Source organism: Ciconia boyciana, chromosome 11 (assembly GCF_034638445.1).
Source record: "Ciconia boyciana chromosome 11, ASM3463844v1, whole genome shotgun sequence".
In the NCBI taxonomy this organism is placed as follows: domain Eukaryota; kingdom Metazoa; phylum Chordata; class Aves; order Ciconiiformes; family Ciconiidae; genus Ciconia; species Ciconia boyciana.
This window is the reverse complement of record NC_132944.1, coordinates 8,964,730-9,108,908: the sequence shown is the minus strand read 5'-3', so window position 1 is coordinate 9,108,908 and position 144,179 is coordinate 8,964,730. Positions and strand designations below refer to the sequence as shown.

At 46.5% G+C, this 144,179-nt stretch overlaps 3 protein-coding genes and 1 long non-coding RNA gene across 5 annotated transcripts; 2 read left to right on the top strand and 2 right to left on the bottom strand.

The window, feature by feature from the left end:
* Positions 1 to 11,950: 11,950 nt before the first annotated feature.
* Positions 11,951 to 15,429, top strand: CAV3 (caveolin 3). The gene is made up of 2 exons (XM_072876003.1): positions 11,951 to 12,064; positions 15,088 to 15,429. Exons 1-2 carry the CDS (start codon positions 11,951 to 11,953, stop codon positions 15,427 to 15,429), a joined length of 456 nt encoding a protein of 151 aa, XP_072732104.1.
* Positions 15,430 to 19,022: 3,593 nt separating this feature from the next.
* OXTR (oxytocin receptor) lies at positions 19,023 to 25,312 on the bottom strand. Its single transcript, XM_072876002.1, has 2 exons — positions 24,275 to 25,312; positions 19,023 to 19,649 (listed from the first exon to the last, which is right to left on the bottom strand). The coding sequence occupies exons 1-2, from the start codon at positions 25,203 to 25,205 to the stop codon at positions 19,414 to 19,416; spliced, it is 1,167 nt and encodes a 388-aa protein (XP_072732103.1). The 5' UTR covers positions 25,206 to 25,312; the 3' UTR covers positions 19,023 to 19,413.
* Positions 25,313 to 60,867: 35,555 nt separating this feature from the next.
* RAD18 (RAD18 E3 ubiquitin protein ligase) lies at positions 60,868 to 121,180 on the bottom strand. Of its 2 annotated transcripts, none has more exons than XM_072876230.1 (13): positions 120,824 to 121,180; positions 120,185 to 120,266; positions 115,111 to 115,172; positions 113,560 to 113,630; positions 105,195 to 105,550; positions 102,942 to 103,041; positions 100,026 to 100,210; positions 96,338 to 96,414; positions 95,568 to 95,628; positions 88,098 to 88,232; positions 84,691 to 84,847; positions 72,151 to 72,213; positions 60,868 to 61,391 (listed from the first exon to the last, which is right to left on the bottom strand). In XM_072876230.1, the coding sequence occupies exons 1-13, from the start codon at positions 120,881 to 120,883 to the stop codon at positions 61,292 to 61,294; spliced, it is 1,509 nt and encodes a 502-aa protein (XP_072732331.1). In that variant the 5' UTR covers positions 120,884 to 121,180; the 3' UTR covers positions 60,868 to 61,291. The 2 variants fall into 2 exon arrangements, with proteins under 2 accessions (XP_072732331.1, XP_072732330.1); XM_072876229.1 differs by having other exon boundaries at positions 60,868 to 61,394; positions 120,824 to 121,178.
* LOC140658173 (uncharacterized) lies at positions 120,276 to 127,597 on the top strand. The gene is made up of 3 exons (XR_012044624.1): positions 120,276 to 120,393; positions 126,132 to 126,356; positions 127,311 to 127,597. It is a non-coding gene; the product is annotated as an uncharacterized lncRNA (long non-coding RNA).
* Positions 127,598 to 144,179: the final 16,582 nt, after the last annotated feature.

The following is a 144,179-nucleotide window of genomic DNA, read 5'->3' as shown; positions in this document are numbered from 1 at the left end:
GCCACAGCGAGAGCCCTGCCCAGCCCAGCGGGGTCCTGACCTGTCCCCTGCTCCCCCTGCCGCCACGCAGCAACCTTCTCAGCCTCCAAACACGCTGCCACAGGAATACCGAAAAGGGTTAATTCCTCAGTTATCATTATTTTTGGCACAAAAGCCTCTCAGAGCGCCTGCCCTGCACAGCTCCCATGCTCGACCATCGGCATGGCGCAGGGAAGAGCGGAGCCATCAGCACAGCAAGGGCAGCTGCAGGCACAGACTCGCTGCTCCCACGGGGAGAGCCGGAGGGTCCCAGCACACCCGGAGCTGTAACCGCCTCTGCCAAAACCACCTCCACCCTCCTGCTGTGCACAGGAGCTCCCCGCCTGCTCCCCCCACAGACTTGTCTCTGCTCAGCCACACGGACCGTCCTCAGCACAGGGAGGATTCGGAGCAAATCAGCCGTTATTGTTTCAGATGCAAGACCATGGGCAGGCTGCAAGGACACAGGCCACATTTAGACTGATGGATGAAATGGCAAATTCAGAAGAAGATACCTGTAATGCTATCATTTATCAAGAGCAAAAATTAGAACAAAACTGACATGAAGTTCTAGCAATAACCACCAAGTTTTCATTTCTGCTCTGAAACCCACCTTCCCAAGCCATAAATCAGGCTGAAAATCATGAACCATATTTAAGCTCTGAAAACTCTGGCTCTCAGTGGGATAAGGTCTATGCCTGGGTCTCTTGCCACAGAGTCCTTACCTTCGCAGCACGGCAGGAGATGCTCAGGTTTAAAATGTGAGTGGCAACAGCAACTTAAACCACATAGGGACGACTCTGCTAGATCTGGACCCAGAGCCTGCTGCAGTCAATAATGGGCAAGAAGCAGCCAGATGGGCTCAGCGCTGGGCAAGCCACCCACTGCTTTTCCTGGCGATATTTGTCCCAGTGGCTGCAGCCTGTGGTCAGGGCCCTGGAGAAAAGCGTGCTGGCTCAAGAAGTCCATGTGAGGTATCTATACAGAAGAAAACCCAACATATGTATTGCCCTGCCTAAAGCCCAGGAGGGAACAGCAAAGTGACTTGGACCAGAGTGCAATCAAGCAGCAGTCTGTTCCTGACAGTCTGATCTTTCATGGAATAGAAAATCTTTTTTGTGTTTAACAAAGACTTTAAGGGTTGAGAGATCACTCTGGTTTTACAGAACTGGGCCACAGTTTTTGTATACACTTTATTGGAGCAGACAGTATTTTTCCAGTTCTCCATTGCCACGTGCGATGCTATAGATAAGACATTCACCCAGAGGAGAGGGAGATGGGAAACTCTTTTCATGGTACTATATTTGCTAGTCTCTTTAGCACTGTTTTTTAGCAGCTGTCAGCATAGTCAGCTGGGATATTAGGTGCCCAGAAGCTTGTCATCTTTTCTTCTGGCTTAAAGTAACTCCACTGCCACTTTAGGGCTTACCCTACCTGCAGAGACCCCCCAGGCCCTGCCAGCCAGCCCGCTAGTGCCACAGGAAGATCGCTTGGCCATTGACCTTAGTTCTAAAATTGCTATTTTGGGGGGGAAATTGTCAGCAGTTCCATTGGAGCCTGAGTCTGACCAGTATTTAGCTTTTAGACAGCCACTGCTAGGCAGAGGAGTACCACAATAGGTCAGAACAAAACAGGGAAGAGCAGCTGAAACCTTTCACGTGCAAATCTCCCAGTGCCAGAAATAGGCATCTACATTCTGCACTGGGTTATTAAGAGACTAACCCCCCTTCCAGGCCTTGAAAGAATTTTATTTGAAGGCATTAGGAGCCTTCTGGACATGCCACAGCCAAGCAATATCGACCAACACTGCAAAAATCCCTCTGCACATCTTTGCCATGACATCATCCAAAGAGCAGTATCTTTTCTTATTTATGAGTGGTAACAGGCATTGCTTTCTGTGCTTCAGCTTTGGCTGCCTCGCACAAACACTTCACGTAGTATTTTATTCAAAGCCCAACTTAGCCTAGTTCCTTTCAAAGAAGACTGGGCTGCTGAGCTCCAGTCTTTGAACCATGTTACCTCTCTGCTGCACTGGAGTACATAACACGAGCACTGTGAAACTTCCTGGGTGGGAAAGGGGGAAAAAACATCAGCCATTACTTGTGGGGAAGCAAAGGACTTTCCACATGCTAGAGCAACCCCCCTAGATCACCAGGTCAGACATCTAGCAGTCCCACACACGTGCCCTGTTCATGTCATTGTGCCGGGGTGAATTTTCCCCTGATCTCCCGTGGACCTTAAAGAAGGTAAAACACTTGCTCTCATTCCTCTCAAATCTGTTCTGTTTTTGAAAAATGCCAGTCTGGAAGAGGAAAGTGGAGTCCTGAAATCATCAGTAAGACTTTCATTTTAACAGCAACAGGTTTGCTGCACTCAGGCTACAAGGAGACGTGCTCCAGTTCTGTTCTTCCAGCCTCCTCCATCGTGCCCAAGACAGTCAGTGTGGTCCTTCTGCTACAGCATGGCACGTGCTTATGAAGGAGCAGAACAAAACTGTATTTATGGTCTGTCCTTACAGCACAACAAGGGCTCCTCTGCACTGCAGCAGCTCAGGGCTGCAGAATGAGAAAGGACCTCAGGGCCACCCAGGACAGGAGCCGGCCACCGCAGCCAGCCTCCACCGTCGCATCAAGGCTGACAAGCTGAGCGGTATCAACCCCAACTCTCCTACGTACGCACCAGCTGAACGCTCTTCCCACTTCAACTGATGGAGCTGGAAACCCAAATCTGACTTGGCCTTGCCATCCCTGAGCACTGCTTTACGCCAGCAGTCAGCCAGCTCCTGCCAAAATGGCTGCCCCAGGCTGTCGCAGAAGGATTTGTGTATTTTTACAACTGCAGCTCAGGTTGAGCTCTGCATAATTTTGGCAATAGGTGCTGCACAGCCAAGCTTAACAATACAGGGAATCCAGACAGCAAAATTAGCCATTGCTAAAAATATAACGAAGTAGTGGGGCATCACACACCATCATCTGCTCCCAGCCTCACCTCTGCTACCACAGCCACCTGGAGCAGCAGCGGCCCCATCCCGCCGACCTGGCTCCCCGTGGGATTGCTGGGCACAGAAAGGCAAAGGTGCCGATGGAGAGGGGTGCTGGCCCCTGTGCCCCCCAGGACAGGCTTCCTGGGAGAGGCTGTGGTCAGGAGAGCAGAAGCCCAGGACCAGGTGCTGCAGGACACGGCTGCAGCATCGTTAAACCAGCCCAACGCAAGCGGGGGCCCAAGGGGCAGCACTGCAGTGCCTGGGGGTCTGCCCTCCATGCGGGCATGCCTCACTCCTCTTAGGGCATACACAAACACATTCGCTCTCTTCTTACCTTAAACCTGTGTTGCAAAGCCCCTCTCTGGGGTCATATTCTTGCCAGCAAGACAGTTGCAACTGTCTGGTTTCCCACCGCATTCGCTGTAGCTTGATGCAAAACACTCTGAGCCATGACTGCAATCTTCTGGACGCTGGCAGTGCCTTCCCTCATTGCCCAGCTCCTGATCATGCAGCTTGGAGCAGTGTTTCTCTTTGCTGAAAGGGAAAGCATTATTCTACTGCTGCATGGTTTTTTGATTAAAGAAAAAGACAATAACACCAGGATAAATAATAGCCAAAGGCAAGTTTGGACCCTAGTTCTAATCAGCAGCACACCAACTAGTTAAATCTGATTATCAGACTACCCAATTGGTTATGTCACAAGTGATAAATCAAGAAAAGACTCTCGCTTGATAAGGAAAAGCCAAGCAAGGCTATTTTAAAATGAAAATCCAAAGGAACTTAGAGTGCTGGTGTGAGAGAAAAGAGCTGAGATTAAGAGGAGATATAAACACAAGCTGAAAGGAGGTCGCTCCAAAACTGTCCTCCTGTGCCTTCAGTGGAGGAGGAACAACATCCCATGAGTTACTCAAAGCTGGTTTTTCTCAGAGCAGGCTTGGCACCCTCCAGCAGCAGTGCTGCGAAGACCCCGGCTTGGCAGGGGCTGGCAAGACCCTTGGGCTGCAGCCCCTGGCCAGCACGGCTCGGCCTCGGTGACACGCCGATCCCTCAGCCCCAGTGCAGCCGGGGAGGGAAGCAGTGCCGTGCCAGCGCACCGCGTCCCTGAGACAGGCGGCGTGCAGCCAGGCAGCGCTCGGACGTTGGGCATTCCCCACAGCAGCATGGGGCCAGCGCTGGCCCGGGGCTGCAGGTGGCCTGCGGCAGCGTGCAAAGTCATTGCGGAGGGGCGACAGCTCCGCTGAAACATCCCAGCTACTCCAGCACCTAACACACTTTTCCCCCCTCTAATCTGATACAGGACACAGTCATTTGTTCAACATCTAAAATGTAGCTTTGCCCACGGCCAGAAGAATGTGATTAAGAGGGAATTAGGAAATAGCTAGCAGCTACTTACAAGCTCAATTAGTGCCTGACGAGCTGCATAACGAGAAATGCAGTTGTAGATGTTTTGTGTGATACCCAGTGCACTGGTATTGTTAAATACAGCATTAAAAGCAGAAACTCTTCAGTACCTGGGGTGTCCTAGTGCAATACCATCTCCTCAGGTCTCCCACCGACCTGCTACGTCCCCGGTGGAGGGCAGCCCCGTCTCCCTCAGCCATCGGGGACTGCTGCGTCACACCACCAACAGCTCTGACGGCAGCTGGTGCACCCTCAGCATCCGGGCATCCCGGAGATTCGGGACAAATATGTCCAAAGCGAAAAAAGCTCATAACTCAAATTAAAGACAAAAGGAAGAATTGTTGATTGTAGACCATAGGATGAAGTGCAGCTTTACATGCGTTGTGTCACAGCTGAGCTCTCCCTCCCTACTCTGCACTGAGGGGCTCCACTACAAATAAAGGAAAGGGTTTCACAGAATCACAGAATCTTATAGGTTGGAAAAGACCTTTAAGATCATCGAGTCCAACTGTAAACCTAACACTACCAAGACCACCACTATAGCATGTCCCTAAGCACCTCATCCAAACGTCTTTTAAATACCTCCAGGGATGGATGGCGACTCAACCACTTCCCTGGGCAGCCTGTTCCAGTGCTTGACAACCCTTTCAGTGAAGTAAAATTTCCTCATATCTAGTCTAAAATGTCCAGTTTCCACCAGGACAGTCCAGCTTCTGCTCTGTGTGACCCTAAACCTGCCCCCTCCTGCTCACATCTGCAGAAGGGGCAGCACCTGCCCGCCCTAAGCACTCACTCTCCAGCCTGGCAGATCAGCCATGGCCCGCTGCATCCTGCCGGGAAGAAGGTCTCGAGCTCCTATCCCAGCATTTACAACGGAGACAAGAATGCGAAAAGGTTAGGCGGTTGTGTATCCACAGGGGCATGAATTTAATATTCATAGACTTTCTCTCTCTTTTAAAGGGCAAACCACTTTGCTATTGAAACAAACTAAGATGACTTGAATAAGTGTTTTTCTATACTTCCTCAGTGAAATTTAATCTTAATTTATATTAAACACGACAGAGCTTCTACTCAAACTTTTTTTTGCCAGTCACCTATTTCAGCTGCCTCTGAAACGGTAATACCATTAAATCCCTACCCTCTGTATCTTCTGTACTCATTAGAGGTTGAGGACTGAAGAGTGAGGACTAGCCTAAACACAAGAGACCCTGTGCCACTTGCAGGGAGGCAGGGCACTGGTCTCCCGACTAGTCCTATGGGGGCCAGGCTTTTCATCCAAGGGCTCTGACACAAATAGCTCCAGCAAGACTGGATTCCTTTCACACTAACAGAGAGGAGATCCAGGCAGGAAAAGGGCAAGGTGCTGTTTGTGATCAAGGAGAGTTCTGGCTTGCCGTCTCTGTGAGAGAGGTGAGAGACCGGGAACAGAGAGAGGGAATTCGAGGCAGATGGAGAAGACCCATCCCATTCACTTGGAAGCACACAATTCCCTCAAGTGTTCTCAAGTTGACCAGCAAAAGTGTGCATTAAACAGTTCTTGCCTGGGGCTTTTGCTCGTCCTGTGCATTTTGATCCAACTTGTTTACTTTAATAATAAATGATTTCTGTACATGAAACTCAAGGTGCTGCATAGTGCAAACCTCACATGGCACAAAGTCATTGCCCACCGTTCATCCTGGTGCCCTTTCAAGCCAGCAAAGGAAGACAAGGAGAGGATCAGGTGTTTGCAGATCCATTGGCCGGGTTTGCAGATTTGTACCCAAAGCAAGAGAAACTCATCCCCAGCACTACCACGCCTGCACACGCGTTCTCCTGCCTCCAGAGACCCAGCCTCTAGCTTCTGACTGACGGCATCACGCTGGTAATCTGCAAGAGAAACCAAAGCCGGGATGACACAATGCTGCCACTTGCAGGCTCCCATCTCAGGGAGAAGTAACACTAGGGAATGGATCATTAAAACTGAGCTTTAACCTGCAACAGATAGCAGAAGAGCTAAAAGATGCTTCTAGGAAGAAGACATGAAAGGTAATTTTGGTTTGCTTTTTAAAAAAAGATGAAAGGAGAGCTCTGCTCCAAGCTCTGAAGGCAGAGCTGATCCCTTACCCTCACTCCCATCCGGCAGCGCCTTCCACTCACTCTAAATACTCATTCATTTGCTTTCCTTGTTACACACGCTAAACTGAGCTGAAGGATTAAAAGCCCATGAGGTCAGGACTTACAGACCGAGTCATTCCTCCTGCTTTAACAGAAGACTTAATTTACCAGCATCACTTTGTACCTGGCTCTCCTCTCTCCCACAGCATACTGCATGCTCTCAGAGGGCTCAATAGCAAAAGCTTCCAATTTCTTCTCCTTCTTTACTGTACCTTCACTGCAATTCTCATCCATTTACTTTCATAGGAACTTTGATTTCTGCGAGCTTTATTTCTGCTTTATTCTTCTCTGCTCGAGAGAAATATATTTTACTTGCTGGCTCCAAGCAGCAGGTTATTTATCTGACCTCTAGAAGGCTTCTAAGTTCATAGCACCAGTCCTTCTAGCCCACAGCCAGCCCAGGTTTTGATAATCTATTTAGCAAAAGCAATACTCCCCTTGAGATTACGTGTAAGGCTGGTCAGGGGGGCAATGGTAACTATTGTTTCTGCAGAGGGAAACTTGTCACAAGGTTTCCTAACAAATGTTCTCAAAAGGAAGGATTTGAATTTCAGTGCAGCTGGGCTGACTCCCACAGGTGCCCACGGACACCCAGTTCTAACACCCAGGATATGCAGAGGAGCGGTGAAGGGAGCAGCACCCTGCTCCAAGCATCAGGAGCAAAGCAAGCATTTCTTGGCATCCCTTTTGGAGAAGGTCTGTCCAGCAGAGAACAAGAAGTGACCCGAGCAGCACCGAGCAGGCATGTCCTGTGCTTCCACTGTCGAGTCCTGCCGGATCACCTCTCCTGCCTCTGCTGCGTATGTAGCTCTCTCCATTTTCCTGAGAGAAAAAAGCCTTCAAAGACTTGACATATGGGGAGCATAGGAAAAACACTCCAAGCTAAGCAGAAGCAGTGGAGTTTCCTTCACGTCCTAAGCGATGCCTGACAGTTTGGGAGGGTTTCAGGATGAGGAGGACCAAGCCGCATGCCCAAGCCCTGCTTCTCTGGTAAGCTCAGACCGAAATGGTGACCCCCACAGCAGCTGAGTTGCACCTCCTCCTCCGGCAGTGGTGCGGCACAAAGCTTTGAGAGGAGCTGCTCACAGAACGGGAAACAAAGCATGGCAGCAGCGAAGAGCTGAACAAAAGAGGCTTCTCAGTGCAGTGGCCACCAGCAATATTGTATATACAATATTGTATTTAATAAACTGTATGTTTATTATATACAATGTTGTATATGGTAGGAGCCATCCTCTGGTAATGGGCACACCCCAGATTCCTGCACCAGGGTGGGGAGCTGGGTTTTAAGACACCCAAGTGTGCTCTATGCGCGCAGGAACACTCGATCTGCCCAGTCTTTTGCATGAGCCCGAATCCCCTTCCTCCACGCTCAGAGCTGGACAGACATACGGGCAAGGGCTGGCTGAGGGCGGCTGCACTTGGCGGACAAGAGGACCAGCTGAAGCTTAGGACTTGCCTGGAGCCCAGGCAGACTGGTGCAAGAAAACCTCCGCAAGGAGAAGCCCCTGATTTGGAAGGAGGAACACATTTGCTATATGAAAGCTGGACTTCATATTGAAAGGCATGATGTCTTTATTGCTGTGCAGCAGAAGTGTCAGTTAGTACTAGTGAAGGGCACTGCCAAGAAATTAAAGGCTAAGTCTCTTGCATGGCCAGGTTGGGAGAGGGTCTCCACAAGACAAGCCATGGCCAGCAAATTCTTTCCGTGCATCTCTCATCTATATCCATTCCCAGGGGAGTATTAGTATTTGCTAAAACTGCTACTGTTTTACCATCTATACTTCGCAATTAAACTTCTGGTTGTCGTTAGTTACTAGCAAACTAATATTGTTGTTAGTCCACTGTAGCCTCTGCACACCAGAAGCTTTTACATGGTGTCCCATTCACAGTCTTAAAGTACTCGGAAATAGATTTATTTATAGCATCTACGGTGCAACAGAATATTCCTCCTCTCTCTCATTGCTACTTGAGACACTTACTAACTGCGCATTAACCACTACACGGGTTCACTTTTTCCTACTCCCATGCCTGGGACACCGAAGCCGCATGCCCGGGTGCAGACAGCAAGGACCAGCCCAGCCCAAGCCTAAAGACAGCAAGTGACTCACACTGTTAGAAATCCCATACGAGAGGTGGGGCAGGGCCCAGCAAAGCAGGGGTGAGTGCATGCTGTGCCCCACGGCCGTGCTGCCATCCCCTGCACGGCCCTGGGGCTTGGGGCAGCCGGCCGAGCCCCCCCAGACCGCAGGGAAGGCAGGCCACCAAACCCCCGCCTTCCCAGTGTAAAGCCTTCCACGCGGGACAGGTCGAGGAAAAAGCAGAGCTGCAGCAGAGCAAATATCTTGTGTCGCATTCCTCCGTCACTGCCAGGAGCAGCTGTGCCTCCTAAATTCGGCACTTGTTCCCAGCCAGGAGAGCACTGCTCTTCCATCAGACGGCGGTTACTCCCGCACGCCACCTGCACTCACAGCCCTGCTCACAGCAGCAATGCGTTCCTTCAGCTCAGAGTAAGGGGAAAACAGCTTATTTTGCAAAAACACCCTTCACAATCTATCTTGAAGCATAGGTAACTTTGGTAAAAGCTCAGCCATCACAGCAGTGATGCTACAAAACTTTGTCAGAGAGGAATTCAGCCATGACAGAGCAGGTCTGGCCTTAAAGCTGGTGCCCAAAGCTTTGGAGCATGAAGGAGTTCTGTGCTTGCAACACCAGCCCGTGCTGGGCTTGGCCTCCTCCCTAGCAAACGGGGGGTTGCACAGCAGCTGGAGCCGGTGCTGGCACTGCGGGCGGAGGGCTGGGCCACCAACCCAGCACAGGTCCAAAAGCCCCGCCAAAGGGCAGAGACCAGCAGGCAGCTTGGCTTGAGCCAGGCGCTGGGGACTCCCATACCCAAACAGCTCTGGGCACGTTTTACCACCAGCAGCAGCTCCCTGCCTCCCAGGTGCGCTTTAACACTGCAGCTGTGCCGCTGCTGTGCTGCTCAGCTAACACTGCGGGAAGGCAAAGGGACAGGGCCAGGCCCAGCCACGCTGCCGGCAAGAGATCCAGGGACATGGAACTAGTGCTACTGAAGGATTTTCCATCGTCCTTTCACCAGAGGAACACAGGCAGGGCAGAGTTGCTGATAGGTGCTCTTCTCTAGAAGCAACCTGCCCAGATTTAAACCCTCAACCCCACGCTTATAAACCTTTACGGAATTTGTCACTTCTCCATAGGTGCCTCCTGTACTTTTGCAAAACCCCATGGGCTTGCATGGTTACTTTCCACCCCCTGTTCTGCCCTTCCTCTCCCTACAGAAGGAGTCAGGGAGGTCTCTGACGAGCTGCAGTCATCACAGTTTTAGCCGTGGATATGTCACACCCCAGAGCATCACCACATCTGCTTTCACTAGAGCAGAAATCCCAAGAAAAACAGTTTCCAGACTGAGGTACCACCCTGACTACGGCACAAATACTGAAAAAACACCGCGGGCAGCAGGAGGAGTTAGAGGAGTCTGGCAGCCTTTGACCTGCGGTAACACTGAGCCAGGTCCTCACCATTACAAGTTCTCTGGAAAAATGAATACGCCTGAGAGACCTGCTACGCCTCAGCCAAATGAAAGAACACAATCCCATTTTGCACCGTATTATATCAACTCAAAGGGCTGGAACAAAACCGTTGCAGCGCTGAAAGCTCCAGGCACCAAGCCACGTGGGTTTGATAAAGACGGCACTGCACAGGCACTGATGTTTTTGGAAGGCAACAGCCTTTTGCAGTTAAAATACCTCCCCGCCATGCCAGCCGAGTGCGTTCGCTCTGAAGTGGCCCCTTCCACGCTCAGCAGTTGTGCAGACACCTCTGGGGCACTGATCCCTCCTGCTTAAGGAGCCATACATCCCACCCTCTCTACCCGTTCCCTCTTTCGCTGCATTGTGTCAGCACAAAAGGTGTGCAGACAGGCTGCCTGCGCTGCCTGCTCGCTGCCCGCGTGACACAAGGGACAAGCATGCACCCACAGCACCACCAGGCTTAGGCTCGTCCGGGTGCTCCCCTCCCGCAAAGCGATGCAGGTCTCACTGCCAGCCTTTGCTAGGGGCAGTGTTTCATCCCCACGACAAAACCCAAAGCACTTCCCAGGCAGAGGTACCACACATCTTCGCCATTTCACACGTGAAACAGACGGTAGAGAAGGTAGAGAAACGGGGCTCAAGAACAGCTCAGAGACGTGCTCATGAACACTTAACGTTAAGGGGGTTTAATACGCAGTCGCTCCCTCGAGAGGTTTTGCCTCCCAGTGCTGCAGTGTGCGGTACCGACACACAGGGCTCACGGGGGTAAGTCACAACCACCTGCTTTGTCACCCTCAGCACAGCCGGTTGTCATCGAGGGCATCCCCGGCTCTGAATGGAGAGACTTCAGAGCAGCTGTAAGGTAGCCTTCACCAACAGGACACATGATGGGAGAACAGAGGTCGGTTATCCCAATACTACTTCAAATGAAAGTGTCTATAAACAACTGATTTGACAGAAGCTTTGGTGGGTGGTTTGGTTGGTTGGTTTTGTTCGGTTTTGGGGTTTTTTTCACAAAACCATTAGTTTTAAACAAATCTAAAACGAAAACATTAGTTTTAAACAAATTTGGGTCACGAAAACCAAAACAGCACTGAAGAGATCAATGAGGATTATCAAAATACAGCACAAGTTAAATAACTCTTCATTAATATGCTAAATGTCACTGTGCCCAGTGTTCATGGAGGAGATACTCCAACCGTTATAGATCTGTGGGTTGCTCTGTGGATTTCCTTGACTTTCTCTGTGAAAAAGCTAGAATCAAAGGAATCCAAGCTGATACCATGAGCCTTCTTCTGGGCTCCCAGAGGGACCCCGAGGCTCGCTGGCCATCCCAGGACGATGTGGTTCTCTGGGCGGTATTTACAGACGCAATTCCTGTCTCCCCCGAGCCGCTTCATTTACAGGTTCGTAAACAATTATTTCTCTCAGGCCCTCGAGGACTTTTGCTCCAATTTGGGCATCGTTTCTCCCACGCTGCCTCCCCACACGAGGAGATAATCCCACCTGCACAGCTGGACTGGGAGGGCTGGGGTCTGCTCCCCCGCCCCCTGTGCCACGCTCACCCCAGCTGGAGGGCCACCAGCCCCCTGCAGGTGTGCCCCCCTGGAGGTGACACTGTGGGGGCTGTCCCCATCAAAGCCCCTTTAAGGGACACTTCAGGGCAGCTGCAGGAGGCACAACATTAATTTTAGCCTGGAGCACTGCCAGGGGCACAGGGCAGCTGCTGCGGGCAGCGGGGGGGCCAGTGCCTCCACACCCTGCCCTCCCCTGGTCCTCCCCCAGCAGAGCCCAAATTCCCAGCTCTGTGACTGTCTGGAGCCAAGCTGGAGGCAGAGCAGCCATGGCAGAGGAACAGACCGAGCTGGACGAGAGGATCATCATCAAGGACCAGCACACCAAGGAGATCGACCTGGTGAACAGAGACCCAAAGCGTATAAATGAGGACGTTGTAAAGGTAGGACTTTCTCAGCACTGGTTTTTAGAAGCATCACTGCCTCCTTAACGTAATCAGTATATTGGTATTGTTATTCTGTATTTGGCTTGACCTTAGCCAGGGCTGTAAGTCACTGGTATACAGACCTCAAGAAGCACCATTACCTTGGGCTGCAGGGCGGTAACCTGCTGCCAGCCCCAGCCCTGCTGCCAGGGGCGTCCAGACACCAGCTGGGCGGCTGTGTGCTGTGCAGGGCTCCAATTAACACAATATTTCCCATTCCTTGAATGCACTCTCCAACTTCACGGGCTGTAGCTTGAAAATTTATGGAGACACCCTCTTTTGTACCAGTAAGTGGGGAGCCAAAAATAAAACAGGGCCAGCCCATATCACTGATTTAAAGGGAACCTTAGAAAAAGACTGCTAATCTTCAAGACCTGACAATCTGAGCACCAGAGCATTTCGATACGTGTTGTCCTATTTGGAAAAAGATTGTTTCTCCCGCATGGCAGCAGGAGGGTGCAGCAAGCCTCCTCCATCTATTTTTAATCAAAAGGAGTTCTCAGTCTAGCTAAACAGGGAAGCATTTTCCCAAATGCTGACCACTGGAGCTTTGTTGCTGTAAGCTTTGTTAGCATTATGCCAAAGATAATTTCAGCCCAAAGGAGAACAGGAGGAGATGGAAAGGTTTTGTTAAAACTGTATTGAGAGATCAAAGAGGATGACATGCCAGAAGGGACAAAGCCTGCTCACAAGGGCTTTGGAATGGGCTATGACCTTGATCATACCGGTGAAATGCAGGCTTGCATTTGTGCATTAAAACACTATTACAGCTAAAACCTTGGGCATAGTCAAATTAAAAGCCCCCCAGATGATCTGTGACAGTGACGGCCGTAGATGGGCACCCTTCCGGCACAGCGAGACGTGCCTGTGACAGCTGCCACGGTATCTCAAGCGCATTCCCAGCAGCACGTCCCACATCTGTGCCGCACCATGCCAGCACGTCCCAACAGCCTCGGCCCGGGGCTTGGGAAGGTGCTGGGCTGCGAGCAGCACCACCCTGCCATCGGCCATGCTGCCGGCACGGCAAGGACCGGGACAGCCGTCAGCCCGCTCACCCCCAGTGCCAGGCAGCACCCCGGGGCACACCTACCTGCTCCCCAGCTTGGGGATGTCACCAGCTATTACTGGGGGTTAAGGCCAGTGCCTTCTAGGCCATCCCTAACCCCTCATGCCAGCCCCATTCCCCCACCCCGCCCCTGCCTTTTCCCACTCAGGGATCCCCAAAAGCCTGTAATAGGATTTTCAAGTTCACCCACTTACATGGCCACACTGCTGCTTCATCAGCTTTGGAAGTTTTCGGAGCATTTGCTCAAGCTACCTAGCATTCCTCCCACCTTAAAAATAGCACAGTCGATAAGGCAGGGGAGGGAGGGCAGAGCCAGCCCTGGGATGCAGAGCACAACTCACCCCACTGCCTCTTGACAGCATCCCAAAGGGAAAGCCAAAGTCTCCCCACTCTCCAGTGGGCAGCAACACGCTCAAAAACACCCTGGGCATTAAAGCATGTAATGCTCTTAAAGCACAGCAGGTAGAGAGACAGCCAGCGGAGGGAAGCAGGGAAGCAGCATGCTTTGCAAGCTGAAGGGTTCACATGGCCATAGATAAACCCATCCCGAGCATTGCAGTGCAACAGCCAGAATTTGAGACCACATTACAGTTACAGTGGTGGCATTGGCCACAGAGGCTTTACAGAGCTTTAAAAGCCTCCTCCCAGGCAAAGCCATAGAGCAGTACCTGCATTTGCTTGTCCCCGAACGCTTTGGGGCCGTGCCCAGGCTCAGCTCAGGATTCAGCCTCTGCCTCCACTGCTCCTCCAGACCCACTTCTGGTGCACTGTTAGCAAAAGCAGCAGCGAGGCAGAGCCCCTTCTTTTACAGCCTGCTGCTGCCTGCGTTGATTGAGCCCCTGACGAGCTGGGCAGGCAGGCAGGCAGCTGTGCGGCGACCTGCCGCCCGCTTCCCAGCCCTGCTGCCCAGCCCGGCTTTCCCGGGAGCGGCTGACAGGTGCCCCTGGACCAGCTAACGTGGCTGGTGATTCCTAATCCGCCTTGGTATTTCTCCCAGTACCTCCTGCCCACTCCAGGAAATTAAAGATGATGCAGAATGATTTTATGATCAAAGTGCTTCCAAAACCAGAACGGATATTGCAATTTAACATGAATGTACAAACAGACACATTAGCTTCCCAAGGAAAGGCCATGCTATTTTTCAAGACAAATAGCTTGGCTCACGTATTCCCTAGAAATGGGTTACACCACAATGAGATCTCTCTGTGTAGTCCAGAGGTTTTTAAGAGTATTTGTCATTCAGAGACCCTCCCAATGCCTGCACATAACAGCACTATCACTGTAAGGGCATGGCTGAGACAACCTCTCTCCCTCTTCAGACAGAACGCAGACAGACAGAATTGAGCACCTCGCCTCCGCATATATAAATAAATAAATCATAAATCGAGAAGGCTGTTGGATTTTTATTAGCACAAACCACCTTCTTGGCAAGCAGGCAGCCCATGTCCCTGAATGCTAAAAAAGGGTAGGAATGGGCTCTGGCCCCCTCCGGAGTAAACACTCCCACGCGCAGCTCCTGTTCCAAGGGCTCATGCCTGGCCCCAGCACCTGGAAGCACTGTCCACAGTGTGGGATTTGGGACCGGGGAATGTGTCCCGGAGCAGCCAAGCCTGGGGTGTCATGCCGTGGGTTAAGCCTGCGCACCGCACTGCCCACGGGCTGAGGCCAGGCAGTGCCAGGAGCCCTGCGCCATCTCCCGCTTGCACCTCTGCAAGGGCAGGGGCTCTCCTGCTGCACTGGGGCTTGTCCTTGCTCGGGGGGGTGCAGGGGATCTGTCCCCCCCAGCACGGCCCTTGCTCTCCCCAGCCCCCTCCATTCGGGCTCTCCTCTCACGTTGCAGCAGATCCTCGTCCTTGCACTGGAGCCCTTGTTAACCCCCCCAAACGCCCCTTACCTCCGTCTTCTCTCCTCCCAGGTGGATTTTGAGGATGTGATAGCTGAGCCTGTGGGAACATACAGCTTTGACGGCGTCTGGAAAACCAGCTACACCACCTTCACCGTCAGCAAGTACTGGTGCTACCGGCTGCTCTCTGCCATCCTGGGCATCCCCCTGGCAGTCATCTGGGGCTTCCTCTTTGCCCTCATCTCGTTCTGCCACATCTGGGCAGTGGTGCCCTGCATCAAGAGCTACCTGATAGAGATCCAGTGCGTCAGCCGAATCTACTCCCTCTGCATCCACACCTTCTGCGACCCTTTCTTTGAGGCACTCTCCAAGATCTGCAGCAATGTCAGGGTTGCTCTCCGGAAGGAGATCTAGGTCCCTACAGCCGCCCAACCAGCCCCCGCACAACCACCCCTCTGCGCAGGTTTCCCTGGCTCCTGCAGCGTGCCCTGCCCTTGGGCACAGGGACACCCGTGCCCAGGGACCTGCGCAGTGCTGCGGGGCCCCACGGCAGACCTGGCTGTTGGGGACGCTCCCTGCAGACGGAGGCACGCCGGGCTGCCCCTTACTCCATCCCAAAGCCAGCAGCTTTAGGAGAAGAGAAGTCCATCGAGGCTCGGCAAGCAGCTCGGGGAGAGCCCTCTGCTCCCCAGGACCCCCGGCATCATGCCCTGCTCCTGCGGGATGGACCCCAGCATCTCCTGGACCACAGCCCTGGGCCATGACCTGCAGCTGCAGAGCGAGAAGCGAGGGTGCAGAGATGCTGCTGGACAACAGACCAAACCCTGCCTGCTTCTCCATCCCTCCAGTCTAGCATGACACCAAGAGAAATACTTACACATGTATTATTACTTCCTGCAAATAATTGTTGTTGTGGAAGCTTCTGTATTAAATCACGCTGCACAAAAGTTTTATGGATAGAATAGTGAAAACAACCTTTTTTTTTCATGTGTGTTTGCATTTCAGCAAAGCTTTGAAATCCAGATCAATTAGTGCATGAAATGTTGTGTCTGCCTACTGGGAGTATGTGCTGAGCCTGGGCCACCGGCAATTGCAAAACCATTGGTGGCAGTTTGACAGTCACTACTTAATTATGGGGCATCGCTACGGTTTGTGGTCAGGATGCAACGGGCTGCACAGGTGGGCAGCTGGCCTGCACGTCGCCCATGAGTGTGCTAGGGCTGCAGAGAGGGCAGCCGGGCAGCACCGTGGGGAGCGACGAGGACAAATGGCTTTTGATAACTTCGCTTGAGAAATGACAAGCTTGGCTTTAAGCAAAGCTTTGGCTTGTTTCTCAGGGAGAATATTTATTATGTGCTTGCTTGTTTGATGCTGGGTAAGCTCTGGCCTACAGCAATGCGTTTATCTTACACGGTGAGGGCTGTCCCTCTGCTCCCTGCCCTGCCCTGCTTTAGCTGCCGTCCCAGCGCTGGGATGGAGCAACCAAGGCTGCGGGGGGCAGGACCACGCCGACCCCTTGGGCTCTGCCTTGAGGGTCGAGACCCCCATCCAACGCGCTGCCTCGCGCCCTTCCCTCCAGCCGGTCCCCCTCCCGCAGCATCCCGGGGGCTCGCCCAGATGCGCAGGGGGAGCGGAGGAAGGAGCCTCCTCCAGGACACTGCCTGCTCCCAGCTGCTCCGGCTCCAGTGAAAACACAGGGACGAGGGGGAAAAAAGTCCAATTCGGAGCTATTTCCTCACCTGTGTTGTCAATTAATTTGTTTAGTCCATCTTCCATGAAGCCGTACTTTAACTTTGAGGCACTTAAATGCTTTTTTGGCTCCAGCCTTAAGTGCTTTGCTGAATCAGGGCCCAGGAGGTCTCGTTGTTCAGAGGTTATTCTCAATTGTATTCATATGCTTTTTTCCCTTGGCTTCCAACAAAGACTTGGAGCCAAAGTCTCTTCTAGTGCCGTGCCAAGGATAAGAAAGAGCCAGATTTTCTATTGGTGCTCTTCCAATGGCTTGGGATTGTGGACTTCCATTATTCCACAGCAATATAGCACCCATGCTCTAGCAACACCAGGCCTAGAGATGGATGAAGTGATTAAAAGAAAAAAAAATTTAGATATTTGTAGGGGGAAAACAGTTGCTGAAAACACTTTATCATGAGCATTTTTTAAAGCTTTTTTGTGGGAATAAAAATAATTAAACAAATACTGGGGTTATATTTTTTTAATTTTTTTTTGTTCTAGTAGTTCACAGCCTGAACCCAAAAAACCTTCAAAATTCTGATCTCCCCATCCAGTGGTCTATGGGTCTATGGGAGCACACACTGCTCAGTCATCACCACCTCCATTTTGCTTTTGACCCTGCAGCAGTCCGTTCGCTATCCTTCGATAAACAAACCTGGAGGTCCGCTGGAGCTCGGCCGCGCGCCGCAGCGTCACTCGGCTGGAGATGGCAGTGTCCCCACGCGCGGGGGCACAGCCCCGCCTGCCTGACCCCGTAACCACAGCCAGCAATTGCAACCAGGGTTCGCAATGCAACGCCCTGCTTCTCCCAAAGCCTTCTCCTTGCTCTGTGCATCAGTCCTGGTAAAATTTATCCCACGTTGCGTTTCCTTCCTGGCAAACGGAGAATGCGCCAGGTCCCTGGGCTCCCCATAAAATGGGACCCCCCTCCTTGTTTTGTGTAGGAGCTAATTACTCTCAAGGAGAAAGAAGATGGACATGGGAGGAACATGCTATATGCTTTCCTGAAGATTTAAACCAGTCTGATAAAATATGCCGAGACTGAATGTGCTGGGTCGTATTCAGCAAATGTGCTGAGAGCTCACTTGAAGCTACTAGAAAAAAATCAAAGGAATGCCAGGATAGGAAAGGTGAAAATGTACCTGTTGACGACAGTGAAAAAATAAAGTACACATTTAAATGCATTTTTCATATTCATTCCCAACCCGTAAGGCCAAATCACATTGCCCTTTGACTGCGCGCAGGCCTTGCTTCTGCACATCCCCCCAGCTGCAGATCCGGGAGGCGGCGTGAGCAAAGGCAGGGGCACCCGTCTGCGGCCGCCAGATCCCACGGCCACCCCGCTCACGGAGAGCTCCCGCTGCCTTCAGCCAGAGCTGCGCCTCACCCCAGCTGGCCCTCCCGCCAAAGGCTGTGTCACAGCTAGCTTCATGCTATGGAATGAAGTGGTGGGCAGATCTTAAGTGCTTGGTGCAGGACTCTATAAACAAAAGCATTGTTACACTGAGTATACTTGGGTCTTGTGTTTAAAGCGTTGTTTCCCATCGGTTTCCTTCATTTTCTTAGTCTAGTGCTCCTTCTGTACTTCCCCTCCTGCTTTCCCTCAAGACACAGTCGGAAAACTTTATTTACAGGTATTTCTTAACAATGAAAAAACCATGCCAGAAGCATGACCTTGTGCATTACAGAGCAAGAAAATTGCATTGGTGTAAAAGACTAAATGCGATCTGTGGTAAACCCAAAGCAAAAGCTCGGCCTCGGGGGTCTTGACAGGAGTTTTTCCATTAAACCCCATGGAGTCCAGCTGTAATCCCACAAGCCTGCCTTTGGAGAAGCTTTTCAGCACGCTCAGCAAATGTGTTACTGCACAGATGCCCTGACCCTGCAGTCGTGCCCGCTCCCCTGGCTCCTGCTGACCCATCTGCGCAGCCTCACGCAGCACACGGAGCAGAGCTGGGGCGGGGTAGGGACACCCAGGCGTTAGCATTGTCCCCAGGAGGCTTGTCCCAGCCCCCTCCCCGCTGCTCCCCCCAGCCCGGAGCAGCGGCTCTGTGCCGGCAGTGCCACCGGCGGGCCCGGGCTGGGGGAAGCAGGGCTGGCACCGCGCAGGGATGCAGGGATGGGGCTGCCTCTGCCCCACGGTGCTTCAAGCGAAGCAAGCACACCCGTGTTGAGAGAGCAGTGCCCATGGCTCTGTCCCAGCCAGGCGCTGCCATCCCGCGGGATTCCTGCTGCGGGCGGAGGTGGGGCCGGGTGCCTGATGGCCACGTGCCCTGGGTGGCACCTGTCACCCTGCGCTGCGGCACCTTGCATCTGACAAGGACGTAGTGCACCTGCCTCCACAGAGCGGGATCATTCAGGGCAAAACCTGTCCCTCCTGGTGTTATCTAAAAGCCACCGATGTCAGTGGTTGGGGAGCTCAGAAGCGGGTTCCTGGCATCCAGTCCCAGGCAGCACTGGAACTTGGACCACAGAAGTCCTCGCCCCACTCCTGCCTCAGTTAAATAAGGACCGCTGTACATGCTTACATGCGCACAGACATATATACACCTATTTATATAGAAACCCCTTGCTTGTCCAAATCCCAGCTTTTCACAGGGAAGCGCTGGAGGCAAGGAGCACAGCGGTGGAGCGAGGTCCCGGCTGGCGATGCCCTCACGACATGGATCAATGTGTGAAGCTCCTCTGGCTCGTGCTCTTGCAGCTGAGGACAAAGGAGGAGGAGTTGCTCTTCTTGCTGACGTTCAGGTCGCACGCCGGCCGTGACTTCAGGTAGCGTGTGGAGCAGCACAGGAAGCGCCGCATCAGGTCGTGGAAGAGGTGTCCCGTGTACAGCATGTAGATCCAGGGGTTGCAGCAGCTGTTGAGGCTGGCCAGGAGCATGGCGATGATGAAGGGCGAGGCTGCAAGGCAGAAAGCACGGCAGCATCAGGGCATGGCGCAGGCAGCGAGGACCACCACCCTGGGGAGGCGGGTGCCGGGCACGCACCGCGGTGGGCTCTGCCGAGAGCCCCGAGCTCTGCCAGCATCGCGACACCTCCTCCCGCACCAAGGCCAGGCTGACCCTGCCTGCAGGAACACCCCGGTCAGTACAGCAGTAAAGAAGAGGGGGTGAATAAAAAGGGGGAAGCGAGTCTGGGTTTAAGCAACTTGTTTTTAGGTTTTTTCCCCCAGAAGAGCTGTGTTTCCCCCGCTCAGCTCCTGCACTGCTGCTTGCTCGGCATTACCCTCGAGATGCCTCGGGAAGAGGCAGAGCTGCCCCCAGCATCATCTGCACAATTTGCCATTATCATGCCCAAAGCGGGGAGGAGGCAGCGTGGCATCTTGGAGTTGCCATGGCAAAAAGCAGGACTGGGAACAAAAAGAGCCGGGTGGCTCATTTTTCCCCACCAGCAGCCAATTTGGGGCTGACTAGCAGCTTTCATCCACTCAGGCTGTGGGAAAGCCACGCTCCCCCCTGGCCCCGGGATGTCCCATGCTGCTGGGCTGTCCCCACCACCAACACACGGCCAACAGGATAGTGCCCGCCAGCCCGGCCCCATCCGTGCCTCTTTGCCCGGTGCTCTCCCAGCCCTGGGGACAGTGGCGTTTTTCTCCCCCTGGACTGATTTTCTCCTGTGATGCTCTGCCAGGGGAAACGACGGCCATTCCCATCTCAGTAATGAAGCCCAGGAGCCTGGCAATGGCTCCTGGCTGCAAGTGTGGCGTTGGGGATGGGAGGCGATGGTGGCAGCACGGTGCCAGGACGTCAAGTCTCCGGCTGCTGCTCTCCATTCCCAGAGCACAAAGCACCCAACTATCCCACCTGAGAGGTCAGACCGGTGCCTTCTGGTGAGAAAGGGGACAGTGGGACTCGCACCCACCACAGCAGCCAGCCCTGGCCAAGCTGGGACCAGGAGGGGCAGCCCCGGCCCCCCGCGGGGCAGCACCTCCATGAAGTGGCTGTGGCAGGGACAGAGCCTTTATTTTGCTCCCCATGTTTTCAGCCCATCTTCTCGTCTCCTTGTGCTCTCAGGGGATGCGCCAGCAGTAAGGATGCGTGCTTGAGTTTGGCTCTTTCCGGTCCCTTTCTGCCTCTGCAAATATCCCCTCACAGTTTTTAAACTAGAAAAGTGTGGATCATGAATACTAGCTTCTAAATTCACCTTTAACCAGCTCATGCATAATTCCTGCTCTAGTGATGTCTGGTCCAACCACTTTTAATTTCAAGCATACGCTAAAAGAAATCTTTGGGGAATGACTTACAAGTCCTAGGCACAAGACCTGAAATACATCATAGCATTTCTATCCACGTAAAAAAATCCAGCCATGGCTGACTCAGCTCTTCTCTCTCTGCGGAAGATAAATTGAATTTCATGGAGCTTACTGCAGGGCAGGTCTTAAGGATGGATCTCTCCCCTCCGCGGCAGGACTGCCGGAGATTCCCAAGAAGTGCTGCAAAGAGCAAGCTCTGCCCCTCACAGACGTTCCCTCTCCCCAGGCTCCGAACATCGCCCCGCAGCAGGGATGGGGATGTTGGCCTGTCAGGAGGGATCGGCAGAGGCAGGAGGCTGTGCCCGGGGAAGGGCTGCGGGACCTCTGCTGCAAACGCTGCTACAGAAGTGAAATGAAATGAGAACTGTTCACTAATTCCCACATGCAGAGAGATGCTGTCACTCACAGCCCACGTTTTAGGGCACCAGCTCCCAAGATTAAGGGCCCAATATAACAGAGTTACGATAGCGATAGCGTGGCTGGGGGAGAGGGGGAGCGAGGCCACGCAGGCGGGCAGCAGCGTGGGACCCCAGCCCCATCCTGCCGCTCCACCTGGCACTGCTCAGGGCGAGGGCGCAGCTTCTGCACTTCACTTGCCTTATTTTATTTAAGTTGTTTTATGAAGTGAGGAAGACCCCTGTAGAAAGCTACTGAAGTGGATCAGTAATAATAGGGTGAGATCTCTCTGATTACCGCTTTACCAACTAGGAAAGGAGGCCTTCTTCAGTTTGTTTTCTTTACAGCCTTATCTTTTACCCCTGACACATGCCAAGCCACAGCAGGCTTTGCACCCTGCAAAGGTGAAAGCACAGCCCATGGCACGCCGGGCCAGGTGCCAGGTGGGAGCAGTATGTGAGTTTTACCCACGTCAGACCAAGCGCTGTGCGTCCCTCCGCTAACACCCGAGACCTGCATCTCACCACGCTCCCGGATGCAATGCACAGGCAGAAAACTGCAGGGTGCCTGCTCAGGATTCATTAGGATTCAGGTAGGTATAAACAGATTTTCTCTTGCCAGGGACACTCTTTACGACATCCTACACGGAGAAAACTAAACATTTTCTTAAGTAAGCAACCCTCCATCACACAGGCTTTGTGAGGTGCTTGTCACCTCCTGGCGTGCAGCCCGTCGGTGTTGCAGCCGTGACAGGGCCCCGCTGCTGCCAGACTGCCCAGCGAGCACCCTGCCTGCTTCTCTTCCTTCTCTGATGTTACGCCCATGCAGACTGCAAAGCCTGCAAGATGAGAAACAGCAAGTTCCCTTTCTGCTGCGGGGTACACCTCTGCCAGATGCCCCACGACGCTGCCCAGCCAAGGCAGCCCAAGCCTTGGTGCAAAGGAAAAGAGATGCAGGATGCAGGGCAACACTGTCAGGGATGAAGCAGGCAAACCCATTTCTTCTGCAGAGAGGTCTAACCCTGCCACCCCTCTCATGCCTCTGGGCAGCCAGCGAGGAGGGTGGACCTGGAAGGAAGGGCTGGGATCTCCCAGCATTTGCTATCCACAATAACCCACCCGAGGCTTTTCCTCCCCGTGCCATGAAAGCCTCCAGCAAATGCTCTAGCAAAGCTCCCACCCTTTACTGCAGACACGGGCCCCCAGACAACAGAAATGTGAAGGAAAGGGGAGTTTGTTACAACTCAGCAAGGCTGGAGCTTCCCTCGCTACATAAAAGCAAAGCAAAGCAGAAGAGAAAAGGCATCACAGGGCTGATTGCACAGAGTGAGCAAGGGAAAGTTTCCCGAGTCAGCAGGCAGGGCACAATCTGTGAACACCCCGGCCATCCCCCCACTCCTCGCCACAGGAGTCAGCAGAGCGGCAGAGGTTAGTTTGCCTATGAGTCAGGTGGAAGCCCTTGAGATTGCAGGTTTGAAATACAGCAAAAGGGAGAGATGCGGCTTCATCCCAGGGTATATCTAAAAGCTAGAAGTTTCAACCAGCCTGAATCAGGTAGAAAACCAAGAGATGTCTGCCTGGAGCACCTGGGGAGGTTTAAAAAGCTGTGCTTCACTTCTCCACCTGAAATAAAAGGAGCAGAGAGAAGCAATAAAGGCAAAGTAAGGAGAGCTGGAGCCAGGCAGGCTACCAGCTTCCGTTTATGGGAGAACAGATGTGCACGGGCTGCAGGAGACATCAGGTTTTCCACAGAGCAATGTATAGCTGGAATAGGGTTAAAGAAGGGAAAAGAGTGCACGGTGTAAGCAAGCCATGCCCTCCGCTGCTAAGCCCTTGCCATGGCAGGGCTGCCGGGGGAGCCAGGAGGGGGTCGCAGCTCCTCATCGGTCTTTGGCAATCCCCAGACTCAGCATTTCTCTTAAGTTGGGTCAGTCTGTCCAAGGAGGAGTTGTCCCTGGATGCACTTTTTTGCCCTTTCTCCCAGCTCACAAACTTGTGCAGAGTTTCTCTGGTAAGCCTTCCCAGCTGGTTCTCCCTGCAGGTGCAGAGGGACCATCGGCCACTTCCACCTGGGGACAGCACAGACTTGCACAGCTACAAGCGTGAGAGACCAAGCAGAGTAATATATTTTACTCTGTCTGCAACCTTAGTGATGACAGGATCAGCCAGCGCCAAGTATAAAAAACGGCAAAGCAGTGACACCACGTCCTTTAGGAAAAGCCTTTGCTCATAAATCAGTGGCTTTCTGCAGGAACCGTGCTCCAGTCAGAGATAAAATAACAGCAGCACAGTCCCAGGGTGGATCGAAATGGGAGAAGAGGAGAGGGAAAAGATGGCAAAAGAGTAGAAAGCAAAGAAGTCAGTGGGACAAAACAATACAGCAAAAGAAAAGAAGTCGGGCACTTACACTGTGCAGTTTTCTCCTGCAGTCGCCACAGCCCTGGGCACCGGTGGGGGCCGAGCTCCCATGCAGCCCTCGGCACAGCCCAGCACCCAGGGTGGGCAACCAAACCACTGGGTACCCCAGAGCAGCCCCAGGAGGGCTGAGCTCGTGCACCCGGGGACAGTGAAAACCTCCCAAGCCACCATGCACGCCCGAGCCACAGCCCGACCCCTGAGTTGCGGTGGCCCTGAATTTTGCCGGAGGCTAAGCTAGCCCTCGCCTGCACCAGGGAAGCTCAGGCACCGCCACTGCTGCCTGTCGGGTGGTTTTTCCACATTCAGGACTTTTTCCTGTCTCCCTCCCAGCCCCCTGAGACCCGGCTCGGAACAGTTTCTGGCTGTCGCTGGCAGCCCTCGAGTCCGCTCTCAGTGTCCTTGCGGCCGCTGAGCTAAGCAGTCCATGCAAACATAGGGCTATGGGAGGAGAGAGGACATACCTTCCTGCGGAGCATTTGTGTCCCACACAGACCACATCTGCACAAAGAAAAAGGGAGTCCAGCACACTATGAAAGCTAACACTATGATGAAGGTCATTTTGACTGTCCGGATCTTGGCTTTGGAGATGAGCCTGGTGCTGCTGACCCTGGCAAACGCCATCCCGCTGCGGGAGCTGGAGCTCAGACCCACGTTGGGCCCGTGAGCCGTCTTAAGCTTCAAGTTCTGCCAGATTTTGAAGCTGATTAAGCCATAGCAGATGCTCAGCATCAACACAGGGATGATGTAGACCATAAGGGTTATCCAGGTGACATAGGCTTTAGGTCCCCAGGGCTGGATGAAGTCTGCCCAACAGTCGTAAACCCCATTCCCCACATCCCTCAGAGAAAATATGTGGATCTGAGGGATGCTGACCAGCAGGCACAGCAGCCAGGTGAGGAGGACAGAGACCCGGTCCGCTCTCCTGTGCAGAGACCTCAGCGGCTGACAGATGGCCAAGCACCGGTCCAGGGACATCAGCAAGAGCATGTAGGTGGAAGCAAACATCCCCACTACCTGCAAGTACTTGATCAACCGGCAAAGGAAATCTGGCCCATAAAACCTGAAGGTGATGTCCCAGATGAGCTGGGGCAGCACCTGGAAGATGGCCACGACCAGGTCAGCGATGCTCAAGTGCTTCATGAAGAAGTACATGCGGGAGTGCTTCTGCCGGGTGGTGCGGATGGCCAGCAGCACGCACAGGTTGCCGGTCAGGGCGAGGAACAGGATAAGGCAGAGGACCGTCACCTCCACCTTGGCCATGTCCTCGTTTCTCTTCAGGGGGTCGGTGGTGCTGTTCCTCCCGGAGGTCTGGTTCTCCAGGCGGAGGCTGCCGTTCCCCAGAGAGCCGTTGATCGTCCATACGCTGCTCCCCGCAAAGTACAACTTCTCCATGGCCAGCTCCGTCCCACATAGAGCCCGGTGGCAGAGCGGGGGGTGGCAGATCCTCTACGAACGCGTCCCCGTCCGAGGCAGCCGTGTCCCCGCTGCGGCTCTCCTCTCCCGGCGCTCACCTCCCCGGGCTGCGCTGCTCCGTCTCTGCCTTCCGCCCAGCACCCGCCTGGCCGTCCCTGGCCCCGGCCCCGGCCCCGGGGCTGGAGGGCTCTCCGCCGGCTCCACCCTGTCCCCTCCCAGGGCACCCGACGCTGCCGCAGGCTCCTGCCCCCAGACAAAACCGAAGCGCAGGAGCGGGACCAGGGGAGAGGGCCGGCACAGACGCGGCGGCCCCGTCCCAGCCCTCCCAGCCCCTCCGGCCCCCCCCGAGCTGCTGCACCCCACAGCCGAACCCCGCTTCAGCGTCGTCTCCCCGTGCCCTTCCCGCGCTCGCCCACCCGCGTGGGCATCCCTGCCGCCCCGCTCCCACCCGCGACCGGGTCGCGCGAGGCAGCCCCGCGCCGTGTCCCGCGCAGGTCCCCGCAGCAGCGCCGGGGCCCCGCTCCCACCTCCGGCCCCTCCCGGGGCGGCCCCCGCTCTCCCGTGCCCCGCTGCCGGCGCAGCCCCGGCGGGGCGGGGGCCGGATCCCGCCCGCCCGGGCGGGGAGGGGGCCCGGGGCCGGAGCCGCAGCCTGCCCGCCGGCCGGCTGCGATCGGAGCGGCCGCCGCGAGAGGGAGCGGCAGACCGGAGGCTGCCGCCGGGTCCCACGGTGATGGGCGGGGGGCTGCAAAACCCCGATGGCGACCGGCGTTCCCGGTAGCCCAAAGCCCGCCGGTCACCGCGTCCCCCGCCTGCCCGTCCCAGTCCCGCGCCGGGCAGAGCCCTGCGCGGGCGTGTGAAACGCGGCGGGGTGGGAGAGCACCCACGGCGGGCCCACCTCTTCTCAAGCACAGCCCTGGCCCCTCGGTGCCTGCAGCCTCCCGGCCGGGCCTCGGAGGGCTGGGCAGAGCAGAAAACACGCGGGCAGGCGCGGCGTGACGAGGCGAGACGCGGGTTCCCTGCTGTACCGGCGTGGTACGGCAGCGAGAGCCCGGCAAGGAGCCCCGGCCGCCCGGGCGGCTGCAGCGGCTGGCTGAGTCCGCTTTTCGTCGGACAGACGCTGTAAGGGAACGTCGCACGACGGTGAGAACGCTGTCTGCGCCCGGAGGGGCAGGTGCCCGCTCCGCCCTGGGGGTTTCGAGCGCCTCGGAGGAGCTGGATTTCAGCTGCCGGAGCTGCTGCTCTCTGCAAACCTCCCGCCGTATCTGCCGGCACGGCCTCACTCACAGGAGGCTCACACTTTTGTTACTTGGCAGTTAAAACAACCACCAAGAGCTTTTTTTTTTCTCTTTCAGGACGATTATTTTAGGGTATTATTAAACCGTTTGTATAAAAGAAAAAAAAGGTGGCTATGTTTGACATCGTTTGCCATCAGTGCCGCTAGCTCAGCAGCACGTTTCACTGTTTTTCCCCAGACTCAGGCCCCCTACGAGGGAAGCAGGGACCTAAGGGGGCAGGGGGGGGATGCTCAGAAGAGCATCTAACCTCCTCAGCTCCCCCCCCCCGAGCCCAGCGGCAGCAGCCACCGAGTCACTCCCAGGCCTTCTAACCAAAAAGGTGACTTCAGCAGGAACCCGCCTGGCCTGGCCGCTGCCCTCCAAGCAAAAGCCAGCAGGCCAGTGCTCATTCCCCTGTGCTGCCTTCCCCTGAAAGCCACATCTCAAACTCTACTTAGCCTAGCCTTAGGCCTTGAATAAACATCTCTGCAGTTATTTTTAAAGATTTTTGGGAACCTTTAGCTCCATGCAAGATGTAGAAATGTTAAATACTTTGGCAAGTTCTTCCCTCCAGGGTTCACGTTCTTCCTCCTGCAGGCAATAAAACGGCTGTGGGAATCGCTGAGGATAACGACTCACCATGTGCAATGCTTTTTTTTTTTTCATTGTTCTGCCTTTTTCGGGAGAGTTCTGAAGGAGGAGGTGACTGGGGGCAAAATCCCGGCTCCAGTGGACTCAAGGAGAGGTTTGCCCTCGGCTTCTGTGCAGCTCCTTTAGCATCTTGCAGGGCAGCGAGAGATGGTAAATCTGCTTCGAGACCCGACGGGAACGGCAGCGCTGGTGAGACACTCGCCTCAGGTGAGACAGAGCAGCCGCTGTTCCTCTTTGCCCTCAGATGAGGCATCATTCATAACTACACAGGCACTAATTCCTTCACAGACTAGAACTGAACGGCTTCTAATGCAGAAAAGAGCCTTATGCCAATTGTGTTGCTTAGACGTGCGGCAGCTGAATGCCTCAAAGAGTGGTGTGTAATTGTAGAATACATTTTATTTCAACAGTGAATCATAAATGCTAAGCTGTGAAACAGCTCTCCTAGGATTCGTTCTGTTTGTCCCCTTGCCAAACTTCCCAGGGCTGCCTTTTCTAACGCTCTGTCTGCTCTGATTCAGACATGCAGGAGCAGCTTAGTGAGCTGCTCACTGTCGAGGTGAAGGATCATACGCCTTGAGGACTGAACTTTGGATTTAAAAGGCTAAGTCATGGAAGGTTTTCATTAGTTTTACTTTAAGTGTCTTGGCTACAGTCTAGGCTCTTTGCTCACATCCCACTTGCAGAAGCAGGGTCCTCCCCTGCCTTGCTGGTAGTGGAGCCTGGACGGGAGCACTGCAGCTGCGGTGGGGAGGCAGGGGCTGGTCACACGAGGCACGGCCAAGCCCCGCATCGAGACCAGCGAGAGGGAGCACCTCCACTTTCCCATGGAAGGGGGCTGCAATGTCACCCCTCCCCATCACAGAGGGGACCAAATTTCGAGAGAGGTGCAGATGCTGCTGCGTGCCTTCGGTGCACATGCACCCACTGGCCGTGGTAGGGGGCCCCTGGCCCCACACTGCTCTCAGCATACAGGCAGCTCCCCATGGCCATCACTTTCCTCTCCTGTCTCCTACCCAGCCTGAACCCTCCCCAGCAGCCATTGGCCTCGGATTTGTGGCTGGACAAGCTTCAGTCAGAGCTTTGTCTGGAGCTTCAACTGGTTTGCCACTTGCCAAGACAGCCAAAGCGCTCCCACTGCCCGGCCGTGAGGACATGCCCAGGGAAACCAGGACCGACAGCATCCCCATCCACACAAAGCTTTTCTCCTCTCCTGGGCAGTTTGGAGACAGAAATCATTCACTGGCGTTTGGCATCGACCTTGCCAGTTATGCAACATCTGACTCTTCCATGTATTTTCCACATCTATTTCTGTATTTTTCAACATCTATGACCCTGGTTTTTGGCTGTCACACTTTGGCAGCTAACATGTTTGTTTTAGTAAGCCCAAAAGATTCACAGAAGGGGAGAAATAAAAAGAAACTTCTTTGGTTGAAAACAAATTCAGTAGCAGGTTCCTGCCCTGCTGCGGGCTGCTAGCCCCGGGCTGTTTCGTCCCCGCGTGCCACCGCCGGGCTGCTCCCAACTCAGTGCTGGGGCAGCAGCAAAGCTGCGGCCGGGCAGTTGCACAGGGACCCTGCGGGGATGAAAGTCACCCCGGTCCCCACCAGCTTTGGTCAGGACTGCACCTGACGGACGGGCTCCGGGCGAAGGGCTGTGCTTCACCATGGTGTGCTTCACCTCCGCCCTGGGGATCGGCAGCATGGCCAGGCAGGCTGCGGGGGTCGAGCAGTCCCAGAAATCCCAATCCCGTAGCGTTCCCAGCCCAGCTCCCAGCAGGCTCTGCCCGGCTTATTTCATCCCAGGCCCCAAAACTGCTCAATGGCTTGAACCAGCTCTGGGACATGTGCACGCCTGTCACCTGGGCTCACAGGAGACATTGCGGCTGACACAGCACTAACACTTTGATAAAAAGTAAAAAAACCCAAACCAACCCCCAAGTGGGTGCCTGCTCCCCCACCGCGGGCTGCCTGTGCAGGCACCGTCACGTTCACCACTGCGTGGCTCTGGTTTTGGCCATTAGCCTTTGACAGCATCCCAATGCTAACTGACGAGTGCCAGGGTGAGGGCAAGGCTCTTAGAGGAAGTTACTGCTTTGCTAGACCAACAAACAAGCTTTTCGGCAGCTCGAGGAGCACAGGTTCAAGCTCCCAGAGCAGCCCAGCCATCGCTGCCCACAGGCAGTGCTCCAGCCTGCAGCAGAGCTCTCCAGGGCTGCCGCTGCGCTCATGGTCACACCCTGCGTGGAAACTGCCCCATTTTGAGCCCTCCCTTGGAGCCCATGCCCGCACAGGAGGCACAGAAACTTGTCCAGGCTCCCTCGGGGTGTCTCCAGGAGCTGCCGAGGAAACCTTCCCCCTTCCTGACCTTCCCAGAGCTCCCCAGTGCCGCTGGCCCCGTGCAGCACCCAGCCTTCTGTGGTGCACGGGCAGTGAGCACAGCCGCTGAGGGTGATCTTCAAGCTGTGCTTGGGGTACAGAGAGCAAAAGATGCAATAAGCAGAAAACTCAGGCTTTTTTTTTCTTTTCAACCTTCCCTTGCTTATTTTCTTTTTCTCAGTTTCTGTTAAAGGAAAATTTCCAACCAGTTTTCAAAACCACTAAGTCCAGTCAAAATAAACTCACCCTGCGACTGCCAGCTGCCGTAAGAGTTCACTTCGTTGCGCCTATAAACGTTCATTTGAGCAAATAACAACGGCACCGAACAGCGGCTCTGCACCGCACAGCTGGTACCTGCGGACGCAGCCCACGATGATAACAGTGACCGTGTCCTCTGGCACCGGGTGCCTGGATCAGGCCCGCCGTGGGTGGCTGCGGCTCCTGAAGCTGGCCAGCAAGTTCAGCCTCCTGACCCGTGAAGACAAAAATGCTGTCACTGTGTGAAATTAAAATGCTTTACTGTTAGTTGTGTGGGATTGTTGCCTGCTGTGTATTTGTGCAGCGGAGGAACAGTTTTGGTTTTGCAGCTGGGAACTGTATTACTGGCAGGCACCACTGTTGGGGGGTTTCCCTTCATAGAGGCGTGAGAGTCAAATACAGGATTTCATCTTTCTATCCATACGTCAGTTTTCTCACATAAATTACCAAGTACAAAATCCCACGAGGGGCTCAGTAAAGAGACACTTGGTGAAACCAAGGTCATTGCTGCAGTGGCACAGCCCTGGGCACAGTGGCAGTGGGGACGCAGCCCCGCGCTCCATGGCTGGAGCTGAGCCCCATGGACCTTCTCCATGGGCTTTGAATGATCACAGCTGGGGTCTAGTCACGGTCAGATTAAAGGATCCAGCCATAAGGTTTTAATTGCTGCTCCCTTTGTCTGTAGTGGGAAGAGACCGAAGGGAACTGCTGTAGCAAAATGTCCCACCTACGCTGAACGGGACGCTGGGGGCTCGGGACAACGTCCAGCTCCCGGTGCCGCTCCCTGGGCGCTCTGGCTGGGGCTGGGCACTGGCCCCGCAGCAGCGGGAGATGCTCACAGCCCCTCGCAATTCCTCGGTCCTTATTCAGGCAAAGCTGCAGCTGCCCCACAATTAAAAAACAAACACACGTGATTTTAAAGCAAAGAATCTTGTGAGAATGAAAGGGTTTTCTGAGTCACCCCCAGCTCCTTCCAGCTTTAAAAATTCAATGATGCCATAGAGTTGGAAACATTTTTATTTTAAAAATACATGCTCTGGAATAATCAAAAGCACAAACGCTACATAAAGCTAAATTTAATTGCATTTCAGTTTACTGCTGCATCTGAAATAGCTGTTTTTCCAATAGTTATCTTGAATCCCAACTTTACGGTCCCCATGATACAAGAGGTCTGGCAAAACTTCAAGTCCAGGCCACTGTTTTACAGATGGAGTTGCAGCCGCTCATGAACTCTCGTGTATGGATGTGGCCCATAGCAAGCATTGCAAGCTAGAAAGCCAGGATATTTTATCTGGCTGCTTTTGCATGGGAAATTCTCTTTATCCTAGAATTTTTTCCTAGTCCTCACCCCCTGCACTCAGTCTACAAGAGGCCCAACTTTGGTAAATTCACTAAAAATACAGAGATGTGCAGTCCCATGCACACACCTCCCTGGAAAATGCATATTAGTGCTTCAATAAAAAGCTGCTGAATGTCGTGGGCTTTAGATAAGGCTTGGGAATATACTAAGGGTAGAGCAAATTATGAGTGTTTCTTAAATGTGCACATGAATAAATCCCCAAGTATGATATAAAATTCCTATGTAGCTATCCATCTAGTGTACTGATTTTCAGAGGAATACACACTGAGATTAAATATTGTAAAATGTACCACACTTAAGTCAACAAGTCTTTGGAGACAAAACATGGAAATACAAGCGATGCACAAAATTATTTGGTCCTGAACACTTATTCAAAATTCATTGTGCTAATGAGTTCACTGATTAGTGGTAACATAACACAGTGCTGCACATCGTTTTAAGATGCAGGTAGAATACTGTTATACTCTTAGGTAATGTCATACCACCAGTTACATCACCTGACTGCCTCAACCATGCTCTTGGCCATGGTATTTCTTTTCATTAGTTAAAAAAACCAAAAAAACAAACCCAAAAACTAGTCCTCAGATTGACTGTAGTAATAAACTCCTGGAAAAATACAGCTGAAGCCCATTGTCATTTCAAGCATTCCTGCTCTAGCGCACAAACCGGCTTGTGTTGGGGCTCTGCACAGAGCTGTTCTGATAGCTGCTGTTTTGGTTTGGAACCTATATCATCAAAGCATTACTGGGAGGGAAAAAAGAGACGGAAAACCTGGCTTGCAGACAGACAAATGAAGAAGGGAGGAACAACTTGGATGCTGCAGTCTCAAGCCTTAGAAAGCATTCGCAGCAGAAAGAGAATTTGCATGAGTTCATGCCACATATCAAGACCATGCCTTCTTTTCCCTTCTTTTCGTTTATCTGGGAACACTGAACTTACTCAGAGAACTCAGTGTTAAGGTCCTTTTACATCATGGTGCTGTAAGGTTCACAGGATTCAAACCTTTTCCTTCAAAGAAATCCTCTACTTATTGAAAACTGTCAGCCTCTGCTCCCACGGCCTTCTGCATATACCAGTGCAGAAGCCCAAGTCATGCTCATTCAACTTCTGGAGATAAAGTCTTGAAGAAGAGCCTGAATTTCTTGGCATTAAACCAGCACCCATTTCCATAATCATTACCATTAATGCTGCAGCACTGCAAGTAAAAATCCCCACCAGAGCCTCTGAAGATGCACTATTTTTTTGCTTGGTGCCAAGAAATGCAGAAGGATGCAATCTCCTGCTCCAGGGCCTGATTCCCCCCCGCGATACAGCAGCAATGCTCCATTCAAATCAATGAGCTTAAACCTATTTAAACTAGAGCAGGCTATGGATCACGCTGATCCTATAATCCAGGCTGATCCTATAATCCAGAAAGTCCTATTTAGGCTGTGGCAGACCTTCACAAAGTAGACGTCCATGGTTTCTACAGGGAAACCCACACATTCCCATCGTTCTGCCCGTCGCACGCAGGCTCGGGGTCCCTGTCACAGGCAGGGAGGGGACGGGAGCCGCGGGCACCAAGGAGCAACGAACGGCTGCACTGGGTGGCCCCGGCGCCGCTGTGCTGCCGGGCCCGAGGAGCTCAGTAGCGGCAGGGTGCTGATGGCACCGTGCGTCACAGCCCGGCGCAAAACTGCGCCGGGGTCCCTCCCCAGCCAGGCTGGCCCTGCCAGGCTGCAGGCACCGCAGGGCACTTCACCTGGGGAGAGAGGAAGGGTGGCGGGGGCTTACACGGGTTATGCCCAAGATATACAACCTCTGCAAAGGGTAATAAACACTGTCTCCACGCACCTCCCTGCAGGAACTGAATCAGCCTGGCTGAGGGTTTTCTACGCGGCTCCAGAATGACGTTGTTCATGCTAAAATGTTTCTCGCTTCATCCTGTTACAGCCTCAAAGCCCATAAAAATCAATGGAGCCTGCACAGACCTTGGGAATAACAAGCTGGCCTCATACAGGATGGTGGAAATATATATACTTATGCTTTTTAACAGAGAGACTTCAGTTTCAAGCTTTTGGGAGATTATATAATAATTTTACTACTATTTTTGGTTTTTTACTGTACTTCTGTATAAGGTCGTACTCCAGCTTGGGACAGCACGGCTGTACCCGTGGGGACCGGGCTGCTGCCCACGGCTACGCTGGGCAGGCGATGCGGTTTCTGACCCAGCCAAAGCGCTGGTGAACAGCATCAGAAAAATGCATGTGCAGCAATAACGAGTTTTATGGCACCTGCAAAACCAAGGTACACAGTGACACACTATTGAGCATCACCTCTCAGCACCTCAGATATTAACTAAATATTTCCATACACATAGGTACAAATCATTCATTTAACGCCAAGTACCTGATGTGCAAGCACTGGCCCCATACTGCAGACTTCAATTCGTGCACACAAAGAGCTACAGAAGAATGCTTTTGTCCATTAAAACGAGGCACATTTCTATTTGAGCGTAACAGCTTACTTCGCTACGGTAAAGACAGAGGAGCCAGAACAAAAATGAAATATATATGTCTGCTTATTTTAATACATATTCATATGTAAATTATACAATTAATATATATATAAAGGAAAGTGAATCAGCTTTGGTGCTCAACAGAATCTGTGCTGAGTGATACGAAAGGGACTGCAGTCCTTCTCAAGATAATTCAGTATAGACATGTATATATATGCACATGCGTGTGAGTATGTAAGTAGGCCTATGTCCAGAAATGCCCGTACAGGTGTGTGTGAGTGTTTACACACACTCCACACCCCCCGTGACTCCTGCGCCTTTTCTCTCACCCCGAATACCTGCCATGCAACCACCAGCCCAGGCTCCAGGAATGCATCTGTGGGGCCAAATAATTAACCAGGGCAGCAAGCTTTCGCTCTGAAAATGAAGCCCAGCTACATTTATACAAACTTTTCTGCCTCGCTAATTATTCCTCATTTGCAGTAATGTGTTTACCTTCTCCTTCCCGAAGTTAGTAATTTGTCTTTCTCTTTATTTAATTCCAGGTGGTTGATTTTGAGCCAACTCACCAATTCGTTAGAATAATTTTGAATTCAGGTCCCCTCCTTCAGAGCACTTGCAGCAACTCCTCCACCACTGGGATGTGAAAAAAACATGATTATTTACTTTCTTCTGAACAGAAAATGACTGGTGTTAGGCTTGCCCAACAGGCAGAGGTGATGATTTAGCTTAAATTCCTGCACCTGGGTAAGGCGCTCAAATTCCAGAATACCTGTTCTTCTACCAAAACAGACTCTCCTTAAAGCAAAGGATCATTTATTAATTACTCCTGCCAGCAAACACCGCACCCTTGGAGAGCTGGCCTCGAGGCACCACAGCCCCTGCCTGTCCCCTGCCCACCTCCAGCCTCCGCAGGTCCATCGCAGGGGCACACAGCCCACCAGCCGCATCCTCAGCTCCAGCCGCCCAGTCCTGCCTGCGACGGAGACCTCTCAAATTCCAAGCAGAACCTGGCCAAAACCGCAGCCAGCATCCAGCCCAGACTGCCCTACCCGTCCGTGCGAGGGACAGCATCCCACAAGGCTCAGGTACGCTCAATTACTGCAGACAGCTTTCAGCGAATAAAGTAACATCTGTTTTATATAAGCAGAAAAGCTCCCTGACTGCTTGTTCTTGGCTGTCCATTTTACGACCATCTATTACGAAACCACCGTCGAGAAGAGCACACAGCAGTTGTGTGTGCTCCTGGCCACCGCCGCCCAGGCGGCAAGGGGCAGCCTGCCGCTTACTTGCCAACACCCTGCACGCGTGCACACACCCACTCGTGGCCCGCGCAGCACAGGTGCTCCAGCTGCCCCAAATACAGCTGCGGGATGCTGGATGCTGGATGTGGGATGCTGGATGCTGGATGCTGGATGCAGGATGCCGGATGCTGGACTCGGGCTGCTTTTTGGCCGGCTGGGGAAGCGGCTCTGCAGCTGCTTCACACGCCTGCGCCCAGCGCTGGCTCTGCGGGACGGGGCTCGGCAGCTCCGGGGAAACCCCACAAAGCCAGGGGCAGTGCCTGCAAGACTTGAACAGACACAGCTCAAACCTCCTGGGAATAATCACAGAATTGTGGGCTACCTTTACTCAGTTTTTATTACTCCAGGCGTGTACTGTTCAATACTTCTGCTATATCTAAACTAATCAGGACAGAATAATTTATTATGAAACTTTTTCTCAGCTGAAACCTTGCATGAAGAAATGTGTAAACCACTTATGCAAAAACACAAAAAAAATCCCCCTAACCACAGCGTGCACTGAACAGATTTAAAAGCATTTTTCAGGATTATTGCATTAAATTTTCAAGAAGGCACGCATTTTCCCCCCCCCCAGTCATTGCATGCTTCATGTTCTGTGTGTTCATGCAGTTTTACACTCCATTTTCTCATCTCACACGTTGGTTACCTCGCTAGTTCTCAGTCTCTGCCTTCATCAGCAGGGTTGATGCCTGCTTCACAAGGCTGTATGCACAGTGTTATTTCTATTAAAGTATCAGTACCTGCGCACTTCTACATTGAATATGGCAAAATGGAAAGATCCCACTGAAACACCTACCACCACGGACTACTTCCACCCAGACATTTTTTAACATCAGAAGTTAAATATCTGCTTTATAAAGAAAGGCATTGACTGGAAAAATTCCTAATATCAAAATTAATACTTCTGCTGATCAAACATTTCAATTTAAAACGTGTGTTGAGACTGGGCAAGAGTTATGCACTAGAGCACAGTGCCCCAAATCTGTGGCGAGTGGGACTCTTCTCATATGGATTCCCACAGAGCCACGACAGCTTGTACGAACAAAGGGGTCCAGTCACAATGGGCCTTGCAACAGATCAAGCTATGTAATCATAATTTTTTCACTCTGTTTTATGTGTTTGGGTTGGTTTTTTTTAACCCTCAAATTAAATTTTTTTCATGTATGACCATCACTTTAAAAGTCAACACAATGGAGTCCAAGATAACACCAATTTTTCTAAAAAGCCCTAAAGTTACATGTACAGCAATTTTCACTTATGCAAACTAAGTCCAAATTAAGTAATTTTTTTTTTTTTAATACTGATTATTCCTTATGCATCTAGACATGTTTGGCTGGCTTTTAAATCACACCCTTTCCATGAGGGGCAGTGATGGGGTTGTCCTCAGGTGAATCCAGCCCCTCACTGGTAAAAGGAGCTAGCAGCCAAAGATGTCTTAATAAGCATGAATGAAGACTAAACAAACAAATGTAGGGATTAATGAGCAAATCAGAAACCCAAGCTGTGATTTGTTGTCCATTATCGAGGTAAAGGTAAATCAGCCAGCTCATTAATTAGTTGTCACCAAGTGCGACCAGGAGCCCAGCCTGTTGCAGTCCCCTGCCAAAGGCCTTCCAGAGCGCAGGGGATGAGGAATGGCCGATCCGCCATGAAACACGGAAACTGGGAGCTTCGTCAGCAGTGACAGACCCTGGGGAGAGCCATGTGCGGATTTCACATGCAGACCCAAGCCACAGAAACCCTCACTCACGGGGGCAGCAGGCCTTCGAGACCTGATCACAGCCCCAGTCTGATTCTCCTGAACTTCAAAAGCTGTTGCAAGTCGGGGGGATGTAGCATCCCAGAAGACGCATCTGTGCAATATGTTGTCCTTGCTGCCTTTTCTCGGGCAGCAGCAACTGAAGGTGCAGCCCCGGGCGCGGGCATGGCGCAGTGCGGCTGCGGCGCAGCACAGGCACGGGCTCAAGCCCGGCACGTGCCCTGGCTGGAGCAGCCCTGCGAGCAGGAGCCCGTCCCCAGCCGGCAGCGAGGGCTGCTCACAGGATCCCGTTGGGAGAGCAGAGCCAGCGCACGGAGAGCATCCCCAGAGAGAGGCTCGCTTTTCTGGGAAACGAGCAAAATATGTTCTCTTGTGCCCTGCGTGACGATGATCGTTAACCCAAGCAGGCGCTGGGCTTGGGCTGGGAGCTGCAATCACAGCAACACGACCGCCTGGCTATAAAAAGAGCCATGATTCAGATGTCAACCTAAAAAGAAGGTTCTTTCTAACCACAGTCAGACACAACTTGCTCACTGTGCTCACAACATTACCAGAGTATTTCCAGATCCCCCCAGCGATGAGATGAGAGGGGACTGCCGCGCCAGCCTGACCTGCCGGACAACAGATCCCCGGCTCATAAGCAGCCAAAACCCAGCCCGGCTCTGTGCTCCCTGGGGACTCCAACAGTCTCTGGCCCGGGGCAGTCGAATCCCACACCAGGAGACCCTGGCACGCCCACATCTGCCCATGCCTGAGGGGATCGATCGGGATCACAATCTGGTTTAGGGATGCCAGGTCCAGTGTACTTTTTGCCAGCAACTGCCTCAAAGCACCTCTGCCGCCGCTGCCCAAGAGAGATGGACCTGCGACCCACCTGCCCCACAGCTGACGAAGAATCAATGATTTTTGTTGCTATCATTTTTAATGGAGAATTACTTACTAACAAAGATACTTCACTGAAATTTCATCAAGCCACTTCATATGCATAAAAGTAACTGCCTGACATGTACAGCCAAAGGGGAGTCACCCAGAATAATAAGATGAACCGGGAACAAAAAGACCACGTGTGTTTAAATCTCAAGTGCAGATCCTCAACACTGCCCAGCTACTGCCTTTTCCCCCAGTAAGAGTGCTGGGCTAACCAAAGGTTTTGCCAAAAAGTCTTCCTACCTGCACAGCTTCACCCACTGCATTGCTTCATCTTCTAACTGTTAATCAAATATTCCAAACCAAGTGAAGGCAAAGCAAGAAATCAGGTGCCAGTTTTAAAAGGTTAGACTAAACATGATTAGAAACCTTTTGAATCTCAGGGCAGAGTGCATAGTTAGAATTAATGTTACATCTCAAACGTGAAATAACCTCAGGTGCAGCGCTGGGGTGGCTCTGCGTCCAGCCCGGCTCTGCTGGGAAGGGAGCAGGACAGGCTGCGGCAGCTTCGCCCCGCGGGGAGCGGGCGAGGATGAGCTTCGTCCCTCAGAGACATGCTGAATTGTAAAGCCCTCTGCGGGAATGTTCCCTTCTGCTGCCAGCATCAAAACCTTCCCTTTTGGCTTAATCTGCTTCCTACAGAAGATACTGCTCTAAGCATAAAGCCTCTTCTGTGGGACTGATGTGCTGCCTACCTGGCGAACGGCCACAGCCACGCAACTGAGCCGTGCAGTCGGACCTGGTCTCCCCCACCCAAACTGGTGCTTTTCCCATTGCATCTTCCGTCCTCTCCCCTTCCCCAAAGCAGTATTACTGGCGCCCATACCCCACGCTTGCTGCTCTGGGGATTACACTGGGCATTTCTTTGCTGCCTTTGCTCTGTCAGCCCCCTGTTCCCGCTGCTCCCACGCCAGCCTTCCCGCACTTTCGACCAATGCAGAATGGCACACATCGATTCAAAATACTTTTTTTTGTAAGAGTTTGTTTGTTGAATTTGGGTTTAATGCAAGCTATGTTGTATTTAACGTTATAATTTATCCAACTGCTTTCTTCATTAGCATCTTAATGTAATCCTATGGCTTTCAGCTATTTCAGCTGAGTGAGAAGGGAGAAAGGAGCCGCATCCACACACAGACACGCATTTGCCTTTTTGCAGTTCCTCTTCTCTTCAGTACGTGCTGCTAGATCCCCTTCCCTGCAGGTAAACTGCTTCTGCTTCATTTGCAGATCTTTTTTTTTTCCCAGGAAACAAATGAATATTTTGGATTTTTAGCCCTCTGTCTGATGATTCGGTTAAAGAAGAACGTGCATTTCACCCAGGCTTTCACCATGAGCTGATCACAAGAAACAGGACAAATATTCACTGCTTTAACACTTAACTAAAGCATTTCAGACCTTCATTGAAAGGCCCACTATAATACTGGTGAATAAATATGCTTTTGCCACAGAAAATATTGCCTTTTTGTCTTAAAAAAAGTGAACCACCAAAATGTAAAAAATTCAACCAGACATTAGAGCTGGAAAGCCAATGGAAAAAAAAAAAGGTCAGCATTAGTTAAAGAAAGCAAGTCCTTTCTGTAAAAGCTTTCATTAACTGGGAAAATGAATTTTCCCTTGTGATAAAAGTGGAAACGATAGAAAATTTTCAAATCACCCAATCCTATACCAATTTTCAGAAAATTAAAACCATTTAAGCCATTTTTCATCTTGTTTAGACTCTAACGTATCTACAAAACACAGCTGCTATTCCATTATTTCTGACACAGAACATCAAAACAAAGACAGGAACGATTTGACCGTCAGTGTAGTTCTCTTTCAAAATCAGACCTTTTAGGAAAACAATTGTAACGGCAGCACATCCACTCAACTGCAGGCCCCCAGCCCGCTCTGGAAGAGAGCGAGCCGCAGTGAAAGAGAATTGAATTCCTTATTATTTCCTCCAAAACATTAATGTTCCTGGGGGCCAAGAGCAATATTAGAGTAACCCCATCGCCCTTTTCAGCATGCAGTAGATCAGCTGCCGCAATTGCATTTTCCCCAGCCAGCCTGCGCTGGGGCGTTTCAACCCGCTTTCCCGGGATGCCCAGCCTCTGGTTTCCCACCGGCCGCTCACAGGGGCACGGAAATGGCTTTAGATGACAGCTATGGTGTCACAGTCTGTGGCGATTCCTTTTGTTTCCAAAGACATTCCTGCCTGAGAAAAAACCATCTGATAGAAACTCCCCGTCATCTGCAAAGCAAAGCACAACCAGATAACCCCCACCATCCAAATCCCTGCTTAAACCCCCTGGCTATTGCGTTTCGGAGAGGGACATGAAGTGGGAGCAAGCGGGGCGCCCATGCCCTGTCAGAGGCGACCTCCGTTCTTGCTGCTCCACCATTCCCGGGAATCGCTGCCTTTTCACACGGCTCCCAGTGATGGTTCGGAGGGGAGGTACATTTTTACTGTGTCTGTGATTATTTTGTTTCAAGTTTTGCCCTCATGCCCTGGCCTGAGGGACTGCTCTGTGACTAAATTAATTTCCTCCTGAATGGATTTTCTGCCTAAAGCAGCCGTTCCCAAAGCTTTCTGGTCGTGACCCCCCGCATAGCCCAGCATCGCCCCCGGCCCCGGCTGCCAGCAGCAATAGAGCCTCATTTGGAGTTTCTGCCCCATTTGCAATTCCCCCATCACCCCAGCAAGCTGTAGCAGCCAGGGCTCTGGCTTGGGATCCCCGATGTCTGAAGAGGGTCTGGATCGGCAGCGGTGCAGGGCAGGAAGCGGGGGGTCCCCAGGACCCCGCATCCCCCCATGCTAACAAGCCCAGCACAAGGCATTCGTTGTGGGTGACTATAAAATGTGACTAATGCCATTAGAAATGAACCCAATGAACACGTGAAAAGAGAATGAAGTAACCCACTTCATGATTACTCACTTCAAAAACATAATTGTGGTTTTTTCTGCCTTTACCACCCTCATTCAGGCTGAGAGCTGAGACAGAGCTCGGCTCTGCTGAAACAAAGGCGATGCTCAGCAAGCACTGCTCAGGCAGGAGGATGCTTATCAACATCTTGCTGAGCATCACCACTTTTAAGCACTGCCTTTGCTCCTCTTTGCTATGACTTTTGTCCCCAGCCCGGCTGTTCACAAGTCCCTGACTGCTCCCCAATTGCCCCTTGACTCGGTGACGGAGGAGAGGAGCTGCCCAAGGGAGCGAGGGGACAGGACAGCATGGTGAGGACACTGCGTTTCCTTCAGTGTTGTTGTTTTTTCCCTTACGTTATCCAATTTATGTGAATTTAGGGCTGGTGAGAGATGTGCAGCAAACAGCCCTGGAGGAGTCATTTATGGCACCCCAGGGACCAGCAGACACCCGTGGCAAAGGCTGTACCCAGAAGCACTCACTCGTGGCCGGAGCTGGCCCCAGCGCTGCGTCCGGCAGCGTGCAGGCAGGGCTGCCACAGCCCCCGCCGATGGCCGCAGGTCCTGCCCGGGCACCCCGCTCCATCGGGACGGGAATGGGAGGCATCGGGCCATCAAATCCACAAGTCTTTCCTAAGCCTCCATATTTCCAGGGATGTCTGCTCCGTGCAGCCTCCACCCGCACCTCCACAGCCGCTTCACACATCCGAACACCCCACTCAGGTTGGTCACGTGCACAAACAAAATCACCCACCTTTGGTGCTGACTCACAACTCATTACAGAAGGGAAAAAAAACCCTGTCCCAGGCCGCATGCCGATGTTCCACTTATCTCCCCTCGTCATGCTCGGGAGTGTGGGACTGCAGATCTTTGTAAGGTGGCTGTCCCTGCCCCACGTGCCACACACCTCCAGCAGGACCGACCCCACAGGGTCTCACAAAGCTTCTTGCCCCCTGCAAAGCCACGGAAGGAGGTGACACAGCCATGGGAGGAGGTGACACAGCCATGGGAGGAGGTGATGCACCGATTGCCTGTGAAAGATCCCAAAACAGTTTCTTAAACTCGGAAGTCTGTAAGTACATCAGTGAAGATGCTTACAGCAGGTACATTAAGCGAATACAAAATCTCTGTCTTCAGGAAAGATAACCATTTTAGACTTTAAATGGTGACTTCAACAATAAGTGATATAAAAAAATGTATCTTAACAGGTTGTCAGCAAACCAGTTTGATTTATGTCTGTATTTAATGTGTCATAGCTGTTCTGTCTCTCTTCTATTACACCAAGTAATTGCTTCATTATCTTAACGCTCCAACTATTGTGGTAGCATGGCTCTTTAGCTTATTTTCAATGGAAATGTAATTATCTGCAGCCACACCAGTTCACTGATCAAAGATGTTGCAGAACTGATGACCTGCTTCATCCCTGCATAGAAATGTCTTTCCAAGTCACCACCCAGCAGCGACCTGGCTTGTTTGCCATTGCTCGGAGAAAGCTCTTTACAATATTATTGCTCCTCTAACACAAAAGGTTTAACAGTTTACCCAATGGTGCATGGCAAGGAGTCAGTAACGGCTGAATTTGCATGAAAGATCACTAATATCATGCCAGCATCTGAAGCCTGCAGGTCCAAGTTTTGCTGGATGCTCCTGCGGTTTGGAAAAACTCCCCGAGGAGGAAACTTGTCTTTCCAGGACAGCAGTTACTGGCAGAGCAAGGCAGAGACACTTGCTCCCCACGGGGCTTGCTCAGAGCTTTGCGTGCTGGGACCCAGGTTACCCGGTAGCGCCGGTGGTTCACAGCGGGTGAGCGCCTCTCCCAGGGATTCAATTAAAAACATAAAAACAGATCTACCAGCTGGTGGAATGTCGTCTTAACGCTCGGGCTCACCGACACGCCATCAAACTTCAAGTGAGCTACAGTAACTATCCAGGCCCACGGTCTCACCCTGAAACAAATGCATCTGATTTGCATCTTTGTTTGCAGGCTTGTTTAATTGCCTGACACTGGCACTGAATGAGGCACCAGAGATGTACTCATGTTTGCTGGGATCTCTGCTTTGAGTTAAAACTACATCAGGAAGCACAAAGATTTGTTTATGTTAATCTCTACTGAATTATTTTAAAGGCCAAAGCAGTTCAGGGTCGGTTGGCTGCAAGGCGGGAATGAAAGCTCAGGTTAGAGCTGATTTCTAACTCACCGCTTAACCCCATAGTACTCAGACACCTGGATGTCAGAGCCGAAACCTCCGAGGTGGGGATTTCTGCTTCTGCAGAAAGCAGGCTGACCAGCTCTTCTGTGCAAAGTCCTCCTTAGAAAAGGCTGCGGGTGTTGGCATAAAAATTAAACTTGGGGCACAGAGAATCTCTAATGTAAGAGGGCAAGTTTAAACTTAGATATAACACCTGCCTAAGCAAAATAGGGCAATAATAATAATCAGCACCTGCAGCTGCTACAGGACAGACGAAACGTGCCAAGCCCCGTCCCAGAGCCGCCGGCCGTGCCAGCACTGGAGGGCTGCGCGGAGCCAGCGTGGAGGGGGCCGGTGGGAGGCACAGCCCCCGCAGCGGAGCGGTGCTGCCGGCCGCTCTGGGATGTTGCTTGTCAGGCACACAGGGTGCTGGGTTGCTTCACCAACCTGCATCATCAGGCTTTTAACAGCGAAAGGGGAAACAGAGGCTGATGTTATTGCAGCGTTTGAAAATACTCTCTGGTTTTGCTGGGTCAGGAGCAGGGTGCCTTGGAAGCTCAGCAGGTACAGGATGTATGTGCACAAACCCCCATCAGTTTTGCAGCAATTAATTATCACCCAATTCATTTTTCTTTTTGAGTAATTACTCCTAATGGTCAGATTCATTTCATTTTCCCTCATTTCACCACTGAACACAACAAACCAGATCCCTGGTTAGTAAAAGTCAGAGTAACTCAGTTTGCCCTTGATGGAATTAACTTGAGTTTGCTCCACTTGGAAAAAAACCCCAAACACCCTTATTTCGCAATGCCTTAGTCTTATTCTGATATACATTTTTATACACCACCTCCTGCTCTCCGATGCCCCATGCGCTCACCTGTCCCCTCTTTGGGGATTTAGTTCCCGTTTCCCGCCCGGGACTTGGCCTGCAGAGCCTATGGACACTCCAGGGGCTGTGCCCTGGGCAGCCCTGCCGCTAGCGCAGCGCTTCTCCCTTGCTTTGGAAAGAAGCATTTGAAGGTTTTGCGGAATTAAAAATGACTCCTTATTTGCTGAGTTCCCATCAGCTGTCCCTCCCTATTCCTGTGCTGCCTTTTTCCATATCTAGAAAAAATGTTACCTGCGTTTATTTGAAATCACGATCTTTCTCCCTCCTTCCGTCCCCTCACAACTCCCTGTGCTTCCACTGGCCAGCCCCGGTTCGGCACGATGCCCCGGCCTGCGCGGGCAAGGGTCGACCAAGGCGGAGGGGGCTCTGCAGGGGCAGGGAGAGGGGCAGGCAGCAGCCCGACCGTGTCCGGTGTCGGCAGGAAAATAATGAGAGCAAGTCTTTTTAGATGGAAAATAATCAGAGCAAGTAGAAGATTTTATGGCATGTCACTAAGTATACATTTAACCCTGAGAATATCCCTGTGTGCTACAAATCTTTCCAAACCTTCTGCTGTTGCTCTCCACTTCATCTGCTGTTTGCATGGTCTGCAAATACTGCAGCCCTAACTCTGGTGGTGAGGGTGCCCCTTAGCAGGAACGGGTCCGTCTCCACTGCAAGGGATCCCAGGGTGTTCCAGAATAACGCAAGTGAACTGTTGGGACGGAGCTGGTTTCACTTGCACCAACCTTTAATGCAGCCAGCACTGCTGGCAGCAGGGAGTGACCTTCAGCAAGGCATGCAAACCCCCCAGAGCCTGCACTGGGCACCCCAGGGGTGGTGGGGGCTGCAGCTGCCCCCCGGTAGCCCCCCAAGGCTGGCAGCTCCCTGCGCTGCGTGCCCCCTTTCGCTGCCCCACAGTCCTGTGGGTCCACCTGCTCTCCTCCCGATGAGCACCGCCAGCGCTGGCCCCGGCAGCCGGGGCGAGGGGAGAACCAGGCAGGGGAGGAAAAAGGGCACAAAATCCCCTAAACACCCACAGGGACCAGGGAAACCACTCACTGGCCACCGATTTGCAAAACCCTGAAAAAGTCTTTGAAAAAATGTAAGCTGGTCAGTGTCCAGACCTGAGGTGACCCTGAGATAAAAAAGCAAAATGAACATTTGAAAATGGGAGTCCCAGCCTAAACTTGCTGCTACAGAAAGGCTATAAACCAACAGCAACGCGGTTTGAGACAGCAAGGCAGATCATTTCTGTTGCTGAATGGCTCACGGTGCCATAAAAGCTGCCGCTTCCACAGCGTGTGGCGTCGCTTGTCACCGAGCGCTCTGGCGGAGCAGACATTCGAGGGGAAATCTGACTCACGGGGCTGAAAAATTCCTCCTTGTGCTCCGGACTCTGACCTGCAGCAGCAAAACTGAAATTCACCCTTTATAAAATCGTTTCCCAAGTTGTATCAGAAACTTGGTTCAAAGTCGGGCAAGACACTTCTGGGGAGCTGAGTTGCCAGAACCAAGCAGGCTTTCAGGGGTTTCTCCACAGGCTGTTAAACATGCCACACAACGTTTTTATGGAAAACTAAGCATTTTGATAATTACTGCAGCTTTAACACAAGCACAGGCTTTAGTACCATGGAGGGACGGGTCATTTTCCAACAACATCAAAATCTTCCTTCCTTCCACGCCCTCCTGCAGCTCCAAAACCTTGTCAAGGCTGAGTCCTGCCTGCGGGAACTGCACCGGGGAGGGGGGGGCAGCGATGGGAGGACCCACGCAAACCTCTGCCCCAGCCCCTGCACAAGACACACAGCATCTGCAGAAGTTCGAGGGGCCAGATCTGGCCTGCCAAGCTTTCTATCTGCATTTGCAGTCAACGTGAATGGAGGCTGCAAGCAGCTAATCGGTTGTACAGGATCCAGCTCACCCTTCGAGCCTCCCAGTCGCGCCAAGCGCCCACACCATGCACGTCCTGCCCAGGCAGCGTTTTTGAGGCACCAAAGACAGCCTTGGCCACTTTAATCACACCACCACCTCCTTCAGCTTGCAGAAGAAAGGAACTGCCACGCTATGTTCCTCGCCTAAGGAAAAAAGAGGAGAGGCGAGGAATCAGCCTTTTGGGAGGCCCTGCAGGGCTGACTGGCACTGGCTGCGGCGATGGGGCAGGCAGAACCGGGGTTTCCCACCTCCCCAGGTGGCAGGGGCCAGCGACCAGAAAGAAGCCAAGCTACAGCAGATGAAGCCAGGTGGGACCATCCCCCCTGCCAAGGGTGCACCTTCTCCTGGACACCCACAGCACCTTCCCCGACAGCAAAGACTGGTGACGTGAGCTGGAACCGCAGAGCCCGAAGCCGCAGCCACCCCAGCCAGAGCCACGAGCTCTCCCGAGTGCAAGCAGAGCAGCCGGGCCAGCACAGGCGTGCTGCAGGGCACCCCAGCCTGGCCTCAACCCGCGAGAGCACAGAGCAAAGAAGAGAAGCTGCAGTACCTGCAGAGAAAAATTTTAAATGCCTCCTGCCCTAGCCTGCAAAACCTGACCTGATGGAAACACTGCAATTGTGGCACACAGATACTTTGATGCGGCAGCTTCCAGTCTAGAGATTGTGGAATTTATAAGTTGGGATGGAAACCCCAAATTTTGCTCAAAGCAGAGCCAATATCTATGAGTCACCTACACAACATACCTATACTACAGAGAAATAATTTGCTCTTCTTGGGAACGCTCCTAGAATGCAGATGGGTTTACTTTTGGTAGCTGCGTGCTCAGATCAAACACACTGTGGTGAGACTTCCACGTTTATTTAGACTACCACCATCCAGGAGCTGTGCTTTCGCTAAATCATCTGCATTTGTGAGCCAAGATCCAACGTGAATTGTAAATAAACTTGTCTGCAGGGCTGGTCCAGCAAGGGATTTAAAAAGAAAGGCTTTTCCCAGAGAATACAAAGTGGTAGTCAATTGATTTTGATTGTACCTGGAGAGGCAGGCATCATCTCCTCACTGGAAATCAACAGCACGCTGAAAATTGGTACCAGCTGAGGGGCCTTAGCAGAAGAGAAGAAATGAAATAGTATCAGTCCTTTGCAATTCAGAACTGCCACAACCTTTCCATCCCACAGACCCCCACCCACTGTTTCGTCCTCTGCCCCTCAGGACCCCCGGCACTCCACAGCCACATCCCACAGCATCACCTTCCGCTGGGGCATCCCCCTGAGCTGGGGCATGCCCCGAGTCGCTGTCAGCCTGGCCAGGGTCCCCGTGCCGGCTCCCATCGCCCTCCCTGGGTCTGTGCCAGGGCTCAGCCCGCTCCGCTCCGCTCCTGGGAGAGACGAGCACTGCAACTCCAGAAGAACGCGAAGGGGCTGGAGACACCTGAGAAGGACCACATCTTAGCCTCTCCCCTGCCAGCGGGTCTGCCCTCCCACTAGTCCTCAGCTCATTGCAAAATGCCTAAAAACGTGCCTTTCATGTTTCATTTTGAAAGCATAGTCACCTTGGGGAAGGGGTACGGTGGTGCCTGCACCCCTCCAGCGCCTGCTGCACGGGGCAGTGGCATCCCGGGGAGCGCGGTGGGAGCAGCATCCCCAGCTGGGGCCGTGTGCCGGCAGCTGCCCAGCGGCCCAGGCGGCACCTCTGGTCACTGCAGGAGAGGAAGGAGCAGGAGAAAACGCATCAGCCTCCGGCCTGTCGCTGCAGAGCCTCTGGGGAGCCATGGCCACGCGGTGTGCTCCCCAAGAGCCAGGCAGCCCGGCGACAGCAGGTCCATCAAGGTGCAACGTTATGGCCTGAGATGGAAAACGTTTCATCAGTTTTATGAGCCGCTTCCCACGGTAATCCTCCCTTTTGTCTCTTTGGAGCCAAAATACCAAGCCCTGCCCAGAATAGCAAACCACAGGCCTAGTGAACCTCTGCTCTGCGTGCTCAAATTAAATGCTGTTTGTTATTCTAACTGAGATGTAATGAAGGGCGAGGAGTGTGGCCGAAAACCAAATTTTCTGGAGCTTCCATTACGTGCAGTCGTAGCAGAGGGCATCAAGAAGGAAAGGTGGGTCTGGGTGCTTCCCCCTCCTCCAGCGGCCAAGAGAAGGAAAAATGAGATGTCCCGCCATACACAGGGAAACCACCTCCATCCTCGCCTTGTAACTGCCATCAAATATGTCTTCTGGACATTTATTTCCATGCTGGATTTGCATGATTAACTGTAGCCAATTAGGAGCCATTCTTCTAAATGCTTCCACAGGAGAGGTGGGTATCCCCACGTCCGGGATGTGACCCGTGAGCAGCGCATCTGTGCAGAAAAGCACCCTCACAGCAGAGCAGTCCAAGTGCTGCCTAACCCGCACCTTCAGCAATACCCTGGCAACACGTCGGATGGACACACGCAAAAATTACTGAAACCGATCTAAGGATTTAGGTGGTCAGCCCCTGGAAACCGCCGCAGCCCTACCCGCCTCCACAGGCAGCTGCACCCCCGTCCCACGGCCAGCTCACGCCTCCCAGCCAGGTCTTCACCGCTCCTGGTCTTCACATTGTGCTTCTTTCAGCCATCTCACCCCTATTTTCATTCTTTTCAATATTTTTTAAAACTCAATTGTTTGGGTTTTCATCCCTTTCTTTTGCTTCCTTTCATTCATTTCACTTGTACATTTGCTCTCAGATCTCTTTTGTCTCATAAGACCCTTGCTCTTGTTCTTGAAAGCAGGCGGTTGTGCACATCGCACGCCCTACCGCTGCCTTTCATTTTCTCCGCTCCCTGTACTTTCGGAGAGGACACAAAGAGGAGGTCCTGACCTGCTGTGGCTATCTTTGCGATTCCCACGGCCCTGCTCGCAGACGTGACCCTGCCTGTCCTTGCCAAATTCCAGCCTGGGCAGCTGCCTTCTGCCAGACTGGACCCCGTCTGCCGCGCCCCGCTTTCCTCACCATCAAACTGCCACAGCACACCGCCGGCCGCCGCCAGCACCGCCCGGCTCCGTGGGGGACGCGGCTGAAGGCAGCGCAGCACGAGCGCCCGCCGCACGCCACCGCCTCCCGCCGTGTGTGCCAGCGGTGCCCGGACCCCTGGCACTCGCGCGGGACAGGACCCGGCCAGAGCACAGCGGAGGAGTGATTCACATCATCTCACGATAACGGTGATCACCATCATTGCTGGCATCCACGCTTCCTGTCCTCATCACAACCTTTCCCGCCACCGTTGCCGTTTCCAGTCTGGGAATGCATGGGAAGAGGCTACAGATTTCTCAGGAGGAGCCAGGAGCTGTCCTCATCGCCTGCCTGCAGCGGGAGGCTGCACGGCATTTCTGTCCCTCCCGGGGTCCTTATCTTAAAAGTATGGTATCACCTTCAGCCTTAGAAACCAGCTGGCAAGCTGTTTTGGCAACGCTAAGGGGAAGAAGTTGTACAGTGAAAGGGAAAACATTAAATCAAATGTGAGATGTGGATGTAAAAAATATTATCCAATTTTTGAAGATGATGAGATTTTGAGCATTCAGACTTTAGCAAAGACATTTGCTAAAATTTAGACTAGACGTTAGCAAAGTCTAGTCTTCAGAATAATGTCGGTCTCCCTCTTTTGGAAATCAGGTTTGGGGGCGTGTTTTCCCACTCACCAAATCATATTCTTGATTTAATAAAATGGGTTTTTAGTAACTTCTGAAACAAAAGAACATTCCACACAGCGCATGGATCTTGCAATGACGGAGAAACAGCAGCATTGAAAAACCGGCTCCCTGCCAAACAGCCAGCCACCAAAGTGACTTTATCATAGGTAAGACAGATCATTGGATGCAAAATAATTTTAATAATCAAACTTACTTTCTACCTTCACACACCAAGTGCTCAGGTTGCGCACACAGGTTGACAAGAAGACAATTCCCACATTCAAAGGTTTTCAACCAGAAATCCTGTTGCTCAAGTATTTATTTTGCAAGCATATGGATTAAAAGCAAGGCATCCTGATGTTTAAGAATTTTAGTTAATTTAAATCTTAAGCTAAACATAATGTGGCGGTCTGCCTTTTGAATAAGATAATATTGCTCACTATCAATTATTATTTTATACACCCAAAGATCACCCCAAAGGGATGCTGGATCTATAAATATGTTCAGACATATTTTTCTAATTTCGCTGGTATGCTAAAACTTCATTTAAGCCTGCGAAAGTCATTCAAAACAACCTTGTTTCTATAAAAAGTTTCTATAAAGCAGATTCTGTAAAAAATATTTCTAAAACCCCTTTTCTCGGGCAGATCTTCTGTTTGTGATCACGAAAACGAAACCGGAGGCTCTGGAGGAGAGGGATCAGAGTGCCAGGGAAGGACTGCCCATGCGGAGCCCTTGGGTTGTCCCAGCCCTCGGGCGGCAGAAGCCACCACTGCTGAGAAGGAATGCGAATTCCTCGCTGCTCCACTCGCCTCTCACTCAGAAACAGATTTCCTGTCCTCGCCCCGCCGGGAGCAGCGATGCTGGCACGGTTGCTGGGGCGGGACGGGCTGGACCGCTGTGCCAGCGCGTTACGACCCTTCAGCACCAAACGGGTGAGGCTGGAACAGGCTCGGCGGAGCCTCGGGCATGTCTGCGCTCAGCCGCCGAGGGTCTCTGCTGGAAACACAACAACGTACAAAACAAAATAAGAATCTCTGGATTTTGGTCAGTCTGCAAGGCTGGAGTCATGCCTTGAAAGCTCCAGTTTCCTACAGAAAAACAACTGTGGGCACTGCAAGAAGGAAAAAAAAAAAGGCTCCTCATTGCTGCAGTGTCTCCCCGATGTGTAGGACCTGGCCCCGGGGAGCAGGAGAGGCCGTTGCCTGCGCCTGGCTCTGCCGGCAGCCCCGCCACGGGGTGGGACGGCTGCGCCAGCAGCCTCGGGCTGCGGAGATGCAGCAGGCAGCACTGCGACGCTCTTAAACCGCTCGGCGATAGTTTTATGAGCTCTCAGTGGCTCGTATCTACCACCAAGTACTAGTGAGTCACTGCCACCCGGCTGCTCCTCAGCTGAAAATAAGACTCGTCTGGTTTGTCAGTGTGGCTTCTTTACGAGCACATTTGTTAATAAATTATTTCCTTTGTGGTAGCCGTCCCCCTGAGACATCCAGGACCCAGCTCCGTCTCCTGCCAGCGACAGCTTGGCTTTGGGCTCCCACCGAAGTCAAAATGGGAGCAAGGCTGCAGTGAACGGCCAAGAAGACAGAGCAGTGGTGACGGCCTCGGATCCCCTCGAACGTCCGTACGCCGTCGGCCTCACCAAGAGCTGTGGTGGTACCTGGGCACTGCGCGGGTCTTCTGGCTGATGAGGCATTTTAAGGAATATTTCTGAGGAACCAGACGACATTTTCACGAGAAAAACTATCATGTCTCAGCAGTGAATGAATCTGTGCAATGCCTTTAGCTTCACAGCTATTTATAATTACTTGCGAGTCATTTCCTTTCCAGTCATTAAGAGCTTCACTGAAATAAATTCCCTTTGTTCAGCTGCTGTTATGAATGACACCAAGTAAATCAGTCAAGCATTTTTTCCAGCAGCGCTAAAAAAATAAAAGTCACCAAAAAAAATCCCAAATCCGCACTGGATATGGTGATGCTATTGCTGAAATACTGGTGACAATTAACAGAGATTTGTAAGAAGCAGGTGTAGGAAACCCAGCTCTCCACGAACAGCCCACCGGTTCGGCAGCACGACACCCTGGTGACATTTCTGTTGGCGTACTCCAGTTTCGTATCTTGCTGCTTTTATTTAAGCCCTTCATCGTGGCCACGGGTGTTTACAGAGTGTGGCTCGGTTGCGCGTTGGGTTTCTGGTCTGTCCCTGCCGTTGCCAGCCCCTCTTCTGTGGAAGTTCCCGCTGTCCTTGTGGAGGCAGAGAGAGATCTCCCCACAGAGATGCTCGATAACAGTTTATCTGCTGGACAGCTGCCCCAGCTGTGCTCTCACAGTTAGGGACTCGAGTGGGTTGCTGCTCCCTCTGTGGAAGTTCACTTCACCCAGGGAAAGCAAGACAGCCAACTCCGGTATTTGGAACCCTAACCTAATGGTAGTACTCTCACGTTCACCACGCTGCTGACTCTCCTGCTTGTATTTTGAATAGCTGTTCTGTTATCATGGAATGGATGGCAGCCAGGAGAAGACACGCCACGGAGGACTGCGTAGGTGACAACATATATCACACGCTTGCTGGACGGAACGTGCGTGGTGAGGGAGGGGAGGGAAGCACAAACGGGATTTGCAGAGCAATAACCCTGTGAAGTCATTTGCTCAGCAGCGTGCTGGACACCTGAGCATGGATGGGTTACTTCTGTTAAGGCTGGTGACAAAGGGATTTGGTAGAAAATTTGCTTAATGTAGTCCAAGAGAAAACAGACTTCCTGGACCAACTTCCAGACAGTTCAAAGGAGCTTCCAAAAGCAGGTGGTGATGAACCTCAATATTTTCAGTCCTCTCTTCATGCTATGCATGGGTCCAGCTAGCTGCCAGGCCAGGGCTGGGCTCACCTTTCCCAGGCCACCTGGACAAGTAAAGCCCCCGTGCCAGCGCAAGACCCTGGCAGCTCCTGCCTCTCCCCTGGGAGCCACTTCTCATCATGCACCAGATGGACCTTCTTGGTGCATTCGCTCGCTTGCAGGGACCAGACTGCACTGTGAAAAACACATCATACCCAGCTGGCTGGGGGAAAAATTAAATCCATGCAACTTTATAGCACTGATGTTTGCCATATTTATGAGAAAATAAACCCATTCGCATTCATGACTCTGACCCCAGAGGCAATGACATATTCATATCACAGTTTCCATCCCATTTATATAGGTCGGAGAAGCGATTGACGTGATGCCACCCAGGGGGCCAGAGAGCACCCGAAAATGAACTGGGAGTTTTGCCCCAACTCAGCATTGTCTGTTACTACCACGGCACGACAGCATCCCCCCGGCTTCCTCACAGGTACCAAAGCACCAGAATTTGACAGGAGCCAGCGGAGTGGATGTGGGTCCGGGGAAGCAGACAACTCTGCTAGCAGGCGGCATCTCCGGAGCTGCGCACTCCAAACACCCGCTGTGTGAGTGCAGAATGAGGACGGCTGGAATGAGCAACTCCTGCTCCGTTTGGTCTTGCAACACCCGGGTGCCCTGGCGGCAGTGCCCACAGGAATGGCACCCAAGGCCCCGGCAGTTTTGAAGGGTTTAAATTATTTGTGGTAAAAACAACCTGCTGTGGTTTCAACTCTGATCCATGCCCAGCTACTGTAAATTGGCCTTTTTTCTGTAATTTTCAGTCATTTGTATTACAAATCGCACTGTCCGTGGCAGCGAAAGCTTGATGCAGCTATTCTGGTGCCTGGCATGTAAAAGCAGTAATTACCACCACTCATCATGGGGGGCCCTGCCAGCCCTCTAAAATGCAGATCCTTGGAAGTGTTGGGATGCATTTTCTCCTGTGTTTTCTCCCTCCTGCTGAGCAGATGCTGTTGCACAAGGGCAGGGGAAGCCCCGCTACCGTACCTGCTGCTCCCTCAGCGATGCTCACCCGTAGCAGAGAGGAGATGGAAAATCCTGCGAGTCGTTCTTCAGCATTCCTCCCACATTTCAGGCTCCACTAAAATCCCTTCAGCTGCAATCAGGGTCTTTCACTCATATTTCTGGAGAGCACAAGAGGGAGAACAGCAGATACCAGTCACAGAGAGCAAACAAATATTTCCAGGAGATAAGTTGTAAATTTGCTGTTGATAATATTTACAGGCAGAAGTGCCTCTCACAGAGCACAGCAGCAGAGCTCACATTTCGATATCACAGGGAAATGGTTTCAAGGACCTGTCTAAGGACTGATCATCACAGCAAAAGTTAACAGAACGTTTAAAAATCCAGTGAACCAACATGAACAATAAATAACTGTTAATTACTTACCGGATAGACATGGAAGTTCTGTGAGAAAAAACATGGTTAAACCTCCCTAAAGATCCTCCCTAAATAATTGCTGTGAATTATTTGCTCAGCTGTAATCAGGAGGTGTATTATTTAATAATGCAATTATTTGAAAAAGATTTTAAAAGGCTTTTGTGAAGATTTACCACGTAAGCAGGGATTCCAGCGGTCAGGCGGGAGGGTGGCCAGGCAGTTCTGCGCCGTTTGGGGGAAACATTATTTTTAATGAAGTTGCTTTATGACTGCAGCGCTCTCCATTACTGTACAAAGAAGGGCTTCCCACGCAGCCCATGCCAGCGATCAACCCCCCCAGGAAAGTGACGTATTTTCTTTTCTCTCTAAAGTGTTCTGGCTGTGCAACGGCTTCCCAAACGCCAGTGACCACGCTGGAGACACCGCAGTTACCTTGCTGGGCGACAGCGGAAGGGAAGCCCCGCTCGCCCTTGGATGGGGCGGCCGGGTGGTCCTGGGGCCCTTGCACGGGACCGCAGCACCGCGGCCATCGCCACTGTCCACAGCCACCCCCGGCAGCCGGGGAGACGCCGGGCACCTGGACCCCTGGGGCTGCAACCTGCCAAATCATCCCAGGGTTACTTGTTTCCACACCTCCTCAGCGGTGCCAAAGCAGCAGTGAAAAACGTTGCCAACAACACAACTCCCTGCAGGGAAACAGCCCCAGATACCTGTCTGTGCTTGCACGTGTACATGGGGTTACACGGGGAGGAGAAGCTCCCGAAGGCTTTGCGACGCCCTGCTCCTGGTGCACTTCAGCTGCATAACATAGTGACATAAAGTGCACCTTTACATGAGATAAACTTGCCTTGCACTTACCCATCTTCAGACAGCTATTAAACCTCATCCTTTAAACAAATGACAGGGCAGAGTGGATGCTGGAGGGGAGCAGTACTCCAGATTTGGTGAAAATGGCAATGGGTTGTTTTTAGATGCGCAGCCTGCCTATTTGCATTTCAGAAGTGATCTCCAACTGGCTGCGCAGAATATCAAAATAATGATTTAAAACACATTTACTCATGGCTCATTTACTGACAGAGGCTTTCCTTCAGAAGCCCATTGACGGGTCCGCCAGCACTCACCCGTACGAAGCACCAGCCAAGCGTGCGCTGGGCAGGAACCGAGGCAGCAGAGGCCATCCTGAACTCCACTTGCCGCAGCCGTCTTCCACGTGTGTGAGCGCAAAACTCCTCTTCAATCCCACAACCCAGGCTGAATCCTGAAACTCTGCCTCTGGTTTAGTGCGGAACCATACAAGTGATTTATAATTACGGAGTAATCGAGAGCGTTACACAGCTGTTCATCTGAAGCCAGCACACATGCAAACACAGTTGGCAGCAAGAAGAAATCATAAGGAATCATAAATTAAGAAACCCATTGTCAATTAGGACCTCATTTAATCTCACACTCCAACTTGAAAGGGAAGATTCCTTGGGGCCTTTCTGGGTGTGCATGCTCATATGTGCCTATAAATAGTATTACTCATGTAGAAATGGCAGCTTTATTTACTTATTTTTACAATAAATCAAGCAGACTGTGCTGTAGCTGGAGACCTTTGCAGTCATCCAGTGATAACTTTGACTACTGCTTTCTTCCTACAGCCTGAAAATATAATTTCACTTTTTAAAACCTTCCTGATGTTTTTTTGTTTAGCTTTCTTCATGTGTCTGCCTTCATACAATTTTGTGCAAAATTTTTTTCTTGTTAGCAGCGTTGCCACTCACACACTATTATTTGCTGGAAATTTCAACTTTTAAAATTACCAGCGATAAAACGGTGGCACAATGAAGGATGCCAAGATTTTCCAGGAAGACTCAAATCTATATCTTATATCAAGAGATGCCCTAAAAAGAGAGATTTCAAACTCATTCTAAGTATTTACAGAGAAACAATCAAGTTAGCCCAGCTTGACAAGTTGTTACAGAGCTGCGGCAAGAGGCCACGGGCAGGGTCCTGTGCACGCACACACACACACAAATAAAACCGCCTGCGGTGACTTACAGCTGTGCAAACGCTCTGGAACGGGAGCTGCAACGACACTTGATATGGTCTTTGAGCTGCAGGATCAAGTCAAGATGTAATTTTCTATCTGAATAGGCCAGGCAAATTGTTAATAAGAAGTACCCGTTCTGGACACGAGGAGCTGTCGATGGCGACCTCACACGCTTCACATCAGTCAGAGGCCTTTGCCATCAGGAGGCGAGGAAGTTCCCAGGAGCTCCTATTTGGAACATGATGAGCTCATTAGCAAAGCATTTTGCTATACTCAAAACTGGGCTGAGCTACAGAAACAATGTCATCGGGCAAAACCGTGCTTTACATAAAGCCTGTTTGATGGGGGGATAAAGGGAAGCGAACAGTAAAACATTTCAAACCCGTTGGCAGCGTAGATTAGAAGATAGCCAAATATTCACCTAAACGTATCATTGCAAGGATTTAATGAATTTAACCCAGCACCCAAGAGTTAGGTCCCTTCAGCAGTGGCAGCCCCATTTCCAGCACTAACACCAGTGATGCTAACCCAGCTCTGCGGGCACAGAGGAACAGACAGAACAAATAATACAGGAAAACAGAAAAGTTCCTTTTGTGATGAATCAATCACAACTCCCACACTTTAATCTTCTCCCTGAAAGATGGCAGTTTTCAGCTCATCTATGCCAGTCTTGCATAGATCTGTACTTTTCTTGGAGAAATTACAAGGTTGGTAGAAAACCTGATGCCCATGCAACTAATGGTTGGCACATCACACCTAGGCAGCACTCGCCCACTCGGACTCACTAAGCAATTGCTCACGTACCAAAACCATCAGAGTGTTCCTGTCTGTGCATTTGTTCTTATGTGCAGAATTGCAAATACTTTCCAAACAAGAGGCTTATTCAGCGTCAGTGGGTACGTAGCTGAGACATCGCTCGGTGTCATAGCTGTCGTGCCAGAGGCTGGAAATGATAAATGATGCTCCCAGGCGGCAGAGAAGCCGCTGACATTGGGAGGTTTCCCCAGAGCCTGAGGAGGTTTGGCGTTTCCACGAGAGAGGAGCTGGGCTGCTCTCCATGCCCGCCGCAGGGCACGGCTGCGATGCCTTGCAGAGCAACATGCACGGGCAGGACACGGCAGCAAACGCAGCCGCCCTCCCGTCCCCGTCCTCGGCCTGTACTGTCTGGTATCGTGGCTGGCATTTAGGCTCCAAAACCTTCAGGGCGTTATTAAAAAGGTCAAACTTTGAGAAATATTTCAGGCTTCCCCCCCCGCCCTTTTTTTTTTTTCCTTTTTTTTTTCCTCTTTAAATGCACCTTTTGAGCTGGTTTGGAAGGAGGCTGGGTTTCAAGGTTTCCTTTTTCTGAGCTGTATTCTAGCAGACACAAAAAACCCCAGCGAAAACCCAAGCATTTTCTAATAGATGCATGGAAAGGTCACCTTTCAGAAAATACAATGTGGCCAAATTTGGTTCTATATCAGTCCAAACAGACAGTGCAAACACAGGCTGTAATTTACTAAACCATAAACCATCATAATGGAGTAAATGAATAATGGCTTTTTGCAAACAACAGTAAACACAGCGACAAGGGAGTATTTGGGAGCTCACTAAACCCAAACAGTAATCAGGTTATTGCACCTCAGCACCTCATTCCCCACTGTGCCCCTGGCCACACAACTGTGTGAACAGCCAGCACCGCTGTACGGTGCGGATGTAAAACCAGCCAACGCACCTACAGCAGCCGGGACCGGCGGTATCGGGCTGCAGCCGCCCTCCACAGCCATCGTACGCCTGAAGCAACGGCTCTGGAACAGCTCTGCAGTTAGTTCAACCGTTTATCAGGCTGATCCAAACCCTCCCAAAATCACAGCAGCCCCATTTCCAAAGGAAACATTGGCAGTATGTTCCAGTCTCATTTTCAGTGTTCGCAAGCTGGCATTTCAGCTGCGTTGCAACCCAGATCCTCCTTACCAGAAGGTGCTTTACGAAGTGCAAAGGGAGACCAAGACGTGTCGCACTAACTAGCAGATGTCAGCTGTAAATGCAAACCAGGACACGTTAACTCAAGACAAAAAAATGGTTTGGTTTTGTGGTGGATGGGTCAACAGAAGCCCAGAAATGGTTCTCGTTCCTTTATGATCTTAACACACACCTAAAATAACAGAATCCGCAGAGGAAAAGAAACAAAAATAAAATCAGACTTGCAGGATGATCATCTCACAATGGAGTCTTTCACACGTTGAAGTTAATATCCTGGAATTTATATATGATATTGTATTTTATCTGATCATTAAATTAATTGATTTAAAGCTGCCTACACTGGAAAGTTAAGAAGTTTTCTTAGGGAAAGGAATATTACCTTACAGTGTTATCCCTGAATAACAAGTTATGATAAATAAAATGGTTAAAAAAAAGTGAAATCTTAATGACATTCTGCTTATTGCAAGCAGGAGATTGGATGGATTAGTTTAATTCAATTTATTAAACCATGCAGTTCTCGAAGGCAGGATGGAAATCCCAGCCAGGCTTCCCTCGCTGTCCAGGAGCAGAGGGGTTGGGGTCTGCTCCAGCCCCCTCAGCCCGCTCCCACCCAAACCCACCGTGTTTCCAGTATCACCAGAGATTCTGCTGTAGCTTCTCCAGAAGGCAGAGGGCTGTATGCTCAAACACCTCTGTTCCCATGCTGCTCCCACAGAACAGCAAAGCCAGCGCTAAACCCTTTCCAAAATCCTGCCCCTGCCTGTGGAGCCCTTGCTCCACTGGCAACTTGGCCTCCTTTCACATGAAGGTCCAAGACATTTGTGGGGATGAAAGGGCCGTGATTTGTGTTTGATGTTATTTGTCCCCTCAAGACTTTGCTCTTCTAGTAAAGGAGAGGGTGCATCCTCTGAATTCCTCCTTTCTACTTGTCCTTCCCGACGCGCAGCACCGAGGAGAGTCACTGCACCTTGCAAGAGGAAAGGGCAGGAGCATTACACTCTACTCAATTACACTTAATTACAGGATAACAAATACAAAAAAAAACCCCAAATTATAAAACCAGTACAGCCAACATAGCCTTGAGAATGATTTCCTTAGATTCCCCGTACCTTGACCTCCACATATCCGTTCAACACAGCCCAGAACACATTCCGCTCCAGAGAAGTGGCTACCAACAGGGCTGCCCGGCTCAGCCGCTGCCTTAGCCCATGAAGCCAGCGTGACCTATGGCAGCGAAACCAAAGGCGCAGGGGTTTGCTCCATCCCATCTCTGTGGGTCCCCAGAGGTGATGGGCAATAGCCTGGTATGCGGCCGCAGATGCGATTTTCAGATTTGGCATCCAGCATCGTACAGCACGCCACAGGCACCAGCTGAACGGCCACACTGACCACGCGAGCAAGGGCAGCTTAAAATGGCAAAATCAATATAAAAACCAAACATCTGAGGCTTACATTTGCAGAAAACAAATTAGATGCACATAAGAAATAAACATTTCAGTTTTTATTTTAACTCAAAACTGCTCTTTGGGGAAAGCCCGCCACAGAGCCAAGATAGCAGATCACTCTGTGGTTCATTGCAAATGACAACAGAAGAGTTTAAATTCAAAACATTTGCAAAAGATTAAAACATTGTTAGGAAGGTTAATGTCTCCTTGCATTCTGCCCAGGCTGACAGGAAGGGAATCTTTTGAAACGCACACCGAAGAGGGACCAAGCTCTGGCTGTCTGCTTGGAGAAATAACGATCTGATTGAATGAATGGAAGGAAAACAGTCTTTTCCAAAGCTTACGACTTTTTATACATTCAGGAGTAGAGCTTCAAGGGCAACACTTTTTCTTCAAGTGTCAGGGGACATATTCTGAAGTCACCATGACCGTCAGGACAGTGCCGCTGCTGTCCGGGACCTCCACGGCTCCAACAGCAGCTTCCCGTCTTGCTCTGCTCTGGACGCTTACAAAATCTCTTGCCAGGCTCCAGCCACCCGGGCCAATGCTCACAAGGGCTTGCACCAGCCTTTTCAGCACTAATACAGACAGAATGTGTACTTCACATTTCATATGCTTTTATTCACCTTCTATATTGATTTTTTCATTCACCTTCTATATTGATTTTTTCTAGGTACTTTCTAGCCCATACTTAGTTAATAAATTAGACTATTTCTCCTTATTGGGTATTGAAATACATTTTCATCTCACATCAGTAGTTACTGTCATTAACTACAAGTTTAATGGCACCTGGTTCCAAAGCTACACAAGAAGTATCTGCTATTGATACAGCACATTTATAGCCCATTCACGATATTAAAAAGGAAAGCTCCCAAGTAGTTAAGTATTGCAGGATTCTAATTTTCCTGCCGATCCAGCAGAGCCAGGACCTCACGCAGTACATGGCCCCTGGACTACAATTTCCAGGCTGACCTCGAGCGAGTCGGCCATCGTGCAGTCAAGCAGCATGTCAAGGGCTCCCAGCCTTACAGCCCCCTGCTTAAACGTGTCATTGCGCTTCAAAACCAAGACAGCAATTGTGCAATTTCAGATACCTGCTGCTGCCCAGCGCTGGCCAGAGAAGGATAAAAATCTTCAAGGGATGCTCAGCAGCTGATGTAAACTGATCTACACGCTATGAACGTCAGACACATTGACCACTATGCACCCAAACATCTTTATTCTTCTCTGGCTAACTGCACAAAATTTAAATCTGTCTTGTATTAAATGCTATGACTAAAAGGCAGACCTAAAAGCAGAAGTCAATAATTACTCTCTTTCAAAAGGTTTGCTTTTAGTAAAAAGCAAACAAACAAAACCAGCTTCCCATTTTTCCTCTGCATCTGCTTACCTCAGTGGAGTTATTACAGTTTATATTCACCACAGATTTAGCCTGTTCTAAACAAAAATACTGCCTGGAACCATGGTTTGAGGAGAATATTTTTGAAAGCAAAATGTCCAGTCCCAATTACAGCTATAGGCTAAAGTCAAAAGACACGCAACCCTCAATCTTAAACAGATTTTGTGCTTTCTTTGCAAAGTTCCCAATGGAAGACTATGACCAAAGCTTCAGGGCTCAGTAAGAATATGTTTGAATATTTTGTATGGTATGTATTTTGCTAACAAGCTGTATTTTTAAAAACCTACCCTGTTGTTCAGGCTTACTTTAATTTTCTTGCCTTGCTTTATTCCATTACAAAATTCCATCATCTTCTAAGGAAGGTAAGACCTTTTAATGCTAATATTTATTTTAAAGCTAGAATACTTAATGTCCAACAACCTTGCAATTTCTTTCAAAATTAATGACTTTAAACTGAAATAATGACACATAATAATGAGTAAGTTTACACGGATATATTCAGAAAAAAGCATATTCCTGTAGAATAGAAGTCTGCCCCTTCCCTCAGCTCCCCCCACGCCTCCCCCCCAGCTGAGCCAGGTAACTGGAGCACCAGCATCTGCCCGACCCCAAGCAAAATGGGGCTGTCTCATGATTGCTTCCAAGAGGGCAGAGTGAGCTTCTGCAGGATGCAAGCAGGAACAGCGGCAACGCGCAGACCCACGTCCCTCAGTGGCGATGCTGCCGCGCGGCACGAGAGCCAGCTCGAGGCTCCAGCAGGACTCTGGTAGTTTATGCCCCATCTCAGAGTTAGATGGCCCACAGTGCTGTAAACAAAAAACGTCAGCACACCAATCTGGTTATTTTAAGGCAGTTTGAATGACAGTTATGCGAAATTTCAGCATTTTATTAAGTACCCCGATACACTGAAAACTATTATACTGGAGAAGTATTTCTCAGCATTAAGCCTTCTGCACGGTTTTAAGCTTCACACTGCTGCAGCGCTAGCTCTTCTTCCGCTTACTCTTGGGAAACAGTTGATCATTTCCTGGCATTCGAGGTCGACGTGACTTTCTTTTGTTAACTCTCAGACCTAGAAAACTGCTGCTGTGGAAAAAAAAAAAAAGAAAAAGAAAAAGGAAAATATGGTTTTGAGGATGCTCTAAACATGGCAAATACCGAAGGCTGTATTAAAGCACTGTAAGCGGTATGCGGGCACACACGCGTGTGTGCTACTGGTGATGGTGAAGAGAAACACTGCTCCGTCTTCTTGTTCAAAGAAGGTGACAGCACCCACGAACCATCCCACCCACCCTGAGCACACAGGACAGGGGAGTCGCGGTGCCTCTCCTCCCGTCACCTGGGACCGGTTTGGAACAGGAAGGAGTGGCAGCAACCTTTCAAATTCCTTGTCCATACATGAGAAGAGTCCCTGGCACTGACAAAGCCATGATTACATTATATCAGAAAAGGTCAACTTGAAACAGAGTCATCCTCAGCAGCACAGCCACCGAGGAAAAGGCCGAGCGGTTTTGGTCACGGTTACCCAAGAAGGAAAGCGCGTGTGACTCCCATCTTTAAACAGGCTCTTTGCCAGACGCTCTTCTCATTTATGGACAAAGAATTTTCCACTGGAAACTCAAAGAAGTGTTTTCTTTTTAGTCACAGAGTTAATTTTAAAGAGATAAAAAGTTAAACTAGCCATATTTAAATTAAGCAGCTAATTTCCATCATTCAGCCTCGGAGCTTAAAATTCCACATAGTGTTGACATGAAAGACACCACTCAATATATCAATAGCTATTACTAATTAAACATTCCTTATAAATGCACTCTTTTTTTTACCACTTGCCAGGATGAATCCATCCTGCAGGGACTATTCATTTGCCTTAATATGGGAATACACAACTGAAAATAACAACGGAAAACTCTCAAATGTCAAAGTCCGTGTCTCTGTTGACTGCTGCAAGACATATTCTAAAAGGGATTAACAGGCACAACTCGTATTTCAGAGCTCAGTTCGGCACCACAATGGAAACAGAGCTCCTGCATCTATGAGACCGTTAACCATGTCCAGGAAGATGAGTGCGAATCCCAGCACAATCGGATTTAGCCTGTACCTCTGGAGACGGCAGTGTGGTTAAATGCACATACCTGCAGAGCACAGAAGGAAGAGACGATGCATATGCATAACCCTATCCACCCCTCCCCAATCCTCAACGCTACAAACCTTACAAGTGTGATTTCTATAACGCGTGAAGACCGAAGGCGAAGGCCTTTCCCTCCCAGCTGTACCCTCCACTCCCTCATCTCAATCCCCTGCATTCATTCAGTGGAGAGGATCACTTATTTTAACCTAGAAGCAGCTAAGGTTTTAAAAGTTAGTGAAATTAGACATTAACAAAACCTCTTTCTATATGTCACCTTTTTCTCTGCTGCGGTTCACAATTTTGCATTATTTAAATTCAATGCAAATGCTAAAGCTGTTTTGTGAAACCTCTCAGTACAGTAATGCATTGCCAAAGGCAGTCCCACGCCAAACTAAAATGCACAGGCTAACTAATGAAAGTATTCATAAATGGATACACAGATGTTCTAAGAGTGCCATGATCCAAATTATTTTTTTCCTTTAAATTAAGCTCTGAAGTAGCTATTTTCAACTAAACCCACGGGAGCTGCTGCTCAGTGTATCCATCATACCCAGCTCTTGTACGTGGGCCGTATCTTCCGTTCTAGGCCTAGGAGAATTTGCCTATCTCCATCCAACTCTGCAGTTGTATGACAGAGCAAAGGATAATTAACCTTGGTGGTTAGGTCGTTATCAGCCTCTGATGAATGACGCTGGAGCAGCACGCTCTTTAGGGACAGGAGAAGGCATGGAAGTGATACACTGACCCTTCTCCAGAGCACGTGGCTTTGGCCATTGATGGATGAAGGATCCTGAGCTGGATGAACAACTTGTCCGATGCAATGTATCGCCTATTAATCACCTTTGATTTTCCCACCCTGGGGTGCTTTGCTAGCCCATGGGCACAGAGCAGCCTTGCAGCTCTCCAAGCCAGCTGGAGCCCTTCGGCTGCACCCATTGGGTACCCAATGGCCATGGCCTTGACGCAGAGTTTCCCACAAACAAGACTACCTCCCTGGCCCCACACTGCCGGAGGTACCGCTCCCAGCAGCCACAGCCGGCAAATGAATCAGCAAATAAAATTAACTCCCGATGGTCTGCAAAGCACTTACTGATGACGAGACCAGCCTGACAAAACAATGTAAGGGTTTTTCTCCGAAAACTAACTGCATTAAATAAAGTTAAAAATACATGAAACACTTACAGTTTCTTTGCCTAAAATTAATTGCTGCACTTGCCCAGAGACATTAGTTGGCTATAAAGAGCAGAAAATACATACACAGACAAGGCTGTGAAAAAGGGGCGTTTCTTATCAATTTTTATTTATTTATTTGAGATCTTCTTGTCAGATACAATTGGCACACTGGCACAGTTTGGGAAGAATTGCATTGCTTACTTACTAATGAATTGTTGAGGTCTAGCTTGAAATATCCTGTCTGTAGGTTGACAGAAAACTGGTAAGAAGTAATTCTTGAGATTCGGTAAGTTATTTCAAATAAGATTATATAATTAATACGGAGAAAGAATGTTTAGGGGCTCATTTAATTTGCTATTCACTACTACCCTTCAAGCCTCTCGGCATTGTTTTGCATTTTCTTCACTCCAGAGGACAGGTTCCACGATGACGCTAACCCTGCTGTGCTGCCTTCCACGGCACCGTGCGATACCGCCTTCACAAGGACTCGGTTATGCCACAGAAAAGCACACTAGATGACGGCCTGCAGAACCCAGATAGCTATGTCATGATAAGCAGTCAGTAACATAATGGTCTCTTCACTGCCGTGTGTTAGGAGGAAGGAGGCAGACCACAGGGAGCCCTCGCAGGCACGCCAGGCAATGGTGCGTGCGGCAGAGGCGGACGACAGCCCGGGCACTCGCAGCCAAGTACCCTACACCCTGATGGGTTTGTATGGCACGTTCTGAAGCTGCAGAATGGAAATCAGAGTTGCATTCGTTTGTACTGTTTTACGTTTGCTTTGGCATAGCACTGTTCTCTGTCTTAGATCAGTATTCTTCCTCCTCCAGTAAATAAAAACCTAAACTTGATTACCTATTTAAATCCAGATAATATTATCTCAAAGTATTTCCAAATGTCCTTGTAGCTTATGATGGCAAAATAAACTCTCTGTGGCAGCCTTCATCTCATACCAAATATCCCGCTGACAAAATAATTGTATTTATTTGAGTTTAAAGTGCTTGAGGACAACTGATTTTTATTTTTAGAAATAGAAAAAAAAAAAGACTGGGTTGAAATGACTAAAGGACTTGGTTTGTGGAGCCGGACAGGGCTGAAGTAAATGCATTCTTCTGAAAGCAGTGAGTCAACTGTCACAGAGCAAGTGTCTTCCTAAAATGAACCTGGTTAATATACAGTATCTTGCTAATGTGGGACTGCTGCTTAAATAGTCTCCAGAAAGCTAAGAGTTAAAGGTGATTTTGATTGACTTAGATATGTTCTTTGCCCAAAGAAAAAGGAAGTCAACTATTTTAGTAACTAACTACAGAAGAGCAAAGGAGCGTTCAACTCCAAACTGTCTTACAGTGGAATATTTTAAAAGCATGTGAAAAAAACATCTCTCCACTGCATGGCTGAAAAGACACACTGAGCAAGGACAAAAATGAACATGTTCTGATCTTTGATATGCTTTCCATACCCGAGAGCTTTCTTTTTAAGAATTAAGGCAGAATTCGGAAGTCTTCCAAACTCTGCCCAGTGTTGTTAGGCACTTCAGAAGGTCTGAGCATCTACAAGCAGAGGAAGGTACTCCGTGGTACTCGGTGCCTGCTGCAGAGACTCTGGTACCGCACCGCAAGCGCCCAAACCCAACGGGGACGCTCATCTGTAAGGGGAAGGCACCAGGTGCAGAGCCACACCACAAAGCGCCCTGTGAGTCGGGAAGCTTCTGGGAGCCCCACGGCCCCTCCACGCACATCTCCTTGTGCAGCGGGGACATAAGACTGATTACTTCAGGGGTTTTAAAACAGATTCAACTTTGGTTTATGTTCATTTTAATTAGGGTAAGAACATTTTTGTACTCTTAGACTTTAAGCCACTGGTCACACGGCGTAGTGCCAACAATATTAAAAACGCAAAGCAAATGTGCTTGACCTTCTACAGAAACGTGCAAATGGTAGTACTTCGGTAAGTCAGATCCCTTCCCATATCTTATGGTGCATTTTGTAATAACGAGGTTTGCTTGTCCAGGGACAAGAAGATCCTGACTACATACTACACAGTCATTTATCCCCATCTCAGGTCAAGTCAGGTACAGATATGTTGCAATGACACTTCTAGCACCCTACCTCACCTTAGGGATGAAGTGAACTCAACAAAACACCATTCCCACTGAAAAAGGCATAATATCCCGGTTCAGGACTTCATCTGTTCACACGAGTCTCTCACTGTCTGCTAAAACATAACTGCACCTAGAGAAGCTGTTACAGTCAGACCAACTTCAGCTTAACACCTGAACAGACAAGAAGGCTGCTCTTCGAAACCGAAGCCATAGATTTCAACTGAGACCCAACCATTCCATATCACTTTTGTCATTTTTTCATCCACTCAGGGAAAACAAAGGGTACGCACAAGTTTTAAGCTTGTTTTACATGGTCTAATTCTCTTTCAGAGGCCTTCAGTCTGAAATTGTACAAAACCTGTAACTCTCCTGCCAAGAATACTGGCAAACACTAAAAAGAAAACGGTCACAAAACTGGCAGTGTAAGGATCCAGTCCTGCTTGTGTCACCCCAACACAGCACCGCAGAGACCCTCCTGGGTTACAGACGGGAATACTGAACTGAGTTTTCCCACTGCAAGTGCCCTACCACTTGCCTGGCATCCACACATCATCTGTACACACTGCAGAAGGTGCCAGCTCACTGCTCCCAATGGGGATTAAGGAGTGGAGTTAAAAAGGAGTGATCCTTCCCACTCCCAGGAATTCCCTGAATGAAGTAAATTAAAATTATTGAGCTGTGCTTTAACTGCTGAGCAAAAAGCAGGCTGTTCATATTTCTTCCACTGAAGCTTTAACTTGAATTTCACCCTTCCAGAGACACAAGAAACCCCAAATCCAAGCCGTGGAAAAGCATAAAATAGAAGATATTTTTTAGAAGGACTTAAAATCACATTTGACAAAAATGAGTCATTTACATAAAGAAAAATAATTTTCTCCATTTCAGTTAACGAAACAATCCTGCTTTTAAAGATCATACTCGGGAGCAATATTGGCTTGTCCTTTAGTATGTAAAAGTAAGAGCAATAATAAGGATTTGCATCTAAAATACTAAGAAAGTATAAAGAAACATATTTGCCCTGATCACACCTGTATCTAAACGAAGACCCTTTTCCTTGGTCTTGCTCTGAAGAGAGGCTCAGCGAGTTTCATAACGAGACCTGTCACCAACAGGGTGGGTACGTACTTACCTCAAAAGTGAGATTCTGTAGGGCAGCACACAGTAATGCTTTGAAATGTTCAGTCCTCATGCCCTAATATCAAATAATGTCATTTGGGGTTTCCAGATTATTAAAAGACGTAGAAGTCTCGATATGGACTATTTAAAAGTATTCTCATCAGTACAAAATGTGCACTTGAGCCTAAGCTGCATGCAGACCATCACTACACCTTTCAAGCTTCAGCAAGAAACTTCAAACAGCTAATGAAAGGCGTATCTAGTACAGGAATTCAAGTTGGCCATTAGCTACAGGTTTTTGTTCTACACGGAAAAATCTTACTTCTGATAATACTCACCCACTGGCAAACGTTTAAGATACTCCAGAGGCAAGACAGCAATATAACTCAAAGCCAATTGTTTAAGTACCTGGAAGGCTAAACTATAACACAACATATGGCAAAGATAAACAACATTCAAACTACCCATTTTGCTAATGTGTCACTTCACAAAGAACATCCATCAGCAGTTGCACCTTCCCTCCCCTTTTTGGGTTTGTTTGTTTGTTCGTTTTTGAGAATTTGCAAAATATGACTACCCTTGCAAAAACAAATTACTTAGGACACAGAATGAAGCAGAAATCTAATTTAGTTAAGGCTAGCTTTACTGTTTTACATTCTGCCCATTTCTAGCTTTGATGCCTACATTTTTCCACAGCAGAAGAGTAATTACCTTATGTTCAAAAGTATATTAAAATACAAAGCCAAAAACTGGAGCTTTTGGTTCTCTTGGTTGTCTTGTTTTGCAAATACCTGATTATTAACTCCTATAAAAATAAAGTAAGAGAGATTATAACTTTCTGGCACAACTCAACTTTTAAAAAATCTGGGCTGGTGATGAAATAGACCATCTGTCTGTCCTTTGGTACGCTAGCCTGCGCCTTCCCATGGTAAGTTTGCCAAAGCAAAGTCCTCATTTGACCTACCGTGCCACTCAGCATCCTGCAGGATACAGTTCTGCAATGAACAGAACAACTTTCATGAAAGTTCCAGATCTGCTTTACTTAACATTCTTCTGCACTTACCAACCTGGCCAAACTTTATTACCATTCAACTTAAACCCATCAAATGACTGAGAAGTTTCCGTAGGTGAAGGAAATTATCAAAGGAACAAATGATTTTGCTATGGATACTGTCATAACTAATGTTAACATCCATTACTGCTAGGTAGAAACACTCCATTAACAAACTCTAGTACTGTTTTCATTATTGACATTCCTATTCCTTCTTCCACTACAGAACATGTTTTTCCAACTCGTGCAAGAAGCCACAGATGCCAGATCCTTAAGCCGCAGCACATTATCTCCTGTACTGCAGAAAACAGTTCTGCCAATTGGCTTCTCCAGAATGGAGTTCAGGGACTACAAAAAAAGAATATACAATAATTTGATTGTACCATCACCAAAATTAATTGCAAGTCACTGACTGCTGATAAAGACACTATAGTCCACCATCTGCAAGTTTGGAGATGGCAGTCTCCAAAGATATAGAAAATATGACTGGGAAGGTGAAGACTGTTAGCCTTGCCATTCACTTTTACAAAATTTCTCAAAAATACTTTAAACTGCATGTTTTAAACATGTATGGTAGACTAGCTACTATGTACAAAATTAAAGCTAGATGTAATAAATAGAAGCCACATACTCCAGGCATTACATGGACAATTAAAATATCATCAGAAGTATGTTAAATGTCCTCTTACAGGAAGCACAGAATCATCAAAACCTAAGTTTTTCCTCAATAAAAGAGGCTGCAATGAATTCTTACAGAAACTACTGAGGAAGTACACAGTTCCCCATGGTAATTAATTACAGTTCTACCATTAAGTGCAAGTTTGTTTTAAAAATGTATACCTCTTGTTACCATTCTTCATGCTAGCGCTGTTGCAGAACAATTCACTCCGTGGCTGTTATCTCTCGGCCTGCTCCTGAGCCCTGCACAAACGAGCAGAGCCCTGATGGCACGGAGCACCAGAACATCCACGGGATACGATTTCCAGCCCCATCCTCCACCACCACGCCAGAGCAGTCACTTCACATACTCAAAAGCTGAACTGACTGGGTACATTTTTGTGCCAACGTTTGCATCCTGGTAAAGGTCACTGGCTTCAAAAGCAAAAGCACGCAAGCTCATCACACCAACCAGCATCGGACACCCTTGCATCTTCACTCTCATCAGGTGAAGTAATTTTAACAGGTACAGTTTGGAAACTGGAAGCAGTTCCAACCAGACGGTTTTAGGTTGCTATGAAGTCCTGGTTTGTCATGGATAAAGCAGGATGGTTGCTACCTCAGCCATGGGAACACAGACAATCGCATGGTGCTCTGCTGCCAGCCTCATGAACTGCCTCTCCACGCAGCGGATCACTGCGGGACAGACAAGTTTTCCATGCCAAGTTCCTTCTCCCAAGGCTAGCCAACAAACCTGCGTCTGGCAGTGTATGCCACGTGCAATTCTTCCACATAACCAGAAGAATGTGTCCCTGACCCCCACCTGCAAGCACAAGCAGGAATCAATTCCTCCAACAGACCTTCTCCTGAAAGCCTTCCCCTCTACACCCAGGGTTTCCAGCCCTCTCAGGTAAACACCCCAGTCCTGACAAAGGAAGCGCCTGTAATTTCCCTTACAGTTGGAGTTGACTATTGTTCTTCCTAAATCTAATCTCCTCCAAAAATGAAGCAGGTGTATTAATTCTACAATACTAATGTGGTATTTTATCCCAAGCTGATTTTAAAAAAATTCCTTGAGACCTGACCAGGTGGATTTTTCCCATTCAAACATACAGTCAAGCAGACAAACAGCACAGATTGCATTATAATTTTAGAAAAATATACACAATTGATATCCTAACTCAGGGCAGGTACAGAAGTACAATGAAGGTAAAGCATTTATTGAAGAAATGAAAAATATTCTATTGGCTAGCCAGGAACAGCAATGCCACCCATTCCCTTCCAGGCAAACGTCTGCCAGACCCGTGGGAGGAGCCACGCTGCTCGCTCCTGGAGCACGTCCCTGCTGTGACCAGCCCTGGCCAGGCTAGCAAGGAGCTTCACAGGCTAGCAAGGAGCTCAGCATGATCCTCCTCAGCAGGAGCTAGCACAGTCACGATGAGCAAGGAACCAGGACCACAGGAAACATGGGAAAAAGCACCTGTCCTGCAATCTAGACGTAGCCTCTAAGCGTTAGTAGACTATGAGAGATAAGAACGAGCTCAGAAGCATTTGCAGCAACTGATAAGAATGGACATTACCAAGCTCCATAAATTCAGTAAGTTCCCAACTGCAAGCAAGAGGAAATCAAGAAACTTCTTCTAACTTCTTATGTCCCCATACTCATCTCCTCACTTCTGTCCAGCTATCATCCCTCCCTACCCCGGTTTCCCACCAAGTAAGTCAGAGGCAACTGTGGTAGCAGCAGCAGCAGCAGCATCATGTGCATCCTGCCAAGGACAGAGATGCACATACGTGAAAACTGCTCTCGTGCAGCTGGCAGGGGCAGCTCTCAGTTGTCCTGGCTTCTTCACTCATCTCCAAACGGAAGAAGATGCACTCAAAGGGATAGACACCCATTTTCTCTATCTCTTGCTGTGCATTTTCATGCCTCAGGCATCTAATCAAGACAATGCAGGGAGCTGCAGGCTGCTGGCTGGCTCCCTCGCTTGTGAGCCCTCCAGCTCTCGTTCCACCTTTCCTGTTTTGATCACAAGTCAGAGCCACAAATCCTTATGGATTGGCTTTCATTCAGCAGCCCAATTCCTAGCGATCCAATTCACTGAGAAATAGCCAGCTGAGATATAATACTTCACAGGTAATTGATAATTACGCAATGAGGTGGTTACCAAGGACTTCAGATGATCCCTGATCTCATGGTCCCTGACCCCTGTTTACCAGGGCCATGCATAAATCTTGTAGCAGATCTAAAAACATCTGTGAAAGATAGCTGTGGCTGCTTACTCTTTGATAAATGGCAGCAGCACCAGCAGACCATCACCAGGGGAACAGGGACTAGCATCTGCAATACATATAACCAAGTACTTTTTACTTTACTGCCCATCTCAACGAGTCACTTGCAGGTACTACAAAATAAAGTGCGCTTGAGTGTCCTTCCAGTAAACACCGCTCACCTTCCCAAAGTGATGCCTCCCTCTACAAGAAAGGCTTTATGATTATTTTCTGGTTTTCCAGTGGTGCACTCCCCATTGACCTCTGACGCCACTGTAAGCAATGTCTTATCAGCGCTTCCATTAAAGCTCCTTAAAATCCATTAGATTATCTAAACGCACATTTTAAGAGAGTTTCAAATGTTACTTCTGTCATTAATAATGAATTTTAAGAGCTGTCACAATGTATTGGCTGCATATGTATGTAATGGATAATAGACAAAATTGTGTCATAAATTTTTTAAAAAGCAGACTAAGAGAATTAAATGCAATATGGTTCTCATCATGCCCCTAAGATCAACTACCAAAGTGGACATATTTTAAGAGAGATCCCAGATCAAGCCAATTTCAACTACAAGGGTAAACTGTACTACTTTTGCAGACTTCAACAGTCTTCATTCCTGTTTATTTGTATAATAACTACAAAGCTTTTCATCTGATCTAACACTACACTACTCCAAATTTCGCTATAACTGCACACCTTCAATGCCCCCATATATCCCTGTATTTCCTCTCCATCTTCATGTATTTTATTGGGTTACTTCAGGAATCTTTGGATGATTTCTTAGTATTTTGTTGTAAAACGCCTTGCACAGCTAGACCCAAATTTTAAATATTATCACTATAAAATAGAAGGAGGTTCTTGGTTTTAAGAAATAAGATGTTAAGATTTTAAAAACAAGAAAGTGCTCTTCTCTCTTCAAACAGAAGTAAATTGAAACAGATGCTGCAATTCCAGCACGTTCAACTTGACAGAGATGTAGGTGAGACTGACAACAATGTAACTTTAAATACAACAGAAAATCAGATTCTCTTAATTTTCCATAAAAATCAGGTCCCACACTATTTTTTTTTTCTTTTTAAAAATATATATTCATACTCAAATATACCTTAGAACAATGATTTTCAACTAGTCATCTGCGGATCCTTGGAGCACCCAGGTATTATTTTCCAAGGATCCAAAAACACTGACCAAATTGTATCTCCCACAACTGCGGAGATTCACCAAGAACCTGACTTTTTAGATACATTTGCCTCTCCTGCACAAAACATGTAGGATTCCACAAACTGGAAACTACTGACCTAAATCAGTCGCAAGGCTTTTTCCGCCCATATAGTCTACTTACTTGTCGGAGGATGCTGAACACGTCTCAGGCCCTTGCAGATCTCTCAAAATGTCTGAACTGGAGCTGAAGGGGAAAATAAAACAGATGTAAATTATTTTAGCAACACCTACAGCAAAGTAGGGCTCTACTTAGCAAAGGCAGTAGAATCTGTAGATGAGACAGACCCCTCCACTCAGCACTGGCAACGAGAAGGAATTTCAACCAACAAGAAGTAATTTCATCTAACAGCACAGGCCAGAAAGTTCTGGCTCTGCATCACGTAATTTTCAGAGATTACTGGGTCTCATTTTCATTATTTAACATACAAGACAATTCTCTCCGTTCATGTCTGCTTGTTGTAATTACAATAGCTTTATATTCAAAGGCACCAGACAATTTCTCTGGAGAGGATTTGCAAGATACTTCAGTGGGTAAAGTACAACATTTCAAAGAGTAAAGGTGCTTTCAACCTCAAAACTCAAGGCTTAGGTGTAAGCTTATATTTTGACCATGACAACAACAAAAAAGAATCAACATCAAAGAAAAAAACCTTGACATTGAAATTGTTAGTGACAAAAATCCAAACTGCCAAGACTGTCGGCACACCCAGATAAAAGCCAAGTGAAACGTGCTTTGCCAGCCACCACAGTGACTCATCACACGAACAGAAGTGGCTCATTTTGAGCTGCTTGAAGCAAGCTTTCCTTGTCATGCCTATCTTCCGAGGAAAAGGCACAATCTACAAGAGAGACGAAAGCATACGCTACACAGGGCCATAACAATCTCCAGCTGCTATCTGCCCCCGAAGTACAATGTTTTTGCTCTGTGGTTTGATCACATATTCTGAAAAGAATACAACTGACCATTGAAAGACGTATTTCATAAAGCTATTTATTTCTTAATTAAAATAATTAATTTAAAACTTTAATGGATGCTTTTCTTAGCAAAGGAAAAAAAGCATCTCAGTGCCTTGGATACTGCAAATTGAGGTGAATGAGGACTGAACCAAGCTAGGTGCATCACAACTTTTTTAAAAACCTGCTTGAAAAGATTATTTAGTTTTTCATCTTCACACATAATTTTACATTCTAACATGACAAGGAAAATATTCTTTTCTAAGTCAGTATTTATATACTTACAATACAGAACACAACAGGTCAAACCCAGTAACAGTGCTGGACAGGTGAGAAGCTTCAATGAAAAGGATTTAAGATGGTAACTCAAAAAGAACGAACGAAAGAACGAACGAACGACCCTACATCATGAGTTTTATGGCAATAAGCTACCAACCTGGCTAACAATGGAATTGAGCAACTCCTGTCAATGCTCAGCAAGCCTTCAAGCTGTTGCAGCAGTAAGAGCCCAAAATGTCATCCCAGACTGCTTTTGTAAGAGCAAGCACATAAATGCATAAAAACTTTATGGTTTCTTTTAAACACTTAGGCCTATGTAAAATTTATATGTATTTTTAAAGCTTTCCTAGTAGTGAAGAGCTATACAGTGCTCACTGGACTAGAGGCTAAGCACCCATCTGCAAAGCTGAAGAACGGCTCCCATTGTGGAAATGAGGGGTTCACATCAGCTCCTAAAGGAACCTGTCTAACGGATCTCCTCGAGGCACTAACGCGACACAGTTGCTTACCAGCCGTGCCCTCAGCAACGATGGAGCAGAATTCTGCTTGCTACACTTGTATGTATTTCACAGTAGTCACAGAGGCTACTTAAGTCAGGGTGTTATTAAATTCAGCTATCACTACTGCACCAGCATTGGAAGAATCCATGCCTGTGTAGATATATGCACGCACGTCCATACACACAGACACATATTTAATGAACTACAAGTATGAGCTCCGTGATGTCAGACCGACCTCTTCACATGCTCAAAGTTAAAACATGCCCGAACAACTACACAGATTATTTCAGCCTGTATTTTAAATAATAATAAAATTTTGTCAAATTTCAATAAAATCTGAATTAAGTGAACACAGTACTCTGGTCAATTCTTGATAAATAGCTTTTATTGAACTTTCAGGCTCCATGATATAAACCATTGCAAAGTTCTCAAGTATATGCCAAATTGCAGGGTTGCAGAAATCAACTAACAAGTTGGAAAATGTTGTTTTCTGGAAACTATCTTTCCAAGACACGCCTGGCAGCTCAAACAGTCTGTACATTATTGCAGAAATTACATAACAAACTATGTTACACAAAGAGTTGGGAGATTTTCATGTAAACCATGGCACAGCAGTTGGATACCAGTTCTATTGGATTTACTTTAAAGGTTTTACAACAAAATTAATCCCCTGTTTGTTAGAAGACAGGAGACATAAATTGTAAAAATACATCCCCAAAGTCCTAACTTTATACACGGATATCAGTGCGCTTATATGTTTGTTCAAAACACATGTTAAGGAAAACAGCCCAGGAATACTCACTCTCACAGGACAGATTCCAGCATGGCCCAGCAGAGTCCTGATAATACGGACAATTGCTGAAGTTTACAAATGGTGTTTCTGCCAAAAAAACCTTTTAACAAAGAACATATCTCATACTAGAGAGGTCGTCTTTGTATAGAAGGCCCATGTAGTGATTTCACTGGGCACTTTTCAAAGGTGGAGCCACATTTGCAGTCCCTGGGACGAAGGCAGCCGAAAGCTGCTGACCGCCCGTTTCAGCCCCCGCACACCTCCCAGTGCAGGTACCACGCTCTGCTGCCCGCTTCTGCCATTTCAGTATCATTTTTGCTGGATGAAGACCACTTTGTGCAAACATACGGTAAACAGCACTCCTTACCAAGAAGTACAGATGACTGTCTTTGCACTACCTCTGTTGCAGAGTTACAAATTAAAAGTAAGAATTGTTTTGTACACAACTTCCATATCCCAGGTGCAGGACAGAAGTCTAACATCTTAGCTCATTACCTACTTCACAGATTTTCGAGAACAGCAGTCAGGAGTTCACCAAAACACTTAATATTCATAACGTATTGCATCATTAGAGAGAAGATAATAATTCAAACAGGAGAAGGAATTTAAACCCAAATAACGTCATCGGGCAGCTGACAAGGCTCAGGGCGCGCTAGGAATGATTTGGGCACACCCCAATCATTCACAGAGAGCCCTCTGGGTACAACATCTATTTTAGGCGGCCAGCAGACGAGCGCGTTGTTGAGCTGCTCCTGCTCAGCCATACAGCTTCTCACTGTCACCCTGGGCTCTCCTGACCACGCGCGCTCTCGGTGGCTCCTGGTCTCCCTGCCCGCTGTGCCAGCACAGCCTGCACTGCGGGTTCTCCGCGCCCGTGGCTCAACCCCAGTGCCTCTCGCCAGCCTGCATCTCTCCCAGAGGCACCAGCCAGCATGTCCTCGCAGCAGGAACAGAGCATCGCTTCCACCATCTGAACATGCCCTAAATTGAGCTAGGATTCAGCCTCAGAGATCTCCACACCCTCAGTGTAATGCATTAGAAAACACCAGCTCCCAGGACACACTGGGAGACTAGGAATCACATGCAAACATCCTTTTTTTTTTTTTTTTGAGCTTTTCCTAAATAGATTAATAAATGGCATGCAACTTTTATAAGGTGGTGGGATTTTTTTCATCCATTAATATTTTGTCTCCTCCTGTTGCTTGTTCTCCCCTCTGAAGTGAGGTTCATCAGATGTTACTGTGGCAGTAACTACAGAATCACCAACAGGATTTCACGGGAGAAAAACACTACCAGATTAGATTAGAGAAAACTTTAACACATGCACATTTAGTCATAAAGATAAAAAGGAAAAAGATACCAAAAATATACACAAAGCACTGGTGCCATATGGAGAAAAGTATTTTGAAACAAAATTTATTTAAAAGTTTTGCATGCAATTTTAGAAACTCTTCAGTGATTCTCCAGGAACTTCCATGAACTGCTGAATAAATCTGTCAAATTGAAACACATTACCCAACAGAGCAGTTTTAATATGGAAATGAAGTCAGCTGAAGTTAAAAGCAGTGACTGCATTTATAGGGAAAAACCGTTTTATCCCTGCATCAATTATCACTGCCACTGCTTACAATAACTGGAAGAGGAGCAGGCACAGCCCAAACCCCAGCCCCATGCACCAGCGCTGGGGTGGAGGCAAAGAAGCCCTGGGCCACAGTCAGCGGAAGGAAGAGGGTCACTGTATCTTCCCAACTGCTCCTCAGAGCATGAGGTAATGCAGGTGTCTGCTGGATCTGTTACAATTAACTGCACTCCTCTTCCCATAGCCTGGGCTCAGGCAACTGTTTAAATTTCTTATTTCGGCACTGAATCTAATATGAAATGTTCAAATGAAAAACATGGTAAAACATGCTGTAAAAACAATGGTGGATGGGGAAAGTTTTGAAGTCCAGCATTTTTTTTACTCTCAAAATTGTAAGTCTGTCAAGAAGTCATTTTCGGTACACAAACTGGATGCCCAAAGAATGAGTTTTTATCATACTTCTAAATCCTACCCCAGTGTTCCAGCTACATTAAAAAAAAGGGGGGGGGGGGGGGGGGGAATGAGGGGCTATTTGTGTGCTTTTAGTCCCCTAAAATAGCAAAAGAACAGGTTTGATGCCCGAACACCATGTACTTCCTTGCCTTGAAAAATGTAGCGTTATTATCATTTATCACCGTGTTTGTCACAAGCAAAACAATAAAAGTGAAAAAATTTGGCTAACACTCAGAACAATAATGCAAGATCATAATTTGCATGTGTAATTCACAGCCTATGCCTACCACATTATTTTAAAACTGAGCACAAAATGTACCAGAGTGGGTTACTACCTTAGCCTACACGTGTAGATGTGAACCAGCCATCAGCTCAAGAGTAATCAGAGCCCCCCAGCAAACCAAGTCAACTCTTACACTGTAATTGCATTGAGAGACCGAGGATTTATATACAGAACGGTACAAGACCAAGCTGCAGGGTTGTGAACTTTCCAGCTGTAGCTAAAAAGGCCTTTGTTTCAGAATTTCTTCAAACAATCCATTGTTCCAAGGCAGGCACTCAATGAAATAGTTCTCTGCATCTAGTCTCTCTCAAACATCAATTTCTTTTACAAAGACTGAGCAACTGCTTGATTTTGAGTTGAACTAATTATATACTTTTTTCCACATGCAGGGAAAAAAAATTGTTTGCAAATTAAAAAAACTCCTTAAATATGCCAGACAGTTGAAAAACAATTATCAAAAAACATTTTCAACTAAGCAAAAGAAATTTTGACCACCAACTGAATTAATATTTTAAAATAATTCTTTTTTTTCCCCTTAAGAAAACTCCTAAGCTCTTCTTATCATTGAATGGATTCACTCAAACTGAAGAAAATGAATTAAATAAAAAAAGAAACAGCTACCTCATTATGTATGTTGTTTCTATAAATTTTAGCCTAGGGGGCCCAAAGAGATCACAGAACTTAGAATAGTTTTGTTCATTTCTTCAGTATTTTCTGCCTGTTCAATACCCCATAGATACCTACCTATACTGGGGCCAGACAAAGCAAAACACATCTTCAGACTTTATTCAGACTCCAAATCCAAGACAATTTCCCACAAGAGGTTTTCTGTCCTTTTCTTTAATAAAGGTCATTATTCTATCCTAAGATTTTACATATTAGTTTCAGATTAATACATTTTTATAGCAAAACCATTGAAGTTCTGAAACTTAACTGCTCAAGGTGCAACAGGCTGACAGACAAGGTGACAGGGTGTGAAGAGGTTTCATTTCCTGGACTTATTCATGTCTCCAGGTTGAGAAAAGTGCAGCTCCAATGACTCAGGCAATTCCCCAGCTCTGCCTCACTTTTCTGCAGGATTAGTTTCTTCTGGGCACTCACAAATAATCAACCAAGAGTAAACTATTCCTTTCTTGACCATCATTTGGATTTTACTCCCCCGCTTTTTTTTTTTTTTTTAAGATAAACACACCACCTCAAAATAGAGAGGAAAAAGCTGACGTAAGTGTGAATAACATGTCTCATTCTAAAAATGAAAGGAGTAAGTGTCTCTTTGAATTTGTTTATTTTAAGGCAGATTAAGTTCCTTCTTGGCTTCATGGTGAACAGCCAGTGTCCTTTAATCAGTCCACCTTGCTGTGCATTATGTACTTAGCTCTGGCACGTGCATTGTGCATTTTTTTCATCAGTGCTGGCATGAGAAATGAGCTACAGGTAGTCTCATTTTATGAGCATCATTTGAAGGTGAATGTCCAGTTGCAAGAAGTGAGGGAAAATAGTTTTCTTCAGCTTGCAATCCTGCTTCCACTTTGACCTGCCAGTGATAAATGTTATGAGCTTGCTGCTGGAGTGGCCATAAGTCCTGTGTAACATCCAAGATAAACTGTTTACCACAAAGACTTCCCTGGCTTCCCAGTACCCCCTCTTCAAACCATACACCCCTGGCATCACTGAGCATGGCTTCATCTTCCTGTCTTTGGAGGACAGCAGGTTTGCCAGCCTTGGACCTGCCCCAGGATTCCCCATGGAGGGCTCTTGTCTATACTAAACCTTACATAGGTTCAACGGTTTCACTGTTTTTCTTGACTCTTTCCAGGCTTTCTTGGCTTTCAGCGGCCTTCTCTGCAGCTCGAGAGCATGCCTTTGAGGCTCTGCCTTCAGGAAAGGAAAAGATCTGCTGGATCTCTCTTAACTGCTTTCCTTGGAAGTCTGGCAACAGTTGGGACATCATGCAGGCTAAAGCACTAGAGAGCACTGGTGCACTATCACTTCTGTTTTCAGGGCTCAAAGATGTCCAAACCCCATAGCTCTGAACTAGGGACTGATGTCCTTCTGGATGCATGCCATATATAATCACTTTCATAGAATCACAGAATGGTTTGGGTTGGAAGGGACCTTAAAGACCATCTAGTTCCACCTCCCCTGCCATGGGCAGGGACACCTTCCACTAGACCAGGTTGCCCAAAGCCCCATCCAGCCTGGCCTTGAACACTTCTAGGGATGGGGCATCCACAGCTTCTCTGGGCAACCTGTGCCAGTGCCTCACCACCCTCATAGTGAAGAACTTCTTCCTGATATCTAATCTCAATCTACCCTCTTTCAGTTTAAAGCCATTACCCCTTGTCCTGTCACTACATGCCCTTCTAAAAAGTCCCTCTCCAGCTTTCCTGTAGGCCCCTTCAGGCACTGGAAGGCTGCTGTAAGGTCTCCCCAGAGCATTTGTTTTGGTGTTTATCTGTTATGCACATTTTGCTTTCTTGGTGGAATCATCAATTTATGAAAAGACCAAAACATGTTTGGGTCAATGCTATAACCTCCATGCATGGCCTGTATCTTTTTTCCAGCAGGTGTAAAATTTTTATTTTCCTCAATTAAAGTATCAACAGCTGATATTGACTAATATCAGTACATCAGTGATTCTTGTACAATGTATGAATTTCTAATATTGACCACCTGCTCCCTTAGCAAATATTGATATGAGATTGACAAAAGGCAGATGTTCTTATGAAGGAGAAAACATAAGAATCATTAATTTACTTGCAGCATCTTTTTACAGAGCAAACATTTCAACTCTCCGACTTCAAGCTTGTTTTGTGATATTCTATATGCTGCTCAAAATCCTAATTTTCTTTTAATCCATCATAATATCAGCCCTCCATTTAGAAGTGCTCTCTTCATAAAAACACAGCATGCAGATTTGGACTTCCAAACATATTTCAAGTTTTGACATTTCAATGTGAAAAATGCTTACCCTTGTCAAAGGATATCCTCTTATTATCAGAAATAAAATGCAAGCCTCAGAAAATCATGCCTTGGTACAATAGCACAATGCTACTTAAACCCTCAAAATCGAAATCATTCTTTTTTGATTTGTGCTATATTTATTTCACTACCCTTAAGGAAACATTAACCCCATAGTAACCCCAGAGAGTGACAAAATACATCACTTTCTTTCATGCAGTTTATATGACTATACCTACTTTTTACAATCTCTGAAAATCTTGCCATAATTCTGGTCCATTTTAATTACCAGAAATGTGTAAGCAGCGTACTGGGAGTACGAGCCACAGTTCAACATACACCTGGCACTTTTATACCTACCTGACTCCTGGCAAACCGAAAGAGAGCGGCAAGAAAAGCTAGTCCAAAGCTAGTCTGTAGACATGTCAGAACCTGACATGTCTCAAAGGGCCCAACAAAGACCTGGGTACTGCACATCAGACCTGCTGTTTTTTCAGAGTAGCTATCAGGAACAGAAACAGTAAAGGCAAAAAGCACATTTAATTTTTTTTCATAAGCGTTCCCCCACATCAATATTTGGAGACAGGTGACCCCTGTAACCTTTGTTTCCCAGAAAACACAGAAAAATGCACCAGAGCGTTCTTCAGAAAGGTACGGTTTGGCATGAGGAACGCTGTGGTAAAACGAGAGGGGCCTTCCCTGCATCACAAGGCATCATGTGTCACTTTAGCTAAGCTTTCACTGTATTATTATTGCTGTTTTCACCTCTTCTTGAGCAGGAGTATTAAAACAGGGGTTTGGATGTAAAGTATGAGAACCTACAGTGTGTAATGCCCTATGGCATGCTCCAGAGCCCAAGTGCCAAGCAGCTGAGTCTAATACACAATATAACAGGAGGGGGAAAAAAAACAAAACAAAAAAAAACCCAAACAAAACAACCCACCACTTTTTTGAACTTCTTGACCAGCGCAGTAGCTAGCTTTTAAGGTTAAGCAAACTGCCCTATATTTAAAGAAAAATAAATAAAAAAACACCATACATACACACCAGGGGATATGCAGAAAGTAGGAAAGTGAAGAGAAAATCCCAGAGAGATTCTGAAAAAACAATTCTGTGCAGACTCTTGTAATTCTGTTCCTGTTCCACAGGACCTGAATTTAAAAGTAAACCAGAGGGAGCTATTAAGCATGTTTTTTTTAAAAGAAGGTCCAAATGTCTGTGATGCATACCCACTGGTCTGTACAACTGAGAGATTCTGCGTTTGATTCAAGAAGTCTATGGAAATATTTCATTTGGAGAGAGTGAATGCATAAAAAGAAGGAATAAACAACTCTGCCTTGAGCCAGACATAATGCAAACAAATGCACTTCCCAACAAAATCTGCCAACTCGGGTCACGAAAGCACATTCAGATCATTAGTAACTACCACATGCTAATACCCTTTAGCAAACTTTCTTACAGTCTCTTAGACACGCTGTCATCCAGACTTTAAGTTGATATACACAAGCGTGCAGACAGAAAGAGGTAAAGAATAAAAGTTTAACTTTGATGTCAAAGGCCATGGGGAGAATCATTCATAACGTCATTCATGCACCAAATTGGCAGCAAAACAGAGATTTAATGATACCTTGGATGAGCTAATACAAGCCCTTTCTAACTCCCAGGACTCACTCTGTAAGATTAAAATTCCAAATTTTCCAAGGCCCTTAATGCCAAAGGGTTAATTTGCAATAAAAAAAAATAAAATTAAGTAAAATAGGGAAGAACAGGAACACCTCATTTAAATTCTGGATGAAGAGCCAAGGTGAAGGCATTTATTTTGTGGAACTAAAATAACAATCAGAGCTCTAGGGCAACCACAAGAGCCAGCGCAGCGAGGATGAAGCAGCTCCATCTATCATCTGTACACCTGTCAAACGTGACATCGGGCACAGCTCTGCAATAGCTGGCCTTGCATTAGCCCTGGGGGAGAGCTTCTGCCTGGGATCCTGCCCGCCACCGCTACACAAACCAAGCGTCAGGTTCCTGCTGCCACGTGCTTCCCCAGAACGGCCTGCCAGCAGCAGGGCAGCCATGGCCCATGCCGCAAACTTGAAAGCTGGGGCTTCAGGCACGTAAAACCAGTCTCTGGCACAAAGCCACAGGGCCAGTTTATTCCCTTCTAAGTGAGCAGTGAAGAGTCGTTTTCCCTGGCCCATTTCATCTTTCAGTACAGATCCTGAGTGGAGCAGCTTCAAGAAGAAGAGACTGTCACAACCCAGAACAGTGCAAGCCTGCTAGGGCCTTTTAGGGGGGTACATCTCCTCCTCCAGTTTAGGGCTTAGTTCTTTGTCCATTTCTAAAAGGTATCCCAGTGCTTAAAATCAGGAGGGCTCTGGCTGTGACTCACAAGGCAGCACTGCTAAGCCAGGCACCTCACACTGCCAAGGGCAGACTTCGAAGACACTCTGACCTGTGGTGTCCACGGGTAAGTCCTTACAACTCACCGCTCAACATGCTGCTTCACACAAAGCTAATCCTGAAGCCCTTAATTCTTCTTAGCTCTTAATTCTTCTAAGGTTTAAGAGGAAAGGTTGAGAGAGCTGGGACTGTTTAGCCTTCAGAAGAGAAGGCTCAAGGGGATCTTATCAATGTTTAGCAATACCTGATGGGAGGGAGCAAAGACAACAGTCTATTCTCAGTGGTATCCAGTGACAGAACAAGAGACAACAGGCACAAACTGAAACACAGGAAATTCCCTCAAAACATGAGAAAAAGCCTTTGTACTGTGGGGGTGGTCAAACACTGCAGCAGGTTGCCCAGAGAAGGTATGGAGTCTCCATCCCTGGAGATATTAAAACCCGACTGGACAAGGTCCCGAGCAGCCTGCTCCAGCTGACCCTGCTCTGCGCGGGCTTGGACTGGATGATCTCTGGGGGTCGCCCAGCCTCTGTGATTCAGCGTGTCCTACCGAGATCTGTGGACTCTGCTCTGAAGACCAGAGACGTGAAAATAAGATACTCAAATATTCGGTATTACAATGTGCAAGCCTCTTCATGAGTCCAGGGCACTGGACCCTATTTTAAAAGTGAAGAAATTACCGAGATAGCTGTTACCTGCATCACAGGGAAGGAAGAACTATCATCATTTGCATGACATCCTGAGAAACACAGATAAAGCTAGTACATCAGTAATCTTAACAGGTTTGTTACACATTAAACAGCAAATACAACGATATGCTACGTTTATCAATTTTACAGTAACAATTCAGGCAGAAAGACACATACGCTAAAGAGGGGAAAGGCCGCCGGGAGGGGAACATCTTTATTGGTATATAACGCAAGTTTGAAGCCAAACAAAAATGTAATGATATTTTGAAACAGCAACAAAGACCCCTTCCGTGTAAGTGATGTGCTCAGCCAGCATATTGCTGTTTACAGACAAGTATTTACTATATGGCTCCCATTTAGTTGAAGTAAATGGAAACAGGCAGCAAAACCTGATCATATAAAACAAAGACATTTAACATTTGACGCTGTCTAATCCCCTGAGTTGATCTCCTCTTTCCTATGTCTTCCTAGGCTTTCACTCACCGTTTAGTATTTACCTCTGTGAAAGGCAACATCTTTAATGCCCATGCTGAGTTTTAAAAACTCTTTGTGAACTCAAATTAATTTAGAAAAAATTGTTTTTGCTAAACTTCTCAACAACTAAATTATTCTTTTAATAAATGATGATGAATCCAAGCACTATATTATTCTTCATAGTTGCAGAACAAGGAGGAAGAGGCACATACTATGGGTGTAATGGGTGGGAAATTAAGAAATGTTACTCCTAGCTCAGCTGTTGACCTTCAGCTACTTCCTCTGATTATCTCCCACTTCTAAACACAGGAAACCTTTTTCTTCTTCGTAAGGCAGACCTGCAAGGGGTGCCTTCTCCTCTCATTTGTGTTCTCAACAAGATAGCGAGGTTATAATCAAGATTAGCTTTCTTACTTTTAGACATGTATCAAAAACCAGTTATTTGGTATTTGTTTTCAATTATTTTTTCTCCTTTCCTCCAGAAACTGTGGCCACAGCAACCAGTATTGCAAAAGGGTGTTTATCTAAGTATTCATTGTCATCATCTTTGACAACCAATGCAGTGGTAGATAGCAAATTATGATCTGTGAAGTAAATATCTTAAAGAGAGGTAAACACTACCTTCAAAAGCTAGATAGATCTTATCAGCAATAACAGCTGAGTCTCCAATAAAATTATCACTGAACTATCAAAAGCATAAAATCTTACGTTATTTATAAAGCTTTCCTTGAACCTTCATTTTCTGAAACCAAATCAGGCAATTTCAGGAAGCAAAACTAAATGCATGAAGAAAGAAAAGTGAATAGCTGTCAGGACTTCAAGATTCAGTGGCATTCTACCACTGATGGCAAATAATGGGTCATTTAAACTCTGTTTCTTACAGCAATACTCATCAACTTAAAGAACTATTAAAAGACTTAGGCTGTATCAATTTTTGGACCTCTCTAAATAAAAGCTCAAACAGAAGGGAAGATGACGCAGCAGAAGAGAAAAACCAAACGTTCTCCTGGTTCCACAGACATTCCACTCACTGTTTCTGTATCAAAAGGAACATTTACACTATCATCCTTCTATCAAGTCATTACAAAGCTATTCAGTGAATTCTGAATGTATTTCAGCTCCATCCCTCAAGCAACTGAACAGCCAGAAACATGGAGGAGAATGAATCGGTAACCACAGCTTAGGAACCCCTCCTATGAAGTAGGATACATATATTGCTTGAGGTTATTGGCAAAGGTTTTCCATGTTTGGTCTAATCTAGTACAAACCAGGGAGAAGAGACTCTTCTTCACTGACCTGCTTGTTGATCCAGATGACAGTGAAAATGCAGGAGAGACTGATCTCTGGCCTTCCTCCAAGGAAAGAGATTCACTTCTTTTGCCATCGGGAGTTTCTGTTTTGAGTATCTGGGCTTTTCCAAGGACAATAGCTGGGTGATGCTCTTCCTTATGTTCTACCAAGAAAAAAGGCAGAGATTAGCAAGAATGACAAAGCAAAATACTATTGTTTAAATTTCTGCAGCCTGGAGATAGATTTTAAGAAAAAAAGGAATTTGTAAATATTTAAATACCAATGCCTCATTCTCACTTACTTGATTCCCAAAACTCTCACAGTTTCAAAGGTTCAATTTCTTTTCCTGCATAGTAAAAAAAAAAAACCCACCCTCTAAGAACCAGAGACTGAAACAGAAACGTTTCATGGTATGAGTTTCAAACACAAACAAGGAGAGAAATAAAGGGTAAGGGTAATTGTCACATTTCATAAGATGAAAATTTATTTCAGAAATTAGCAAACACTTAATGGGACAGCACTGTTCTCTGCTTCTTGCTACCAATTCACTTCATCCACTGCATGAGACAGCTTGATAGCTTTAAAGTTTTACAGATAAAGTTAATAGGCTTGTTTTCAGTAAGAGAAGCATTACAATTTACTTCCTTATGCATCTAAGAAAGACAATGTCAATCTAGATAACTGACATTTCCATTTTTAATAGGAAAAATAATTTCTAGACAACACATATCAGACAAATTGTAAAACCATTCCATTATTTGTGTGTCAAGTGTTTTTATCTATAAAAAGATGAACAGTCCTCTGAAAAGATACCTTCTACCTCTCCAAAGAGAAAGCAAATATAGACTAGAAAGTATGGTATGTAAAGATAAGTTACTCTTATGCCATACCCACAAATATTTTCAAATGAGTTATTTAACTAGAAAGTTGCACGGGACATTAAAACCATACTGAGACTCTTCTCATTAATAATCCTTACCATGGCCATTCACAGAAGCGTTCTGAGCTATATTCCTGCTCAAACCACTTTGACTTTTCTACCCCTGCAGAAGTGGTTTTGACAGAAATGGCCGAACAGAACTGTAATTAGAGTGTGGAAGAGCTATACAATCTTTGAATTTGGCTACAGTTTGCCCTTTCCCTTCTGCTAAAATGTATAATTAAATATCAGGAGCATATTTTTGTCTGTTGAAAACAACCGGCAGATTACAGTGAGTCAGTTGTCCAACTAATGACACATAACTCTGAAATTAACAGGTTAAAAATAGCAAAAGCCCTGTGCAATAACACAACCCAGAAGAGGTGTATCACAAATATTTATCAAATTCTTATGGTGCTTCCCCTTAGGCAAAGCAAAAACCTATGTTTAAAAGTTATAAAATTAAGGACTGGAAATCGAACATTTTAAGTTTAAAGATACAAAAAAAGACAATGTAAATCAGGAAGGAATGATTAAAACATCACCAAAAACAGAGCGAGATTTTCAGTGAGGTTTAAGTTACATCAACCAATACTACAGTAGAGGGCAACAAGAGACATGAAGGGTTTAAAGAAAAAAAGTATGTTTTAATTCTGTACAATTCCACTACTTCCATGAGAATCCGAATAAAGTGGGTGAGGAATGCATATGAAGCCTTTGCTCTTCTCAGCAGTTATGCTTTCAAATGGCAATGCATCAGACCACTGCTGGTTTTCTTTCTTTCACGTATTATAATTTCCAGTTTAATAAAAAGGTAATTGCTGTTAATAAGGAACACTGATGAAACAGGCTTTAGACATTTGTTCCTTCACCCATAAATCTTCTTTTTGTTTTATTTTGTTTTTTAAATGGTTTACAAACAGTCAACCAGGTGCAGATGTTTGGCATAAAACTAGAAACTGAAATTTCAAAGATTATTGAACCCTCAGTGCACAAAAAGCGTAATGAATATTTTGCAGGTTTGTCAGAACCAGACGAGGTGGTATCATGTACTTAAGTCAACACGATACAGGTTGATACACCTGACATAAGTTATTTTCTACCTGAGCACTCTTTTGGAAAAACTATATGGCTTTACTTCAGCTTCTCAAAGTGTGCAGTTCAGTGCACAAAGAAAAAGCTTACACAGACATAGAAACCCAGTAATTCACAGTAGCCGATCTCTCCACAGCGCATAGCTAAAAATTAATATTTCAAAATCTGTGATCCCATTATCTAATAACAAATTGCTTCTGTCTCTGCTATAGAAGACGAACATCACTGTAAATCATGTCAAACAAGATAAACTTCATCCTTGAGATTCCTTAATTTTTACCCTTCACATGGAAAGGATTATGCATTGCATCAAGGTCTGCATGAAACGATAAGGATAAAATTCATACTATTATACCGGTATTTTCATTTATTTTTATTCTTGAGAGTTCTGCTAGAGGAGACAGCGCAGGAGACAGCTGAAGATTAGTTCAGCTCAACTCAAGAGAGTAGGGATTTGTGAGAGCTGATGCAAACTAAACTGCCATATTTTCCCAAGGATAGAGACAACAGCGTATCCAATTCTGGTCAATGGAATTCTCTCAAAAATTCAGTATCTTGAGTAGATTATGACTCCATAAGTTATATTAGGTTGAGGAATGCTCTTCTAAATCACACATTCAAAGATATATGTACACTACCAAAGCAACCAATAACATAAAACAAATGAGACTGAACAAGGCTATAGGGAACAAGTTAAAAGCACACATGGGTATTTCTTTGTTGTGGGTAGTGAGGATAACAAACATATGATGGATGTTGTTCCGAACTCATAAAGAACTGAGTAACTGCAGTCATGCATTCCCACTTTTCACTATGTTGAAGTATATAAACACAAAATGAAGCAAGTTAAAACAAAAAAAAGAGGCAACATACATATAAACAGCCTAAAAGAAGCCCAAGTATTTTATTGCTTCAACCTCAGGACATGTTCAAACACATGTTCCAATCCACACAAACATCTTTGCAGTTCCCAATTACCAACTCCCTATCATATTAATGATACAGAAAAGCTGAAACCCAGCAAGCAATACCCACGATCACCTTCATTTCAAAGATGCCAATTGTCACATGCCCACTCTCAGCAATTTCAGTAGATTTGGACTGGAACCTAAGATCCCATTTCAACCAGCTAATTAAAATATGCATCTAAATAAAGCACATCTATACACAATCCCACTAAAATCAAACAAATCATGTATTTATTATGGGTTGTGCTTATGTATCACACTAAAATCAATGGTAGTCAATCTTTTTAGGGTCTGTTTGATTTTTAGGCTTTTTTTCCCCCCTTAAGGACTGTAGGAGAAGAATAATGGGAGGAAGGAACATTTCTTTGGGAAACCCCCCCACTTATTAGTGTGGATCGAAGAGGGGGACTATATTAAACAACATTACTAACCTGTGGCCACTGGCGATTCTTTGACAGTGACTTCTTCTTTGTTTTGAGCACTTTCTGTTTTCCTCTTACCACTTTTTGTCCACCGATTATTTACTTGATCCACCAAAAACTGAAATTCACTTCTGTGTTTGTTTCCTGAAATGGAACAGTGCATTACTGATCATTGCCACAGGACTCTTAAGGTATGCCATAAATAGTGAAAAGGATGTCAACAGAAATAAACACAAAATACTGAATTAAAAACATTTTTGTTACAGCAAATGAAAACCAACTCATCACTGCAATATGTTCCATATTCTATTAGTGATCCAAATCTGTGTCTATGCTTTTACAGAGTTACCCAGTAGTCAAGAACACTTGCACAGATGAAACCTTAATTTTTGCCCAGCAGATCTGTGTTTGTTTCTTCTTTATATTACCTGTCTTCTTTTCCTAGACTTGTCAAGTATTGCAATTACCATTGTGACAACATTTAATATTGTAGTCATGGCACCAAGCCTGTCAGAGTTCAAGGAGCATCCAGACGATGCTCTTAGTCATATGGTTTAGTTCTAGGTAGTCCTGCAAGGAGCACTCTGCTAGAGAGAAAGAGTAAAATCACAACTACCCCATGAATTGCTTTAAAGGTGCTTTGGGTTTTTCCCCCCATTTCTGCAGTAAAGCAATGTTGAAAGCCTTTGTGTCATGCTTATTATACTGTTTTGATGCAAATCCTCTAAATCACAGTTAATTGCTCTTTGGCATACTCTTTGCACTTTCGATCACTTAGTATGTTTTAAGCAATCCTCTGGTATTCAGTTAAAGCAATGTTATTTTTTTAATCTAGATATTTCAAATTCTTTACTCAGAGGCTGGGAAAATACCTGGTCTCCTCAGACAGACAATGCGGATTACCTAACCTTCACTGGGCATGAAGGGAACACGTTGTTTTCCCTGCAGAACACACCAACTTTTATATGACTGTAGCTACCCACAGCTAGTATAGCACGAAAGGTTATCAGTCCATATGCATGGCTTTATATTGTATGTTATAGTGAAGGCAGCAAACATGAACTTCCTTTATTTGGAAGGACTTCCAACAAAAAGTCACTCTGAGAAACAGATTTGTCCTTTTGAGACAAATAAAGTATTTCAGCTAAAATCTTTAGCCTAATTTTTAGCCTACGGAAAAAGCATTCAAAACGTTTTCCACGTCAGAGGCAGGAAGGCCCGATGTACATCCAAAATGTCCTTGGGGCAAGGCAACTGTTTGTAACGGCACGAGAAGGTGAAGCACACACAACCCTTCCTCTGGGCTCCGTACTGCCTCTCCCAACTGTGTCCAGACAACCAGCTCGTGGAGACTTCAGAGGTCCAACACACAATAAAATCCCAGCTCCCAGCCGGAGTATTTTCTGATCCATCCTTGCAGGAAGCAGGACGCTGCGCAGCGACAGGACCACCACGCTCCCTCCTCCACCGACAGCAGAAGGCCGGCAGCACACGCATGCCATCTGCAAGGAAAGCTTCCCAGCAATCGGAACGTAGCGATGGGCTAAATAAAGCAGCTCCCGAGAAAATAGTACACCTTGTCTTATACACATCACTGCACACACGCAGTCCTTTTTCTTTCTTTGCACACACAGAACTGAATGTTGTTTAAAATCTCTGCTCTGTAAAAGCCACACACACGCTGCCCAAGTTACACTTGCAGGAAAGACTAAGATAAACCCCAGCAGAGAGACGGGCAGAAAAGTGAACGAGAATCCTCAGAACAAACGCCGAGGGCTAGCGACGGGCAAACTGGGCCACCTGCCACCCAGCCTGCAGGCTCTGCAGAGGTGGCCCATCCTGCGGCACACAGCCAGCCTGCCGGGCACACCCTTGCACTGCGGGTGCACACACAAGCTTCACACACAAGTGCCGAGAGCAACGTCTAACTCATGACAGCAAAGCAAACGTCCTGGTGAATCAGGGTACTCGGAAATCAACTTCGAGCCCAGCTGAAACAAAGAACTCCCTCATAACTTTTCTGTTTTGTTTGCTTTTGTTTTCTTTTTTCAAATCAGTCTCTGAACTACCTTCTTTTTCCTCTGCGGGGTAGCGAGAGGCAGGAACAACCCCAACCTTCCCTGCAGCTGCAGTGCGGGCACTCCCTGGGTTTCCAACCCACATCTCCCCATCACCCCACGCTCCTCTGCAGGCACCAGCTGTTCTCCATCTTCTTCCATTCCTGCTCCCCACACTCCCCCATCCCTCCTGGTCCTGGCTCGCCCCGCGAACAGCCCTGACCTCCTCCTCAACCACGACACACCTTCTCCCAGCACCGCTTGGCCTTGGCATCCTGCTCGGCACTGCCAGGGCACCCGACACCAGCCCAGGGCGCGTGCAGCGGTGGAGACAGGGTGGTCCAGCGCCTCGAGGAGCAGACAGCCCTTGCCGAGTACTGCATGGGGTACAGCACGTTTAAATAATCGCTGCAGCTAACCTGGATCTACGTCCTGCTGCTGTGACAGGAAAGGGGAAAAGCCAAGATAAAATCATCTCAAGTTCTGCCCCACAGAAGGAAACAGATTTAAAACCAACTCCTTCTCCCTGTGTAGCTGAAAACGCCACATAAGGTCAACAACTCCTTTAATAAAAAGAAAGTTCTTGTCCCAGATGCTTGTCTTTTGCTGCACATTCGTTACATAATTCCTTTGGCACTTCAGTTTTTCCAGTATTACTATTTTTTGTTGTTTTGTTTTATGGTGTAACTACAAAGCTTTTCAAGTAAAAAAGAAATGTCCTGGCAAAGCAAGGCACTATTCAGATACACTGTAAATCACCACTGCGCTGAAACAACATACCATGCACATTTCATAAAACTACAGGCATTTCAATAATAAAACAAGTGCAAATATAACTACAAATATTTAAAACACAAAACATAAATCAGTAAGCCTCTGAATAACATTGCAAATGAAAGAGCAACAGAATAAATTTTTTTTTTAACAAATGTATTTCTTTTCCTGTATATTTTTTTTTAACTCTTTAAATAGAAGCCTGACCATGAAAAAAGCAGAATGAGGTTGACACCGGGTTGAGGGTGTCACTGAGTTCTCGAAGAGCGGACAGAAACTACTGCAGGTGACAGCGTATTTAATTGCACCTTCCAGGCAGACTCTGGCGGCTGCTCAAGCAGACCTCTCAGCTAGGGTATAAACCAGCCTCAGGTTCATAAAGCCAAAATATTAATTGGTATTTCAAAAACACTTCACACACAAAAAAGGCCAAAAAAATACCAACAGTGTAATTTGCAATTTGCCAAGAGCATAGGAAATTGTAAAGAAGAGAAGAAGGCAAAAAAAAAAGGGGGTTATCACAGCTATTTTATCTTGCTTTTCAACAAGGCTGTTACATAGCTCCACTGTGTTGTGTGTTTCATATGGAACAAGTAGTATATGGTTGGGTTTTTTTATTCAGAACATATGCCAGAGTTAATTAATCCATTAATTCAGCTGTGAATTAGGGACCTAGGGTGCAAATGTTGTAAATTAAAAGGAAAAAAACCCCCGTCATTGTATAATAAAGCTTTTTAAAGTCCATCTGTGCTACAGTGAAAAAAAAGTATTTGATAAAAGTTCTTTTAATTTCTAACTGTCTTCTGATTTTAATGTGCAATTCTTTTTTCATGCTTATGATTTCTTCCCTATTGCTTTTATGAGAAATAATTTGCTGACACTAGTTAACATTTACCTCTTTGGTCATCACTTTTTATTAATTTTAAAACCATATGTTCCCTTTAAAATATTTTTCTAACTTCTCTTTTTTCCTCTCTTTCTCTCTCTTTTTTTTTTAAAAGACTTTTAAATGTTCAGTTAAGCTGCCTGAGGCTAATTTATTCACTTGGTGGTCTTGATAATTTTGAAACCATATAGACATATAAACTCAATAAAATACCTGGTTTTGGAAAATTAAGACAGCACTTAATATCTTCTTCTTCTAAAACGTGTACAACGGATCAAGAAAATAAAAGGAGGGACCAGCAACATCAGTCCCCTGTGTCCGCTGCCTGCAGCGCGCAGCAGCCTGGTGCAGAACTGGCTGACTGTTTCCGCACCCTACCCCAGTCACGCAGTACAGCTGTTTGCAAGCTTGCAACATGAACGCAACCAGGGATCCAGCTTTACAAGGAATTTGTGCACATCCAAAATTTTTAAAAAGCGAGTTAAGTGGGTTTCTAGCATAGGATCAGTCCTCTGGTGACAGCAGCGCCCTACAAAGAGCTGCGCGGGCACCGGACCAGAGCGGCACGTCCCCTCGCAGCTCCTTCGCTCCTGGGTTAGTCCATGCCAGTCCTGCCACCCCCAAACGTTCCCCGTCTGCGGGGAGAAGGACTGGGGTGAACATGCTCACAGCTGACTGTGAATTCCCATACCTTCCTCAGACAGCTTTTGTTCAGACCCACCTTCCACGTTTAGCAGAACGCTAATGAGCAGAGCATGAACGGCCAGTTACAAGGCATTTGCTCTGCTCTGGGGGCCATCCTGAAGTCACTGAACTTTGGATTTGATCTGTACAGAGCTACTAAAGCCTTGGGGGGGGAAATACCCAATTTGGGATTAATACTTTTTATATTATTTTACTTTTTTTTTCCTGCATTGTATTGCTAGAGATTTCTGCATGGCAAGAGAGTAATTATTAACCAGTTACTTGGAATCAGAGGAGAACGCTTAAGATTCAAAATTGCAAACAGTGCATGTACACTTAAAAAAATATATTCTCAGGAACAGCAACAAAAAGCAAGGGAAAAATCTGCTAAAGATTTAGGCCCTTATTTAGCCTTCACAGAAACCCAACTAAAATCAACAAGGCTAAATCTAGCAGCATTATGGAATAATTTATATGCCTGTAGCAACGCAAGGAAACACAGGAAATATGACCGTATTACAGATTTAAATACACCCTTAAGTATAATCGGAACAAGTTGTCCCTTCATCGCTTTGCTCCTCTGTGGCTGAAAGCAGAGAAGTTTAATGTTCATTGAATATTGTGTTAGCATTACATGACTAACTACCACATTTGAGCGTGCAAGCAGAGCGCAGGTGAAGCGAAATGAGTGGGAAACAACAGGAAAGAATTTATGAATAATAAAACACCACTAGGGAACTAAGTACAAAGTAGTGCTTTCTGTGTACAAACACACAAAGAAGGGTCAGGAAATCATCTGGAAAAAATCAGTTTACATTAGCCATTTCTGTACTAAATTACTACAACAGGATGCAAGTCCTGCACTCTAACTCTCACAAGAACGTTTGCTTCTAAATAACCATAAAGATGGTTAGATGGTTGCACAGAGAGAGAAAACACTGTTCTCAAGTTAAAGCACACGGTAAGGAGAAACACAGTTTAAAATACTGTGCTTTCCCAGGGTCAAGTTAAGCAGGAATCAGTTCTCTGTTGGGAAAAAAAAAAACAAACAAAAAAAAACACCACCACCAACCCCCCCCCACACACACACCCCACAAAATTGTACGATTGAACTATAGCTCTCCCTGTGATATTTGTCTTATTTTTTGACTCTTCTCTTCTTTCCCTTAAATATTTATTCCAGTTACACTTCCCAAAATAAATGCTGTTATTCTGTCAGGGCAGAAGCAGGCTTAATAACCAACACAGGCACTGGTCTCTTGCACAAACAGAGGGAACTCAGTGTAAAAAAATGAAACAAACAGCAACAACAAAACCAGAAAAAAAAAAAATCACCCAGTTTGCACTGAATCCCAGTTGCCTGCACAGGATGGAGAGGAAGAGGTCAACCAAATGAGCAGAGTATTCTTTTTAAAAGATCGCTTCAAAATCACAGGGCTGGACAGGAGGGGAAAGTAGAAAAGGGTGCAGGGAGGAGACAGGAATGTGTGAGTGCTTGTGGAGAGGGGTATGAAGGAAGGGAGCGAATGTGAGGAGCGCTGTGAAACCCTGGATGATTTGAGAATCACAGTATACAAATAAAATACGGAAAAGGCATTTTTGGCTCAGTTGAAACATACTTTTTAGCAGTAAGGGCCACTTTGACAACTGTAGAAGCATAAAAACCACACAGTTGAGGAAACATGCAGCTATAAAGTATTTTAGAAATGCCATATTAGATATAAACTACTGTGCCTACATTGCTTGTCAGTTAATGTCACTCTGCACTGGACAGCAAACCTAGAAAAATAAGGTATAGAAAGAGTAGATTTATACAAAATTATCTGCTGCAGGATGACTTGGAGGACTTGGGAAGACCAACCACCACCCAGAATACAGGCACATTTCAAACAAAGCCAATGTGCAATCATTAAGAATGTAAGGGAGAAGGGAATATCCTGAGTAACGGGAAAACCGAGTATCGGTGTTACGGGGTATACTGGTGAGTGCAGGGCCAAGACAGCCAGCATTCACCCCATCTTGCCAGCTCAGCACACAGATGCCTCCCTCTGGAATGGCCCAGCTATGCCTGAGCCAGGCTGGCGCTGCTGGAGGGCTCACAGCCAGCAGACCTGTCTGCAGAGCAGCAGTCATATAGTGCCCGGAACCTCAAAAAAGGGAGAAAACAATATCAAACCTGAAGCTGAGAAAATTCTGTACAGATAAAAACACTCAGGAGTGCATGCCATTGTTCACAGGGACACAACAGTAGGTAATAAGCTTCTTTTTCTTTTTCTTTTTTTTTTTTTTTTACAATCAGTGACTTAATACACACAGATTCATATGCTGCAAGCCCAAGTTTTAACAAAGTATAGAACTGGCAAAATAATTAATCAATTTACATGAACCTCTGAGTAATTCAGATTATTCTCAGAGAACATGCCAAAAAATCTGGGGCAAGGAAGGGTGAAATCTCACAAGCACAGCACGATCAGCTTTCACTGCAGTCACAGCTGCTCTTCTCTTCTTCAAAATCGGCATCGTAAGAATTGCATGGAGAGTCTTACGCAGAGCAGGACATCGAAACAGAGCTTCCCCTCCACATGACAGCCAGCAGCCCAGGCAGCTCAAGGGGATACGGCCAGCACGCACCCCCAGCACTGCTGGGGTCTCAGGGAGTCCTTTCAGAGAAGTCCTGCTCCTTATTTCTGCCTGAGGGTTCCCAGTGAAACCCTCTACAACTACACATCGCACATCCAGTGTGGGAGACAGAAAAACTCTACTTTGCTGCTCTTTATGTCCAACAAACATAGGAGGGCCATTCAGAAGGTAAGTAGAAAGCACGTAAATGGAGATGTGCTAACGAGGCAATCAGCTTCCATAATCTTATCCAGCCCTGGCAGTGAGTTTTGTCAAATGTCAGACTGAGTTTCAAAGAGGAAGTTTCAGCCCAGAGAACTTCCAGCTTTGATTTATTAAATGGGGGGCAGGGGAAGCACACACACATGAAAAGCATCGCTTTTGTGTGTATATTTTAGTACAAAGGAAAAGAAGGTGAATTTTAAAAGAAAAATGAAGTGAAACTTGCATATTACTTACGATAATCAGTGTGGATCTCATCTATTTCTTCCTCTGTCAGGTCCTTTGTGAAGGTCAAGCTCTACAGAAATCACACAAATGTTTATTTACAGAAACAAAAAGATGATAAAGCTGCATACTCTAAAACTAGAGACTTAAAACTGGAAGAAGGATCAGCTGTCTGTTTTTCCCCCACCAGCACTTACCATCTCATCTGCAGACAGTAATATGTATTTAAACTATGTATATACGCCACCTTGCTTTGCTTTCACAAAGTCAACAGGACTAAGCCAAGCCACCCCATATAACATCCAGCGTGTGTGGACCATAAAATATTTCCTAATACCGTGCAACAAACATGCTCCAAAAGTCACAAAAGTATCCTATGTCATGGGAAAAGAATAGGCGCCGTTGCTGATATGGAAGCAAGGAATTACTAGCTAAATCCTAGAGAATTCTAGGAAGCCAAATATTCCCCACACTGCCATGGAGGCTCAAAATCTCCAATGTGACCAAGGGGAACATTTCTCAAGAATTTTTATTGCAATCAAAAAATGCTCCTACTTAAATGGTTTGGGTATAGAAACATCAGCAATACACGAAAAACTGGCCATGACAAATGAGTGGTATGAGAAAATCATGTTGATTGTAAGATGATATACGTGAATTCCAACATGCAACCTGGGAATCTGGAAATTCCCATAATAAAGCGATAGGCAAACATGTTCACTGCCCACTGTGCAATTTCTCCTAGCCATCCCCCTCTTTGAGAACAAAGATAATTAGCTTACATTTTCACCGGTTTTATTAAATTCAAGCTGAACCCGAATCTTCTCATTCTTTTCCAGCTCTTTAACAACCTCTGCAACTGTTTGAAAACACAAGAAAGGGATCACTAAAACAGGAGCTATTAAATAAAAAGATGTAGCAGCACTGAATGAAACTACCATGAATTTAAATCACAAAGAGACAAACCGGCATTAGGTTTTCAACAGTGAAAACTCAGGCAAACTCCAATCACAGGCAAATCCAAACGGCATGGTTTTACACCAGTGCTCAGCAGGCGTTTGTTCATGCAGAGGAACCTCTCCCATCTGGAGCAGCTGAGCAGCAGAGGCAGTGCCCGAGACTCAGGACCAGGAGGCAAGGTTGGGAGCTGCGGGCCTTGGCCGAGGTGCCTTGCGGCAAGCCGCACGGTGCTTGCCGGCGGCTGGCTCTCAGCCACCTCCCGGGCCATTGCTCTCATTTCCTTTGTATTAAATTCATGGGAAAATGTAGTCTTTTCAAATCGTATTTGAATCTTACTCTAGCATACTATAGTGTTTCTGTTGTGTACAGGCATATCTTTTGTAAAAGGTTTCCATTTTATAACGTATCTTTAAACGGAAGATTAAATAATGACATCTACTGTTTATCTTATTTTTACCTCCAAGGACTACCTTCCAAGGCAACACAAAACTTTCTGCAGGCTTATGTCCAAAATCCACCGTCCAAAGATGAATTACAACCTACTCTAACTATTAAGTCCGACACCTCAAAAAGCACATAAACAGACATAACTGTGTGCATTAATATTTTAACTAAAACTATAGCTATGCAGGACCCTGCATGGTTTATTTTGACATTTACTTTTACAAATCTGCTTCTACACTTAATCATTTTCACAGAGCTACTAGGTAGCTATGGGTATTTAGTAAAACAAACACTTTCACTAGACAGTAAGGTATCCAGAGAACAAGAAACTTATTAAGCTGTGAAGGAATAAAACCCGTTCAAAACTGGTTTAAGCAAAAAATCCAGGAATTTGGCACCTATGCTTCTTCAGAAGCTCAGCTATTCGTATTATATAGCGACCTTGGGCTCACTGCTACGACTGAAAATGCATGTCTGCATCTTAAGTGGTAGTTTAATAATTCACCCTTTATAAATAGGTATTTAGCCAGAACTCAGTAGAAGTTTTGCGTTATTTAGGGCAGACTAGCTGAAGTACATGGTAACACACTGTGAAACTCTTCATTTAGCTAGCCTGGATGAACGATGCAGACAGGGACTTCACGCTACTTCATCACCAGCATCAAGTGAAGAATCGCCCCAAGAGCCGAGTAGCTCCCAGCACGTTAAAGGACTAACAGAGAACTGCCTGCACTGCACAGCTTCAGTTCTAGCATGCCCTGAGCAGGCATGAGGCTCCAGTCAAACCGGCATCCACTTCTCACGCTGACCTTGCTGCGGCATAAGGGCAGCAGCGCAGCCCCAGCCCCGCGACCCTTCCTTTCCCCTCACCCCGAGCTGCCGCGGCTCCCGACCAGCCCGCTCCTCACTTTTACTTCAAAACTGCTCTGCTCCTGTTTACCCATCGGATGATGGTGTACCTCCATGACCTACAGTAGCTTTATGTCTACTCCTTCCCCTGGGGAACTCGGAGAGGGGCTTTGAGAGTGTTTAATTAAATTTCCAAGATTAACATAAATCATATCGTGACTGAAATTCTGACACAAGTGCTGTTCTCGCAGACTTAAACAACAAACTTCCTAAACTTCTATCGTTGCTGAAGTCAAACGCAATCTTAACTGTGTGGGCTGGTTCTCATCCCAGAGACTTCCTGAAGTCCAGGAAAACACTTTTTGAAAGCATTTATGTTTATTTTCGGAAGCGCTTAGGCACAAACTAAGCAGTGACACTTGGCACCTAAATCACTTAGGCACTTAACCTTCTTCGTGAAGTTCTTAAAATGGTTAAAGAAGCAAAATTAAAAAGCAAATAGTGTTGGTTGCAAACTCGCTTTTCTCATACGCTTGCTCCCACAATCCAAGCCAAGAGCTGGTAAGTGAAATCAGGATTTCAAAAAGCAGGAGCCTAAACTTTGGTTGCTAAATTCATATTTAGAGTCCTCAGTGACTGACTTTATTTTTCAAAAAGCACTGCATCTGGTGGTTCTGCCTGTTTAATAAAGGAGTTGAACACCAAAAGCATACTTTATTTTTGAAATGCCACAGTAGAAGTTGTAGATATTCAGCATTTCTGATCATCTGATCACATATAAAACCACATGTGCATGGAGTTAACATACATGCTTTTAATATTCACTTGAAATAAACACTATCCTATATTGTCAAATTTGTTAAATGGTAACTGATGAATTAAGTGGTTTTTACTGTGTTTAAATCTGGCATCCTTCTCAAAGGGTACTTCTCACCCCGGCCTCAAATTATTCTTGTTATAGATAAGCAACAAATAGCAAATGTAAAGTTTAGCTGTGCACCTGCAGTGGTATGCTATCTGACCCACAGAGATGCCGAACCCAGCTGTGTGCAAGCGGCCCCTCAGCTCCCAGCTCACTGCGCTGCCCTGCTCGCTCATTCAGTTCCCGACAGTCCCACTGCCAACAAGACCAAAAATTTACCTGGTCCAAATAGTTTCTGAGCCCTTCAATACACACAAAAACATTCAGAATTGTTTACAACTTCTGTAAGAAATGTAAATCTGATGTCTATCTCTCACCCACACACGCCAGTGTATTTGTGCTGTTACTTGTATCACTTGCAGAACTGAACTGAGAGATGACAAATGACACATCTTTAAAAAAGATGCATGTTTTCATCTTGTATAAAATAGAATATAACAAGGTGAGCTGGGACAATTGTTCCACTAGCTCATACATGCTATTCAAAATTTTAAAAATGGCCACACTGCCTACAAAACCAGGCAGCACGAATACCCTACTCGGATCTCATCCTCCCTGTTCCAGACCTGGCATTTTCCAAGCATTAAGCCTGAGCACATGCAAACAATAGACTGCTGTTTAAAGGAAGTTTATATTGCACTCACATTAGAGACTAAAACACATTCTCCTTATCCCATGCAGCTGTTTAATGCTATATATAGTCTAAGTTTAATTGTATAAAATTGCTGCCAAACACCTAAATTGATATAAACTCCAGCAAAACATTAATACTTTCTTATTAATTCATTCTACCCTTACCTGTCATCTCCAAAAATAAATCTAATTTTGAAATAAAATCCAATAAAAATATAAAAGTCTCAGTGCATAGGAGGAAGAGAACTAATTCAGAACAAAACATAAATTAATAGTCTATTCACTTACTAAGAACCTCAGGTATTTCCAATTTTTTGACTAACAGCCTCGGAGTCCAATTTGGAGACACTCATTAAAATGCAAAGTTCATAAAAACACAGCACATTTTTCAGAACAGGTTTAGTAAACCAGGAAGTATCAAAGAATTTCAACACAAATTTACATCTTTGCTGGATACTTCCAGAGTATAGCAAGACATTTCTGGTTTTCATTAAATTTCCTTTTTTGTATTAATCTTGACTTATATAAGATAAATTCTTCCAGCTCCAGTTTTCCCAAATATTCAAACCAGCCTTATTCCTACCCTGAGAACTAAGAGAAGGAGAAATGCATACAAATAGTTTGCGATGGTGGTAACAACTTTCCTAGAATTTGTAACTTACCTGATTTGGGATTTAGAGAATCACACTGAGCATTATACATGTGCACAAATTCTTGGTGTCTTTTAATGAGCTGTTGTCGGGTCCCATGAGTAGACAGACCATGTTCCTTTAGTTTCTTCTTCAAATCACGATCAGAGAGCAAGTTGTAAACAACTTTAGACATAGGCTTCCTTTTGTGAGAAGAACTGCAAAAGGAAAAGGAAACAATTTTCTTTTAATTAATACGCCTATGAAAATCAAAATACTGACTTACATTTTTACAGGGTATTTCACCCACTCTGGGTAAGAAATACCTGAAAGAATAATTTCAGCCATGACAGCCACACAACCAATTACACAGTGTATCACAGATGCAACAGCAACAGCTCTAGGAAGCCAGAACACTTTTTCCATCTACCACAAAGAAAATTTCAAACATGCATAAAGCAGTAGATCTAGTCTGATTTTCTTTAGGAAGTGATGCATGTAACTGGTCATGTAACAAGTACTGTGGCTCTGTTTTTAATATCTACAGCAAAGGCTTCAGAATCACATCAGCAAACACCGTATTGTTCATCTTCATTAGGATCAAGCCTACACTCACTCTGAATTCAGAAGGAATTGTACTGGATTCACACTGCTGAAACACAGGTTTTCCACCAAAGTACTGGCCATGTCTTACCTGAATCAGCTGGTGAAGTTTTAAAAGCATGAAAACTGGAAGCCAAAACTTGAAGTAGGAGACTTTTCAGCTTTCTGGGAAAATTACTTTGAGAAAGATACAGTCATGTACCTGAAAGCAAATCTGTAGTTCCCATCTAACAGAAGGGTAGTTTGGTAATACAGAAAGTGACATTAAAGAGAATTAATAGTGTGCTCAGATGAATAACATCTAAAACTAAAATTTACTCCTTCACACTGCCTTGTGTCAGAAGAACTCAACGTTCCTGGCATAAATAGGGAAAACATCTTCACTACATGCAACTGCCATTGAAAATTCAAGTCCTACTACAACTTTTGTCATCTAAAATTAGCCAGTTTCCTACTGCACAAATTAGCTCAGTATTCCCTACACCTCCTGGTGAAATACACTCAAACTAGCCAACAAAGGTACCAAAATCCATCTACTGCCTCACTCATCTTCTTCAACTTAAATTATTTACTAGTTACAGAAGAACGGCATTTAGTTAGAAACACTTTTCTTCCTGCAGCAAAATAAAGTTCAGCTGCACTGCTCTGAATTACAGAGAAGTTAACAGCTTCCCATTGTGAAAGCTAGAGACTTATTTGAAAACTGTATTCAGCACTTTCAACTTAACACATTGAAAATACATTTTGAAGTTAAAAAAAAAAAAAAACCAAAACCAAACTTCTGTAAAATTGTCATTAATTCATTTACTCTCATATAGCCCCAGTAGCACAGCTGGCAAAAAAAGATACACTACCACAATACAATTTTCAGGAAAAGACTTTTTTCAGATTCTTTTGGGAAATATAAAAAATGTAATTGAATAATTAAATATTTTAAAAGCCCTGAAAGAGCTTTGTATCATGACCTAGAAGAGTGATGACAGTTTTGCAAGCAGACAGCTACATGAAAACAGTTGACAACAGTTTTGAATCTTAACGTTGGTGGGGTTTTTTTCCCATCCTTGAGAAATGCAGTGCTCTTTGTGAACGTACACTTACCTGTTATAATTACTCCTGTGCAGGTTTTGGGGACTAAATTATCAGTTCCGCTGAAATACTGCTCAACTGTTAACATAGCATGCCATGTGCTCCTAATTTGAGAATAAACAGAGCTAAAATTCCTCAGAGAAGAACTAGAGATGTGCTGTTACGGAAACCCGAACAACACTGCCATAAAATAAACACATTGCCAAAAAGCCAGCATTTAATACACAACAGCCAGTCCCTAAGGAAAAGTATCTTGCATGATACTTTAAGATCCAAGCAGTCTAGATAAAATAAGCAAAGTTTAAAATTCTGTTAGGGACATGGGCTTGACACCAAAGAAGGATCTGGCTTTTATTTCCCTTCATTAAGAACAGGGAAAACACTAAAAACATCCCAAATGAAAATTAAAATTTAACATCAGATTTCAATATTAATTTACCACTTACTCATCTTTAAAGTCCTTTAGCTTATAGATTGCATTCTAAGCATGATTGGGCAAAATAAGAGCTTTAACATAAAATTACTTTCTAATTCAAGGTCAGAGGGATTTGAAATACAAGTATGCAGTAATACTGCATGCAGTAAAAGTCCCTTGCAGTTCTTAAGTCTGATCAGTTAGAAATAATAATGGCCTAAATTTATGCTAGTAAGTAAAACAAACTGAAATCTACACTTCTGATGTGAATGTGGTGACCATGACAAATTCTAGGGCGGAGGCATAACGTCAAAGGCATGCATTCGTCTTATGGAAATTGAGATCTTAAAGAGACAACCTTGACTGGGGAAACTTGAAAAGAACCACAGTGAGCAGAGTAAGGTGCAATTTTTATTTTTTAACTTGACAGCTAGTGAAGCAATTGTCTTTTGGCCCAACTGAATTGGGGGAAGCAATTCATTCACCAAGTGAAAAATGGGAATAAGTATTATCAGAATAGAATTTTAATGCTAGTGAGCAGAAATGTGATGAGAATAATGTACAGACTAAGTTTTACTCCCTGAATTGAATTCTTTAAAACATTGTCCAGTGTTTTCTTGCCACTAAAAGCCAAAAAGTGATTCTGCTGGTAATCCACATACTTTCTTGAGAGGGGAAAAGCACCCCTACCATATTTATACAGTGATTTTAGAGTGATCTATACAGCAGGTAACCAAGAAATAAACACAATCCAATGTATTATAACCCATTAACTAATATTTTTTATTTCAGCAGTGCAGAAAAATGGCTACATACATATAAAAGTTCTTAAAGTTGTTTCTTACCTTCTGAGGCTGTCCTTCTTCTCTTCTCTTGTCAAGCAGCTATCCAGATGTTTGTTTATATATTGCTCTGGAATAGCAACCTCACAAACAGGACAATCCACTGAAAGCAAGGGAGAAGGAATTTACTAGTGTGTATATTACAGCAAAGAGCAAATGTTTTCATCTGAAAAACTAATTGTTGATTGAAGAAAATGAAAATCCAGAATTCCAGATCTTTTTTTAAAAGATCTGGCATGTCTATCCAGAATCTTCATTTTTTGCTCTCATTTTCATTGCAGAACACTTATTTCCCTCTCTGTGTAATATCAGAATGGCTCTCATCTTCCCTGCAGTCAGATGGAATGAAATCTCTAATAAAAATCTAGAATAACATACACACTACACAGAAACCTAGGGGCTAATATAAACTTAAGCATATTTCCCTGCTAATGTCTTTCACTTTTGCAGTATTTCACTCCTAAATAAAGCAAGCTGTTTTGTTTTGATAAAACAGTATAGCACAAACTTTATTCATATTAACATAATGTTCCCAGTCTATGGCTCTCAACAGGACTGTCATGTTAACATGAGTTAACTCAGCCTCACAGGAATCCTATGGTCCAGCCATGTCTCATACTCATTTCTTAGTACCGATAACTAGATTTTGTGACTTGGGCTCAGAGGCTCACAAACGCCCCATAGTGTGGTCCCACCCAACTCAGAATTCTTCTTGCATCATATTTTCAAGAAGCACCTATAAACATTAACTGTAAAGACAGTCAAAAAACACAGACTTAAAACCTATTTGTCTTTAGCAATCACATTATGTCAAAAACAAAAGGCTAACTTTAAATGAACAGTATGAGAAAGAGATTCTTTAACTGACATCCTCTGTATTAGTATCAAGGAAGTCGGTTATGATTTAAAAGACAAAACAAAAAACAACCTATGAAAAGCACTGTGAAATGTTGTGGGAATTGAGGGAGCTATCTGGTAACACTGCTTTGCAATTCCTGACTCCCATGACATCATATTCTAGTCAAAAGTTAAAAAAAAAAAGTTGGGACGGTAACATAACACAATAGTTCTGAGCAGTCTATTATTGTATTTGAAGTTAACATTTCAATTCTTAACACAGGAACAAATAATACTTACTAAAATCACTTCAGCATTGCCTCATTTCAACTCTTTCATTTATATTGTTTGACCAACTACTTTGCATTTGTGGAAATAATTTCAATGTAATGCATGCTCGAGGATTTAATAAGGTCATAAAATGGTAAGCAAGTGAAAATTTCAATTGCTCAAGAATAAATGAGCAGTAAAATTTCATACGAGTTTTAAATTACTAACACAAGCCTGATGCATAAAACTAGGAAATGTAACTTCTGGCTAAGTTTATGTCATTTTCAGATGGCTATTTTTATGTCTGTATTACATCTCTAGAGCAGTATTTACCCAGCTAATGAATAAATATGAACTTAAGAGTTCCAGTTGAATAAATTGTTAAACAAAAGAACAGATAAATATGAACTAATAAGAATCAGTGTTGTACTCCTACCTGGTCATTTATCTTAATTTAGGCTTTTAATTGGGTCAATAGGATGGCTGCCATCATGTCAAAACTAAGAGGATTCTGTCATTTTATTGTAGTTGATTAGTATAAATGGGCATTTTCATGCTTCAAAATAAATTAATCTTAACACTGTAAAATTACAGAAGAATAAAGCAGATTACTTTCTTCTCGAGAGCGTATGAATAGGAATATTAACAAAACTGAAACCATGATCATTTTGATTGTGGGTGTACCCCTCAAATAGCAAACATAAAATTGTTAACAAATCTTGCTTCTGGTTACTTAAGGATACAAGAGCAGAATGAATGTCGATGTTGTCTGTCTAGTTACTCAGGGGAAGGAGAAAAGAAAACAACTTCATTTTTTACTGAGTAAGTCTATTGTGCAACTATTGTTTTTTAGAGTTGTTACTCAAAGCAAAGGAATCTGTAAGTGCTGAACTCCATCTAATTACTTGGCATCAGCCCAAACTTCCTCATCAAGAATATGCTTGTAGCAGAGCTGTCCCGCATAAGCAGTAATCTGTATGAAGCATTGTCCAGTTAAACGGGAAGCAACTGAACATGCCAATGCAGATCAGAACAATGCAGAGAAATGAGATGAATGCTACGTACTGAAGGTACTCTAATGCATACAGCCAACCACAATCATGGACTTGGGGAAGAGAACAGGACAAAAACAAAAATTAAGCATCTCACCTTTCTTGACTACTTTTATGACAGATGTAGAAGGCTTTTCATGACTTTTGGTGCACTCAGGACTCTCTTGTGATCCCACTTCATTGTCTCTACCATCAACCTCTGCAGAACTGCTGTAAAGGTCATGGTGTTCCTCAGTTTTTAAAATCTTCTGATCTGTTCCTGCCAGGCCATCTGCCTTTGTCGCGGTGCAAACTTTTTCCTTTCTCAAGAAACTGTCAATCACTGGCACCTCTTCTTTTATAACTGGCCAAGAAAAAGGACTCTTAACATGGCTTTTGCCAGCTGAATGCCTGCTACAGGCCAATGGAGATGAAATCAGTGGAGCATCCAAGACCAACTGGAACAGCTGTTGTCTAGAAGCATCCAGAAGACAACATGCAGTTAGCTACATTGAACAGTATTAGCTTTTTCTTTGCGAAGAAGCCAGAACAAAAACAGATGGAGCTTTTCCTCCATTCCTTCCTCCCTCTCCCCCTTGCAGCACTTGGGAACTGGCTATCCCACACAAACCAGGAGCAGGAGCATGCCGGCTGAGCCTCACCATGCTCTACAGAATCAAAGAATTATCTTCCTGATTTTCAAACAAAATAAATTACATTTTGCAAATGTAATAAAATGCCTCTCAAAACATCACATGGAACACAGTAGTTTCAAGAACAAAAAGTTTTCCCCCTTACTTGAAGATGGTAGGTGACCATTTTCTAGTCAGAATACTTCAAGCACTGTACCAGCTGTGACAGAGGCTCCTGAAACCAAAGAGCTTAGCAGAAAGCACTGCCATATTCCTTCTGTCCCTCCTTACTGTGGGTCTCCTTAGCACAGCTGCTCACTGCCCACCCAGCTGAACAGAACCCCACCAAGAGAGAACTGTGTGCTTCTCAGCTCTTGGGATTTAGTGTCAGCTAACCCAAACTATTTGTCATATGTTTCATCGATGATCAGCCAAAGAGCACAAACCCTCCATTCTTTTCTCATATAAAATAAGGGAAAAACATAACTGCCCTCAAGAACAGCCCACTCCGATCTCCACCAAAATGCTTACCACCCATCTACGCATGCTTTACCCACCACTTGTACTCCCTACCCTCCTCAGGGCTAGCAAATATCAAGACACGAGTCAAACAGAAGTCTCTTTTCAAAGAAATAAACTTGCATTTTATCAGTAGGAATACAGTAGCAGCAGAGGTTCATTATCCTGTCTGTTTCATTATAATTCTTCATATTACCTCAAAGCTAAAAGTACTAAAGTCACAGTTGTCCTAACTCAGGCAATTGCAAAAGATCTTAAAGACATGTTTTATTCCTACCCTCACCTCGGGGGTTTTTGCAGAATCTTGTTTATTTTACCACATATTTTATACAGATTGATCTAAGATAAATTAAGCCAGAGACTGCATTCTTTGCAGGGATACAGCACAGCGATGCAGCTGCCTAGACTGCCTGCATACCTAGCGGTTCACTTGCACTCCTGTGTCATCACAGGTGGAGAGAAGGCCTTCGCAGCTGACGTCAACAACGGACAAACCACACGTCCCACTCTTACCCACTACTACTTTGGCAAGAGTCCTTCACATCCTGAGGGTCACAACAAAGTTCATATCATACAGCCAAAAACAGCCAGCAGAAGTCCACATGCAGTCACTAACCTGTTCCTCTTTAATTCACTGTTCCATCATCCCTTGGCAACCTGCATACCACTCACTTGAGCTCTCCAAGACCGCAAAGCCTGCACAGGTGTTCGCTAGTTTTCTCCCTGACTTGCTGCCATTCTCACAACCACCACCTGCCAAGCCCCAGCCTGCTGCATCCTCAGAAGTCCTACCCAAAAAAAGGGTAATTACAAAAAAAGTTTTACCATCTACAAGCTCTGACAAACTGGGACAGCTTACAAAAAATGGAAAAATCTTAAAGGAAATGAAGCACCTCTCTAACAATGAATGGACGAGATGGGTTCACCTCTTAGAGATACTCTGTCCCCACTTGCTAAGTGGGATAGGGGGGAGGGACCTCCCTTTCACTTCTCTTCATAGCAGGATAACACAAGAGGGAGGGATGGGAACAGGGATCGCTTTTGAGGATGCTGAGGAGCCTAAGAGCCCCTACACCAAAAGGCACAGGATACCTCACACGCCCCTGCGCCTCCACCTCCCCAATCCATGCTGCACTGAAGACAGTTCAGCATTGGGTAACTACTTGGAAAACTTTTCAGTCTTTTAAGATAAAGATTTTTCATGTCTGAGAAGGACAACTAATTAAGAACTGTCTGTATATATCAAATTATTTTTAAAAGATACATAAGTCACCAGGTGGCCCCACAATTACGCTAGTTTAAGTTAGGTTCCTGGTGAACAACCAGCTCAGCACACCGAACGCTCTGCACTGGTTATATTCAAGCCAGATTCAGAAGCCCAATTTGGAGTTTAAGTTTCCTGGATTACTAGATGTAATGACCACATCTGTCAGTGGCAATTCACATCTGTCCCAAGACACTCTAACTTTCTGCAGTGCAAACAAGTGCAATTAAGTGTGGCAGCAAAACTATGTTTTTCTGCCTGCTTATGCCTAGATATGGACTGGAAGTTTTTAAGGAGGTTAATTCCCCAGCTGACACAGACACAGAGTGGTCTGGCTACTGTTGGCATAGGATCAACTTCACGGGGAACTCAGGAGCTAGTTAATGGGAACATAAACAGAGTGCCTTCATGCAGCCCTGTTCCACTCCTGCTCCACATTTGCTGTTTACAAGGGGTAGATTTCATCCAGAAGTATCAGAAAGGTCTGACAGCGTGATCTGCTCAACACGGCCATTAGCAGCAATAATTGGCAAAGTATCTCACTGCAGATAAATGCAGAATATTCTTCAACTTAAAGGTAACAAACTCTTGCCTCAGAAGACTTGTCACATCACAGATGGTCATATTCTACAATCAGGTTCAAAAGCAAACAAATTAGTTGCCTTTTATTCCTAATACGCTTAGGCAAAGTTTAATCCTCAAAAGGATGCAGCTGGATGTTCAACCAACGATGTACTTTGTTTAAAATCTTTTTCCCCTTTTTGAACAAGGAATTTATGTTTTGATTTTGTAAAAAAATGTCTATTTCTTCAGGCTCCCCCAGGTTTTCATACAGGCAGCCTACCATTAAAGCAGATAATCAAAGTCAACACACAGTCTTATCATGGCTGTTAAGCAACCATTTTTACTCAAAAGCCCAGCATCTTATGCTACAGCAAGCTAAATTCTGCATGGCTCAGAAAACATAAAACAGATCTGTAAATGCAATCATTTGGCATCATATCACAGTTCAGTTTTCCCATAAAATAAAGAACGATACAGCACCAAAAGGCAAAAATATCTGAATAATTAGCCAGTTGCCTATACTCATTGTCTTCAGCTAGAGAACGCAACTGATCTCCCTCATCTTTTCAGGGTATTTTCTGTTGCTTTTGAGAGCTCCTCCTCTTGTCAAAGTAGCACATTCTACTATTTGTAACCACCAATTACGTCTGTTTATTTTTCCACAACATGTATTCACTAGCTAAAATGTGTTCCCAATGTGTTCACACTAGCTGACAACACTCCTAAAAGTCAAACTTCGTATCAGTTTCTTTTCACCAGACTTTAGAGTGATTCTTATATCTTTTTCTCAACATTTCTTTCTCAGGAAGTATCACAATAGCACAGCTTATAGTACCTCAGATTCTCTGAAGCAGAGACTTCAGTAGTCTGATTTGTCCCTCAGGAAGGCTACCAGGCCAAAATACATGTTTGGAGGTGGGCCTGGACCTGAGATGGACTGCAAACCCAAGCAAGGGGCAGTTGAGCAATTCCGATAAAGGCTGAAGGTCGAGCTGGAGGATGGCAGGCAGCTCTGTGGCCAGCAGAAGCAGGCAGCAGACACACAGCAAAAGGCTCAGAGTGCAAAGCTTGGCATTTTTGCAATGAGTCCTGTATGAAAGGATAGACTTCTGAACTCAGGAGAGTTGCTCCAGAGCTGACAAGACAGACTACCCAAATAAAAGACCATCTCACTTCAAATGCAACTTGTTAATATTTGCAAAGGCAGCCAAAATAGCAATATCTTCCAAACAGAAATTTCAGATTCTGTAATAACAGTTGTCTCAATAAAATATGGTCTGGTATAAAACAAAGAGGGAGAGAAACTGGAAAAACAATAAAAAACCCAAAAACCTGTCCTAACAATAAGTTGATAATAAAGGTTGCTTTAATTACACCATTGATCTACAAATAATCATACAGAGTTTTTCCTCATGTTGAAGGATAAAGACTTATGCATAGACTTTCTGAAAGGATCCGATTTGGGCACAGAATCAATGGAAAGAACACTAGGACGAGAATATGAGAACTTGTTTGCCAAAACACACATGAAATCTCTGTATGCTTTTTTTTTTTTGGTGGGAAAATACAGAAAATGCTAGTACTAAATTCAAAAGAGGAGAGAAAAGTCCCAGGCTGGCTTTTCCCAGAAGGCGGTATTTTGGGCGCACTGAGCAGCTTCGCTGGCTGTGTGATGACATCTAGCGGCCCTGCCACACCGGCACCCCACCAGCTGGCACCCCAAACCCCGCCGCCCCAAACCCCAGCGCCCCAGGGATGGAAGAGCCGGAGCACCACAGGCACTCCTCGCACAGCCCTGGGCTATCCAACAGTACCTTTATCAACTGTCACTTCCCTCCCTCACTGCCAGAGTGAATTACTCAAATTTCTTGTTATTCACAGGAATTCTGATAGTTGTTATTGGAGTGATTCGGACAGGCCTGACTAGAGTGGAAGATTCATCTGTCATTCAGAGACGGACAGCAGAGTCAAGAGAAAGCATGCAGTTAATGGAGAAGTCCGCCCTCTACCATCCCCAGACTGTCCGGCTCACCTAGAAACTGATTCTACTGGTAAACCTCAGGACAACACCATTTTCAAAAAGCTCTGCGTTTTGCAGGCAGTTTTCAACATTATCTATTATACACTCTTAAGAATTTAACACAGACTACTATCACCTCTGAAAAGTTTTAGCAGATACAATTTTACCTTCCTGGCACAAAAGCAATAAATGCCTCACAGCTGACAAACCTCAGTTTAAGAGCACAGGCACCCTTTAAAGGCTGAAAGATGAATCAACAAGACGTTAGTGAGTCCCAACATGCACTGTTGTAACCACTACCCAAACCCTCCTCTGAGACCCATCCTCTTTAATCACTGGCTTGGGTTAGGACAGGGAGTTACACTTCTTCTAGTTTAACTAAAAATGGACAGTCATTTTAACACGCTGTATACAGCATACTCTCTCTGCCAGACAAGCTTTAATAACAGTATAAACATCTTGCGAAATTTTTTGTCAGATCTGCAAGACCCGCAAAAAAATTTCAGTGTCCTCCTTCGAGATCCTGGTTCCCATTTTACAGTCTGTTTACTTCTCCCTTGCCGAAGCAGCTATGAAGCAGAGCAAGTAGGTGGGAATCTAGCGCTTTCACCTAAATAAATTCCAGGGAAGAGATGGGGTTGTGAATCTTCTTGGAACAGCTCACACAGGACAGTCGTAACTGTACCAAAGGACAACTTCTCTCCTTGAAATTCCTTCTGCAGTCCTCCTGGAAGTTTAGTCAGTGTCTTAGAAATGACAGTACCTGCTCTCTCAAGGACTCAGAGTGGAAGTGTTTATTCCGCTGACTCACTAGCTGTCAAGTAACCCTGATTAGGAAACTAAGATATAAACTTGAAAGTAAAAACGTATTTTTCTTCCCTATGTATGAAAAAAAAGCACAGATCATTTTCAGCAAGGACTAGTTTTCTACCTATGCAAGTATAATTCTAATTTCTATTGCTAAATTTTCTAACTAGATGATGCAGAAAACTGACAATTTTCATCAAAATAATCTCTTTACTAGAGGACAATGAAATTAATTTCAAAACAACCCCAAAACTTTACACTTATTATTTTTGAAGACGCTGGCCTCACTGCAACTGATAAAATATTGTTCATAAAGGAAAGATGGCACAAACAGCACTCCCTGTCTTGCTCTCCTGACCTGGTCAGAGTGATAAATTCTGCCTGCAGAGCACAGCACAAGCAGCAGAGAGAAAGCTGAGCAAAGGTTGCTCCCACCCTGACAGGAGCCTGTGGGCGTAATTGATCAGAGCAATGCACTCCCTTAACTCCTTCACTGCTCAGGATCTTTGTGTGCACCTGAACACGAGAGCAGGGCGATGTGAATTCAGACCTATTAAAGCCTATTCACAACTGCTCCTCCACCCTTTCACACAGAATATAATGTTAAGGGCCATAACAAACGACACAACAGCTTCACTTTTACTGGGCAACATCAGAGTCCCCCACTTCTATGGGGAGGAAGCAGGACTCCCAAGACAACACTCGCTGAGCACAAATGATCATGAAGGCTCTAATTCTGCAAACAGTTGTGCACGAGCTAAATGTTGAGCAGAAGTATAAATGGGATCAGCACTCAGATCTATTTAGAGTGATTTCCATTCCATGCACGCACTGACCTTGGAACACAGCTTTTACTTTGCTAAGTACTACCAACATTAACATTTTCTTTCCCTACAGGCCTGATTTAAGAAATGTGTTTGAATTTTGCAAAATACTGAAAAGATTTAAGGCCTAATTTTCATAAAAGTTAAACTACCTGAGGCTCAAAGTCAAGTCATGATGGACTTAAAGAGCTTAGCAGGTTTCAAAAATCAACCCCTGGACTTTGGATTTGTTTTGGGGAGGGCCAAAAGGAAACAGAGGATATGGGGAAGGAGCAGAGGAGACAGAAGATTTGTCCTGTACCAACATCACTAGGGCAGAAACCAACAATGCTCCTATGCTTTAATGACACTCATATCACATAACACTCTCCAGGCAAGTAGTGTTCCCCTCGAACTCAGGACCATCTGCAGAGTAAATGCAATCCCAGGCTGAGAGAAGCAAGAACGTGGGGTGCCTAGCATTTCAGCGACACAAGATTTACTCGCTATCTATACTCCTCTTATTGTTCTGCCTTATTAAACCAGGTATCCTGGTAAGCCATTTGTTGTTGGGCATTTCTTACCAAGGTCCATAAAGAAGCTTGGACTGGCTCTCTCCCACCGCACCCCCCACCCAGTGCAGCACAGGACACTACAGTTTTTGTCTTATTGATCTAACTTTATGTTGAGAAATTGATTGAACTCCAAGTCACAAAAGGAAAGATTATTTAACTACTCTGACTGGTAAGATTTATACTGATCCATTAAAGCAGTCAAAAAAAATTAACGTTTAAGATTCAATATCATAATGGATCCAAGTCAGCACTACTTGTTCCCTACAAAATTAGACCTTACCAAAAAAAAAATAGTAATCCATTTATCACTAGGAAACACCAAAGACAGAGTTCAAGCTAAAATAATGTAACTGTAGAATTTCAATTCTTCAAATAAAATCAATTCAGTCTAATAGTGGCTATACAGAAGATTAGATCTTCATCACAGAGAAACTCTCTCAAGAAAGAAAGCAATAAACTCAACTATGCTTCCTATCACTTATGAAGCCAAGAATCTCATTGACTTCAAGCTCCAAGTTCATTTCAGAGAAAAAAATGATAGTGTATTTGTCTCCCATAGACATAGGAACACCTACAAAATACCTAGCAGGTCACAGAGCTGCTTCTAACCAAAAGAAAACGGAGAGATAATACAAGAAACCTCATATATCTAGCTCATGGTAAGCGTTTACCAAGTCATGCTTATTCTGTTGTTCCTGTCTTTCAAAGGGATGAGGAGATCAAAACCAACTTAAAAACGAACAGAAAAGTATATAAGAAATCCAGGTGAAAGCACAATACTCCATTACTTTTCTTATCCAGGAAAACTCCCATTTGTGGTCCCTCAATACTACATTTTTCCCATCCAATGGCTTCACCAAGAGAATTCTCTTGCAAGTTGACCATGACCACTGGACAAAATCTTTCTGTTCAGAATTTCCCCTGCACACATAGAAAGGATCTTAGAAGAAAATCTTTATTACCATTATCTTCCCCGTAGAATCCTGACACATCTGCTTGACTTTCTACATGTTGGAAGAGACTGTGACTTACACAGCAGCTAACCAGAAGCAAAACCAAAATAAGCTTACAACCCCAACACATCACCTGAGTGGACAGCAACCATCAGCCAGAAAACTGTAGGATTATTCCAAAAGCATAAACATTTGTCTTTGACAACATTTCTGTCACACCCCAATTTTTTCACTCAGTCCTCACACTGCTTGTCTACAAGGACTCCTGGCCTGGTCACACAAAGTAAGTCACACCTGCCTTTACAGCTGCCAAACCAGAGATAGTATTCATAAAATTACAGTATACCTTGCAGAATTAAAGCTCTTTACTAGTTCATCCAATGTCCGGTTATTTTTCAGGTCAGATTCTGAGACTGCCTATTAAAAAAACAAAGAAAGAACAGGGGGGGGAAAAAAACAACAAAAAAACCCATTCAAATGCAGTGAAAACAACAAGTACCCAGAAAATGTTCAGGTGATCAATAATTTGTTTGTTGGATCTATACCTCAACCACCCCCCGCTAAACTGCTATGTGAATGAAGATGCATAAAGTGTAAACATTTTTTCCTGAAAAATATCCCAAACTAAAATAACTGCCCAAGAACTGTAAGTCTGGGAAATGATAGGTAATAGATAAAAATGAAGCATAAAGCTAAAGCAGCAAAATCCAGTGTACCCAGTCTCCAACAATGCTTTATTGTAGCCCAGTTCTAATTATTTTGAAAACCAAACCAAGGATCCCATGAATGTGATAAGAACCTTAAGCAACAAGGCATGAAAACTGATGAAGGGAAATATTAATCTTTTGAGTGATTATGGAATGAAAATATGAATTATGAGATGGCTTTGTGCATTCAATTCATTCTCTTTAAACAATCTCTGATGTTTATCTCTCTGGCTATCTCTCTCTGCTGCTCTTTTTTTTTTACAAAGCTTTTATTAGTCTTGCTCATATCAATACCTGTGATTTTTGAGAAGGCAGTAGTAAAATGTACTCCCCAGAAATGTACATCAAGTAGTCTGCACTTGTTTGAATGTTTAAAAACTGGCAAAGCTACAAATAGATCTGTTTTCCAGTCTTGAAAAGTCGAGTCTGGTTCATGCTTTAGAAACACAGAAGAAAATTACTTCTATGTTGCCAATATTCCTGAAGCACCATTCATTGTTTTTAGGCAGCCTACCATTTTTAGTAGTTCAATAAAGTCCAATTGGCTTAAGATGAAAAGTTAGATTAAGGCCTAGAATAAATTGTATTCTGTGTTCTTTAATCAAAAAAGGCCTTCAAGTCAGATCATAATAATCACCCACCTGCAGAGCAGGCCGAACCTGCCTCTATTGCTTTTCACATTTAACCTAATTCTCATGGCAAACGCCTCCTCTCCCTGGCACATAACATAGTCCTCTCATCCCCAAAAAGGCTACACAGTAGAGTCAGTGAGTTTTAAGTCTAGGTGGTCTGTGGACACTTCTAAAGACTCCTTGAAAGATGAAGTGAGGCCATTCAATCACAAAAAATTGAAGTGCTTAAATTTCAGCACTCATGTTTGAAATGATGGTGTATTTTAACAAATTAGGAGGCAATGTTAAATGTTTCACAACAGATTGTGTACACAGCTCTGAGCCAAAACCCAGGTCTGATGCTCCATCTACTTCTGCCTATGCTGATGGAAGAGTAGCTCTGAAACAGGAGAATTCCAGTTGTAAGAGCACCACACTTTGCCCAAAGAGCTGCTCACGAAAAGGAAAGGTGGTAATATAGGACCAGAATGAATTATTTAGGATAGTCCAAACGGAAAAGGTCCTGAGATTCACCAAAAAATAAACAAAAAACAAGCTGAGGAAAAGAAAAATACTTACCACACAGCATGTTGGACACTGAGTTTTGTAGGACAAAAACTTGCGTATACAAAGGGAACAATCTAGAAAAAGGAAATACGTAATTTTTAAACAGGCATTCTTCCAAATGTAGTTCAACATCCTTACTAGTTTGGGGGGTTTTTTGTACAATATATGCAAACTATTCCACAATACACCAATATTGAAAACACACCATTTTTCCATAGAATTAATATTACCATTGTAGCAAAAAAATCCATATTTTATGCAAGCATCTTTCAACATTTAATCTCAGTCCCTCTGTCAAAAGCAGATGTTTGCTTTTGTTTCTTTAACACAAGACAAGAAAACCTGAGTCTGCTACCACCGCTAAAAGCAGTGTGTTTGCACTGCTCACTCTCCCACCACCACTTTTTTTTGACATCACTAATGTTGGATCACTTTCACCTTCCTGCATAGCCCCAGACAAACTCTCTATCCCCTCTTTTTCCCAGGTGTTTCTTCCCCTTTCCAAAACAATACCAACCTGTTGTTGAGGAAAAAGGTTAAAAAGGATGTGAAACAACACTGGAACGCTGAGAGATGGCTTAAATGTTTCCCAGGAAAACCAAGTCGTATCATCATCAGAGGATGCTTCCATAGACTCTTTGGTGAAATATGGCATAAGCTTCATTTTGTCACAGTAAATTCCTGAAATTATTCTGCTTTCTCTACTTATCTATGAGCTTTCATAACCACTTCAAGATATAAAAAGTTTCATCACTCTCCAGCAAAACCAACATTCACTTACTAGATCATTACTGGCCAGTCTCAGCACTTAATACACTTAGCAACAGCTACCTAAGCAGATATATTTCAAAGACCCTCTGTGAAGGATTCTGAAAAGCAGCAGGAGCATTAATGCACTAATTCAACACTTAAAGCCACAAATCCATTTAAATACTCAAAAATTACATTGTATAGTAAGATATTATATGGGGGGAGGAATCCATAAAAAAGAAATAAACTTTAACTGAATGAATATGAATCAACTTACAGATCTAGCCTGCCAACATCCGACAACCAGTCACCTTCAGGAAGCAATGGGACTGACCTATGTTTGCAACCATCCATGCTCATAGTCAGGGTAGCTGAAGCATGTTCGAGGATAATAAATCACATAAGCTCTTAGTGTTTGTGCCTAGAGCTGGCTCTAGGCTCTGCGCCCGTGCAGAGAAGATAACAGCCTCGCAATTCTCTGTCCCCAGTCCCTTCTCTCCCACTTGCCTCCTCTTCCTACAGGAGAAATAGCCCCGCCATGGCCCAGGTCTCAGCCTGCCATTCCTGAGGTAACAAAATAGGTCTCTGTCTACTGTAGATGGCACATACACCAAGAATTAAATGGTGCCACAAAGTTCAGTTCCATCTGCACTGACAGACCAAACCTACCTGCAAAACCGCATCTACCAAACGAGTTATAAGACTCAGCCGCAGCACTATATTTCAGTATACAGAAGAGAATCCCAAAGTATGAATTTAAGCTGACAACCATCACTGGATGCTTAATAACAATGACAGAGTGAAAGTATACAAGTCACTGCCAGCAAATAACAATCTCTATTGAGTTTAAGCTGGAAGTAGCAAGGTTGTGAGAAGAAAGAGGAATAAAACAAGCTTGGCACAAGGAAAGTCAGTAATGCCACAATTTACACACCACACATCGAAGACCATAGGTGTTTTTTTAAGTGAGCAAGCAATTCTGAAACCTGCTTAGCTGGAAGCACAGTAGTAATTTCAATACAGATGTAAAGAAAGGAAAATCCTGGATGACAAAAGAGAGCTCCCTCCAACAGCTATAGCCACTTCTATATGAATAAGTCAAACAGACCCACGTTCCCCTGCCCACCTTCCAAGCTATGCTGGCCCCAGGCCAGGGCTGCACTCGCACTGGGCTGTGATTGGGATAAAGGCTCCAACTGCAGCACGCTGCTGATTCACCAGGGCCAGCACTGCTCCAAGCACCAGCTCCATCCCTTGCTTTGGGGCAGCGCCCTGACGGCAGAGGCAGCAGAACACAGAGCTGAGATACCCTCGACCACCGCCTGCCACCAGCCCCTGGCTGGTCCCAGCCACCTGGGTTCCTCAAGAGAACAGCACGTTTTAACACCCCGTGCCAGTGGTCATGCCCACCAGGCAACTACCTCAGCACGAATGGACTGAGTTTGTGAGACAGAGGTGTAGGACACACACCTGAAAGGCAGGGCACATGGGCTCAGGCAACCGCAGCTTTGCGGCTCTGAAGAGGCCATTTAGGGCCAGCACAAAAACTCAGATCCAACTGTCCCAGCCCACACCATATTGATTAACCACATCCAGTCCTCTCGGACTGAAAGTATAAGAAATCTCAGTGCCACAATTCATTCTCCACGTGGGGAGATGTCCATGTTACAGAAGACGTCCCTCTTCAGATGCTTTTATTATGTGAAAGAAATATGAATGGCACATCTATTCTGTCACTAAAGATATAATCCAAAGCACTGTGGAAGTTAAACAACTACTGTCAAGAGAGCTACTGAGTGCTACCAGTCACCCAAGAATGAGCAGGGGAGGAATTTTAAGGGTCTATAGGTGCAAACAGATTAGAGAGATGATAGAAGCCCTGTAATAGATCATTAAGAAAAACAGAAAAAATTCTGCAAGCAAATGTATTTCATCTTCATCTATTCGCAAATAATCACCCATTAATGGCAGAGGGCTTTTTTCCTCCAGCTGTACAATCCCAGTGGACTGAAGAGATTACACAAAGACAACCAAATAGAAAATATTTCACGAAATCTTGATTTATTGTAGAAAACTTAGGCTTGCTGCAATTTGCGGGGGGGGGGGGGGGGGGGGGGAATTAAATGTGTAATCTCTTAAAAAAAGAAGGGAGACAGATTCTTTTTGAAGTTAAGGGCCTCTGAACCCAGCTGTGTCACAGGCAGGCTGAAATATCAGCAACTCTAGAGAATTTCCAGTGCACCCCACCACAAATATGCTGTTTTCAATGGTGATAGTTTTGCCAAGCTAAACTAAATTTCATTGCCGAACTACAATGTCATCCTTCATGTAAGGAAGGGGAAGTGCTATAGTTTCTGAACAAAACAATTATAAGCATTTATTTTAACATGAGAAAAGGCAGTGCACTTCCTCCTCATCTGACTTTCAGTAAACTGCTTTGCTACCACACTCCAGCAGATATCGGCCTGAGGCAGACAAAGCGACACGGAAAATGTTTGCTCATAACACTTAACAGTCTCTGCCATACAGCTTTGCATTTTGTTCTGCCCTCAAGACGTTCACAGAATCATTGAATCATAGAATGGTTTGGGTTGGAAGGGACCTTAAAGACCATCTAGTTCCACCTCCCCTGCCATGGGCAGGGACACCTTCCACTAGACCAGGTTGCCCAAAGCCCCGTCCAACCTGGCCTTGAACACTTCCAGGGATGGGACCTCCACAGCTTCTCTGGGCAACCTGTGCCAGTGCCTCACCACCCTCATAGTGAAGAACTTCTTCCTTATATCTAATCTAAATCTACCCTCTTTCAGTTTAAAGCCATTACCCCTTGTCCTATCACTACACACCCTTGTAAAACGTCCCTCTCCAGCTTTCTTGTAGGTCCCCTTCAGGTACTGGAAGACTGCTGTAAGGTCTCCCCAGAGCCTTCTCTTCTCCAGGCTGAACCCCAACTCTCTCAGCCTGTCTTCATAGGAGAGGTGCTCCAGCCCTCTGATCACCTTCATGGCCCTCCTCTGGACTCAATCCAACAGGTCCATGTCCTTCTTATGGTGGGGGCCCCAGAGCTGGACGTGGTACTTCAGGTGGGGTCTCACGAGAGCAGAGTAGAGGGGAAGAATCACCTCTCTCGACTGCTGGTCATGCTTCTTTTGATGCAGCCCAGGATATGGCTGGCTTTCTGGGCTGCAAGCGCACATTTCCAGGCCATGTTGAGCCTCTCATCAGCCAACAGCCCCATGTCCTTCTCCTCAGGGCTGCTCTCAATCCATTCTCTGGCCAGCCTGTATTTGTGCTTATTTGTGTTATGAAAGATATTTAAATGAAGAATTGTAGGAATAGGTGGCGTTTAAATGCATTAATCCAGACAACATGTGTTTGTGCTGTTAGAAGGGTGCAACCGTAACTGCATGAGGAAAGGTCGCTGGCTGCTTCACAGCTTTCATCCAAAAGAGCCCCTCTGCAATACCTCACAAGAAAACGTCCTTGCTGGCTAAGCCACGAGTAGAAGAGCTACATGTTTTGTAAAGGATATAAAGGATCAGTAATCTCTGCTCTACATGCCAGTAAATAATAAGTGGTCAAACGATTACTTGTCTCTGAAAGTCTAAAGGAGAAAATCTTTTATGAGGACATTTTTCAATAGTTTTCTGTCACTCAGATAAGGTGCAAGAGGATTTTGCCAGCCCATAATGCCCACAAGGTCATTCGCCAGTCCTGTGCTTCCTGGGAAAGAGGTATGAAGACCAAACCATTCACTCAAAATTTCTGCACGCTGCCTTTGGCCCTACTCGTTTGCCTTAATCTGTCAATTGAATGGCAAGTCAGGCTTAAGTGGAGTCACAGGGACAAGACACACTCCCATCACAGCCACCCCTGTACTCCCTGGAATGTATGGGAAGGTGCACTTACATGAAATACGTTAATTCTAAATTCCACAAAACCACAGGATAGAGGAAAGGACAACGTTACTGCCCCTTTATTGACTTGCCACAAATGCCCGATTTAACTTGGCTCTTATTCTTGAGCAATTTTTATTAAAATTGCTGTTTCTGTGCAATTGTTATTAAAACTCAAGTAAATTTAAACTGCAACCACCAAGACAATACTGATGTATTGAGTGATCATCCATACAATACAACGTTAATCACAGGAGGCACAGATTTACCACGAAAAGGAGGCACAGATTAACAGTTTTGTGTTGATCTCTATGAACTTAGTTAGTACTCATGAAGTTAGTACGCGAGACAGTAGGATGGGACGAGTCCCACAAGAGCAAGACATTTACACAGAGCACTTTCAGTGCAAGAACTAACCGTACTCCTTACGCCATACTTACAGTTATGCGAACACTGTGGAATGATCATTGCAATGCTGAAGTAATCAAAGCATATCCCACACCGCAACAAGTCATCCACTGCCTGCAATGAAAAGCCGAGGTCACTGAACAGCTCGCGGTGGGATGTCTTACGTGAACGGCACGCTAGCGAGCGCGCACCTCCAGCCACGTACTCTTTCGCTGTATGTTCTCACACTATGCAGATTAAGGTAAATCGCCTGCATCAGGCGAGGGCGGATTCTGTGTCAGGGCGTTACGGCCGGCAGCGCTGGCAGGAGCGGCGGCAGGCTGCCCCGCGCCCGGGCCGCCCTGAGCTCGGGCCTGCTGAGGGCCGGCGCTCGGCCCCGCGCGGGGGCACGACGAGGCCCGGAGGAGCGGAGCGGGCCGGGCCGGGCCCTCGGCCCGCCGCCGGGGAGAGCCACGGCGGCCCTCCCCGCCCTGCCTGCCGCTCGCCAGCCGCGCACCTCGCGGGGCGGAGGGGGGTGCGGTGCCGGCGCGGCTCCGCCTGAGGCCGGGGCACCCTGCGGGACGCTCCCCGGCCGACCCGCTGACACCCGGGCCGCCATCTCGCCCGCCCTCTCTCTCTCCCCCTCTCCCGCCGTGCCGGCATCAGGCACCACCGCGCCGCGCCTCACGCACCTTCAGCGGGGACAGGCTCGCCGGCCACGGCTGCTCGGGCACCGGCAGTGCCAGGGCCATGGCGGCCCGACCCTCGCCTCACGCCCTCCTCAGCCCAGCCCGGCCCGGCCGGCAGCGAGTCCAAATCCCCCGCCCTGAGCCCTGCGCGCCGCGAACGGGCCGCGCTTCCGGCGGCGCCGCGGCTGCCGGGAGCTGTAGTCCGGACGAGATGGGGCCCGGCACCGCCCCGCCGGGACCGCGCCGAGCCCGCCCGGGAACGGGCCAGGGCCGGGCCAGGGCCGGCGCCAGGCCGCCTCGCTGGGCCGCGGCGGAGCCCGCCGGCGCCTCAGCCGCGTCTCCACCGGTGCCGCTTGCTTATCAGCGTGCACCCCGGTCCGTTCTGGTTCATCTCAACACTCTCTATTCCCAGTTCCCTTCCAGGGCCTCTGCCCGCACGGCTGTGTGGGCAGCCTGGGCCCCGCCGAGCGGGGCGGCCCTCGGTGGCCTCGGTTGAGGCCGAGCCCTGAGCCTGCTCGTCCCGCAGCAGCTGCGGCTCCTCGCTCCCGAGGAGAACGGGGGAAAATGAGGGAGTCGGCACAAAACCTGCCCCGGGTGTGAGGCGCTGGCGGGCTCAGCCTCGGCCTCGGCAGGTGACTGAACCGCTGTCCTCAGCTTTTGAAGGTGTGCGCCTGGGGAGGCATGCCTGCCCACGCCGCCAGGCATGGCAGGAACCCAGTGCTGAGCCTCTGAGTAGCCTTTCGAAACTGTAAACTTCCCATGTCACTGCTAGAATACACGCCATTTATCATTTTCTAACAACGTTTAATTAAGCACCTACTTGGGAAATTTTAAAATCCTATGGATTAGTATTAACTGAAGCCATTTTTCAGCACCAAATGCATCATCATCTACCAGGCATTTTCAATACCTTCCTCTCCCCTTTTTAATGCACATGTGGAAGTTACCTCATAACACAGACATCCCCAAAGGAGCTAAAATAATGGCACTGATTTCTATGCATTCATCGTGTTCATTGAACTCCCACGGACAGCTTATGGATGCAATACAGTCCTCAACCACTGTGATAAGTTGTTTACTCGGGTGACAAATGAGACGTGTCAAGCCCATAAGCTAGATGTGCGAGTCTTCACCCGTATCTTCCAGGAGATGTTCATTTAAAAAACATCGAAGACACTTGTGTCAATGAGCTTTGGCAAAGCGGTCCCCCACCTAACTTCCCTTCTACAATTAACCTACTCCACCACCTCACGACCAGACCTGTTTTCTGTTTGCGTGGCTCCGTACAGGTGTACGTCAGCCCTTTGCTATGGGAACGGCCTTCTGCACAGACGTGCACAGGGCTGTGCTGGGTTGCCATGGAAATGGGCATCATCACCATCACCTCTGTCCTGGGCGCGGACAGAGCCAGCTCTTTGATTTCCGCAGAGGGGACATCGCAAAACCCAGGCTAAAAATACACAGCCTTATGGATGAAAAACAAAAAAATAGCAGATAGCAATGATCGTGGCTGAGTACTGCCGATGCAGTTTCAGAAGGTTTAATAATTGCCTGGGAGTTTGGGGGAACTTAGCACATTGCCAAAGTCACGTAGGAAAAAATTGCAAACCAGGTTGCACTGTCTCAGTGCAATTCAAATTTCAGAAGCCAGCCATTTACGAAGGCCCGCACCAAGGCTATGCCACCAGGCTCCTGTTGTGCCCATCGCACACGGTGCTCACTGAAGGAGAGCAACGTCAGTCCCCTTGCAGATATTCCGCTGCAATACACTGATACGCTTCACTCCACACTGCACACTGTTGATTTTCCTGTTGATTAAATTTGTTGTAGCAGCAGTTTTTACACACACACACACACACACACACAATGCCTATTTAACTATTTTATATATTAGTCTGCAGAACAATAATGTCTCACTTTGCCTCTTTCATTTCACAGGTTTGTTTTAAGCACTTCACTTTTGTATCTACTGGTGACTCAAATGTGGTCGTATCTGAAAACCTTGCACACGCATGCCTGATTTTTCCTATAAGATGAGTTTTTGTAGCAGTGTCATTTCCACGGTCTTACTCCTGATTTGTGCTAGTCTGATTTTTGAATTAGATAAAATAAAGTCAAGCTCCATGAACTGGCACTCAGTAATTCTTTTATATATATATATATATTTTATATATATATATATATATATATATATATATATATATATATATATGTATATATATTTTATATATATTTTATATATATTTATATATTTATATATTTATATATATATATATTTATATATATAATATATAATACTTATATATTATATATTTAATTTATATAATATATAATATATTGTGTTGTATTTTATATATATTTATATTAATTTATTTTATATATTAATTAATTTATTTATATATTTATATATTTATATATTAATTTATATTATATTATATATATAAATATATATAATATTTATATTTTATATATATATATAAAAGGTACTCCATGACCCACATGATGGAGAAGGTCAGAAGAAATGATCATAATGGTCTCTGCTGGCCTTTACATGTTATGAATCTCTGAATTTATATATTTGAATGGATCTGATTACTGTCTGACATTTGCCGAAAGTGCTAGAATTTACAGAATAATTTCATTGCCATTTAAGTGCCCTTTCTTTTCACCTTAAGGAATCCATTTCTTCTGCTTTCTCTGTGAGCTGTGAAAAATTAATGTATCAATCTCTTATGGTTCTTTTTCAATTTTCTGTTCTTTCTCTTCCCTCACGCCCACTGCAGATCTCGTTCCAGGTTCACACACCTTCTGACGTGAGCTTATTCATTGGCAATTAACTCATCCTCCCCAGGAACGGACACAAGGGTTTCATTACTACAGCAACATGTTTATTTTTTATTTTGGTAGACTGATGAATAGCAAAGGGCAACGATTATAGCTGAGCACCATCCACACAGGTGGCTACTGAATAAAAAGCAACTTAAACTATTTCCACGGTAAAAGCACCATATAAAAAAACCTGGAAAACCTGTGCTTTCACCTAAATCCTGTACGACTCAGAAGTTAGAGAGCATCCACCTTCTTAGGCAGCGTGGCCCAATTGTCCCCTCAGCCTGCAGTGAGGGGGTGAGCTGAGGGCTGTGGGTTGCTCCGTCTCACGGGCAGCATTTAGCAGAGCCATCCTGCAGTGCCTCTGGTTTGCGGTGGCTCTGCACTGGGGGATCTGGAGAGACAGGACGGGGCGGCAGGGATGGAGCTGGGTGCCATTACCACCCAGGGGTCTCGCCCCACAGAGGGGCAGCCGTCATTTAGAAGCAGCAAAGGACGTTTCAGTTGGAGCTCCGTCCGGCGGAGCCGTGGATGCCCACCCAGCCTTGGCGGCTAAAGGAGCGTGCTTATTTGCGAGCATTTTCCCCGTGGGGTGCAGCCCTGCGGGCTGTCCCACAGCAGCTCTCCCACTGCGGGGAGAGGCGCGGGGAAGCCCCTCACCCCTCTCCAGCCGCACCGGACTGCCAGGAGAATTTGGCCAGGCAGAACGCTCCCGCCTGCTTGGGTGGATCCTGCTTGACCATGACGGGTCCCAGGGAGCAGATTTAAACCCAAGGACTCCCACAGAGTGAGGACAGTTATCCTCCTCTGTAGGAATGCTTCCCGCTGTTTTATTGGCACTTTGGACTTTGGTGTAGCAGTATTAAATGGGCTTATTTTGCTGAAGTACCAAGTTACAGTTTGTTATTATACACAGAACACCAAAACAGAGAACTTACACCCTCCTCCCAATCCCCTGAAATATTCATTTAAATTAAAATACCAGTAGGTACCAACCTGCATTTCTATAAGCTTATTGCCATGTTCTGTTAGCAGACAGAAATGTATGGAAAAGCTTAGTAGGAGGTGGAGTAGCCTGACAAGAAGCAAATCTCCAAAACCTACTTATTTTTCTATGTACTGTTGAGACAAAGAAAATATTTGAGTGGAGTTTTACATAGTTCCCAGCTGGTTGTGCACAACTTAATAATGTAAAAACTGCTTGTTCCCAACGGTGCTCCAGCTTCAGCGCTGCTTACAGAACTGGTGTTTTTCTCCGTGCTCTGACAGACAAACGGCTTGTCTTCCGCTGCCCTTCGTAGATTGCTCGTAAAACGAAATACTCCTCTATGATCTGCCTCTCATATGTATGTGTCACTGGACATACTCTGTGATAGAAATACAAATGCACCATGGAGACAAGCCTCTGGGACAGGAGCATGTAGAGTGGATGAAAATCTGCAGAAGAACATGCTGTACTTCAAAAAAAAAATCAAAACCCAAATCATAGAACATTTTTAATTGATTGCTTCTAAATATTGTCAGAGATTCCTTAACATTTAAAGCAGTGGAAAGTTTCTCATCATGTCATTCCCAACTAAAGAGGAGAAGAGCCTAAATACCATGAGTAAGATTGTTCAAAAACATTTAACATTGACCTAACTCTGCCCTTACGTTAAAGTTGGCAGTAATTTACTGATTTCTACGTGACTAAATTTAGTCTGATGTTGAGAATTTTAGAACAAAAAAATCCCACCATGAAGTACTAACTCTTGAGACGGGACTATATGAAGTCCCTGTCAAAGCAATCCTTTCAATAGCAATCTGAATTAAATATTCACCATGCCAACCAAAATAACAGCATTTCAGATCTAACATCTGCCAGTGCAGATAGCCTGAACAGCCCATCAGACCAATGCAAGTTAACCAAGACAAGGTTTGGCCCAGAAATATAGCTAAGACCCAGCACTCATCCAAAGAGCTTTACTCATTCTTTCTGGGACTGAACCAAATGCACAGCACTGATCAAAAGCCTGCGGCAACACGGCAAAGACGTAGCATGTAACAGCCTTTGCATAAGTCATGGGCCTGTGAGAAGGCTTAGCACCGCAGCGTGAGCTTACTATTTAGTGTCAAAAGTTACTTAGGTGATAGCCAGCACATCAACTGGCATCATCATTTTGTAATGAATAGTTTTAGCTAAAAAACATATCAGTAATTTATATTTTGTCCTGTTTCTACTTGCAAAGTTTTGTAAGCAGTCGAGACTATGAGCTACAAATATATATATATATTTTTAATCAATACATACAACCTTTGTCATTTATCAAGTCACAAGGGTTCAAACACAGGGGGTTTAAACAGAGCCGCTGCTGGAGGTAGAAGGGTGTATTTATTTTAAATGTCCAGTAAGATGTTTCTACCCTAGTTTTATGCTACAAGTGAAATGTAATCCAGCTGTGACATTTATGGCATTAGTAACAGTTTTATTTTTTTTCTTCAGGAATCTGTTTGCAGTCTGTTTCCCTCCAAATCAGGCCTTTCAGGATGACAGAAGCGAAAGAAATGACATCGTTTCCCCCTCCTCCATCAAATGCTCCCTGCAGCCTTTTGAAGCAAGAAGACAAGAGAGCCCGTCCAGGGGGCTTCAGGTGGGGAGCGGGGTCCCTCGCGCTGGGGCGCGCGCAGGCTGAGGAGCCGCAGGAAAGCTCCCAGGAGCAAGCTCAGGGTGAGCCAAGCACGAGAGGGACTCGCGGCTCATCTGCTCTTGATGATACTTGGGGAGAACCTGTCTATTCACAGTGCAGCGTCAGAGTCAGAAGGAGTTAGCAGAGTAACTCGGGCTGAGAGCTGCAGTGGTACTTCAGACCCCTCCTTTCGAAGCACACTACCAGCGCTTCTTAAGAGGTCTGCTGTTAGAGTTTTATATGGAAAGAAGCACATAAAGCTCAGGTCAAAAGACTCTCTAGAGTGTATTCAATTTGGCTGCCTTAATCTTCTAATAATAGTCACTATTACCCAGATTGTCATATAAGAACTCATATTGACTGTTAGAAAAAAATGCAGACAGACTTCTCGGGCATGAAGCCGAAGAGTTTAAATGAGACATATAAATTACTTTACTGAAAAGTTCACTCTGGAAGTATGGAATTATTTTACAGAGCTAAATCTCTCTCTTCTTTCGCATACCACAGCAGGGTACTCAGCGTTAGAACTGGCCTGGGATGGGGTAAGAACACAATTCCCGCAAGCATGGTGATGCTTGGTTCTTCCTTCGCACGTCCCTGAGGGTTACAAACACTTTTCTGTGACCTTCCCAGGACCTGGTGCAGACCACAGCACGTTAACACCTTGCAAGACCAGGATATAAATATTTGAAGTACTGCGCTAATATCAATGTATTTATCCTCTTCATATTCCTACAACAGAGACAGCATTTTCTGTTTTCACAGGCAGGAAAACTGGGACATTCCGATGCTCACTGTCAGCATCTAATTCCTAGCAAATGTCTAGTACTTGTGCCAAAGTTCTCTTTTCTGAGACAGAAAGAGCTATCCAAAGCAGGAAATTTTATCCTTTTTCCCCTTCTTACTTCAAGGCACAATCTGAAATGGTTCATTAAAAAGAATAGCATTAATCTAACAAGATTATGCAGAATTGTTTTCTGTCATATCCTTTTCAGAGGCAGGAGGCACTGAAGAAATTTAACATTTCTGCTTCAAGGACTTTTCATAGCAATGAGATGATGCAGTTTTAGAACTTGGACCAGACATTGTCAGTCAAGCAGCGATGCTCTGTGCCGCTCGGCCCTTAGCAGCTCACAGGATCAAAGAACAACGTGCGTGAAGTGGGCCGGGTTGTGCGGGTGGGCATTACGGCAGCGCTGGCTCGCCAGCACCGTAAGAAAGGGACTCTCTGTCCAGTGTGTGCCGTTTCATTGCTGAGTATTTTAGCTGAGAACAGCATGTAGTGAAGAACAGCATGGAATAAAATGTGCCTACACTGGTATAAAAGACCCTGCTCAATCTTTTTAATTTAAAGAAAGCAAAGGCAAGGAAAAAAAGTAAGAAATACATAAATAGCAAATCAGGAGGTCTATGTACATATTACTGTGAATTTGAGGTGCTTTGTCCTTAGCAAACAGAAAATGAGCTCGTGGTGCTTTTCACTTGGGAACGAACACCGGTTTGCAGCACGACGGTGGCACAAGCAGCCAGAGCCGGGACCGACTGAGCGGTGTGGGGGAGTCAGGCCTGCGGCGGTGGAAGTTCATCTCAGAGCAGCCAGTTGTGCTGGAGAGGAGAGAGCCAGGAACGCTTTCCATTAAGAGCGTTTCTGGCAGCCCGGCAAAGGGCAAGGGAATGAAACGCACAAAACACAGAAAGGCCTCCAGCTCTGCAGGCATTTCTCAAATGTGGACCTCCTGTTTTTTAGACAAGCAGTATATGAAATGCCTCCTGAAATTAATAGAAGGCTTGTAATGAGGTAATATATTAGACAAAAAACTACAAGCCTTTTCGCGAAATGTTTACAGCCTCTAACCATTGATTAGTTTAGTTCTTCCTATACCACCCACTTGGCAAAGGCGATATTGACCAAACAAGCTATTTAGTGTGGCAGAGACAGAGAAGGGGCTGTTCTGCTGGGTAAGTTAATGCTGCCGTCTGCTCCTACCATCGATCTGATGTCATCTAAATGGTGTAATTAAGCTTTGAAGTAATGGGGCAGAATGGAAAGTTAAAGTTTGTGAATGCTACTTATTTGTTTCCTTGCCGTGGCTGTCAGAAAATACTTTGGTCCCGTGTCTTTGATGCTATTTGGTTCAGCATACTAACCTCACCAAAAATCACTGTGTTCCACGTGCTTCACCCTCGGAGAAGTGCACAAGTAGAGCCCCAGCACCCCTGACGCGGGGCCCTTTTATTCTGTGTTCCCATAATTTCCTTGGAGAGCTGTGAACTGGGCAAGTTAGAGCATCGCAAACAGAATCACCAGGTAGCAATGATCCACACCGCTTTGTCTGAAGCACGCAGCACTGGGGGCATTTTGCGCTTTATAAAGGAGATGGCATTGCGTGGCAAGATGTTTTATGGCTGCTTTTACAAAATCCAATTTAAACTGCAATTCGTCTTTAGTGGCAGTTTACAAATCGATGATCGGCATTTCCAGCTGACACTGGGGCCCTATAAGACACTCGTGCACTTTACAGCCTCTTTCCCTTCCTCAGGGTTGCTGTGGTGCCCTTGACAGCAATGAACCTCCTCTGCCGTGTGAGCTGCGGCCGGCGCAGCAACCGACACGCTGCTGCGTTAGCATCTCCTGGCCCTCCCCGGTGGCTGGCAGCGCGGGGCATCCTGCGCACGCACCGGCCCAGCTCCGTCTGCCAACACCGGGACCTTCTGCTTCCCCCCGTTATTTCAATGCACTCGACACGCGACCCGAAGCTCGCACCCCATCAGCCACCGCTGAAGCATCACTGCTGTTGTTTGTTGCTCGGCTCCTTGTTCCCTGGCAGATAACAGCGCTGGCTCTGTTCAGCATTGGCTGTCTGGAGAGATTGGGTCTATTCCTAGCTCTAAAGACCACTTGTTCAACTTCAAACAAGGACCGCTCCTGTGCCTTGGTTTCCTTATCAGGCTGATCAGGGGCTTCACACGACTGCTGTAAAGCTTTTAACATCTACAGCTGTGAATGTGAATGCCCGCTTTAGTGTTTACAATTTATATTGCCATTTTTGCCATGCCTGAACGTGCAACCAGAACAAAACCATTGCATTACGCAACATTTCATACATTGCCCTCCCATGAAAAGTTCTCCTGATGTGTATTTTTCAATTTCAAAAGGAATAAAATTTGTTGTACTGCTGTAACATCTCTTTGAGAGGTCAAAAATATGATCTTCAAAGTCAAGGTAAGGAGCAAGTTATATATTTGGATTAAGACCCATATCATAGGCCACTCACACCCAATCCCTTCTCTGCATAGGACACAAAAGCCCAAAATCTAGGAAAGTTCTTTTTAATTATACCTCACCTTTCCTTTGCAGGACAAACAAACAAATTAAATCATAATGCAATGATAAATCCTGTCTTTTCCAGCCCATACTGAGCAGGAGCAGGCAGCATGTTCGGGCCGGCCTCGCTGTGCTAGCTTGGGAGATCGGGGAAGGGAGCAGCCATCTGTGATAGGGCTTTGAAAAAGTCAGGAGCCGCAGCAATCCATGTGCCTTGCCAGGCTCGCTCTTGCTTCCGCAGCCTGTTTTCCTTTAGCTGCAGTGGGGAGCAGATCTACCCACGAGAGAGCTCAGGCAAGCTGCTCGGCTGCTGTAAATACCCACAGGATCCTTCCTTGAGTAAGCGTGCTGGTGAGAACGTCCTTCACACACATGGGAGAAGTGCGTGCAATGGTTTAGATGTATCTGAAGGAGCGAGATGAAGGCATGAAAGCTGTGCGGTTGGCAGTCTGAGCTGGCTGTAGGCTGCACTAGCAGAACCTCACCCTCTCTCGGCATTACTGCCCGCTGGGCTGCCATCGCCTCTGCCCGCCCCGGTCTGCCCTCAGCAAGGCCAGCGGGCACAGCCGAAGCGCCGCTGCCGCCCTGCTGCCTCCTGCCATGGCTCTGCCGACAGCAGCAACAGCAGCCGTGTCTGCTGACCGTCCACGTTTCCACCCTGGGCCTTCCCTCCCTCCCTGCCTGTTCAGCAGTCCCGCTGGCTCTCCTTCTCTCTCTCTGCTATCTCAGAAGATCCTCGGTCCCTGCCGGAGCTGCCATTACACAAGCAAGGACCCTCACGCTCGGTCTTCTCCTCGAACTGGGTGAGCACATCCTGCTTAGCTCAGCACAGCATCAAACCTCCCCAAACTTCATCAGGCCAAGCATCCATTACCAAATGGGATTTAAATGCACTGTTAATTGGGCTCTGGTGTTTGCAGCCTACTCTTATGTTTGCTTTGATGAAACAGGGAAGCCTGCGTCTGCTGAACAGGAAAATCAGGAGCTCTTCCAAGAGCCATTACAAAAATAGACCTCGGCAGGCATGAAATAAGCTTTCATGAGACAAAGAGTACCTTCCCCTCAAAGCCTGGGCTTAAACTTTTATGTCTTAATCAATCTCTGCAATTAGACTAATTGTGCCGCCAGGGAAGATGCACATGCGTGCAGCAGCGGGGTGGGGTGGAGGACACGGGAGCAGCACCCTGAGGCCCCGCAGGCTCTGCTCCATCCCTCTCGGGTGGAAGAGACATCCCTGGGAGGTGGCGGTGGGGCTGAACGGGCTGGAGCCCGAGCTCTCTTCCCGCCTGCTCTTGCCACTCCTCTGCCAGAGAAAAATCAGGCACAGGATCAACACGGCCAGAGGAGGATTTCACAGGGGTGGAGTACCGGAGTGCTGTAAGGGGGTGCTGGGTCAGCCCTGCAATGTCTGTTATTTTTCTGAACGTGTATAAATCACTGTGAGATTCAATGACAACAGACAGCAGAGGCTGATTCAGAGGTGCTGGTTTTTTCCTTATGTCATTAGTTGTTGGTTAAAAGCCTCCAGTTTAATGACAGTCCCACCACCCCACTACCGTTTTCCTGGTGAGCAAAGTGCAGCAGCCTCGTGCGCAGCAGTGCAGCCAACGATACCGAGAGCTTCAGTCGCTGCCTTCCAAGCACAAAAGACAACAGGGAAATGCTGATAGCCTTTCATTACTCAAAATGTTCACAGCCCGTGTGCTGAAACGTATTTATCACCCCCGGCGGAGGTTATACTGGCAGGTAACACCACACCAAACTGCAGTCAGCTCCCTTCTGCTGCTATTTATCTGTGCCACAGGTCCATGAGTATCTGCTCGTTTCGCACAGAAATGCCTCGAAAGCACAAACAAAATCCCTTCTTTTTTTTTTAGTCTACTTCAATGTTTTTAGGCCAATGTAAATCAGTGGGAAAAAAATCTTACAGTTTTACAGAGCAGCATGGAAACTTCCATGAAAAAGCTGTTAGAGTTAGCGGCTGAAGGAGCCAGAAATAATATTTAAACTTTCTCTTGAACTGCTTTGAGACAGACACGATGAGTAAAATCACTCTGGGCATTTCATAATAAACCAATGCTGATCGAGTTGGACCTGACCTAAGGGCAGCATGAAATGCCAGTGACTGCTTGACAGGCAGCTCAGGGAGAGGAGGCAGCAGACAAACCCGTCGCAGCCCTGACTGGGGACAGGGACACAAATTCAAATAATAAGCCATCGATGAATTAGCCTTTGCTGATTTTGGTCTTCTGCCACAGCAGATGCTTGTTGACGTTAGAGAGCCGTTATTCTAGCACATGCAGCTACCTCCCATTTGGACACTGATGCTGATCCAATAAATGCTATGAAAATCATGAGTAATCTCACTAGCTCTGAGTTATTCCAATATAAAAGCTATCAAACTGATAAGCTGTGCACAGTTAGACACATGGGTAGGTCTGTAATATTTTCCATTCTATTTGATCATCTCCAACAGCTTATTCTTTTGCCAGCTTTTTGGTTTAGAGTCTCTGTTTGGCTGCTTGGTTCTCAGCCTGGGTACAATTCCTTCCCACCCCCCAAAAAAAAAAGCTGAACAAAATTAATTCAGCTACTTATAAAAACGCAAGGATGCTGCATGCTTTTGAGAAATAGTACCAGCAAAAAGAGCCCATAATTAGCATCCAAGCACCAGGAAAGGCAGCGCTGAGACCCTCTGTTTCTCAGCATGGGATTACTTTACTTTCCAGTGCTAAATTTCTTTTAGTGATTTCCTGTGCGGTTATTCCGTGTCTCAGGGTGTGCACAACATTCAGTGCTCTGTATTGACCCCCAGCGAGAGCTGCAAATAAGGTAACAGAGAGTAGGTAACAAATAGGAAACAACATTTTGCATTCCCATGCAGAGGAAAAATGGGTAAAATAGGTGAAATATGAAGGCAAAAATGTCAATGACCTAATTGAAGTGTTTCTCAGGTGGTATTTCAGCTCTCCTGCACAGATTTAGCCTTTTTCAGCTGAAGGGCTTGGGAGCAGAGTTTGGATACAAATTGTTCCTAGCCTCTTGTGCCATACATCTGCCGATTTGCCACCAAAATGCTCATCACTGGGACTTTTTTCTTTTGCTGAAGATTATGGTCGGTTTATTCTGCTGCTGTATTTATCATTTCGTTGACGCCTTCCCCTGTTCCTGGACATTGCGCAGTTCTCAGCCGTTGGGGTGCTGGGGTAGCAGAGCTCCCCCTGCTCCATCTCCAGTGCCTGGGGTGCTCCCCGGCCAGGGGCGGGCGTCCCCGCGCTGACGCCGACAGCAGCACCGGGCAGGGGCAGGCAACTAATGCAGTGGTGCGTTATGCTGTGACAGGGAGGGGAGAACTGTGCCCAGGGGTCAGATTTACTGGAGATGCCATAAATCCCTAAGGTAGGACCCATGGAAATCAATCTCTACCATGCAGCGATGTTTTAAATACTTACAGCAACCACAAGAACATCCCCTCTGCCTTGGAAATATGGCAAGTATTGTGTCAGAGCAGAGCAGCATTTCATCTAGCTCAGTCTTACGGTAGCCAAAATAAGATGCTCTGGAGGAAGACAAGACAATGCCTAAAATGCTGTATTGGGTGAATATCCCAGAGGGGGAGGGAATCTTATTTCCTGCACTTGCCCTCAGCAGGAGCTGGGATTTCTGCTCCACAGAAGGTGCCGGCTGTAGCCAGGACGGGCTTTGTGTAATTCTGTATGGACCTGAAGGGAGAAGCCAAAGGGCTGCAGAGCTCACACCCAGGGATGCAGGTGCATCGCCAGTGCCTGCTTAAAAAGAGCTTATCTAGGAAGAAAGAACAATTGGGATAATGCACTCGATTAGCACGCAGAGAGGGGTAAGGTGGGTCCCTCCACCAGGACTGAAGAGCCTCGGGTGGGCTCTTGCCTTCCCACCACCTCCTTTTTCATGAGCCGACATTACTGAAGGGTCACGGCACCCCACGCTTCAGCGATGCAGCCAGGACATGCTCAGCACGGAGACCATCCCTGAGCCACCGTTCTGGGAGCAAGACTGCATTGCTCCTGGGATAGGGAACTGGAGAGGGGGCTCGGGATGAGGCTGCTTTTAATTTCACTGACTTGCTGAGGGTCGTGAGTTGTGTGTCCATGTCCTGGTTTCCTTCGGCGTCCAATGGGCAAAGCAGTCCACCTTCTAACGCAATTAAAAAACTTCAAAAGATACATGAAGTAAAATACATTACTTTTAAAGGAAAAGCCTTTAAATGAAATCTAAACAAACCTCTGTCCCCAATCTCTTCTGCTCAGTAGGTGTTTGTGGAATTAAGGAAAGGTTAAGTTCCCCAAAAGAGTTGTTTCAACAACAATCGTAAAAGGCAGCGCTCTGTGCCGTATCCTTCTGGACTGTTTAACCACAGCAACTCTGAACAGCTTGCTTTGCTACGGCAGTGGGGAAAATGGTTGTTTTGCCATTTCCCCACATAAGTCAGAAATCTCTTCATCCTTAGCAAGAGATCTTTGTCTTAACAGTAAACCTCTTGTTTTGGGAATGTAATATAGCAAATTGATCAACTTTTTCGGTTTCTACAAGATTTATCTTGTACTCTTCCAGGGCAGCATTCTCTCTAGCTCCAGCCCTGCTCATCGCCCAGCCAACTTGATCTAGCAAACCTCCAAATGGATGAAATAACGGCAGCCACGCACCTGACACTACAAGCGAGGACTGAAAGTCAAGAGGTCCTCCCAGATCTGCAAAGTACTCTGCATAAATCTTTTACAAGCTGCTCTAGCTTTTCTGGCTTATATTTCCCATTCCCTGAAGGCAGTCTGAAGAACATAGGGCGGCAGTCAAAGGAGTCAAACCGTAGGAAGGAGTTGACAGCAAGGCCGCTTTGAGTAATACATCGTTCCCCAGACCTGCTGCTGCTCCGCAATACCTTTGTTTATTTTCCCACCGTCAATTACTAAGAAGTGCAAGAGGGGGCGAATATCTTTTCACTGGGCTCTGCCCCCCTCAAGCACTTTCTAGCTTTGGTTTAATTAGGAACACAATTTTTGCCATCAAGCCCTATGGCTGATTATGGAGTTTCTGCCTGGAGCTCCCCGAGGGCAGGAATCCGTCCCGCCCCCCGGCCAGCCCACGCTCCAGCAGGAGCAGTTTGGCCCAGCCAGCCTGCTCGTTAGGGAACACCAGCGGTCCCCAGCGCCTTCAGCATCGTCTCGCCGAGATGCTGATGAGTCTCCAGCAGCCGCTGAAGAGATATGTCCCTGAATCACGGCTTTGCTAACTGTGCCTCAGCAGAGACTCTTGCTGCTCCTCATGCTGCTGTATGTGTCACCTACAATGCGTTTCTCTCTTCATTTTACTGGGTTAACTGCTGCTCATCAAATAAACGGGTTGTAGAATAGCTGGAACAAGAGAACTATGAACAGGCAATTTTGGCTCCCGGTCAACTTAGCCTCTTTATGCCTGGATTTATTTATTAGCAGTGAAAGTAAACAGGGAAAGAAAGACCAATTTATAACCAGAGCACCTGCAGAAAAACCAGCTCCAGCCACTTTGTGGTACTTGCAGTGCAGAAGCGAGCCTGCTTTCTGGATGCTGATAAATAGCTATCAATAACTCAGCCTGCAAAGAAAATTCTTTTCGTACCCAGGGTAGAGCTGAGATTGCCAGACTGTTTCCAGACCCAAATTCAATGGGACTGAAATGTACAACTGGGGGGGAAATCCACAATTTTTAAAGAGGGTTGGTTCAGATTAACCAGACGTTGCCACAATAATTTAAAGCACTTCTACTACTGCTGCTTCTGGTTTGCCTCTTTCCCTTCCTGTAAGTCAGTCTTGCAAGGAATTACTCTCGCAACAAAAAATGAGTACATTTCATTTTGATAAATTCAAAATAAAGTGTTTTTCGAATTCAGTGTCCAATGAGAGTGACCCCCTTTCCTACAAAGCATAAAAGATGTTTAATACTCGCTTCCTCACCAAAAATTTCACTGAAAATTTTCATTCAGCTTTATCTGCAAAAATCAAGATACGTGAACTGGTGTGATATTTGCCGTTCTTTAATTTGCAGTTTAATCAGATGTCTGCTAATTAATTATCTATGAATTAACAAGCAGCAGGAAATATATTCATATACTAACATATGACCTAATTGTGAAGTGCTATAATTGACGTCGCTGTCCCCTGGTTTTTGTGTGCTGCTCTCCAACTGTAGGAAAAAACTCTTCCTACATATAAAAAATGTTACATAAATTGTTATATTATATAACAATACAATAAATTGATAAATTTATTAACCGAGAGTCGTGGGTGACCCTGGTATTTCTGCTCTGCTCTTGCAAGGGCACCCATGCCCAGCCAGCCGTTCGACAGGGCACCCCTCAACCCGGGATCGCCGGGTCTTTCCTGAGAGAAAAAGGATTAAATAAAAACAGAAAAGAGACATTGTAGGAAGTTTATATTTCTGAGCCTCAGGAAGCGTTATGAACAGAGAAGATGAAAGAAACAAAATTGATTTTTAAGTAGTCTTTAAAGCAGCTGCTGTATATGCAGCTACAGCAGGTAATTTAGAAATGGCGATCCTGCCATGCGGATGAGCAGAGGGGCTGGGAGCTCCCTGCTGCACCTCCTGTTGCACGTCCCGACACGGCGCCTTCGGTGCCCTTTCCTGGTGCACAGAAAGCCACGTGCGAGACGGGACGTGGCAGCAAGCACCCGCAGTGCTCCCCACGGGTGCCGTCCCTTGCGGCACTGTCCTGGTTTTGGCTGGGATAGAGTTCATTTTCTTTCTAGTAGCTGGTATAGTGCTGTGTTTTGGGTTTAGTATGAGAATAATGTGATAACACACTGATGTTTCAGTTGTTGCTAAGTGGTGTTTACATTGATCAAGGACCTTTCAGCTCCCCATGCTCTGCCAGGTGCACAAGAAGCTGGGAGGCGGCACAGCCAAACTGGCCCAAGGGCTGTTCCATACCATATGGTGCCATGCTCAGTATAGAAACTGGGGGAGTTGGCCGGGGGCAGCGGTCGCTGCTCGCGGACGGGCTGGGCATCGGTCAGCGGGTGGTGATCACTTGGGGTTTTTTCCCTGGGTTTTGTTCCTCTCTCGCTCTCTCTTTTGTTGTTTTCCTTTTCATTACTTTTTTTTTTTTTAAATTTTTCCCAATTATTAACTGTTCTTATCTCAACCCATGAGTTTTCTTACTTTTGCCCTTCCAATTCTCTCCCCCATCCCACGGGGGGGGGGAGGGCGAGCGAGCGGCTCGGTGGGGCTGAGTTGCCAACTGAAGCTAAACCACGACAAAAGCTGCAGGCATCCAGCTTTCACACGGCTGTGGTCAAAATTTCCTTTTCCTTGGAAGCTGCTCCTCGAGACCGGATTCCCATCCCAGTTTCTCTGCTTGACACCAGTCTGTCAGAGGCACAAGTGAAGGGAATTGCGTCGTCCCTCGGAGGCTTTGGCAAAGAGACTGTAAACTTTTTAATGGTGCCCTAAACAGGCACTCATTCCCTGCTTATTTTTGCATCTTCTGGGCAACTGGATGAGCAAGAGCCTTTGTCACCACTTTTCCCATCAAAACCCTAGCCAGATCCTTTTAAATGAAGTCTCCCAGTACAAATTCCAATACAGTCCCAGAATCATCTGTTTTCTCCTCCAGTCCCATGTTGTCTGGGACACCAGAAATCATTTAACAGGCAAAAAGAGCTTGTCGCCATCGTTGCCAGCCATTAAGCACAGCTAGCGCTTGCATTATTTCTTTCTCATTATTCCCTTTCTGCATTATTTCTTTCTGCATTATTACTTTTCTCATCCTTAAACCCAAAACTGCACATTTGTTCCCCACCCCAGAGCTGTACTTGCTGGGCTGTGCGGCTCCTCCCGCAGTCGTGGCACTCTGCAATACTCACTGCCAGCTGATGCTCTGCTTATAATTACTGAAGCAAAAAGAAAGAAGATAATGGTATTAATTAAAAATCTATTGGAAGCGTAAATCAGTGGAAGTTCAGTGTGGCAGATGGTCACCGAGGTCGTGCCCAAGTTTTCTTGTTTGTTAAATAATTTCACCATAAATTTGCACCTGCTAAACTGTGTTTCCTTCTCCACACAAATATGGGGTAAGAAAATTCGCATTTTTTACTTAAACTAGTTTCCTCCATATCGCTCAGAGCTTCTCACTAAAAGGAAAAGCTATTCCTGTGGTTGCTCCATGACAGACAACTGCGCCAGCCTCCAAGAAACCCTTCAGCTCCTTCCTGTAGAGCAGATCCAACGGCACGTAACTCCTGCGTTACCACTGGATAGCATTTGCATTTATAGAGAGGCTTCCTTGCTGAATTTAACTGCATATGAAAACTTCATACAGGAGTCATCCTCCTCCCCGCTCTGAAATTCAGCTGATTCTGGGGAGAAATAGAGCGATGGCTTAAAAGTGGTGTACAAGCATTTAATGGCTTGGAATGAACGGGAAGAGTGGCGACGACTGGGATTCGCAAAGCTCTTCTCTGGTCAACTGCCAGACAACCACACGCACAAAAAGGAGCGAGAGGCACAAATCTGTCTTAAAGCAGGAGTAGAAAAAGGGTTGGGGAGGGTTGCTTTGCTGTGGACAAACCCACTGGGCACATGCTGGGTGGGTGAAGGCTCTGCTGCCCGAGAAGCGCCTTGGAGCAGTGGGTGCCCCGAGGCACGGCACGGGGAAGGGAAGGAGGAGGAAGAAGAGGAGGAGGAGGAGGAGAGGGAGGAGGACCCGGGAGCCCTAGGGCAGGGCAGGGAGCCGAGCACCCCGTGCGAAGCCTCAAACACTGCATCAGCTGAGATCATCCCCACAGACCATTTCATAATTTTTTTCCCAACCAATGCTGTCTGGGTCATTTGAAATTAATTCACAACAAACTTGGGGCGGATAAAAACTGTTTCTGTGTGAAGTTCTTATTTGCTAAAAAGAACCACGCCCAGAAAACCCACATGTGGGTTTTTTTCTAACATTTCTTCAGTAAGTACTTGAAACTGGTTCTAAATATACCAGGGTCACTGCAGATGCCAGAGTCCACAGAAATGAGGACAAAACAGGTGGGTTCCCACAGTCCGTTAGCCCCAGCATCAGAGGAGAGGAATTACCATCACAGTATGGAACATTTCTGCATCATCTTTTGCAGCAAAACCATTTGTGTTGCTGTTGGCCCCCGTGGCTCCCCCCAGCCCGGCTCTGCAGAGGGCTGACTGCGCTCAGAGGGGTTCAGACCCAAGCCCCGCACTCTCGGATGTCACAGACACAAGCCTGAGTTTCCCATTGGGAAAGCAAGACCGTCTTCAAGTACAAATCCCTGGCATGTGACACCTTTTATGATGAAATGGGCTCTACCTTCACATTTGCAATGACACGTAAACAGCTCGTGTTTCTGACAGCTTGGCCTTTCATCATGGCTAATTTGCACATTTGTATTTTGAATAAAACGGCACCTGGCTGCTCTCCCCGGCTCAGTAATGAGATTTTCCATGCGTCAGACATCCCGCACGCTCAGTGGCTGACATGTTTTCTAGATTGCATAATTTATTGTCGCTATTCAGCCTCACTACTGGCACTTCTTTTTCCATACATCAGCTCACTGGTAGTAGTCAGAAAACATTCTTTGCTATAAAACACTTTGTTATCGTACTGAAAGTCTCTTCTGGAGAAGTGAGATACTAAGACAAAAAAAAAAGGGAAATCAGGTTCCTCCTCCTTAGCAATGCTTACTGATGTTTTCTTTTTCCATATAACTGCGAGGAAGAAATGGTGGATTTGACCGATTTTATGGAAACCTCATCTCTTTAAGCTGTTCCAGAAAATGCTGAAAGTCTCTTTCCCGTCCCCACTCCCGACAGGAGGGTTTTCAGCCCAGGCTACAGCACTGTGATTTAAGCCCCTTGGCTCAGCAACAGCACTCACACAAAGACCAGCACGTGCTAAGGGTGCATGGAAGCGGCGCGGTGGGGGACCTGGTGTGCGGGGGGTTGTGTCGAGTCAGGCAACGCTTCAGATCGTCCCAGCCAATGCTGCCGGTTCACAGGGTTTTCCTCAGCTTAATAGTATGCAGCGAGACTTATGACTTCTTCCACTATCCATACCTATTGTTAACAACATAGTTAAGAAATGCAGGTGAATAAATGCAAAACAGGCTAAAAGCCAAATTAACTGGAGCCTGGTAAACAATATTGCTCACTCTCCCGCTTTCAAAGGAAAAAGCAATTAGAGTGACTCTATTCTTTTTACTACTAAAATTTAATTTGGAGTAAATCACAGTTCTCTGGCAAACGTCTAATAGGATAAAGGCAGAGGGATGGCAGGCAGCAGCCGCTGAAGACAAATGGAAAGAGACTAGCTGAAGTTAGCATTGAGGAGGTGGGGGAAGATGGAGGCCCTTCCATACAGATGGATTTACGCTGCTGGATGGTGGGATACATCCCGTGGCCCCTTCTCTGACAGGGGAAGGCTCTGAGAATTACACTGCCTGTGTATAGGCTGATCATTTCTGCTCTGCTGCCCGCAAGCCATTTGTTTGCCTTCTGGTTTTCATAGGCATGGAAGTCAAAAGGAGATGTTTTAATAAGTTCCAGCATGAGTCAGCTTGCAGAGATGCATCTCAAGAGCCCATTCTGATAAGAAATACAGAAAACAGGAGCAGGACAGTATGTCATTTATTCATTTACAATACATGGGACTAAGCAGAAAGGACTTATTTCTCCAGGGTCCCATCTTGCAGCCGTGCAAACCGAACGCAGCATGCTTTTCCCACAGCCACAGCACAAAAGCCATCGCCCTCCCTGAAATCGCTTCTGGTTCCCCAGCACGGGCACCGGCGAAGCCATGGGCGCAGATCCTGGCTGGAGACGCTCAGCAGCTGTCGCCAGCTGCCCCCAGCCCCGGCACCTGCACTGCAAACAGGCACCGGCAGCAACCGGGAGCTGGCCGCTGCCCTGCTCTGAGCTGCTGCCCTTCCCCTCCGCCACTGCCCGCCGCTCACTAACGGCTGCAAAGCCTTCGCTTTCTCTTTTTTTTGGAAGAAAAATGTTATTGAAGGTAAGCGAAGCTGTATGAACTAACTCTAAATTTGATAGTGCTTTGTGCAGAGACTGTATGTTGTAATTTGAAAACATTTTCTCAATTGTCTTCAATCTTCTAATCCCCCTTTAAATGTTATTCCCATAAAATAACATTTATTTCATTCTTCAGACAATTTGGAGATTACTCTATAGCTTTCACTAAACAATTATAAAAACTAAAACTCTAAAAAAACTCAAACCTTCATGCTTGTCTGTATTTGTCAGCTAATATAATAAAAACAATTTAAAGATCTGATTAGACAGCAACTTGGAAATAATCCCAGAACGTAAAGGAGACTTAAAAAAAAGATCAAAACATCATATTCGCAGAAATATGTAGAGCAGAAATAAACTATAAAGAGAAGCTGATGGATGAATGTAAGCCTTAAGCATCTACTTCCAAAGGAGAAAAGCTTTCTAGGGCACTCACCTGGGATCTGCAAGAGAATACTTTCTGTCCCCAGCTCTGCTACATCTTCTGTAACTGTTCGAAGGACGTCATCTCGCCGAGATGCCAACCTCTGTCTGTAAGGAGGATGACAATACTTGACTGCACCACAGGGATGTTGTAAAGGTAAAACCAATCAGACCTATCTTAATTTAACAGAGCAATATTAGTTCTCAGTCCTCCATGGTCCAAACTTTTTCCTATGAAGTTGCTTTGCAAAAGAGAAGCTTTACGTTAAACCACAGAAATACTGTCATGTTCTGATGATCAGTATCCCCAAAGATCAATATTCAAGGACATGGAACAGACAGCTGGAGACAGACAATGGAAAATAATATTTGGACCAAATTGTCAAAAAAAAAAAAAGGCAGGTGTCATTCCTCACTGAAAAAAAATGAGTGTGACAAATTTTCAATACAAACACTCTGGTTGAAATCAGGGGAATTCATGCAAAGCTCTAAGAAAACATGACACGAAAAAGTTTCAAGTCAAATAAAATCTAAGTGTTTCCAAAAAAACAAATTTCAAGATTCAAAAGTTATGTTTTTCCTTTTATCCTCATTAATTTCACTAAATACATTTAACACAGACAAGTTTAAAGGAATATGTGCAAGAGAAATTATTTTTATTTTATCACAATAATTAACTGAAGCGGCACAACGATTTGGTGGCCCCGAATGATGTGATCCTTCTGCAAGCTCGCAAAAGAGACAGAAACCCCTGGCGGTTCCCCGGGCAGGGCTGCAGCCCCTGCCCCCTTCACCGGCAGAGCCCCCCGCCCGCGCCCCACCGCCTCCGCCCTCCGACAGCCCGGCACACGCCGGGGCTGGCAAGTGCCGCCCGGCTGCTGGAGGCCATCGCAGCAGCGGAATGGAAACGTGGCGAGCCTGCAGCGCTTCAGATACTCGAGCTTTGATTTGTTCCCCGTGCAGCTACTGACGCTGCAGTGTAATGCACTACAATTGACTAAAACTACCAGAGAACGGTTTTGCACCGTCAGCTACCAGAGTACATCCAGCACCCACGGGTGGGCTCACACCACGCCTCTGGGCAGGGTCCAGGACGGGTGAGTGATGTTTGCTTCCCAAAATATAGAGGTGTACCCAGGGTCGTAATTAACCCCCCCCAGCTCCACTGAGCCTTCACAAAGTCGTGTCTCACGTTCAACGACTCCAGTGTGCGGAGCAGGCAGCGTTCACCGGCTGCTCCTCTCCTAGGAAATACAAACCAACCTCGTGATACTGGTTTTATAACGCTGGCAGGCAGAGGGAACCGCTTCCCTGCAGGGAGCCAGCACCAGCTGCAGCCAAAGGAGGTAGCTAGGTGCTCTGTGGATAATTTTTCTCTTCAGCAAGATGAAAAAAAGTAAAGAATATTGCAATAAATAGCCCCTACACTTCAACTACAGTCAGTCACTGACATAAAACCCAGTTATCGGCAAGAGCCAGCTTACCCCCCGCTTCGCTGAGCAGCTCTCCGTTCAGTTCAGCACGCCTGAGAGGAAGGTCAGACCATGGAGAAGGTAAAATGCTCCATGGCAGGACTCAGACTCCACTGATTTCCCATGAATCAGATCAAACACGGGCACATTTGGGGACGAGCACATTGTCACCGCATGCGATGCTGTCCCACGCTTGGCTGAGCACCCCATGGGGTGTGGGGGAGAGCCCCCCCTGGGGACATCCCCAAGCTGCTGAAGGCATTTCATTATTTGTACAGAATGAGCTTTTACGTGCAGAATAAGTTATTCCTCAGCTGAGGAACCCCCACCGGCCCTTGCCGTACGGTAAGTTACAACAGGCGCAAACCCTCCATGGTTTTGCAGCGCTGATCGCCCCGTTCCCCGGGGGGGCCGGTCTCAGCTGCAGGGGTTCGCTGCGGAGGGAGCTGCAGAGCAAAGTCAGCTGCTGCGGGGCTGCCAGAGCCACCCCAGCCCAGGGCCCAACGCTGCCCGGGGACGCACGCTGCCGGGACCGGCTCAGTGCCGTGAAGAGCGAGCACGACCCACAGCAGAAACTGGCCATTTGTCACAGACAGATCCAGGACTTTAAAGGCAGTCAGTAAATATTTCACTAAATGATTTAACCGAGCTGAAGACTGGACCTTCCTGGCAGACAGACGTTCATCCCGCTTTTCCCTGAATAAACCCGGGAGCGTGGTCTCTGGCACAAGACAGACCCTGCTCGTTTGCTGTGGGGTGATCAGTTGAACACCTCTGTGTGTGTGTGTGTGTGTGTGTGTGTGCGTGTGTGTGTGTGTGCACGCGTGTATAAAATTACTGAAAGAAGCTTTTGATCTGTGAAGTATTTTTGTTATCATCCTTTTTCTTTTTTTTCCTTTTTTTTTTTCCAAAATAAGTAACTTTCTTCAATGTTCTCCGTTGGTTTGGAGCCGCTCCCCAGCATTTTTCATGCTCACAATTAATCTTCCTACTTTAGCACCAGTCTGCAAACAGCAGCGAGTGCCCCCTGTTTCTGTAGGAAGCCACGGCTACCGCTTCACCCTGCATCACCTGCTGCGGAGAGGTTCAGTGGAAACCTCCCCAGAAGAGCTGCGACCGCTCACCTGCCGGCTCTGTTCATCGGGAGGTCAGGCTGTTTGTGGACGAGTCAAGGAGGAACGGGGAGGCCTGCACAAAAACCATCCCAAAAACTGTCTGCTGGGGGTGGGGGGTGGTCCTGGCACGCTGGTGGATGGAGCCTCCTCACCAGGACCGGGTCGGTTCCTTAGCCGGGATCAAGTCAACAAGCCAGCACATCGGCTGGGTATCGAGATGACAGCTTCTGCCAACACTGGGGAGGCTCGGGAGATTGACTTTTTTCTATGGAGAAAAAACAAAACCATTAAAACATTTTTGTTCCTACAGCAGGGATACGCTTCCCTTTGGAGAACCTTAAATACATCACAATGTTTTGATAGTAAAAGCTGCAGCAAAGCGAGTTGGATCCCTGCAGGGTTTGTGCTCAGGACTCTGCGATGCCGGCTGGGATGCGGATGCTCCGGCAGCAGAGAGGCAGGTCC

Excerpts from the sequence above, each read along its gene's own strand:
- CAV3 (XM_072876003.1), top strand. The coding sequence starts at position 11,951 with ATGGCAGAGGAACAGACCGAGCTGGACGAGAGGATCATCATCAAGGAC. Across the intron at positions 12,065-15,087 it reads TAAATGAGGACGTTGTAAAG|GTGGATTTTGAGGATGTGAT; the intron begins GTAGGACTTTCT and ends CTCTCCTCCCAG.
- OXTR (XM_072876002.1), bottom strand. The coding sequence starts at position 25,205 with ATGGAGAAGTTGTACTTTGCGGGGAGCAGCGTATGGACGATCAACGGC. Across the intron at positions 19,650-24,274 it reads CACAAATGCTCCGCAGGAAG|CCTCGCCCTTCATCATCGCC; the intron begins GTATGTCCTCTC and ends TCTGCCTTGCAG.
- RAD18 (XM_072876229.1), bottom strand. The coding sequence starts at position 120,883 with ATGGCCCTGGCACTGCCGGTGCCCGAGCAGCCGTGGCCGGCGAGCCTG. Across the intron at positions 100,211-102,941 it reads AAGAAGGACAGCCTCAGAAG|TTCTTCTCACAAAAGGAAGC; the intron begins GTAAGAAACAAC and ends TTCCTTTTGCAG. Across the intron at positions 96,415-100,025 it reads TTCTCTAAATCCCAAATCAG|TTGCAGAGGTTGTTAAAGAG; the intron begins GTAAGTTACAAA and ends GTTTTCAAACAG.